Consider the following 124,882-nt stretch of genomic DNA (forward strand, 5'->3'; position numbering starts at 1 on the left):
CTCGGACTTAAACAACTGGTCACTTCCCCCACCCACATCGCAGGTCACACACTCGACCCCATCTTCACCTCCAGCAATCATGTCTCCTTCAGCCACACTACGGATCTCCTCTGGACTGACCACAGCTGCGTTCACTTCACCTACAACAAGCCAAAACCCATCAACCACCTCCAACCAACTCTGCAAAGAAACTGGAAGAAAATCACCATCGACCAGATCTCCTCATCGCTCCTTCTAAACACCCCAGCCCACTCTTCTAACCCAAACCAAGCCGCCGCCAACTTCACCCTATGGTTATCCAACACCGCCGACACCTTAGCACCACTGAAAAAACATCAAAGCAAACCTGGCAGCAAGAAGACCTCATGGTTCAACGATGATCTTAAGAAGTCCAAGAAACTCTGCCGCTCCCTTGAAAAGGCCTGGAAAAAAGACCCAACCACTAGCACCAAGGACGCCTTCAAAAACGCCACCCGCACACACCACCAACTAATCCGAAAGGCCAAGAAAACAGCATTCAAGGATCGACTTGACAACAACGCCCACAACAGCAAGGAACTTTTCAACATCGTCAAGGAATTTACCAATCCCTCGGCCAACTCCAACGACATCACCCCCTCTCAAGCCCTCTGCGACTCCCTAGCCTCATTCTTCCACAACAAAATTGCAGACATCCACAACAGCTTCGACAACCAACCCGGAGACCAACCCACCCAACCATATGCTGAACATTCTCCCCCCCTGAACACCCTCAACGACTGGAACCCAATCTCCACTGAGGACACCATCCGCCTGATGAACTCCATCCACTCAGGATCCCCCACAGACCCATGTCCTCACCACATCTTCAACAAAGCAGACTCCGTCATAGCACCGCACCTCCGAGATGTCATCAACTGCTCCTTCAACTCCGCCACCTTCCCGGAAAGCTGGAAACACGCCGAACTCACCGCCCTTCTGAACCAACCCACAGCGGACCCCACCGAACTCAAAAATTACCGCCCCATCTCGCTCCTTCCATTCCCGGCCAAAGTAATCGAGAAAGCTGTCAACAACCAGCTCGCCGCTTTCCTCGAAGCCAACAAATCCCTCGACTCCTCACAATCTGGCTTCTGAGCAAAACACAGCACTGAGACCGCCCTCATCGCAGCAACAGACGACATTCGAACTCTACTGGACAATGGAGACACAGTCGCCCTCATCCTCCTCGACCTCTCTGCAGCCTTCGACACAGTCTGCCACAGCACCCTTTTACAACGCCTCAGAAACATCGGAATACAAGGAAAAGCACTTGAATGGATCACCTCGTTCCTCACCGGAAGAACCCAGAGAGTCCGCCTTCCACCATTCAAGTCCGAGGCCACTGAAGTCATCTGTGGCGTACCACAAGGATCCTCACTCAGTCCCACCCTCTTCAACGTATACATGAGCCCCCTCGCGGCCATCGCCCGCCAACACAACCTCAACATCATCTCCTACGCGGATGACACTCAACTGATCCTTTCTCTCACCAATGACCCCAGCACCGCCAAAACTAACCTACATGAAGGAATGAAAGAAGTTGCCGAATGGATGAAACACAGCCGCCTGAAACTGAACTCAGATAAAACAGAAGTCCTCATCTTAGGTACATCCCCCTCTGCATGGGACGACTCTTGGTGGCCGGAAGCCCTTGGAAAAGCACCCATCCTGACAGACCACGCACGGAACCTAGGCGTTATCCTGGATTCTTCACTCTCAATGAACAGACAAGTCAACGCCGTATCCTCATCCTGCTTCAACATTCTCCGCATGCTCAAAAAAACATTTCGCTGGATCCCCACCGAAACCAGAAAAACAGTCACCCACGCTCTTGTCACGAGCCGACTGGACTACAGAAACACCCTCTACGCAGGTACTACCGCTAAACTCCAGAAGAAACTCCAACGAATCCAAAACGCCTCAGCCAGGATCATATTAGACATCCCGCGCAACGAACACATCTCTGGCCACCTGAAAGACCTCCACTGGCTACCCGTCAATAAGAGGATCACTTTCCGACTGCTAACCCACGCACACAAATCACTCTACGACATCGGACCAGAATGCCTCAACTCACGACTGTCCTTCTACACCCCCTCCCGCCAACTACGTTCTTCCAGCCAAGCCTTCGCCACTGTACCTCGCATCAACAAGACCACCATGGGAGGCAGATCCTTCTCATACCTGGCTGCTAAAACATGGAACTCACTCCCCACTCACCTTCGCCTTACCCAGAACCACCTAGCATTCAGAAAGCAACTTAAAACGTGGATATTTGACAAGTAATCCTCCTCCCCTCCCTAAGCGCCTTGAAACCCTCTGGGTATGTAGTGCGCTATATAAATTCTTTGACTTGACTTGACTACCACATTCTTTGTATACCTGAATTAAATAGGCACACAAAATAGTACCGTATTTAAAGGTCCAGTTCAGAATTACATGGAAGGTGCACTGTCCCAGACTACACAACGGTGCAGTTTTCAGTGGGTGCTATCATCCCACACAGGGGGGAGCACACCAGATTATGCTGGAAAAACATGTGGTGCCCCAACGTAGGCGCAGTTGTAAACCACCAGTCTGCTTACATAATAAAGCGTCTGGCAGCTATTAAATGAGGTGGCACGTTTCCCCTGCAGGTGGTTGGGGTCTGTCACCATCCTGTCAGGTGGGGGGTATACAATCAATGCGCCTCCTGACTGCTTGTTTGCCTTTTCACCCGTGCCAATAATACAGTGCAGTCCTTGGAGGAGGAGTCAATTTGTATTCATGAAAGACACTTGTGTTTCTCGTTTGTGTAATCCCCAGATGACGCCTGAACTGTTCCCCAATGGGCTATTTGTATATCGTATTGAATTGTATGGTCTTATGAGCACTGTTAATAATAAAAAAAGATTTAGTGGAGTGTTTATCGCCCTCTATGTCACTCTACATCTAAGCTTCTAATACAGCTTGTACAGTGGTTACTGTCATCTGCTCACCTACATTATGCTTAATATAAATAGTGCACAATTTAGGCGTTTGTGTCTGCCAACAATGTGGACCTGATACGAATAGCAGTACCTGCAAGGTGGATGGTACAATTCAACAAGAGTCTAAGATACTCCAGCACAGATGACTTTGCATCAATATTACGGGGCATCAGTCTTGATGGCAAGCCAACTTAAAATGTATCAGTATTGTATAAATGATTATCAGAGACTATACTTGCCTCTTGGATACAACTTTACAACGGAATTGTATTAATTTTTGTATAGTTGTGTGTATACAATAAAACAACCTACCCACCATAATTGATCTGTCTATTCATCTTGTTGGGATCTGGAGTAGCATGCTACTCGCCGAAAAGCGCTTCAACACTTCATCAGGGGTAGCAAGTGCTATATAAATGCAAAACCTTCCCTCTTCTATCCCCCCACTATCTTTTTTAACCCAACTAACAGACCAACATGTCCAGCTCTCAAATACATTTTATATTTCCCTATACTAATTCACCACTAATCATTTTTGGATCCTGGAGTAGCGTGCTACTCGCCGAAAATGCGCTTCAAAGTTCATATGGGGTAGTAAGTGTTATGTAAATCTAAATACATTACAATTACTGTTTACATCGGGCTGCACTAACACGAGGTTAGAAGTAGTGTGGGGATTAGAGTTTATCTGCCCAGAATGAAGCATACTACAGAAAGTGTGTGAACAGTCTATATGTTATGCGCCTGGCAGAGAAAAACACAGCAGAGGTGGGAAGAAGGTAGGTAATGTGATGGTCAGACCTATGTGGAAAGAGGCAATCACTTTGGGCACAACAGAGGGCTTATACGGAGGACTACTTTGTCCGGCTGGACAGCAAGAAAGGGAGGTCTGGAAGATAAGCCTGAAGCTCACTCATCCTGCAAGCAGAGGTGATGGCAAGCAAAAAAGCAGTCTTCTAAGGAGGCGAAGAGGACAATTGTGTAGGCGCTCAAAAGGAGCACACATAAGGTAAGTGAGGACAAGATTCAACTCCCACTAGGGCATTATGAAAGGAGAAGGAGGAAAGAGATGAGTAATGCACTTCAAAAATCTGTTAACAATAGGATCGATGGCCATGCTCAAGAGCTCGGGGTACCAGACTTGGGACTGATCGCGTTTGATCTTCTTCAGCAATCTTGGCAGAAGTGGTACAGGAGGCCGCAACTCCACTCGCAACGAAAAGGGTCGCCGAGCGAGAGCCATCTTGGAAACTCTAACACGCATAACTGTTGACATTGAGCAGTCTCTTTGGTGGCGAATAGATCTAACCAAGGTTCTCCCCACTACTGAAAGAGACCTAGCACCACCTTCGAGTGAAGATGCCATTTGTGATCCATCATTGACCCCACCCTGCCCTGTTTGTTGCAGTGTCACATGGCGGTGGTGTTGTCCGTGAACACCTGAACCACTCTTCCTTTGACAGAAAGAAGGAATGCCTTCAGTGCAAGACAAATCGCCCGGAGCTCCAGAGGGTTGATGTGGTGCCTGGACTCCGCCAGAGACCAGAGGTCTTTGATCTCCGTCATTCCCATGTGGCTGCCCCAACCCAGGAGTGACGCATCCGTCACTACTGTGAACTCAGGTTGGGGAAGGGAGAGGGATCTGCTGTTGACCCAATCCTGGTTCGTGAACCACCATTGCAAATGACTTGCAGTCCCCTCCGAAATCTGAATGTCATCGGAAAGATTCCCCTGGTGCTGCGCCCACTGGAAGTTCAGGTCCCACTGCAGAGCACGTATATGCCATCTGCCATGATGCACCAGCAGGATGCAGGAGGCCATGAGGCCCAGCAGCCTCAGGGTCATTCTCACCGAACACTGGGATGGATGCTGAAACATCGGTATCATAGCCCGAATATCCTGGACTTGCTGCTAGGGAGGATAGACCCAAAACTGTGCTGTGTCCAGAACCGCTCCGATGAAAAGGAGCTTATAGGAGGGAATCAGGTGCGACTTCAGCATGTTAACTGTGAACCCCAGCAAATGCAGGAAGTCCGTCGTAGTCTGGAGGTGGGAGACGACAGCCTTGGCAAGCTCGCCTTCAACAGCCAGTCGTTAAGATAGGGGAAGACTGGAACCCCTGATCTGCGCAGATGAGCTGCGACCACCGCCATCACTTTCGTGAACACCCGGGGGGGCTGGTAAGGCCAAAGGGTAGCGTGGTAAACTGTAAATGCGTGTGGCCTACCGTAAACCGCAGGTAATGCCGGTGGGCAGGCAAGACGGGGATGTGAAAGCAAGTGGCCTGCAAGTCCAAAGCTACCATCAAATCTCCAGGGTCGAAGGCAGACAAGACCTGAGCCAAGGTTAACATCTTGAACTTCTCCTTTCGGAGGAAGCGGTTGATGTCCCTGAGGAATAAGATAGGATGCAGGCCTTTGTCCTTCTTGGGTACCAACAAGTAGTGGGAGTAGCAACGCCGACCTATTTCTGGCACAGGGATGCGTTTGATAGCTCCCTTGGCAAAGAGATCCATAACTTCCTGGAAGAGAAGGGCCAAATGATCCTCCGACATGGGATGAAATCACCACAAACTGCATGACCCTTACGCACTCCGCTGCTTGCGGAACTCCGCGTAGACCGCCAGAGTTTTTTTGTCACTTTGCGGAGTTTCTCACTGAAGAACTCCACATAGGCTTAATCTTATCATGAAAAAATAGATATCAGTCATATGTTAAGAAACAAGGGTGAGTAGAAACCTTTTGGATGGAGTAAAATTTAAGACATTATTATTGTGATTTTTTGTGCAATTAGTTGATTTTTGCAAGCACTAACACTTCTCTGTGTAAAGTAAAGACATTGAGAGTTTTGTAACTTTCAGATACTCAAACTGTGGATTCTGTTGCAATTAAAAATATTTCCAGGCCTGAAATTTCTTTGGAGGTTGCAAGCGGGCAGCCTAAGTTATCATGCAGAGTTTCTTGATGAATTCTATTGCAACTACAATAGGTGCTCTCTCATGTAAAGTCAGGTTGTTAGAAGCTTTTCTGCAACTCAAGATACGCCTTACTTTTCACCTCATGTTGATGCATTTCTCATGTTTAGTGAGATCTCCTTTCTGCGTAAAACGTTTCTGGCTTTCCCCTTGTAGGAAATGGGACCCCCGGCCGGCCAGGGCTTGCGCCACAGCCAGTCAGAGACCGCCACCCCTATATAAAGTCGACCCCTGCTCAACCTCTAGGTAACGCGGCGTGGGCAGTCAGGCCTATCTCGGAGGACATGTGTGAAGCATTTGCGCACGCACCCACCAACAGCAACATCCCAGGCCTCCCACAAAAGGAACTCCACACAAAGTATATATGAAAATAGTCTTTGTATTAAGAAGGACACATAGGAACACACATTGTACAAGGTGCCAGGGGCACGGGCAGGGTTTACAGGGAAGAAGGTACAGGGCAGGGCCAAGGGGCCCCTGCCAGGGGTATGCACATGATGGATCTAGCATTAGAACACATATCCACTGGGAGCTTCCTCAGACTAGGACTAGAACACATAATCACCAGGAGCTTAGCATTAGAATACGTCACGCCCCGGGGTCTCATAGAACTAGCAATAGAACTCACTCTAACCAGTATAGACATACATGAGGCAAGGTTATACAGGAGGGAAGGAATGGCAAGGTACATAACACAACAGAGGCCCCCATCAGCAGGGCAACACATAAGAATTCTCAGCATTACTTTGATAATAGTCAGCAGCGCCCCCTAGGCCAGATGGCCTTCCTGGGGCAAGGGCGCTCTAGAGTCTCGATGTCCAGAGTGGGCTGCAAGGGGCCCGGGGCAAACCTAACCGTGGCAGCGGCCCACGAAGTGCTGGGCCGCTGGGGGACTTGGACGTAGCCTTGCAGGCTCAGGGGGGTAGGGGGGCAATGGTGGAGCCTCTCGCAGGCTCGGCAGGGTCAGGGACACGTGGTGGAGCCTCTCGGGGCTCGGGGATTATAGCTGGAGCCACTCGGGCTCAGGAACACTGGGCGGAGCCTCGTGGGCTCGGAGGGCCAGAGACACATGGTGGAGCCTCCTCGGGGCTCAGGGGCAAATGGGCCCGGGGTGGAGCCTCCTCGGGGCCCAGGGAATTTAGATGGAGCCTCTCGGGGCTCAGGGGGCCAGGACACGTTGGAGCCTCCTCGGGGCTCGGGGGAGAGTGTGCAGATGGAGCCTCTCGGGGCTCAGGGGACAAGGGATGGCCAGGCGGGATCCCCCTCGGGGGACCCGGCATCAATGGGGGCCCCAGGGGCCGTGACAGAGCCTCGCGGGGCTCAGGGAGGAAGTTGCGGACAGGTGGGGTCCCCCTCGGGGGACCCGGCATCCCTGGGGGCCCCGCGGGCCTCTATGCACATGTGTGCCCACGCGGGAAGGGAGGGGCGAGCACCGGCAATGTGCTCCGACGCCCCGCCTCCCCTCCTGCAGCACTCACCGCTCCGGTCGCGCCGGTTTCTCCTCGTTCTCCGGGGCTCCCGTTCACTCCTGGGGGGCCCCGGGGGGAAGCGGCACTTCTGTTGGGGGACGCAGGGGTGCGGAGTCGGCTCCCGCTGCCCCCTGCACTGCTCGGCTCTCTCTCCCCGCCTCCACAGCTCCCCGGGCCGCCGGCCAATCAGAGCGCGGCCCGGGGGAGCGTCATCAGCCAATCAGAGCGCAGCCCGGGGGCGGGCCTCACAAGGGTTCCCGGGCTGCGGCGGTGAACACCGGGGGGATTAACGAGGAGTGGGCTCCCTCGATAATTACAGCAAGGGCGGGGGCAAGCGAGGTAGGCACTCGCTGGGGGCTCGGGCCCCTCACACGATCGGGCAATTGCCGGGTGGCACCGGCTGGTGAAAGATAGCGCTCCCAGCGCTAGAAACATAAATGAAGCGCCCCAAGGCGCTAGGCCGGCAGGAGAGCGCTCCCGAGTGCTAGAAGCATTGATGAAGCGCCCAAGGCGCTAGGACAGCAGGAAAGCGCTCCCCAGGGCTAGTGGCATGGAAAGCAGAGTCCATAGGAAGTCCGTAGTTCAGGAGCAGAACAGGGCCCAGGGAGGCACGCCCTTCCCTGAGCCCAAGCAGCAGCACGACCCTGGCAGGGTCCCAAGCAGGAAGAAGAAGAGAGAGAGAAGAGGGCCCACCCTCCTTTTATACAGGAGCTCCCTTTGTCTCCAAAAGGGGCAGGCAGGGAGAGAACCAGCTAGAACTGGTTATAAGGAATTTCTTGGTACTGGCCAGGCTAGGGACACTGGACGCACCCCAGGGGGGTGGAGCCAGCCTGGTGGGGGGAGGCCCAGCCGGCTTCAGCCAATCATACGCCAGCACACCTACTGCACACACGCACCAAGGTCTAGAAGTGGCACTTCCCTTCTAGTCACCCACATGCCGCATACATCATCTTGTAGCATTCAACCTCACGAGCGCACACATACCAAACTCGACCCGGCACGCCCCAAGCATCAGGGACTACCAGAGCCACATACATTCCCCATGCATTCCTATGGGAGGCAGGTCTCTCTCACCACACACACACTCAGAAGGGGGATCACCAGTCCCAGGTCACATATAACAAGCACAAAACTTCAGGGGGGGACCTGCCAGAAGGGCCACGTCCAACACATGCCCCTCCCAGCCCAAACGCAGGGTAGACCAATCACTACCGTGATGGACTTCCCTGCTGCAGGGCGATAGAACATGGACGTGGCCCGCGCTGCCGAGCCACCCTCCAGTTCGACGCCACATGGACCGATAGACACACACAGACTAAAAATTAAAAAAAATAAAAAATAACAAAGACATAGGCCCAACCAGGCTACCCCACTGGCACGCCTTAGTTGTCCGTGACTAGGACCAGGCCCTAGGCCACCCAGATACCACTGGTCCCTGCTAATCCGAAGTGGGGGGTGGTAACCCCTGGCCCACAATAGCCCTTCTCCACTCCCTTTCTCAGGGTAGCCACGACTACCACTGTTCCTTCCACCTAGGGTCCGCACCCTCAGGCTTGCCAGAGGTCACGGGCAAGAATGCCCCACCCTACCTCTATTTCTGAGGTTCCGCGCTCTCCCAGGAGAACACCCTCAGAACACACTCGCTTACCAGTCTTGGAACTTCCTCCCTCCACTGGTCTTCCACCTGGGAACTAAGTGTTCAGCTCTCCCCTAAAGCAAGCCGCGGCCGAGCCAGCAGGTATTCCTTGACCGGGATACCACTTAACATAAATTCAGCCAGGGCAACACATGACGCCTAAAACACAACAAGATGAGCCGCGGCAGCGCCAGCAGGTCTCAGTGTTCAGCTCTCCCCAAGGCAAGCCGCGGCAGCGCCAGCAGGTCTTCCTTGTCCGGGATACAACTCAACATAAATTCAGCCAGGGCGACACCTGACACCGAAAACACAACAAGATGAGCCGCGGCAGCGCCAGCAGGTCTCAGTGTTCAGCTCTCCCCAAGGCAAGCCGCGGCAGCGCCAGCAGGTCTTCGTTGTCCGGGATACAACTCAACATAAATTCAGCCAGGGCGACACCTGACGCCTAAAACACATTCAGCGGGGTAAGGAAGACATGATGCGTCAAACACATTTAGCTGGGAAAAGGGGGGACACCTGACGCATCAACCACATTCAGCGGTGTACGGAACACATGATGCATCCAACACATTCAGCGGGGTAAGGAAGGACACTATTATCGTTGATTCAGCAAGCTCCCCATCCCAGAGAACTTACACTCCATTACTCCGCACACCTCAACATTCATCCACACACCGTCCCCTAGACTGGTAAGACAGTTTTCCACCGCCCCTGATTCCTCAACCTGACCCTTGTGGCACAGGTACCATCACTCTAGGGAAGGGACAAGGACCACACACTTGAACACAATTACGCAACTACTACTGGATCCCACCCTTCTGGTGAATTCAGAAAACCATATTGTACTAGGGAGATTATTTACCCTCCCAAGCTAGGGACACCTAACTCACAGTGTATACGCACACATTTTTCCACAGAACGGACATTTAAGTAACCTTAAAAACTTTCCACAGAATGGGTATTTCTATTAATCATTAAACATTTCCATAGAACAGACATTTTTAGCAACCTGACCTGACCCATGTGGCGCAGGTATCATTACTCCAGGGAAGGGACAGGGACCATACACATTGAACACAATTACGCTGCCACCACTGGATCCCACCCTTCTGGTGAATCCAGAAAACACATTGCACTAGGGAGTTGATCTACCCTCCCGAGCTAGGGCCACCTAACTCATAGCGTACCAGAATACATTTTTCACAGAACGGACATTTAAGTAACCTCTTAAAAACAATAATCTCCTTTCTTTGCGACCCTTTACAATGCAGAGTTTTGTAGGGAGGCCAGTTATCGTTGTGGTACAGCGCAAACACAAGTCCGGATCCCACCGCTAGCCACCAGTGTAGGAAATGGGACCCCCGGCCGGCCAGGGCTTGCGCCACAGCCAGTCAGAGACCGCCACCCCTATATAAAGTCGACCCCTGCTCACCCTCTAGGTAACGCGGCGTGGGCAGTCAGGCCTATCTCGGAGGACATGTGTGAAGCATTTGCGCACGCACCCACCAACAGCAACATCCCAGGCCTCCCACAAAAGGAACTCCACACAAAGTATATATGAAAATAGTCTTTGTATTAAGAAGGACACATAGGAACACACATTGTACAAGGTGCCAGGGGCACGGGCAGGGTTTACAGGGAAGAAGGTACAGGGCAGGGCCAAGGGGCCCCTGCCAGGGGTATGCACATGATGGATCTAGCATTAGAACACATATCCACTGGGAGCTTCCTCGGACTAGGACTAGAACACATAATCACCAGGAGCTTAGCATTAGAATACGTCACGCCCCGGGGTCTCATAGAACTAGCAATAGAACTCACTCTAACCAGTATAGACATACATGAGGCAAGGTTATACAGGAGGGAAGGAATGGCAAGGTACATAACACAACAGAGGCCCCCATCAGCAGGGCAACACATAAGAATTCTCAGCATTACTTTGATAATAGTCAGCAGCGCCCTCTAGGCCAGATGGCCTTCCTGGGGCAAGGGCGCTCTAGAGTCTCGATGTCCAGAGTGGGCTGCAAGGGGCCCGGGGCAAACCTAAACGTGGCAGCGGCCCACGAAGTGCTGGGCCGCTGGGGGACTTGGACGTAGCCTTGCAGGCTCAGGGGAACAGGGGGGCAATGGTGGAGCCTCTCCCAGGCTCGGCAGGGTCAGGGACACGTGGTGGAGCCTCTCGGGGCTCAGGGATTATAGCTGGAGCCACTCGGGCTCAGGAACACTGGGCGGAGCCTCGCGGGCTCGGAGGGCCAGAGACACATGGTGGAGCCTCCTTGGGGCTCAGGGGCAAATGGGCCCGGGGTGGAGCCTCCTCGGGGCCCAGGGAATTTAGATGGAGCCTCTCGGGGCTCAGGGGGCCAGGACACGTTGGAGCCTCCTCGGGGCTCGGGGGAGAGTGTGCAGATGGAGCCTCTCGGGGCTCAGGGGACAAGGGATGGCCAGGCGGGATCCCCCTCGGGGGACCCGGCATCAATGGGGGCCCCAGGGGCCGTGACGGAGCCTCGCGGGGCTCAGGGAGGAAGTTGCGGACAGGTGGGGTCCCCCTCGGGGGACCCGGCATCCCTGGGGGCCCCGCGGGCCTCTATGCACATGTGTGCCCACGCGGGAAGGGAGGGGCGAGCACCGGCAATGTGCTCCGACGCCCCGCCTCCCCTCCTGCAGCACTCACCGCTCCGGTCGCGCCGGTTCCTCCTCGTTCTCCGGGGCTCCCGTTCACTCCTGGGGGGCCCCGGGGGGAAGCGGCACTTCTGTTGGGGGACGCAGGGGCGCGGAGTCGGCTCCCGCTGCCCCCTGCACTGCTCGGCTCTCTCTCCCCGCCTCCACAGCTCCCCGGGCCGCCGTCCAATCAGAGCACGGCCCGGGGGAGCGTCATCAGCCAATCATAGCGCGGCCCGGGGGCGGGCCTCACAAGGGTTCCCGGGCTGCGGCGGTGAACACCGGGGGGATTAACGAGGAGTGGGCTCCCTCGATAATTACAGCAAGGGCGGGGGCAAGCGAGGTAGGCACTCGCTGGGGGCTCGGGCCCCTCACACGATCGGGCAATTGCCGGGTGGCACCGGCTGGTGAAAGATAGCGCTCCCAGCGCTAGAAACATAAATGAAGCGTCCCAAGGCGCTAGGCCGGCAGGAGAGCGCTCCCGAGCGCTAGAAGCATTGATGAAGCGCCCAAGGCGCTAGGACAGCAGGAAAACGCTCCCCAGGGCTAGTGGCATGGAAAGCAGAGTCCATAGGAAGTCCGTAGTTCAGGAGCAGAGCAGGGCCCAGGGAGGCACGCCCTTCCCTGAGCCCAAGCAGCAGCACGACCCTGGCAGGGTCCCAAGCAGGAAGAAGAAGAGAGAGAGAGCAGAGGGCCCACCCTCCTTTTATACAGGACCTCCCTTTGTCTCCAAAAGGGGCAGGCAGGGAGAGAACCAGCTAGAACTGGTTATAAGGAATTTCTTGGTACTGGCCAGGCTAGGGACACTGGACGCACCCCAGGGGGGTGGAGCCAGCCTGGTGGGGGGAGGCCCAGCCGGCTTCAGCCAATCATACGCCAGCACACCTACTGCACACACGCACCAGGGTCTAGAAGTGGCACTTCCCTTCTAGTCACCCACATGCCGCATACATCATCTTGTAGCATTCAACCTCACGAGGGCACACATACCAAACTCGACCCGGCACGCCCCAATCATCAGGGACTACCAGAGCCACATACATTCCCCATGCATTCCTATGGGAGGCAGGTCTCTCTCACCACACACACACTCAGAAGGGGGATCACCAGTCCCAGGTCACATATAACAAGCACAAAACTTCAGGGGGGGACCTGCCAGAAGGGCCACGTCCAACACCCCTCCTGTATAATGCTTTAGTCCAGTGTGAATTCTCATGTGAAATGACATTGTATTCAAGACTAAACCTTATCTGACATTCAGAACACACATAAATGATGTTCACTCTTCTAGTGAGCACCTTGCACAAGTCCAAACAACCCTTATGGTGATGGTTGTAAACTCAACCTTTGTAGCAGGGATTCTGTACCTATACAGAACTGTGCATAGAGACCCAGAACATCAGTGAATGAGGGTGTGCCAAAAACTCACCTCAGTATCCAAAATCCCCTACCAGACTAGCAACCAGTGTCTCATTGGTTCTTTCTCATCCCCAATGATTAGACAACCCAGAACATGAACTCAGAACACCTCAGGTAAAGTGGAATACATGAACACTCTTTCGTCATACCAACATATCAGTCGAGAACGAGGAGTAAATGAAGACACGTGCAATTTTGAAATGTTTATTTCTAATGCCGTGTTCTCAAGCGCAGTGTCTTAGATAATACAAGGAAACATTATCAAGAACAAGGTTATCAGCATTGTTACTATTCCATAAAATACAAAAGGAGAAAGCATGTCGAAATGCTAATAGTAAAAGGTTACATTAAACGTAAGTTTACCCTCCCTAGTCAGTATATTATATTATATCTAAAGAAGGTCTCTTTTGGGTTTAGAAGGGCAGACCCATACCTCTTGTGCTTAGCAGAAACGGATCACATCATCTCCTGCACCAACACTCAGCATACGAATCTCCATCAAGTGTGTTTTACTTCTCTGTGCAGTGCATTATTAAACCCGCTCAAACCCAAAGTTGGCCACAGCTGCATATGTGTTATGTCTAGACCGTGCGCTGATCAACTCGAACAACAAGCACTGTGTTGAAAAACCTTGACGGCCTCGGCACTCACTGTACAGACATAGATTATCAAGCAAACCTTGTTATTCTCGCGTCAAACAAAATATGCAACTAGGCGAAAAGCTGTAATAACATAATGTGCCGTGTGCAGAGGCAGAAGAAAAGGAAAATGGCTTTTAAACTTGTAAAACGCTCATGCTAACTTAACACAGTGTGAAGGTATAATTACAAACACGTGACACCTTATAGACCAGCTATCCTAGGGGTAGCATGGACAGAGCAGTCTTAGGCTATAACTCTAGAGGGCATGTAAAGCCAGCTGTTTTACCATACGTAACCCCTTGAATACCAAATGAAAGGACACCACACAGGATATATATAAAATATATATGTATTTATTCACTAACATACTCCTCTGAACTCTTTATGAGGACAGAGGCAAAAGCCTTACACTTAGAAATACTTTAAATAGCACAATTTACAGTTAGGCCCTAGGGGCGTGTAAAACCATATACTAATTTAAGTGGTATAAGAACCACGACTTGTGAAAGGAGAAGGCCTAGGGCATCGCTGGGGCTACACTATCTGACCCTTAGGTTAGGAGTAGGAGGCCCACAGGCGGCGCGTGCAGAGTCGGAACACTCACGCGGCAGTCAATACAAAGTCTATGGGAACTTAAAAGGTAAGTAATTATAGTTTTAGGACACTTCCGGTTTAGATAGGAGGAAACTACAAGCACATCTGGACACTAGGATAGTCAATCCCTACAGGAGCACCGAAGTACTCGCTTTACCTCACCCACGGGCTGCGGGTGCATAGGTGTCAAAGTGTGTCGGGTTTCGCCGTTGATTCCAATGGAGCCGTGACGAAAGATGCTGCAGGCGACCAGGAGGAAGATGTCCGGGTGGATCCAAGGGTGGATCGAAGTTGAAAAAGGACCTAAAAGCAGAGGGGACAGAGTCTAGGTCACTAGCCAGAGACCGGGTGGAACCAGGAAGAAACCAGACGTCGTCGAGGAGCAATCAGGTGCTGTCGTGAAGCTGGACGACAAGGCGCTAGCGAGGAGCTGTCCCACGAAGGTTCTCGCAGAAGGAGGGGTCGACTTCAAGATCGGAGCCAACAAGCCTAAGCAAAGGTAACCCACCCAGGATACACAAAAGGCTTCTGGTGCAGACCAGGAGGGTCTGAGGTACTTCACCTTTTCAGGGAAGCAAGTGGCAGTCTGGAGCAACCAGACCAGCGATGGATTTCTTAAAGGATAGTCGTCACAGGGCTACTAGCCAACTGGCCAGCAACCGGGACAACGCGTTGAGTAGAACACAAACAGAAGGGCCCCACGCAGAACACGTGGAATGTGGAGGGCTGATCTTCGGTGCAGGTGGTGCTCAGTCTCTGGGTGTCTCAGTCCCCAGTGCACAGCTTCGAGGATGCCTCAAGAGCTGCGCTGGTAGCAATCAGAAGGACTTTTCAAGATGTCCGGTCCAGCTTGTGTCTGTGGCGTCCATTTTGTAACGCTGGGGATCTGGTTAACTTTAACCGTGATCGTCAGAACTAACATGTCTTCTCCGTCTAGAAGAGTGGAATGCTACCCCCGTCGACAACATTGGCGAGGGGGTAGTATTCCAAAGTGTATGACACCTTACACGACATGTTTCGATAAAGCCAAACCAAAGTTAGCATTAACCGCGAGGATTATAATGCACTTAAGAGTATATAGTATGGCAATATCATAGAACAGCTATAAGGAAGTAGTTCCGAACGCTGCAGACAGGCTCAGCTCATGCTAGAGCACCATCTCACATATAACCAAGCACTCTGCCTTCAGGATTGTTAAGGCCTGCCATAGGAGTGACTTATAAGTTACTATGTATCTATATGTATGTAGGTATGGGAATACTACACCTAAGCAAGGGGTAATTACACGACCTTGCCCCAGCTGAGTGATCAACCAGTTGTGTCTATTTGGGTGGCCAGCCAGGGGTGGCATAAAACATGCTGCAGCCCCTGGTAGGCCTTGGTTGCACCTATGCCCTGAGTACCTAGGGTACACTATACAGGGACTCATAAGGAGAACCAATATCCAATTGTGTATGTACCTAAGGTACATGGTGTCCATTTTAAGGAGAGAGCCGATAGCCTGGGGCCCTGAATAGCAGGATCCCAGGCCAACTAAGTCGAAAACCAGCTAAACACTAGGCAAAAAGTTGGGGGTAACCATAGTCAGATATCCACCTTCCTACAGTGTGTTTTCTTATGGCGCTTGTAACCATCTCTACCTCTGAATCTTTTCTGACATTTAGAGCACTGATAATTGTATTCACCAGTGTGGATTCTCACATGTTCAGTGAGATGAGATTTTTGGCTGAAACATTTTTGGCATTCGGAGCACTGATAAGGTTTTTCCCCAGTGTGGGTTCTTATATGCTGAGTGAGACTTCTTTTTATACTGAAACATTTCTGGCATTCAGAGCACTGATAAGGTTTTTCCCCGGTGTGGGTTCTTATGTGCCGTGTGAGACTACTTTTTATACTGAAACATTTCTGGCATTCAGAGCACTGATAAGGTTTTTCCCCAGTGTGGGTTTTTATATGCAACGTGAGATGTCTTTTTTCATTGAAACATTTCTGGCATTCAGAGCACTGATAAGGTTTTTCCCCAGTGTGGGTTTTTATATGCAGCGTGAGAGGTCTTTTTTCACTGAAACATTTCTGGCATTCAGAGCACTGATAAGGTTTTTCCCCAGTGTGGGTTCTTATGTGCCGAGTGAGATGGCTTTTTTCACTGAAACATTTGTCGCATTCAGTGCACCGATAACGTTTTACCCATGTGTGGGTCCTTGTATGTATAGTGAGTCTCATTTTGTCACTGAAACATCTCTGGCATTCAGAGCACTGATAAGGTTTTTCACCAGTGTGGAATCTCAAATGTACAGTTAGAAGTGATTTACGGTTGAAATGTTTTGGGCATTCAGAGCACTGATAAGGTTTTTCCCCAGTGTGGGTGCTTATGTGCTTTGTGAGACTACTTTTTAAACTGAAACATTTTTGGCATTCAGAGCACTGATAAGGTTTTTCCCCAGTGTGGGTTCTTATATGCACCGTGAGATCGCATTTTTGATTGAAACATTTCTGGCATTCAGAGCACTGATAAGGTTGCTCCACAGAATGGGTCATTGCATGATGAGAAAGACTTTGTTTGTTCCAAAACCTTTTCTGGCATTCAGAGCACTGATAAGGTTTTTCCCCAGTGTGGGATCTTATATGCTTAGTGAGATTGCTTTTTTGACTGAAACATTTCTGGCATTCTGTGCACTGATATGGTTTCTCTCCAGTGTGGGTTATTGTATGCCGAGTGAGACTGTTTTTGTCAATGAAACATTTCTGGCATTCTGTGCACTGATGAGGTTTTTCCCCAGTGTGGGTTCTTGTATGCTGAGTCAGAGTGCTTTGATTACCGAAACATTTCTGGCATTCAGAGCACTGATAAAGTTTTTCCTTAGTCTTAGAGTGGTATCTTGTATGCTGAGTGAGACTGCTTTTGTCTTTGAAACATTTCTGACAATCCGGGCACTGATAAGGTTTGTCCACAGAGTGGGTTATTGCATGTCGAGATAGACCACGTTTGTTACAAAAACTTTTCTGGCATTCAGAGCACTGATAAGGGTTTTCCCCAGAGTGGATTTTCATATGTTCAGTGAGATGAGATTTTTGGCTGAAACATTTTTGGCATTCGGAGCACTGATAAGGTTTTTCCCCAGTGTGGATTCTTATATGCTCAGTGAGATTGCATTTTTGGCTGAAACATTTCTGGCATTCAGAGCACTGATAAGGTTTTTCCCCAGTGTGGGTTTTCATATGCTGTGTGAGATATCTTTTTTCATGGAAACATTTCTGGCATTCAGAGCACTGATAAGGTTTTTCCCCAGTGTGGATCCTCATATGCTCAGTGAGACGAGATTCACGGCTGAAACTTTTTAGGCATTCAGAGCACTGAGAGAGGTTTTTCCCAGTGTGCATTCTCTCAAATTCAGTGAGATGAGATTGATGGCTGAATCTTTTTTGGCACGGGTAACTTTTTTCTGCAATTTGGGTTATTTTGCTTTGATTGGGGCGGGTTTGAACACTGAATTTGTTCTCACAGACCGTCTTTTTATAAAGTGTATTCCTAGAGTTAATATCTCTACGTTTAGTTTTCTCTTGCTTATATGCCACAGTAAGAGTGAACCCGATTTTAGAGTCGGGCTTGTTTAGATAATGTTCAGCACTTATCTCTAAAAGAAATTGTGTGTAATCTTCTTAACACTTGAATTGAGCAAAATATGTCTGGATGCAGCCCTGTAACACCTGTCGAAATGTTTGTAGCAGATAATAGTCTTTTGGTTATAGCATCTCCGGCAGCAACTTATTTTGTGACTGAAGTTTTTCTCAAATCTATTAGTATAGGTTCTTAGCAATGCAGTGATAAGGTGTTAGTCTGATATTTAATGATTAAACTGAGAAGTCCCTTTTGCACGTAATGGCAGTAACTGAGGACATTAAAACATGCACAGCACTATTATGGATCATTAGTCGCAGAACATCAGCTCCTTTTACCCTTTCTTTGTTTGGTGTAAGGTTACGGTTTGTAGTTCTGAAGACGAGAATTTATTTACATTAGCTATGGCGCAACAGTGCTAATTTAATCAGTTTTACATATCACTCCTGCACAACAGATAAGGTTGAGGCGATTTACATAGAATTACAGAACAGTACACAACAAAAGGGAACAATCTGACATGGTCATGAACACAATAAAGTGGTGAATTTTTAAGGTTTTCGCCAGAGTGAGCAGAGTAGGTCGAGGTGTTCTATCCCGAGGCAGACAGTCTCAAACTTGTGTAACTGGTTAAAAACGGTTGTTGAACAAAGGTGATTTTCCAATCTTCTGGTTGTTAATGTGTCAGCTTCGGAGTCTTCTTTCAGCGTCTTTTCTTTGATAGTCTGCAGAAGAAACCTTTTGTTATAACTTTCTTTTATGCAGTGTGTGCGTCCTCTCTGCAATTACATGATGCTTTAGATGAACGTTATTCAGTCATGCTGAGGCAATTTGTCTTTCTGATCATATTTCAGATGAGGATGCTGTGATTGGTCTTTCTGGCATTATTTCCGAAGCTGTGTGCACAGATATGACTTTGCTCTGGGTTAACGAAATGCAAAATTAGAGACTTCACTTACAGGTATAGTACTTTCCTCAGCTCCCACTTCCTCGACACACCTAGATTTTGGAAATTGTTTAAACTTAGAATGCTGGATGTCCTTCGGTTTTTCAAAATAATCCTTCTTATGGCACTAACATTCAGTTGGCTGGTGCTAAATCTTGCTTTCTTCGTCCGTAATTTCAATCACCTATAGTATTAAAATTAAATAGTTAATACATTTAAATATACCCCAAAATTTTTTACAAGCCATATCAATGCAGAATTGAAGAATTTTGAAAGTGTTGAGCTGTTCTTCAGACAGAGCAGAGTGAAGAATGGTAGCCTGAGAGTACTTGGATCTAGGAGTGAGGATTTGTAGAATTTCCAACATTTTATTAAGCTCAGAAAGGATACATGCACCCTATGGACTTATAACATAGAATCCCAGAAGCAGAAATTAAAGTCATATGGACTGGCACCAAAAAGATATTTAAAATAGAATACTATTAATTAATTTTAATGTATATTTCTAGGATGGGAAGGACTCCTCCACGGACAACAGGCGTTTTCCTCTGCCCTGAGTTACCACCTACTTGTATCTGGTATCCTGACTTTGAGTTTGGCCTCTGCTGCACGCAAATCTATTGTGTGTTGCGAGGACTATGCCTAGACCTATCCCTCAACTATGGTCCAGAGTATGAATCAAGGGCAATGAAATTAAGGAGTACTTTCATGTGTTCATTTTATTCCACCTGATTATCAGTCGTTAGGCTTTTGTGCAGAAAAACAGGTCACTATTTTTTTCCAGACAGAAAAATCAGACTGAAAAGACCCACAAGACTCTGGGTGCAGCAGAAGCAGCCAAGACTTATGCTATTTTTTTTACTAACTGGGGGAAACACACAATTCTTCCCTCTGTTAGAAATATCTTTCCCCTTCCCTCCCCTGCTTCACCCATCTCCCCCCAACCAACCTCATGCATATATCTACCATCTGCTTAAAACAAGGGGTAAATAAAAGCAGAAAAACACTATGAAATAGTGAATGGCATGTGGTTTGACAGGCAGAAAAATCTGTTCCTCGTGGCAACTCCCCAGTACATGGCGTCAAACTTGTAACTGCACGTTACTGGAGTAAATCTACCACAAAACAATTACATAAGATTTTTCTGCCACCCCTGTTCTGTGCAACTTCTAACAAGGGAGTATAAGAGATCTTGGACCGGGGTCCTGTGACCTGGAGGGTCACACCAAGTGTGCCCTCATTTAAGGCAGAGGACTGTCATGGGTTTAACAGCTAGAGCGGTGCTGGCAATGCACCCTGTTGTAAGGATCAATAGCCTGATTAGATCTTTGCATCATGGTCAGTGGAGTGGCTTTCTACTGACATACCCATGTAATGCTCCATTTCTAAACCTGTGTCCAGACTTTGCGATAACATCAAGTGCATGTTTAGGGTGTTGGTGTGCGTAGCATAAATGCAATGTGAGAGTGCGACAGAGTAAACACCATATCCTGTCTGCCAGTTGTGTATACAAGTGGGACCATCTATCCCTCATTTATAACATAGTTCAAAGTCCTCTGTTACCCAGGAATAATGTGCTCTACAAAGTACTCAGGTGCCTGCTGTGCTACCAGGGATGGTGTCAGCCTGACAGTCTATCTAAGTTGAATGGACATCACCTGTATGCTGAATTACTTAATGGAGAAGCTGTGTACCTGTCCTGAAGAGCCTAGAAGTCTGCCTAGAAGCCTGCCTGTCTGGTATGCAAGGGAAGGGAGTTTCACTATCCAGCAGGAGGACAAGGCTGTCCTGGAAAAAGCAAGGTCCGACACATCCTCGTTATCTGTAGGGCGAACCGGAAAGCCATCCAGCAGGACCAGCTAGTCTGAGGGATGCCAAGACTCTCCCAACAGTTCAAGGCAGAAAATAAAACTCTACGTCAACATGATTGTTGAGGCCCAGTAGGACGATTGTGTGCTGCCAACAGGTCCATTCAAGGTTGCATTTGCCAAATTCCTAACTTAACAGAGTCTGAATCTACTGGCTTCCTGGAGAGCCTGTGTTGGGTTTTTAGCTGCTGAATTTCTGACTACTCTGTGTCAGAGGTCCATGAGGGACTACAACTACTCCAGTGTTGAACACCCTGTCTGAGCTCACGCCTGTGGTCCAGCCGGCCACAATGTGGGCTCAATTGCTGATGGTCAGGCATCCAGAGGGGGCTGCACTTACAGACAGGCCAGGTGTGACTGCTACCTTGGGACTGCTGATCTTCAGGCAACTGCAAAGAAAAGAGAGTGGGTGCCCTGCTGAATGCAGCACTATATCCAGGACAAAAGCGCTCCACAAAACCTGCTGGTGGGTCACTGCTCTCGCGAGTCTTCGGAGGTGCCATTCACATATCGGGAAACAGGAAAGAGACCCAGACAAGACTGACTCATCCTGTGAAAGGGTAAGACACTTACGACAGAGCATACACGCATTGGGGGTGACTGGAGAGACAGAACTGACCCTATACTATATTCATGATACTCCTAAATGCCCCTAGAGCGCAAGAGGGTATCAGAACTGGATGCACCTGTCTGCAGCACATGGTAGCCTGGCATGCCTGCACTATCTTTTCACCCGGACTGTCCATAAAGATGACTTTAGGGCCGCTACGCAGATAGCAGGGGGAATCTCAGACCATTCGCTGGTGGAGGTGCAACTCGATGGTCCGGTTGGTATGAATTAGGCGACTAAAAACGGTTCTGACATTTGCAGGTGGGTCACGCTCTGCAAGGTAACATCTGGGAAGGGGGGGAAGTTGCCTGATGCATCCCCACTGGAGGACCAGCTGCTAACTAATCCCCTGACCGAAAAAGCAATGTCAACCATCTATAGGAAGTTGATCTACAATTCTCTGGATCCCTTGGGCCTATGCTGTTACCACCTTGCATACAATTGTAGAAACAGCACGCATTAGGAAGAATTCAGCCCAAGCAGCTGAATTGATAGCTCTGACTAGAGCTTGTATATTGGCTAAAGGAAAAAGAGTGAATGTGTTCACCGATAGCCAATACGCATTTGGGGTGGCCCATAGTTTTGGCCGCCTCTGGAAGGAAAAAGGATTCTTTACCTCACACGGTACTAAAATACAGCATGGCCAGCTAGTAAATAACCTCTTAGAATCACTTGCCTTGCCCACTCAGATAGCGATTGTGAAGTGTAGTGCACATAAGAGGATCACTGATGACGTAGGTGAAGGAAATGCTTTCGCGGATCAGATAGCAAAAGAGACAGCTAGAGATGTGACAAGTCGTATGTATGTTGCTGGACCTGCCAGATGGGTCAGTCAAGGAGGAATGTGTGAGGACACAATAGAAAGTGTGAAAATGATTCAGGAAGAGGCTACAGAGAAAGAATCAAGTAAGTGGAAAGATGGTACGGGAATGTTAGATGTGACGGGGTGTTGGATAGAATTGTCGGAACATCAGCGTTGGCTGCTACCAGACGGCTATGTACTTCCAGTAGTGACTATGGCACATGGTCCAGCCCACATCAGTGCAAAAGGAATATGCAAGCTTTTGGCTCCGGTATGGCAGAATGCGGGAATCCCTAAATGTGCAGACAATCTAGTTAAGCATTGCATTGTTTGTTTAATGCATAACCCAGGAAGAGGGACACCAACTCCAGCAGGCCATTTTGCTTCCCCAACATATCCTTTTGAGGTGTTGCCGATAGACTACATTCATATGGAGAGATGCAATAACCTAAAGTATGTCCGTGTGGTGGTGTGTGCCTTTTCTAGATGGATAGAGGCCTACCCCCTAAAGGATAATACTGCTTGGTCTACAGCAAAGGTCCTTCTGAAGGAATACTTCCCGAGGTTTGGTTTACCTCGAATTGTCTGGAGTGACAAAGGAAGTGAATTCGTGGGCCAAATCATGCAGAAAGTATGTACAGGTCTTGGTATTAAGCAGAAATTCCATGCGGCAAATCACCCTCAGTCAGCGGGCTTGGTAGAGTGCTATAACGGCACTCTCAAGCTTAAACTTGCAAAGATACAGGCCAGCAGGGGTCTTGCCTGGGTCGATGCTTTACCTTTGGCTCTCTTGTCCACTCGAACAGCTGTTCATTCTCGTGTGGGACTTAGCCAATATGAAATTGTGTTCGGCTAATGTCTGGGGTGTCCCTAGGCCCAAAAAGTACTCGGATATAGAGTATCCAATGTTGGTTGATTATTTGCATGACATCACCACTAAATTGCGTGTTCTCCCTCAGTAGGTACAAGACGCTTTTGCCTCAGGCCTCTTCCGATCCCGGGCCCACCATCCAACCTGGGGACTGGGTGTGTCTGAAGAATTTCCAAAGAAAAAAGAATCTGGAGCCCCGCTGGGGACTGACAAGAAAGGTCCTGCTGACGACACATACAGCCGTGAAGGTTGTTGGGAAAAAGAACTGAACTGGATTCATGGTGTGCACTGCAAAAAGGTACCCTTGCCTTTGCCTTTTGACCAGTGGGTCCGCGAAGGTATAGGTGATTTTGAAGGAGAAAGGTCCCCTGGTTTGTACCTTTTGGCGATGCACACCTAGAATGAACTCGGACTGAGAAGGAAGACGATGATGTTTTGCAAGAAGCTGTACCATCGCATCTCAGAATAGATACAACTGATCCAGAGACACTTTTTCAGGACCAGACTGTGCCGAACAAAAACAAATACAATCTAAGGCCTAGAAAGACTAGAGACATTTGAAAACTTTTCCTTTTTCTGAACTTACATTTCAAATTTTGAATTGCATATATATTTTTTTCTCTCCTTTCCTGTGTGATACTGGAATCATCCAATTTAAGTTGCAGGGTCGTGGTAGGAGACTTGGTTTGTGACCTGAGTAGTGGCAATAGGCCTGCAGGATCTGCAGTGTCATAGAACGGCTAATAACCACAACTAAGTGAGATAGGAAGATTGCCACAAGCAACACTTTAGAGGATGGATTCTGGTGAATCAGAAAATGATAAAAGAGCAGAAATGAAAAAGAAATATTATAAATTATTGTTTAGTAGATGTGGCGTAGTATTATGTGTTTTGACTATTGTATGTGTTTTATTAGCTTGTGTGGGTTGGGTTACTCACACTTTGCAGCCAATACCTGTACCTACACCCACCTCTCACCCTATATCTTTTCACACTACTGTCTCCCCGCACCAGCTACATACCCTCTCTGAACATGAACAGACCAGGAGAACGGAATACTTTAACAATTCATTCATACATTTGTTGCATCAGCATCAACTGGTCACTAACACCACCGATTGTTGGGTCTGTGGGCTCATGCCTCACAGCACGGATAAGGGGATGCCATATTTAGTCTTGCCGTTTTCTTATGATGGATCCTCCTGGGCGTTTCTGGCCATGTTTTCCAACGCACATGAGCACCAACCTCGATACCCTGTTAATACTGATGTTGGTCACGATCCCTTGATGAAGGGAATAGTAGCCATGACAAGGAATACTGGTGAAGGTGGGAAGATCCCACCTGACGAGAAGCAAGCATATGATGGTTGGAACTTGACCCGATACAAAAACAGCCTTACAGATAGGGCTGGATGAAAAAGATCTCCGCCCGTTTGGACTCTACCCCGTCGAGACCATTACTGTTTGCAAGGGAATGGTCAGAATGCCAAAGCCCAATTAGGAAAGAGCACTTGTACCCATACTTATACTTTTTCATCTCAGACGTCTCCTCTGTTAATACCAGCTCAAGGTACATATTTTGTCTGTCATGATAGAGCCTACACATGGTTGCCGACCAATTTTTCGGGATCGTGTTATGTGGCTTTCCTCCTTCCTCCAACATATACAGCCCCTTCGGGACATCATAAGACTAGGTACGGGAGAGGGGTTATCGCTTCAGGAGACACGGCAGGACAAGTTAAGGTCAGTACAGGGCAAGGTTCAGTTCAGCACCAACAGTGCACCACAAGCGACAAAGGGGTGGGCGGGTACATGGTGAAAGTTGAAGGTCAGTCACTGAATACAAATTAAAGGTGACTGGGGCAATTGGACAGAGGCTGCTTACAGCTAAGAAGCAGTAGCTTGGAGGAACAGTCTCCATGGCTGAGGCTAACACTGAGCAGGGGCCAAGGCAGCACCAATACTACAACACTAGTGTAGAAGCCATCTTTTTCTTGATACCAAATGTATTAGCTTCAGGCCCTGTTAGCTTAGCCCATATCTAATATTCTCTATCTTAGGTAGCTCTGCCCTTTCACAGATCATCAGAGAAATGCTGCTCTTGCATTTCTCTAGGCCCAGACGAGATACGTGACACACCGCTTGCACAATAGTCTTTTAGCAATAACAGATTTCGCAATACTATTCGTCACCTTGCTTAAATTGCATTTTAGGATGGAGATTTACCAAGCCATGGCAGCCTACATTTGATTGACTGACCCCAATACTGCCCATTTAGATCACATGGTTAGCAACAGTATGTATGTATCAGACCTTACAAGGAGATTTCTTGTTAGAGATCTTTGTCCATTGGCCATAAGAATCATGGTGGACTGTGCTACGTGTAATACTTCTTGCTACGGGTCATATGGGTGGTTTTGTTTTTTATGTCTATATAGGATGCCAAACACATCAACTTTTTGGACATTCAGGCTTCTATGCTGATTGTCTCCGTGTCACACGTATTTTGGTGTTTTATTTTTGTAATAAATCTACCATCTTCTGAGCTGACAAAGAGCTGTGGTCGTGTTATCTTTCTATCATTTATTGTTCCTTATATTACAGATTTCACTTCTACATTTTGGTGGAGAATGCAGCCCCGGACTTCGTGGTGACATCGCTAGCTTCGGCTGCTGGCGCCGAGTTTCCTTTGGAGTGCGGATCCGAGGTTTGTTCTGTCCTTGTCTCTGCTTCGCTCCATTGGATGCCGGTGGTCTGCTTGGCCGTGAGCTGCCTTGTCTCCATATTTCTGGTTCCTGCTCTGTTTGTCTGATCTCTTTCTCAGCTCAGTTCTGTGGTTATTGCGTCCTTGATTGTTTTTGTCCTCCTCTGCTTGGACTTTCTCTTCTTCTGCCTTTCTGACTACCTGGCTGGAATGTCTTGGTTGACGGTGTTCTATATTAATTTTCTCCTTTTTCACCATTCAGTTGAGGATTGTACCTCTGTTACTTCTGTTTAGTCTTGGCTCTTTCCGTTTTCCCTCCTCCCCGGTTCTTGGCCTCTGCCGTTGTTTTCATGCCTCTGTGCTCCTTTCTGATATGCTGTTTTTGCGTTACCTCCTAGTGTTGGCTCTCCACCCCCACCAGTGACGGCATACTTCACGCACGTCCCATACACGCAGTGACTCCGTGATGCCCATGCGAGTTGGCTGGTTGCGGTCCGAGGGAAGGAAAACTACTGCAGTCCCCTGTCTTGCCGGTGAGGGTCCAGGTTGGGGGTGGACAGCCTCCACTACTGCCGCAGATTGTCTGGAGCAGAGGTCAGTGGGTTTGGCGGACTTCGTGTGCAGGAGGTGAGTGTTTGTTTGAGGATTTTTGTCCTCTGATCTTGGTTGAGCAGGGGGGGCCCTTCTTCTTTGGTGGGCTTTCCTGTAATTGCTCCCATAGTGGGTTGTAGCCGATTGCTCCCCGGATTATGGTGGCGCCTGGCATTGCTGCACGGGTGCGTTGATATAGTTCTGTTGTTTTGATCATATTTCCTTCCCTTCTTTTCCGGTGCTCTAGTTGTGATCTGGGTCTCTTTTCCCTCAGCCGCAGCTGTTCAGTGTCTGTGCCTTGGGGTGGCCCTCGGCACATACTGGGGGGTATCCTTGATTGTCTGTGCCTTTTGAGTTCATTACATTTCTGTGTATGAATTGATATGTGCCTTACTTAGGATTCTGGTGCAATACGCTTAGTGATTGACTTAACTGCGGCTGTTCCTGGCACTCCTACTTAACCACATGTGCTGGCTGGCTGCCTTAGTACAAATAGCATGACAATGTATTAACTGCTTGCCTGCTCTGTTATCGTCAGGTGGCGGAGAGATTACTTACCCGGTACACGTATTTGGTGCCGTCCCTACCCCACTTTTAGGGCCCTACAGGTGCTACACACACTCACCACACATGCACATTTTGCGGCGCTGCTGTGGAGGACCCTAAATTGTTATCTGTTTATCTGTTCTTTGTGAATATCTGGACGGTGAAAGAGAGTTCACCATCTCTATCTTCTTTGTATGATTGACATGTGCATGAAAATTCGCATATGTTCTGAGTGTTTTCAAAATCTCTCTGTTCAGCCGCCCTCTTCTCCCAGTTTTTGGGGTCAAGGAGAAACGCAAGGGAACGGAGAGTAACTGTTCTTCCTTCACCACCCTTTTCTGTCTCCTTCTTTTCAGTCAATGGGACGCCAGATATCATAGCACCCAAGACTTAAAATACTCTTTCAGAACTCAGTGATGGTTGTGGTGGACTCGGCTGATTTGTCTGTGTGCATGGCGAACGGCTTCCTTTGGCTTCCTCTGTGAATTAGTATAGCTGACAGGCTGGCTGAATAAGCATGTGCAATTGTCTGTGACCATCTTGTGTGTGTCCACTGTGTAACGCGCACCCTACCCCTTCCTTTGTCTGGTACGAATGCATTGTTTACTTTTGTGGTAATAAATTGTTCACGGGCCAGGAATTGCGCTGCGTCCACGGTACATATCACACACACATTGCCGAGTGGGCAAAAGGAGGGTGTGTGAAAACAGAGGAGGGATTATGGACTGGGCCCAATGGGAAAATCTGCCTGCCTTCATCAATGCTTCCTTCAATGGCACGTCTCTTCCATGGCCCCTCACATGTGGGGAGAGACGGCATGATTCGTTTATTTTCACAGTGCTGGTACCATGGCAAGTTTCGTCAAACAGCTGAGAGACTTTGCAGGCAGTGCACTATCTGTGCACAATATAACACTGGAAAGGGTACCCACACTGCACCCGGTCACTTCCCTCCACCCCATGGACCGTTTGAAAGCCTACAAATGGATTTCATTGACATGCCCCCCACCCACAAGTTCAGGCATGTCTTGGTGCTAGTGTGTATGTTCAGTAAATGGACAGAGGCATACCCCACAAAGAACTGTGATGCATCAACAGTTGCTAAGTGTCTCCTGCAAGAACTGATACCAAGATTTGGGATCCCAACCCTTCTGGCCTCAGACAATGGGCCTGCGTTCATTTCCCAGGTAATAAGGGGCCTATGCAAAGGTCTGGGGGTCACACAGAAACTACATTGTGCTTACCACCCACCAGCAGCAGGTGCAGTCGAGAGGAAAATGGGGTCTTGAAGAATAAGATAGGGAAAATCTGCGCTTCTACAGAACTGTCATGGGTGGATGCACTGCCAATAGCCCTGCTGGCAATGAGAAGTACGACTGACAGGGTAACAAAATTGAGTGCGCATGAAATTTTGTTTGGGCGACCCTTGAACATTGCGTGTCACATGTCCACTGCGCCTCTGCCAATAGTAGATGATCTGCTTTTGTGTTACTGTAAAAAACTTACAGAGACATTAGGTTATCTTCACCGCCCGGTCCTGCAGGCTCTTCCAGAAGCAGCAACTCCGCCACCACATGACCTGCAGCTTGGGGACCGGATCTGGATTAAGGCCCACACCCGGCGGCACTGCCTCCAGCCTAGGTGGAAGGGGCCTTACACTGTCCTCCTGACGACAGCGACCGCCTTGAAGTGCGAGGGATTGACATCGTGGATCCACAGTTCCCACACCAAGCGGATCGTGGACCAGGACGACAGGCTCCAGCAGCATCACCAGCAACACCTGAGGCGGACCATAGGTACAACCTCCGATCCACCAAGAAGGACCAGCCCGACCAGCACGACAGGGGATAAGGAAGAAGAGATCTCCTGCTGGCTGCAGACCATCCCTCCAATAGACAGATCGACGCCCTACAGGCAACCCTCTGCTGGGCCCAGCAGACACGGCCTCCGGATGTCATCATAGAGACATCTGTCTCCTTTAAGTGCTTGAACGTCTGTCATGTGCTAGTAACCTCTGACAGCATCCAGCAAAGGCGCCAACGTGTTTTTATTGCAAATGGTGCTGGTGTCTGTATCAAATATAGAGATACAAGACCCTGCTAGTTAGACATCTAAAGCTGAAAGCATAACACGGAATAGTGAAGCACCAAAAGTATATTGAACTGTGAAAATAGACTCTTCAGCTACATGACTGCCACCGCATCTGGACCGCTTTTGATCACACCGAGGAGTGGAAGACTGAGGCGAATGACAATAGAAGTGCAAGAGTCAGAATTGGTGATAATTATAAAATTATTGTGGCCAGGAGTGGAGAGGAAGGGAAATGTACAACTGATTGTACCAAAACCACCACTGCTGAGCAAGGTAGCGGGTGCCGCTCGCCGCTGGTTCGTAGAAGTGCCTGGTGAAGTGGGCACGGGACCGGGAGAAGGCGCCCAGGACTAGGAGGCTTGCGGGACTGCGAGGACCAGCCAGCAGCGCGGCGGGTCATTAGCCGCAGCTGGTCCTCTTCCCGCCCCCGACCTCCGCTCACTTAAGTCCCTCCATATCCGCGGACGCGCGCGGGTCGGAGCACGGGGCGAAGCCCGGGCCAAGGTTTGCCACTTAGAGGCCGTGTAAGGCCGGGCCGGGCCGGGCCACGCCTTCAACGGCTCTTTTTTCGGACTTGATGTAAATCTGTATGTATTTTATTATTATTATTTGCTAACTCAGTCTAAATTAGGGATTTGTGCCAAATTGTTAAAACCCACACCATGTCAACACGGGGTAGCCGAAGTAAGATAGCTGCAGGAGAGACCCAGCTGATAGGCCCCTTGGATAGTTTCATCATTAGGGCAAATAGTTTTATAGATCAAGGTATCTCTATTATGGAGCGAAGAGTGTCACAGGACTTAACCCTGGCCAATGCTAAAAAATCTTCCCTGGGACTTCTGGCAACCGCTAAAACACCTGAGCGTGTAAGGGACCATGGTCTGATGGAAGTCCGTGCTGACATCCATACTCTCCCTAATACAGTCAATTAATCGGCCTCACACATATTATCCGACTACCAGTTAAGTACGGATTTGGAAAAAAAAAAACGATTTAGCTACCCAAATTACACCAGAGGAAGCAAGACAGCTGAGGGGTAGGAGGGAGGGTGCAGTGCAGAAAAAAAAGGGAAAAACAAATAAACCTAAAGTCCAACAAATTAGAGAGATACCACAAACGATATCAGAGAAGCAAGATCATACTGAACGGAGAGGGGAGGGATATAGGTGCACAATGCCCCAAAATCTAGTCTCAGAAGAGACCCCCGGCCCTACTCTGCTGGATATTTCGGTTAACTCCCTAGAGGGTAAAGTGGTAAATTAGGTAGATGGTCAACTATTAAAAATTATGCGGGACCTCTTTGAATCGTGTTTTATCCCAGTAAAAGCGAGATTATTATTAATTGAAAAACAGTTAACAGAACTGACAGCTTTCATAAAAAAACCCTAATCATGGGCCGCAAAAGCAGAACAAACAGACTTGTATTACACCAGCTGTACAATCAGTTAAAAAATTAGTACCCCCAGGGCCTGCCGTTAAATCGACATCTTTGCTAGCAAAAGATAGGCATACTGAGGAAAAGCTTACTAATACAACCCCACAAACTATCCAGGTACAAAATAACAAGACTGCAGAAAGTTCCCCCAGCCCTACTCTACAGATAAATCAGGCACAAAGTAATAAGACTCCTAAGCTTTCTGACTTAAACGCCAACAGGAACTGGGGTAGGGGATTATCTAATAATAGATATCCCGTTAATTTGCCCCCGAGGCTAGCCCTTATGTGGTTGTGATGACCGGAGTACCGGAACTGGCCGACCCAGCCACAGAATCTAGTTGGTCTTTAAATAATAAAGTCCAACACTGGTTAAACTCGAATCGACCACTACCTCCTATCTGGTCGAGTAAGATTCTCATGGTCCGTAGGGCTACTTGGGTGGGGCACGGAAGAAAATCAATACAAGGAGACTGTGTCATAGTCAATTTTGAAGATGCCCGAACAGTTGATTACATTTGCTCATGGGGCCAATCCGATATAAACAATGGCATAGGTACGCAACATCTTTCCTTTTTCTATCCCCCTAGCAACTGCAATAGACCGCCCTGTGAGGGAATTTGGCATACAATGGGCCCCCGCTCTCGGGGTCCAGCTTGGGAGGAGCGGGGAGGTAATTTCCCTAGGAATAGGCCCAGAGAAATTCCTCCCTGGGATGGATGGAGCAACATCCCATTGATGAATAGATACAGCTGTTTAGAGATGGTAGATTGACCATCATGGAGGGAGAAACGAGATGAGAAATCTGGAGAGAAACCCGGGGAGAATTTAGATCATACCCTCCAAGCTCTAAATGCTACCCCTCAGAACCCCCTCGAACAGGGAGATAGAAATCTCAAAGTAATAGAGGGAGTAGAAGAAAGATACTGGGATATCCCAAAACTGCCAGATTATATAGTACCAAACATGAGTGAGGACCATGAATGTAATGGCGGGGAAGATCTAGCACTGTGCGAGTATGTAGAACAGGGCAATATATTCAACACAGCTCCAGCCCACCAACAAGGATGTAGTTATCCATCCTCCAATCGGATAAATTTGGAGGCAGTAGATGCTCCATCCTTGGATGGGGATATCTTACCTATGGTAGGGTCACACAATAACAGACGAGGGTATAAGCTAGCAAGTTGGAATATTGCCGGCTGGAACAACAAATCATGTATCCTGGGCTGGAAAGAAACTTTGGAATCCCACAACATCCTATGCTTGCAGGAAACTTGGAGTGTAGACGATATTACCTATGATGGTTATGCCGCTTATAATCTCCCAGCACAAGGCTCGAATATGGGCAGAGCCAAAGGGGGTCTACTTATTTTGCTTTCTGTCAACCTCCCTGTGCAAGTTATAAGATACGTTATGATTGGATGTTATGCCCAATTGTTGTGGTTGAGACATAAGAATGATAATAATGTCTTATTGATCAATTTTTATAACAATTTGCCTGACTCTATGCGAACGTCCACGGTGTGTGAGGTCGTTAAGACCTTGGAGGAGATTGTTCGGGCTAGTCATGTTAATTTTGTATTTCTGTGGGGTGGGGATTTCAATATCCCTTTATGTCCTTTATCATTGACCAAGGTGTGCGGGGTTTCTGATGATAGAGGAGAGGAATACTTTCATTTTAAGCATAGCTCCTATGGAGAGTCTTTGAATATCGCTCTTGCCAAATTTGACCTCGTCGTGTTGCAACCTCTAGGTGATGGTGACGGTAACCCCGTCCCCACCTTCACTGGGAGGAATGCGGCCACAGTCATTGACCATCTTCTGGTATCAGACGACACTCGCATGATTTGTGATGCACCGGTCGTATTGGACCTAGCGATCAGCGACCATAACTGTGTCACTGTAACATTGCATGTATGGGGTAATAGAACACTAGCAGCTCAACATGTCGTCGCTAACATTGCCCCCTGTAGACCAAATGGTCATAGGATAAAATGGAAGGGTGACAATTCGGAAAAACTGTTGACTAAAATTGTTGCAGCGTGCCTACCCGACCTGCAAATTTGTTTGGGTGATGATATAGACTCTTGTGGTATTTTAACTAGTTTTAATAAGATCAATAAGATAGTTGTAAATGCCCTGACGATTACTAAACATACTAATTATAAACCAATGATGGGTTGGTTCGATTCACAGTGTACCAAGTCACTACAGATGCTTAAGAAGGCCCTATCTTGTAGACCCAGAGACAGGTTGAGTATTATAGCCCTTAGGGCTACTTATAAGGGGCACTTAAAACGTCGAAAACTGGAATTGCAGGAAGAGGCACGGGGCAACCTGACTAAGGCTGTGGAATTATCGGACAGTAAACTTTTCTGGGAAACGGTTAACTGTGCTTTCCTTAAAGGTGATGAAACCCCGGTCCTCACTGCTCATGTTAGTGAGGACTGTTGGGTTACTAACTTTTCTAGTATTTTTGATCCACAGAGAGGGGGGGTTTCCCACATGGCGGAGGCGGACCCATGGCCAATAGTCCCTCTATGTATTACATTATCGGAGGTAGACCTTGCTATTAGATCTAGCAAAAGAGCTAAGGCCCCTGGCCCCGATGGGGTCTCCATCGACCTTTTTAAGGCAGATACATCATTATGGGGCCCCGTCTTGACCAGGGTCTTTAATGCGTCTGTTATGGAAAGCACTCCTTCTAGTTGGGGTGAATCAGTAATTATCCCAATTTATAAACAGGGGGATAGGTCGGATGCCAAAAACTACCGCCCTATCTCCCTTTTAGATTCTTTGCTCAAAATTATGAGCCGGGTGCTGCTGGCCAGGTTAGAGAGTGGGCCGAGAGTTGTGGTATTCTTGTGCGGTCCCAATTTGGATTCCGAAAGGGCCTTGGAACCGTAGAACAATGTATAAATCTAGATCTCTTAATAGGGAAGTACACCCGTGCCAAGCAGGGCTCACTTTTCCTCTGTTTTGTTGACTTGAGCAGCACGTTCGACCTTGTCGATCACGCGCTGCTATGGGCAACCCTATTAGAACAAGGGGCCCCAACAGAGATAGTCTATTTCCTGGCCAGACTTTATTCCAAACTTTCAGCCCGCATCAGATATGGCCAAGGAGGGGAATGTACTGATTGTATCAGTGTGAGGCTAGGTATTAGGCAAGGCTGTGTCCTTGCGCCCCTTCTTTTTTCTCTTTTTATTAATGCCATAGACTCCGAGCTCAAGCAGGTTAACTCTGATGCACCGTTGGTAGACGGGCAGGCTGTTCCCATCCTGCTCTACGCCGACGATTCAGTGCTCCTATCGAGAACCCCCTGTGGTCTACAGAAACTGATGGACAAGTTTGCAGTTTTTATCAAGGATAAAAAACTGAAAATTTATAATACCAAAACGTTCATCATGCCTTGTGGAAAGAAAATTAGGAATCTGAAATCATTTTATATAGAGGGGCAAAAAATAGAAACTGTAAATAAATTTTGTTACTTGGGCATTACTTTTAGTAGCAATGGTATGTGGTCGCAGGAAATATCTAATGTACAGGCTAAGATGTCCAAGAGTGCCCATGGAGTTTTTAAATTTGCTAATAAACTTGGTGACCGTCGTATATATGACATGTTACATATATACCGTTGTAGATGCGTTGCAATTGCGATCTACGGATCTGGTGTCTGGGGGCACTGTTGCCATGGGGACCTGCAAATTGAAGAAAACTGCTTCTTAAAAAGATTGCTTTGTCTGCCTACATCTGCTTCTAATCTGATAGTACACCAGGAACTGGGCCTGGAGTTCCTTTCAGATTTAATATGTTTAAGACCATTGCTGGTGTGGAGAGCAATCTGGCATAAAAAAGAAACTGGTTTTACCAGGAGTATTATTACTGATTGTCTCCGCCTAGACAAAAGCTCACTGATCCCCTGGATTAACTAGGTGGTGAGAACAGCCAGGGATTCTTTTAATCTCAATCTTTTAGAAGATCAGGAGAGCCTGTCTAATTTTTCCAAGAAAGAGCTTAAGCAATCTTATTTACATAAGAAAGCACAAGTGCGTAGAGACTCTAGAATGCAGTTATCCATCCCTCAGTATTACTTCTCCAATAGGGACTCATTTGGTTTTTCTGATTATTTAAAGGCTGTTACTAGACCATCCCATCGTTTTGTCCTTATTAGATTGAGACTCGGAATTGTCCACCATTTGGTTGCGTTCCCAGTCATGAAAAATTACCCCTCTATTCCATGACCATGTGATGGGGCCACTAAACAGAGTATTGTACATTTTTTATTCTTGTGTGACCTCTATAAACACCTACGCGTTGCCTATTTAAAGCCATTATTTACCAAACGGGCAATTACAACAGTAAATACGGCAATGAAGATGTTGTTTTCTCTAGATGATTACGATACCCGCTTTCATACAGCTACGTTTATATTGAAATCTGTGGCCGCAAGGAAAAGTATGATCTTTAATTATTTTATCCTTTCTACTGAGTTGCACCAAATCTTTTTTTTTTTTTTATACAACTATATCAGATTATATATTATGTAGCATATGTATTGTTCGCTTTTATGATTGATTCTTTTTAATCGAATAAAGTTTTTGAAATGAAAAAAAATTATATTGCAACAGCTCTCCTTCCCCACATTTGGAAGCCTAGCACCGGCCCATGAACTGGCAAACACACGTCTTGCCATCTTGGACAGCGTGATATCTGGTCTACAACATATTGGCTGGGGGGCAATGATGGATATTGTAGGGACACTTTATTAATTGTTAATAAAGATAAGAAATGCAGGTTGCACCACATGCAGTACACAGGTGAATAACAATACGGGTGGTGGGTGAAAGGGTGTTGTACATAACGATAAGGTCAACAGTGGCAACATTATCACCAAGAGTAGAGGTAACAACTGTCCAGAGAGTAGCAGTGCCATATCCCCCAATATTGAGCGTGCTGCAGACACTTATACTGAATGACCTTTCATTCCCAGTAGTTGGCTTCCTGCCATCAGCCCAGGAGAAAACAGCAGCACGTACTGAGGTTTTACAGAGTATTATAGCTGCCATAGAAAACAGTGGGTTGCATATTGTCACAGATGTCAATTGGGGCGAGAACAACGGCTTACTACTAGTCCTATAAACACATACTAATGCCTAGGCCAAGGACAAGTGAGCGAAGATGCCATATGTACTGGCGGCCGCACTATCACCAGTATCTGGGATAATTGTGACCATTATATTTTTAGTGTTTTCAGACCATTTTGACATCCCATTTCTTCATGGTAGAATGGGGTACGAGAATAGTACAGATATACAACATGAGGAGACCAACATAGTTGTGCCAGACCAAATTCTGTTGGAGAAGAAGGAGGTTACAGAAGGAGGAGAAAGAGAATTGTGGGAAGAATATAACGATACATATGTTGAAATGCTGAAATTATATGTACAGATCATGAACATTTCAGGATGCTACGTTTGCACACACCTACCAACAGATACACAGTACAGCATGAGCTACATTATACTACCAGTTTCTAAATACATGGGTTGTATTCTGATGCACGAGTTACTCTCCACTGAACACAATAAGTCAGTATTAGTGGCACCACCAAGCACTGGCATCACAGCAGCACCAACACTGCATGTTTTCAATATAGCAGGTATCAGACAGGGTGCCAGGGAGCCTAAGAAGAAATGGGCACCATGCAGGAATATGCACCCTACTGGGTCACACACTGAGATGCTTAGCACATTTGACAGGAGATCCATAAACAGAGCTGAGGAGGATGACGATAAGCAGAGCAGAAACGAGGAAGGTGATATACGAAGGTTTAGAGTGGAATAGCTGTCCTTAGCTCCATCCTGTATCCTATATGATGAGAGGATACAGCGGGACAGAGTACCTGATTTACCTTCATACATAGCTACAGTACAAAACTGCTCCACACAGCAGTCATGCATACCGCACACTTGTGTGTTACAGGAATTACTACAGGGAAAACAAGGACTGTTGGCATGTGAGGACAGGATAAACAAAATAAGGAGAATAATGGGACCAAGGAAAGTGAACCAAATATTTGTGGGCAAAAGTAACTGCACACACGTCACGAGGATGTCACGTATCACGGACAGCAATACTGGGTCCTCACCTGGACTGGTGGGTTACAAAGGACTATTCTTTGTCTGCGGAAAATGGGCATACTTTTACCTACCTCCAGGTTGGTACTGCCGTTGTTACCTTGCATCAATAATACCACGAATGGTCCACTTCTCAGACATTGCACAGGTTAGGAGACCAGGTGTGAGACCTACCAGGATGAGGAGGTCAGCTGGATGGGTTGATCATTTTATGACAGCTGTTGGAGTAATGGTCCCAGGTGCCGGAGTAGAATACACCTCCCAGAGGATACATGAGTTAGCTAGAATGATTGAGGATCTGGCTGACTCTACTGCTGCAGGGCTGGGAAACATAACAGCAGAGCTGTCCGCCATGCGGGCGGTAGTGATCCAGAATAGGGTTGCTTTGGACATTATCCTAGCCAAGGAAGGTGGGCTCTGTCGCGTCATCCATCAAAAGTGCTGTTCATATATTCCTGACAACAGCCGGAACATAGATAGGGCAATCCATAACATAAAGGATATTAGGGATGAGGCAGATGGCATACACACTGGCGAGTTTTGGGACAAACTAATGCTATGGCGGTCAGGTTGGGGCTCATGGGTCATAAAGGCTGTCATTATAATAGCAGGTGCATTATTGACACTCTGCATTATGGTACATGTCTGCCCAGTCTGCTGTGCATCCCTTGTCTCCTACTGCTCACGCTCTATGCACCGTGGCCATAAGCACAGCCATGAGCCGGAGCAACAGGCAGTGGCTGAAGTGACTAGCATGGGTATGAGTATGCTGGCGCGTAGGGTATATTGATTCGGTATCAGATTTGGGAATGTAGAAGCCATCTTTTTCTTGATACCAAATGTATTAGCTTCAGGCCCTGTTAGCTTAGCGTATATCTAATATTCTCTATCTTAGGTAGCTCTGCCCTTTCACAGATCATCAGAGAAATGCTGCTCTTGCATTTCTCTAGGCCCAGACGAGATACGTGACACACCGCTTGCACAATAGTCTTTTAGCAATAACAGATTTCGCAATACTATTTGTCACCTTGCTTAAATTGCATTTTAGGATGGAGATTTACCAAGCCATGGCAGCCTACATTTGATTGACTGACCCCAATACTGCCCATTTAGATCACATGGTTAGCAACAGTATGTATGTATCAGACCTTACAAGGAGATTTCTTGTTAGAGATCTTTGTCCATTGGCCATAAGAATCATGGTGGACTGTGCTACGTGTAATACTTCTTGCTACGTGTCATATGGGTGGTTTTGTGGTTTATGTCTATAAAGGATGCCAAACACATCAACTCTTTGGACATTCAGGCTTCTATGCTGATTGTCTCCGTGTCACACGTGTTTTGGTGTTTTGATTGTTGTAATAAATCTACCATCTTCTGAGCTGACAAAGAGCTGTGGTCGTGTTATCTTTCTATCATTTATTTTTCCTTATATTACAGATTTCACTTCTACGCCAGCGGCACAGGGGCGGCTGGATGCAGGGTGCCAACGCAGCATCGGGTGCCCAATGAAAAGCAATGGAGACAGGCCAAATCTGAAAAGGGCTGCAGGCTCCAGCCAGGAGGCCGATCGAACGAAACCAACAGCCATTGAGGTAAGTTATGATGCTCAGGGACGTAGGAACACCTTTTGTCCTCTTCACCAAGGCCCAGGATGGACGGGTGAAGGGGTGCCTTTTGGTGTCACAAATGGCTAACCAGTGCACGTCGCGGTTGAGGGGTCTTCTTGCAGAAGCTGTAGGCAACTTCTAGGAGTCCAGGAGAGGTCAGCTCATGGTGGAAGTGGGCTCTTGAGAGCAGGGAAACCTTGCTGAACCGGTGGGCCACTTGGACTCGGGCTGGTGACATCGGGTGCAGAGGTAAAACCGGGGGGCAGGCTGCGCAGTTCTTCAGGTCACAGAGTCTTTACTTTGAAGAGGGTTGCTTTGTGAATAGGTCTGCTTTTCTCTGGAGACCTTGGTCTTGATCGAAGGCAGGCAGTCCTCCCAAGGTTTTGGAGGTCGCTGGGCTTCAAGACGAGTTGACTTTTGGTTCAGGATCATCCAGGGATGCATACAGGCCAGTAGGGCTGGGACCGTGTCCGGCTTTCGAACTGGGTACTCGACAGAATCCGCGCAGCTTCTTGCCACTGAACCCATCAGGCAATTTGTGGATGCAGGTCAAACGGCAGCCTTGATCCTGTTCCTGTTGGATCTAAGTGCCGCCTTTGACACTGTAGCCCATCACACGTTGGTAGTGTCTGAGGAAGGGTGGGGTGTCTGGCAATGCCCTGAATTGGCTAAAATCTTTCCTGTCGGGTCGCTGCTTCCAGGTGAGACAGGGCAAACACTACTCCAGGGTCATCATGCTGAACCAGGAAGTGCTGCAGGGCTCGACCCTGAGCCCGACCCGTTTAATCTCTATGTAGCTCCCGTAGCGGAGACTGCTGAGGGGTTCGGGATGAGGGTCGTATCCTATGCCGATTAAATGCACCTGGTGGTCTCCCTGACCCAGGCACCAGAGTCGGCTGCCTTCAACTTCATGGCATGCATGCAAGAATTGGCTGAAGGATGGCTAAGAACTGCCTGAAGTTGAATGGCAACAAGACAGAGGTGCTTGTGGTGGGTAAGGCCCGACTGTGTTGTCATCGGCATGGTGGCCCCAGGACTTGGGGGGGGTTACCTACGCCCTGTGTGCAGGCAAAGAACTTGGGAGTTTGGTTAGACCCCAGTCTTTCCTTCGACTATCAAATCAGACGGGTGGCAGGCGCCTGTTTCGGGGTTCCTGAAGGTCCTGTGTAAAACCTTGGACCTACTCCCTGTGGCGACTAGGAAGACTCTGGTTCATGCCCTGGTGACGTCGCGCCTGGACTATGGTAACATCTTTTATCTAGGCGCAACAACCAAGTGTATGCTCCGTCTGCAGGGAGTGTAGAATGCGGCAGCCCACCATATTTTGAGGCGTCCGAGAAGGGCATTGGCTAGGGCAGCCCTGGCCGGGTTACACTGGCTCCTGATTAAAGAAAGAGTCACTTTCAAGGCACTTTGTGTCTGTCATCGGATCCTGCAGGGAAGGGCCCCTCCGTATCTGTCGGATCTCCTGACCCCCCTATGTCCCCACACGTTAGCTGAGGTCAGGTGGGGTAGGATTGGTGTGCGTACCCGCCATTAAGAAAGCCAGGATGGGAGGTCGGTCCTTCCGCCTTATTGGCGGCCAAGCAATGGAATGCTCTCCCAATGGACCTCCGGATGGAGGCCCAGGAGAGATGCTTCAGGAAAAAACTAAAAACGTTTCTCTTTCCCCAAGTTTAGTAGGGTGAGCGTAGTGGGCATCTGGGGTCGCATTACAAAAGCGGCAGGTCCTTTGAAAATCCCTGCCACAGATAGCTCTTCCTGACCAGGGGAGGAGTGAACACCTCCACCCAGGAAAGGCATTGTTCTCGACCTCAGAGTGCACAGGCACTCTACCCATGTGGTCAGAACACTGTCTGGTGGTAGCAGGCTTGCTTAGGACAGTCGATGATCACACTAAGGATTGGTAGATCTTAGGGGACCCCTCTAAGGGGCACTCTGTGTGCAATTTTTAATAAATCAGACACTGCAATCGGCACAGGTTTATTATGCTGAGATCTTTGGTAGCAAATATCCCATATTTCAGTGAAACCTTCATGGAGCTGTGGAACTCGTAACGAAAAGTGTGCAGCCAATGTACGTACTATAGAGCTTCCCTGGTCACTTGCAATATCCCGGGATAGACAAGGATATTGCTGGGGCATATCTGCTCGAGCAGATATGCCCTCACAGGAGATATCCCTAAAGCAGCGTGGACTATAAGGCCTGCTAGAGGCGTGTCTTACCTATATCTCAGACAGTCCCTATGGGCATCGCATACAGGGATGTGTGCCATGTCGACTCTTCATTTTTGTCTGCACCAAGACACACAGCTGCAGTGGCAGTATGTATGTATGTGCTTGGTGAGGGGTCCCTTAGGGAGGCATAATTTGTGCTGCAGCCTTTAGAGACCCTCTTAAACAACAAGGCCCTTGGTACCAGAGGTATCTTTTACCAGAGACTTATAAGCAAGCTAATGGGGTGACAATCGTGGAAACGACAGGTACACTTTAGGGAAGGAGATCGGGCTCAGGGGACCTGGTTGGCAGGGACCCTGTGCACTTCCAGTAAAAACTATATCATTTTCCGGGTAAAAAGTGAAGGCTAAACAAGTCCAAAACAGGCCTTTTCCTACATTGAGACATTTTTCCTAGGACAACGAAAACTCTACAGCAGGTCTTGCTCACAGTCCTTATTCTGTGACTGCCACTACTGAACATTAATCTTGAATTGTTAAAGCAGGGCCAGGATCTGGACAGGAGCCAATGAACAGGAGGGCAACTCACCCGATAATAGAAGTCTTCTGTCTTCACACTCACTTAGAGAGAACAATGCCATCCCATGTATTGCATGACAAAGAGGCCACAACCCTCAGTGAGACACTCACCTCTCAGGTGTGATTCGTTAATAAGAATAAAATGAACATAACAGGTCCCTGGGGACCCCACAGATACACCGTTCCTACCAGTTCTATAAATGCTTGGGGTCCCGCAGGTAAACCTAACAGTGCTACAAAGGCTTAGGGGCCCTACAGGTAAACCTTTCCTAACCCATTGCTACAAATGCTATGTGCTCACAGCAGCAGGACTGGGCGCTCTAGGGCAGCAATTAAGTTGCTTGGCATTTATCTACCCTTAGCAAAGCCACGTGATAAAGGCAGTAGATCAGGATGATTCTCCTCGATCAGAAGTAGCTCTCACTATCGAAAAGATGAAGACCCTGGTATAACACAAACGCAGACTTGCGGTTAGGCTCTACCAGGACATGTAGTAAACTATTAATTTATGTATCTGTAGGATTAGATTGCATTGCAAGTTAATTCTATGCCAGGACCGGAGGCTCTGATTAAGCTTTTCTTTCTCCGCTTTAATCCAACATCATAAACACAGCAGCCAGAAAAGCAATAAAATGATTTTTTCTTGTAACATACAGAGAAAAAACGTCATTTGCTCTTATAAGAAAAAGTAAAACTCAGTCCATGAACATCAAATCCCATAAATCCAAGAGATAGCCTGCCACGTAGTCCTTCCTCACGGTCTCCAACTCCTAGAAAGCTCCACCATCTTACGCAGACCTCCTCTTTCTTTGCTGCTGCGCAGCAAGTTAAGTACCCTTTTTTGCTCGCTGTGCATTTGTGTGTTAACTGTGTTCTTTTTTTATTGCGGGGAGGGAACGTCGATGAAGGGATTCCGGAATACATTATATGTTTGGGGATGACCTTCCCTTCACAGGTTCCCTCGATGTATGGCCGCAGGAGTGTTTCCTACTCTTACGCGGCAGTCCACTTGCAGTGCTCTGCGGGGACACCATGGGTCACTCGCACGTCTCGTTGCTCCCACAGCGCGGCGTCTTCATAGAGGAGCCCCGCTGAGGGAGTAACGAGTCTGCCGGAGCCTGTCCCCAAGCCGCCAAACCGTTACGCCCTGCGGGGTCTGTATTTGTCACCCTTTCTGCAGCATTGACGTCCATTGGGGGTCCGTATTCTGGCATTGATTTGAACTCGCTGGCGGCGGAATGTGCAAGATTGGCCCAGGTCTACGGGGGCACCCCGGCTCCTACACCCCTACCCACCCCGGGGGAGGATCCCCACCACCCAAGAAGGTTTGTGGAGAAGGCTCCGTTGGGGAGGCGCAGGGGGTGAACAAGGATGCCTTTGAACGCCTGAAAACAGCGTTTCTGGCCAAGTCCGTGCCACCGTCCTCGGCGCCTCCCCCGTTGCCAGAACCCACAGTGTCCACGGCACCCCCTTCCCCATCCCAGGATGGGGACTCCTTCTCGGTCTCGGGCAATGAGGGGTCTTCGCGGTCCTGGCGCCCGGCTGGTTCTTCGGGTGCCTTGCCCCAGGATGCCTCTGGCATGCTGGACCCGGATGAAATCATACATCCACGGTCGGCGGCCTGGGCTCCTGGGGACAAGGTGGCCAAGTTTGTGGCGGGGGGCCTCCGCAAGCCTCTGGAAAAGGAAGCTCGGGTGTCTTAGGGCGGAGTGTCCAGGCCCCACGTTGGAGGGGAAGGTGGCACTGACTCCAGAGTTGGACTCTAAAATGGAGACTTTCCTTGCAAAATACATGAAGGATCCGCGTAAGGAGATAGACCGTGCCTGGCGTTCGTGCCAGGATAAGCTCCTGGACGCCATTGGGCCAATGACATTTTTTTTAGACACGGCGAAGGAGGCGAAGGCAACAGGATCAGTCATCTCACCTGACGTTTTGTCTAACTGGGCGCAGAGGGCGATAGCCTTTTTGGGTAATGCCAAACTGCGCCCTGTCGACGGAGCGTCTGCGCTCACTGCTTATCAAGTTGGATCCAAAGCTGGGTGACTTGGCGTCCACGGAAGCAGGTGCCGTGGCGCAGGGGGCCTGAATGGGGACCCTTTTGTAAAAGAATTGGGAACATTCGTGGCCACGTTCACCTCGCTGGACAAGGCCCAGCCAAACATAAAGAGAGTCTTTCAGACCCATTTTTCCCAAGGGGCCGGTCGCGGGAGGGGCCGCGCGATCGGCCGCTGCGCTCAGCAGACCAGTAATAGGGGACAAGGCTCCAGCACAGGACAATACCAGACCTCAGCAAATTTCAACAACTTTTACCCCACCAAGGGGCAACGTTTCAGAGGCCGAGGCCGTTTCAAGAATAACTCCGGCAGTGGTCAGTCAAGAGGGGAGTGTCATCTCAGCGGAGCAGGTGCGCATTGGGGGACGCTTAGCGGAGTTTCAGCATGCTTGGTCGGAACTCACGACAGATGCTTGGGTCTTACAGACAGTAAGGGGGTTCCATATAGATTTCTACGATCAACCGCGGCAGTTCGCAAGACCGCATCCTATTTCCTTCTCCGTCCCCGATGCACAGCTGATCGACGAGGAGGTGTCCGCCTTGCTCAGGAAAGGAGCTATCCATCGATCAACTCTGCACCCCAACGGTTTCCTCAGCAACGTCTTTCTGGTGGAAAAGACGGACGGGGACAACGGACGGTGATCAACCTCAAGGAGTTCAATGGATGGCTGGTCTACCGGCACTTCAAGATGGAGGGGATCCATCTTCTGCGGGACGTCCTCCTGCCTCAGGATTGGATGGTCAGGTTGGACCTAAAGTATGCATATCTGGTGGTCCCGATCCATCCTCCTCATCGCAGTTTCCTCCAGTTCTCGTGGAGAGGTCAGGTGTACAAATTCACCACCATTCCATTCGGACTTTCCTCAGTACATTGGTGTTTTACAAAGGTGTTAAATCCGGTGGTAGAAGACCTGAGAGGGCGCGGAGGGAGACTGATCGTGTATTTAGACGACATTCTCCTCATGGCGCAATGTCCGAGGACTTTGGTCTCCCAGTTGAGGCAGGCGACCTCCCTTCTGTAAGGTTTGGGGTTAGTCATCATCAGGGACAAGTCCGTCCTCTCTCCGGCCCAGAGTTTGGTTTTCCTGGGATTCGTCGTGGATTCCGTGAACGCTTCCATGAGTCTGCCGGCCCGCAAGATGGCCAAAATACGTCACTTGTTGCGGCAAACTATCGCCAGGCCGACGACTTCGCTCCGCCAGCTGGCGCGAGTGGTGGGTATTCTTTGCTAGTCGATCCAGGCGATCTTCCCGGGCCCGCTTCACTACCCGGCCATTTCAGCGCCTGAAGGCGCATCACCTCAGGAAGGGAGGGTCGTACGAACAGTCAGTTCCCTTGTCGGAGGACCCCAGGGACGAGATGGCATGGTGGTTGCAGCATATGGAGGCCTCAAACGGCCGGGCAATATTTGGGTCTATCCCCGATTTGGTGATAGAGTTGGACGCCAAATCGGTCCGGTTGGGGTGCCCGTTGCGGAGAGTTCTCTACCGGCGGCGTATGGTCTGTAGAGGAACAGCAGTTGCACAGCAATTGTTTGGAGCTCCTCGCGGGCTCTTTCGCCGTCCGCTGTTGAACCAGGCATCAGGCGACCTCGTGTGTATTACTAAAGATGGACAATGTGTTGGCGGTGCAGTATGTCAACCGCTTGGGAGGTCCTCGTTCACGTGCCGTGGCAGATCTGGCAAAGAAGTTCTGGGAGTAGTGCCTAGCGCACCAGATCTCGGTGACAGCGGAGTACCTACCGGGTCAGGCCAATCAAGTAGCGGATTGGCACTCCAGGCATTTGAGAGATTCCAGTCTGTGGAAGTTGGATCTCTGGGTCTTTAAAATGGTTGAACGGTCTTTGGGAACCGCTTTCGGTGGACCTCTTTGCATCCTGCCTAGATTATCAGCTCCCACGCTTCTTCAGCTGGAGGCCGGATCCTCTGGCGGAGGCCACGGACGCTTTTCTCCAGGACTGGAGTCTGGAGAGGGGTTACGCTTTCCCCCCGTTTGCGATGGTGGCTCGCACGGCGGCCCGGATCCGCCTGTTGAGGGTGGAGACAGTGGTGGTGACGCCTTTTTGGAGGTCTCAAGTCTGGTTTCCAGTTCTTCTGGAACTTTCTTGGGATTTTTCAATCCTACTCCCGCGCCCTCATCTTCTGAACCCGGACGGGGAGCGTCAACACCTCATACTCCAGGTATCGCTCCGCCTCATGGCATGGAGGCTTTCAGGAGACGCTGGTCGCTCCCAGGCCTTTCGGGACAAGCTCAGGGCCTCTTGGCAAATGCATGGGCGGATAGCATGTCTAAGCGATACAGGTCGGCATGGACCAAGTGGTTGCGTTGGTGTGTTCAACGGGATTTCGATCCCATGGTCGCAGGCGTCGTTCCCTTACTGAATTTCCTGGCTGAATTGGATACGGAAGGGCTGGCCTACAGATCTATCAACGGGATAAGATCAGCAATTTCGGCGGCTCACTGCCCGGTGGACACGGCCTCAATCGGAGAGCACCCGTTTGTTTGTAGGCTCCTGAGGGGTATTAGCTTGTCATTACCGCCCGAACCGCGTTACTCAGTTTTTTGGGACGTTAACTTGGTCCTCAATCTTTTTTTGTCCTGGCAGCCTAACAAATATCTCTCTGTGAAAGAGCTTTCGGCAAAGTTGGCTATGCTTTGGTGTTTGGCGTCCTGCTGTAGAGTCTCTGATGTTCGAGCTCTGGATATTACAGCGAGGGTTTTTTACCCCAAGAAGGGGTCTCATTCACACTTGGTCGCCGCACCAAGTCAGATTCCAGGACTATTTCATACCCGGCTTTCGCGGATGTGCCCAAACTCTGTGGCAAACTGTCTGAAATCCTATGAGGAAATGACAATTGAGTTTCGTCCTCCGGGCGAAGGGCAACTCCTTATCACTTTGAGAAAACCACACCATGATGTCTCTTCCCCCACGATTGCTAGGTGGGTGGGATGGGTCATGCAGGAGGCGGGAATTGATACGAGACAGTTTGGTGCACATTCTGCAAGAGGTGCGATGGCCTCGAAGGAGTAGTTTCTGTCCTGTAACTCCAGTTCTGTAGTAGGGGTATCTCTGTTATAGTCATAATCTAGTGAATAGTCCCGCCCATGTGCGTGGACCCCGGAGTAATCAAAAATAATCTCTTAAGGTGTTGAAATAATGCAGAACTGCACAGACACTTAAGAGAGAATTTAAAGACAGATAATGCAGCCTATATAACAGGCTACACTCTCCAGTACTTCAACTAGAAATTCCACCAAAAATCCACAAACAGCAAAGCCTGTGCAGATTTCCCTTGCTTCAGCAGCAAAAACCGTCTGGAATGATAGAGAGGAAGACATGGACAGACAAGCCCCATAGGCTGCCATTATGTGGCTCAAAACAGGATACTGTGCCTTTAAGAGAACTTTCCAGAACTTCACAGTATCCAGGAATGCACTGCAGGTCCCTTGTACTTTCAGTTCTTTTTGAAGGCGTAACACACCAGACCTGTAGCATTCCTTACATGAATATCTCTCACTCTCCACCGGGGAGGCGGGCGGGCGCTTATGACTATAACAGAGATACCCCTACTACAGAACTGGAGTTACAGGACAGAAATTACTCCTTCTGTAGTAGGGGATCTCTGTGTATAGTCATAATCTAGTGAATAGAATGGCAAGCCCATCCCCACACCAAAGCGGAGGTGGAGAAACGAGAAATAACACCACTATTGTGCGAACAGATTTCGCTGCGAAGCCTGCCCTACCTGAGCGTCTGCCCTGGCATCAGTGTCCAGGCAGTAATGCTTAGCGAAGGTATGGACCGACTTCCAAGTGGCCGCCTTGCAGATTTCTGCAATAGGAACATTACGGAGCAAAGCCGTCGTGGCAGCTTTGCTCCTGGTGGAATGAGCCTTAGGTTTACCCCCTAAGGTCTTATTAGCCTTCTGGTAACACAGTTGTATGCAGGACACAATCCACCTCGAGATGGACTGTTTAGAGGTAGCAAGACCCGTCCTGACTGATCCATAATTGATAAACAATTGGTCTGACCTACGAATATCTTTGGTCTTATCCAGATAAAATTTCAACACCCTCCTAACATCCAGGGAATGTAGAGACCTTTCCGCTGGAGATGAAGGGTTCTGAAAAAACGTAGGCAAAGTTTTAGTCTGGTTGACATGAAAATCAGAAATAACCTTGGGAAGAAATTTAGGGTGAGTACGCATAACAACCTTAGCAGCATGAAATACAGTATAAGGTTCCTGGCAACACAACGCCTGAATTTCACTGTAATCGCCACGAGGAACGCCGCCTTCCAGGACAGGTGCTGCAACGAAGCCTTATAAATAGGTTCAAAAGGCTCCTTCATCAATCGGGACAGCACCACATTCAATTCCCATGAAGGCGAAGGAAGCCTGACAGGAGGGAATACTTTCTTCAAGCCTTCCAAAAAATCTTTGATCACAGGAATCTGGAAGAAGGAAGTCTGTGAAGGGCATTTCCTGTAGGCAGTCAATGCAGCGAGATGAACCTTAATGGAATAAACATTAAGGCCAGACCGCGCCAAATGTAGAAGGTAAGGAAGGATGACGTCTTCCTTGCACGTCATAGGGTCATAGTTCTTGGACTTGCACCAGACACAAAACCTCTTCCACTTGTAAGCATAGGAAGTCCAAGTGGAAGGTCGCTTAGCCTCCTTCAGTATGTCCATGCAATCTCCGGGAAGATTCAAATGGCCATATTGCACTATCTCAGGAGCCATGCCGCCAAACTCAAAGACGAGAGGTTGGGGTGCAACATCTGCCCCTCGAACTTCGTGAGAAGATCCGGCCGGCACGGCAGCCGTATGTGAGGAAGGAGAGACCGGTGAAGCAGGCCCGTGAACCACCACTGTCTGGGCCATTCCGGGGCGATCAGTATCATCCGCGCCCTGGACCGGGACAGCTTGATGAGCACCGCTGGAATCAGGGGAATGGGTGGAAAAGCGTACAGAAAGCTGTTCGACCAGTTGATCCATAGCACATTCCCCAGCGTCCCTTGTTGGTAGTACCTGGAGGCGAAGTCTCGGCATTTGCTGTTTTCGGCGGTGGCGAACAGATCTATGTCTGGGGTCCCCCACCTTGCGAAGACTTCTCCTAGTACTTCGTCGTTTATGACCCATTCGTGGTTTTCCTGAATCAGTCTGCTCAGTGCGTCCGCCTGAACATTCTGCACACCTGGCAGATGGGTAGCCGTTATCGTCAGTCCTCTGGCCAGAAGCCAGTGCCAGATCGCCTGCGCCTCCTGCGACAGAGTGAATTATCTCGAGCCCCCCTGCTTGTTGAGGTAATACATCGTGGTCGTATTGTCCGTCTGTACAAGCAGAGAGTTGGTCTGAAAGGACGGATGAAAAACCTTCAGTGCCAAGTGAACAGCTCTGAGTTCCAGGAAATTGATGTGATACGTGGTCTCTATCGGGGACCACGTTCCTTGAATTTGTAAGTCTCCGGAGTACGCCCCCCAACTGTGGAGAGAAGCATCCGTCACGATAGTCTGAGTGGGAATGTCCTTGTGGAAGGGGACCCCTCTGAGGAGATTCCGCGCTGAACACCACCACTTCAGAGACTGAAGAGCATGCAGAGACAGTCGTATCTTTTCGTCCCAAGACCCTCTCTTCTGATCCCACTGATCCTCCAAGCACTCCTGCAACTGTCTCATGTGCAGCCGTGCGTGTGGCGTTAGGAAGATACAAGAGGCCATCGATCCCAGTAGAGAAGACACCGTCCTCACTGTTGTAGATGGAGTGGTCATAAGAGCCTGAGCCTTCCGAAGGAGGGATAACCGTCGCTCCTCCGAAGGAGACACGCTTGCTGAGAGCGTATTGATGGTGGCTCCCAAGTACTGAATGCACTGGACCGGAGTCGGGACAGACTTGGACATGTTGATGTGCAACCCCAGCTTGTTCAAGAGAACGCACATCTTCTGGAAGTGTGCCTGAGCTTCCGAGAAGGAGGAGGCCTTGATCAACCAATCGTCCAGGTACGGGTAGACAAACACCTTGTTCTTCCTTAGGTGTGCTGCTACCACTGCCATGCACTTCGAGAATGTTCTGGGTGCAGACTTCAGCCCGAATGGCAGTACTGTGTATTCGCAGGAACTTCCTGTGCTTGTGTGCAATGGGCACATGGAAGTACGCATCCTGTAGGTCTATTGCACATAGCCAGTCTCCCTGTTGCAACTGAGGATAAATCTGATGCAACAACAGCATGCAAAACTTTTCTCGGCGAATCCACTTGTTTGCCTGTCGCAAGTCCAGAATGGGCCTGAACTCGTTCTTGTCTTTTTGCGAACCAGGAGGAACCGGGAGTACAGACCTCTTCCTCTTTGAGACAGAGGTACGTCTTCTATCGCCCTTTTCCTTAACAGGATATCGGCCTCTGCCTGGAGCTCGAGCAGTTGAAACCACGAGCTGACCGGAGGAATTGATGGGGGCAGGCTGGTGAACCGAAGACTGTATCCGTTGCAAACAATATTCAGCACTCACTTGTCCTGAGTAATTTTTTTCTCCACTCTGCCAGAAAAAATTGAACGCTTCCCCCCACCGGAGCAGGTAACGGATGTAGGGGAAGTAACCGCTCAGGGTCGAGACCCGGCCGGGCCCTTGTTCGCTGTAGAGGACTGCTGTCCCCCTCTACCCTTCTGGCGCTTCTGGAAGGGTCTCTGGAACTGCTGCTGTTGTTGCTGCTGCTGTCCCAAAGACTGACCTCGCCCTCTTCCCTGTGCACCGAACCGTCCCTGGAACGGGCGGTAGGCCTTCTTTTCTTTGGGCTTCTCCAAGCCCACAGCTGTCAGGGTCTCTGCCTCCCCCTTCATGCGGGACATCTCATCATTGGCATGCTTTCCGAACAGGGTTTCCCCGGAAAAGGGCAGATTAGTCACCAGCTGCTGGGCCTCCGGCTTGAGTGATGTGAGCCTGAGCCAAGTATGGCGCCGCTGGTTAATCCCATGACAGTACCCATGGGCAGCCAATACAGAGACATCCGCAGCCGCGCTGATGACCTGGTTTGACACCAGCATCCCCTCTGTGAGGATCTCTTAAGTCCTCCCTCTTGTCTGGTGGCAGAAGTTCCGTGAACTGTTGTAGGGAGTCCCACAGGGCACGGTCATACCGCCCTAGCAACGCCGCATCGCTGGACGCCTTCATGGCTGTGGATGTAGTCCCACAAGCCTTCCTGCCAGCCGAGTCGATCCATCGGCTTTCCTTATCGGGCGGCACTGTTGAGGACGGGGAGGTAGAATGTAACTTCCTGGCCGCCGTCACTATGACAGAGTCAGGCACCGGATCTATCCACAGAAAAGCCGGGTCCGAATCCGGGGCCCTGTACTTCTTCAGAAGTCGGGAGGGAGCGGCCTTCACCACCGCTGGCGTGAGGAACAGCTCCTCCGCAGGCTCTACCAAACCAGGCACCAGTGGCAGTAGAGGGCGAGACAAATGCTCCTTGTGAAGCGTTTCAAATATCACGGACGTTGTGGGTGTTGGAGCCGTCACCGTGATTCCCAATTTTGCAGCCCCCCTCAGGAGAACATCCTGGAACGTGCTGATGTCGTCCACCGGAGACACCCTTGTCCCTGGGGATTCCGACAAGGTCGGTGAATAGGTCCTGGTCCTGGACCTTTAGGAGTCCGTGCGGGACCTAGATCTCCGCCTCCTATGGCGACGTCTTGACCTGGTGGAGGATCTACGTCGACTCCTCGATCTCCCTCTCCGTTCGGAGCGTGATCGCGACTTACTTGGCTTCGGTCGATCCGCCGGTTCCACCGGAGCGGGCGCCTTTGGTTTGACCGGGGCCTTCGGCTTAGGAGTCCTCTTGGGAGGAGTCGGAAGTCTGGGCAGCGAGACCGACCTCGGAGGGACCGGAGGTGAATTTTCTGGCAACTGAGGTCGAGGTACAGGTTGCGGAAGTGGTGGTAAAGGAGGAGGAGTAGGGGCCCTCGGAGGGAGACCCCTCAGCAATGGAGGCGGGGGTGTAACCGGTCTCTGTGACAAGGTATACACCTCGGAGTACACCGAGCCCGGTGATCCACTTTCTTTTCCAGCCTGGGACGTTGGCGAACCTCCCATGGCGTCAGACCTCCTTCCACGTCTCTTCGGCGTCGAAGAACGGCGACCGGACGGCGAGCGTCGGTCCCTCTACGATGAGCGTCTTTTCCTCGGCGTCGACCGTCTCTCCCTCGACGGCAAGTGCCTTCGCCTCGACGACGACCTCTTGCGCCTCAACGGCGACCTTCTGCGCCTCGACAGTGACCGTCGGCACCTCGACGGCGACCGTCTGCGCCTCAACGGCGACCGTCTGTGCCTCGATGGCGACCTTCTGCGCCTCTACGGCGATCTGCGCCTCGACGGCGAGGATCTCCTAGACGACGATCTTTTCCTTTTCACCGACGGCGAACGGCGGTGTCGCCTCGACGGCGAGCGCCGACGCCGGGCCTTTCGACGTCGATCACTCGACGATGACTTCGACGAGGACGACGAGGAAATCTTCACAGGAGTCTTTGACGGCAGTCTGTTCAGGTCCTTCGACGCCGAGCGTCGACGTCGCTTCGCCCCAGACGACGGGGAACAGACTGTAGTCATCCCTCTCGACGCCGTAGTCGGTGCAATAGACCCAGACGGAGAATCAGAACGCTTGCTGGTCTTCCTGCCCCTGGGGAGCCCCCCAGAGGCCTCAGCACGGGCAGAGGAAGCCCTTCCAGACCCACCTTGTGCCTTCAGCCTTCTTTCCTCAAGGCCCTGAAGCCTGATCTTCTTTCTGTCCTTCAAGGTCCTGCCAGAGAAGCCCTGACAAATCACACACTCCTCTGGGACATGGGAAGAGGGAAGGCAGAGGATACACACCTCATGGGGATCTGATTTGGCCTTCTTCCTGGAGCACTCCGGACATTTGTCAAATAATGCAGGCATATTTGACATCAAAAGGGTGCAAAAACCAAGAAGAAAAGCACAAAAGTACTTTAGAAAGCACTCACTTGAAACAAAAGTGAAAAATCACCAATAAACCCTTGAAAAGGGAGAGCTCAATGCTCCAGGGTCCTGCTTGCAGGAGCCGGAAAGCAGAACTGAAAGTAAAAGTGACCTGCAGTGCATTCTGGGATACTGTGAAGTTCTGGAAAGTTCTCTTAAAGGCACAGTATCCTGTTTCGAGCCACATAATCGCAGCCTATGGGGCTTGTCTGTCCATGTCTTCCTCTCTATCATTCCAGAGGGTTTTTGCTGCTGAAGCAAGGGAGATCTGGACAGACTTTGCTGTTTGTGGATTTTTGGTGGAATTTCTAGTTGAAGTACTGGACAGTGTAGCCTGTTATATAGGCTGCATTATCTGTCTTTAAATTCTCTCTTAAGTGTCTCTGCAGTTCTGCATTTTTTCGACACCTTGAGAGATTATTTTTGATTGCTCCGGGGTCCACGCACATGGGCGGGACTATTCACTAGATTATGACTATACACAGAGATCCCCTACTACAGAAGGCTTTTTCCTTAGGAGCTCGGTTAGAAGACCTTATGCGGGCGGCAGATTGGTCTTCTGACTCTACCTTTAAGAGGTTTAAGCCAGTGGTGGAGGTTGTTCAGTTAGTGGTAAATTAGCTTTGAACTAGCATAATCAGAGCCTCCGGTCCTGACCTAGAATCCAAATTTGCTTAGCATTGTGACGGTAATGTTAAATTCTATTAAGGACATGGAGGCGAGGACTATCCCCCCCGTTGCACACTAGGTGCGAACCCTCCCGTACTTATGTAAGTAAACTATTTTTATCTTTGCGAGGAAACGCTTGTTGCCTGCATTTTGATGTTCTTCACAGTTGTGGTGTTGACTCTGTGAGGATGGTTTCAAGTACGCGCACGGGCTGTCCTTATGTTTCATGACATGATGGAGCCAAGCAAGATCAATGCAAGCGTGACTCGCGCGAAGAAAGAGGAGGTCTGCGTAAGATGGTGGAGCTTTCTAGGAGTTGGAGGCAGTGAGGAAGGACTATGTGGCAGGCTATCTCTTGGACTTATGGGATTTGATGTTCATGGACTGAGTTTTACTTTTTCTTATAAGAGCAAATGACGTTTTTTCTCTGTATGTTACAAGAAAAAATCATTTTATTGCTTTTCTGGCTGCTGTGTTTATGATGTTGGATTAAAGCGGAGAAAGAAAAGCATAATCCTCGCCTCCGTGTCCTTAATAGAATTGAAACTTACCGTCACAATGCTAGGCAAATTTTGATTCTTATGTCACTATTTTCCGCACACAACATACAACAAAGATTCCTCACATGCATCCCCTGATGAAGGTGAACCCCCAAAATGAATTGGGCAGACTGAATTTGAATTTACTTGAGGAACAGTGGATTTTGAAAGTGATTCTATGAGAATAAATATGCTTAAACTGGAATACAAGTGGATTTACTTCCAAGGGAAGGAGACATTGATGCACTTTTACGGGTACAAGCTGTGGAGCAGGAGACACAGACCAGATCTAATCTGGCGCTATATAAACAAATGTAGCCAAATACTTCTACTTTCTGGCACGCGATGAGTGGATTTCATAAATACGACAATAATGAATGAAAAATACACGGCATGCATAGACAAGGTCTGCTATGTAACATCTGGACTCCTGTAAACCTAAACAAACACCAATAATCAGACACTAGGGACATCACCTGAAGCTCCTAAGATTTTCCTTTTGTTTGGTATCTTGTTTTTGGGTGGTGGGTTTTTAGGATAAGCTTTTTTTGCGTGTGTCTGGGGGTGGGGTGTGTAAGGTAGCCCCTGTGGTAGACGATGGGATAGAGGATAAGGAGTGCTTTGCCATCCCTTCATATATTTCTCCCCTCCTATACTCACAGTCCCCTATTACCAGTTGTCCACTTTGCTGTTATCAAGAAGTGGAGAGAGGGGAATCGGCAGGCGGCCCCTTTAAGCCGGAGCTGAGGACGGACATCAGAGGATACACATGTGAAGAAGGCGGGGACGGAGAGCGCGTCAGGTTGGTCAGTATTTGGTCCAGCTACACGCGGCATGGGAACGTGAGGCGGAGAAACCAGCGGGGGAAGACCGGAAAGACAGAGAAGGACTAACAGCTTTACGAGAGAGAGAACTGGAGCCCAGGGGAGCTCACAGCTTGTTGCCGAGCAGAACACCCTAACCTGGCGGAGGAGGGAAAGCCGAAGCAGAAGACCAGTCCTCACTGAAGGACACGGAGTCACCACGCCACGGCCCCGGAGTGATGTGGCTCTTGTAGGTGCGTGGGCGTCTACGGGACTTTTGGAAAGGGGATGAGTCAGAGAGGGACAGGAGGGGAGGCTGAGGGGTGAAAGGGACCCAGGGAAAAGGAAATAAGTGAGACGGAAACAAAGACAAGAGCAGAAATCATCGGCTACTCTTTCTTTAGGTTGCTCCCGAATGGCAGTACTGTGTATTCGCAGGAACTTCCTGTGTTTGTGTGCAATGGGCACATGGAAGTACGCATCCTGTAGGTCTATTACACATAGCCAGTCTCCCTGTTGCAACTGAGGATAAATCTGATGCAACAACAGCATGCAAAACTTTTCTCGGCGAATCCACTTGTTTGCCTGTCGCAAGTCCAGAATGGGCCTGAACTCGTTCTTGTCTTTTTGCGAACCAGGAAGAACCGGGAGTACAGACCTCTTCCTCTTTGAGACAGAGGTACGTCTTCTATCGCCCTTTTCCTTAACAGGATATCGGCCCCCGCCTGGAGCTCGAGCAGTTGAAACCGCGAGCTGACTGGAGGAATTTATGGGGGCGGGCTGGTGAACCGAAGACTGTATCCATTGCAAGTAAAATGTTAGTACCGATGTGTGATGCACGTGTGATCAATGCTCACACACGTGCATACACACAACGGGACAGTCTCAGTCTCCCTATATGAGCCCAGTGGGTTATCCTCAGTGGAAGAGAACCAGAGAGCTATGTTGGTCACCCGATGTTAGGAGGGGGGAAAAAGAACCTTTCTTGTTTGAAGGACCCTCACTCACCACTAGTTGGTGACATGCTTCATCATTGGGTCCCTGCTGGGGTGACCGAATGTCTCCCCAGCGTGCTACAACGCCTGGTTACAGCGGAGCAGGATGTGGTGAGTGCAAACAGTGTCCAAATTAGGAGGTGACTAAACGTGGATGTGCAAATGTGTTTAATTAAAAAATGCGAAGGTTGTGCCTTTACAAAAATCTTTAATAATGGCCAGCCTGCATTGATTAAAAACAAAGTGAGCGGACTCCTCAGGTTCTTAGTTAAGGAACCGGAATCCTAATCAAAGACAAGAGTTGGTCAACATGTTTCTGCTGTTAGGATGCGTTTAGCTCAGCATTCTTCAGGACCTACAAAAAAGTCCTCCGGTGGTGTACGCGCCTAAGGCGTACCCTCCCGAGAGGCTCTAAATGTGAAAAATATATACAGTGAAATTTATCCGGATATTCTCCGTGATTTACACCGTTTGGTAGGGATATGTAAAAAACCTGTATGGGAGAAGAGACAGACAAGACAACAGACACATAAACATGAAGAAGAAGGGTTACTTTCTTCAATGAGATGTGATTATCAGCATTTGTCTCATCAATAGGCAGGTATAGGTATCATGCAATATTTGTATTCCACTAGCTGTGAGGTGCTATGCATGCTTTGTATATCACCAACTGGAAGGTTCTACCTCAGATTTCGTGGTTAGGTGCACCTAAATTGGCTACAAACACCGTCCCTATAGTGAGGTCGGCATCAAGTGATTGCTCAGCTCCCAACTCCAAGTGAGCAATGTGTTACTCGCCTTTTAGTCAAAGAGCGGTAGAAATTTTGAAAACACGCAGTGTTAAAAGATGTTACAAGTGTCTATCCCAAAAATGTGTGTGGAAACAAGTACACACACATAGGGGAAAGTTCCCTCTCAAGGTGGGAGAAGTTAAGAGCAATGATAGGTATCGTGGAAGTTTTAGAAAGACTCACTGCCTAGGGGACATGGTGACGCCCCTTCGTGGCAGAAGTTCCGTGAACTGTTGCAGGGAGTCCCACAGGGCACGGTCATACCGCCCTAGCAACGCCGCATCGCTGGACGCCTTCATGGCCGTGGATGCAGTCCCACAAGCCTTCCTTCCAGCCGAGTCGATCCATCGGCTCTCCTTATCGGGCGGCACTGTTGAGGACGGGGAGGTAGAATGTAACTTCCTGGCCGCCATCACTATAACAGAGTCAGGCACCGGATCTATCCGCAGAAAAGCCGGGTCCGAATCCGGGGCCCTGTACTTCTTCAGAAGTCGGGAGGGAGCGGCCTCACCACCGCTGGCATGAGGAACAGCTCCTCCGCAGGCTCTACCAAACCAGGCACCAGTGGCAGTAGAGGGTGAGACAAATGCTCATTGTGAAGCGTTTCAAATATCACGGACGTCGTGGGTGTTGGAGCCGTCACCGTGATTCCCAATTTTGCAGCCCCCCTCAGGAGAACATCCTGGAAAGTGCTGATGTCGTCCACCGGAGACACCCTTGTCCCTGGGGATTCCGACAAGGTCGGTGAATAGGTCCTGGTCCTGGACCTTTAGGAGTCCGTGCGGGACCTAGATCTCCGCCTCCTATGGCGACGTCTTGACCTGGTGGAGGATCTACGTCGACTCCTCGATCTCCCTCTCCGTTCGGAGCGTGATCGCGACTTACTTGGCTTCGGTCGATCCGCCGGTTCCACCGGAGCGGGCGCCTTTGGTTTGACCGGGGCCTTCGGCTTAGGAGTCCTCTTGGGAGGGGTCGGAAGTCTGGGCAGCGAGACCGACCTCGGAGGGACCGGAGGTGGATTTTCTGGCAACTGAGGTCGAGGTACAGGTTGCGGAAGTGGTGGTAAAGGAGGAGGAGTAGGGGCCCTCGGATAGAGACCCCTCTGCAATGGAGGCGGGGGTGTAACCGGTCTCTGTGACAAGGTATACACCTCGGAGTACACCGAGCCCGGTGATCCACCTTCTTTTCCAGCCTGGGACGTTGGCGAACCTCCCATGGCGTCAGACCTCCTTCCACGTCTCTTCGGCGTCGAAGAACGGCGACCGGACGGCGAGCGTCGGTCCCTCGACGTCGAGCGTCTTTTCCTCGGCGTCGACCGTCTCTCCCTCGACGGCAAGTGCCTTCGCCTCGACGCAACCTCTTGCGCCTCGACGGCGACCTTCTGCGCCTCGACAGTGACCGTCTGCGCCTCGACGGCGACCGTCTGCGCCTCGACGGCGACCGTCTGCGCCTCGATGGTGACCTTCTGCGCCTCTACGGCGACCGTCTGCGCCTCGACGGTGACCTTCTGCGCCTCTACGGCAACCTTCTGCGTCTCTACGGCGATCTGCGCCTCGACGGCGAGGATCTCCTAGACGACGATCTTCTCCTTTTCACCGACGGCGAACGGCGGTGTCGCCTCGACGGCGAGCGCCGACGCCGGGCCTTTCGACTTCGATCACTCGACGATGACTTCGACGAGGACGACGACGAAATCTTCACATGAGACTTTGACGGCAGTCTGTCCAGTTCCTTCGACGTCGACGTCGCTTCGCCCCAGACGACGGGGAACAGACTGTAGTCATCCCTCTCGACGCCGTAGTCGGTGCAATAGACCCAGACGGAGAATCGGAACGCTTGCTGGTCTTCCTGCCCCTGGGGAGCCCCCCAGAGGCCTCAGCACGGGCAGAGGAAGCCCCTCCAGACCCACCTTGCGCCTTCAGCCTTCTTTCCCCAAGGCCCTGAAGCCTGATCTTCTTTCTGTCCTTCAGGGTCCTGCCAGAGAAGCCCTGACAAATCACACACTCCTCTCGGACATGGGAAGAGGGAAGGCAGAGGATACACACCTCATGGGGATCTGATTTGGCCTTCTTCCTGGAGCACTCCGGACATTTGTCAAATAATGCAGGCATATTTGACATCAAAAGGGTGCAAAAACCAAGAAGAAAAGCACAAAAGTACTTTAGAAAGCACTCACTTGAAACAAAAGTGAAAAATCACCAATAAACCCTTGAAAAGGGAGAGCTCAATGCTCCAGGGTCCTGCTTGCAGGAGCCGGAAAAAAGAACTGAAAGTAGAAGTGACCTGCAGTGCATTCTGGGATACTGTGAAGTTCTGGAAAGTTCTCTTAAAGGCACAGTATCCTGTTTTGAGCCACATAATCGCAGCCTATGGGGCTTGTCTGTCCATGTCTTCCTCTCTATCATTCCAGAGGGTTTTTGCTGCTGAAGCAAGGGAGATCTGGACAGACTTGGCTGTTTGTGGATTTTTGGTGGAATTTCTAGTTGAAGTACTGGACAGTGTAGCCTGTTATATAGGCTGCATTATCTGTCTTTAAATTCTCTCTTAAGTGTCTGTGCAGTTCTGCATTTTTTCGACACCTTGAGAGATTATTTTTGATTGCTCCGGGGTTAGAAGACCTTATGCGGGCGGCAGATTGGTCTTCTGACTCTACCTTTAAGAGGTTTAAGCCAGTGGTGGAGGTTGCTCAGTTAGTGGTAAATTAGCTTTGAACTAGCATAATCAGAGCCTCCGGTCCTGACCTAGAATCCAAATGTGCCTAGCATTGTGACGGTAATGTTAAATTCTATTAAGGACATGGAGGTGAGGACTATCCCCCCCGTTGCACACTAGGTGCGAACCCTCCCGTACTTATGTAAGTAAACTATTTTTATCTTTGCGAGGAAAGGCTTGTTGCCTGCATTTTGATGTTCTTCACAGTTGTGGTGTTGACTCTGTGAGGATGGTTTCAAGTACGCGCACGGGCTGTCCTTATGTTTCATGACATGATGGAGCCAAGCAAGATCAATGCAGGCGTGACTCGCGCGAAGAAAGAGGAGGTCTGCATAAGATGGTGGAGCTTTCTAGGAGTTGGAGGCAGTGAGGAAGGACTATGTGGCAGGCTATCTCTTGGACTTATGGGATTTGATGTTCATGGACTGAGTTTTACTTTTTCTTATAAGAGCAAATGACGTTTTTTCTCTGTATGTTACAAGAAAAAATCATTTTATTGCTTTTCTGGCTGCTGTGTTTATGATGTTGGATTAAAGCGGAGAAAGAAAAGCATAATCCTTGCCTCTGTGTCCTTAATAGAATTGAAACTTACCGTCACAATGCTAGGCAAATTTCGATTCTTATGTCACTATTTTCCGCACACAACATACAGCAAAGATTCCTCACATGCATCCCCTGATGAAGGTGAACCCCCAAAATGAATTAGGCAGACTGAATTTGAATTTACTTGAGGAACAGTGGATTTTGAAAGTGATTCTATGAGAATAAATATGCTTAAACTGGAATACAAGTGGATTTGCTTCCAAGGGAAGGAGACATTGATGCACTTTTACGGGTACAAGCTGTGGAGCAGGAGACACAGACCAGATCTAATCTGGCGCTATATAAACTCTAGCCACACACATCTACCTTCTGGCACGCGATGAGTGGATTACATAAATACTACAATAATGAATGAAAAATACACGGCATGCATAGACAAGGTCTGCTATGTAACCTCTGGACTCCTGTAAACCTAAACAAACACCAGTAATCAGACACTAGGGACATCACCTGAAGCTCCTAAGATTTTCCTTTTGTTTGGTATCTTGTTTTTGGGTGGTGGGTTTTTAGGATAAGCTATTTTTGGGTGCGTCTGGGGGTGGGGTGTGTCAGGTAGCCCCTGTGGTAGACGATGGGATAGAGGATAAGGAGTGCCATGCCATCCCTTCATATATTTCTCCCCTCCTATATTCACAGTACCCTTTTACCAGTTGTCCACTTTGCTGTTATCAAGTAGTGGAGAGAGGGGAATCGGCAGGTGGCCCCTTTAAGCCGGAGCTGAGGACGGACATCAGAGGATACACAAGTGAAGAAGGCGGGGACGGAGAGCGCGTCAGGTTGGTCAGTATTTGGTCCAGCTACACGCGGCATGGGAACGCGAGGCGGAGAAACCAGCGGGGGAAGACCGGAAAGACAGAGAAGGACTAACAGCTTTACGAGAGAGAGAACTGGAGCCCAGGGGAGCTCACAGCTTGTTGCCGAGCAGAACACCCTAACCTGGCGGAGGAGGGAAAGTCTACGGGACTTTTGGAAAGGGGATGAGTCAGAGAGGGACGGGAGGGGAGGCTGAGGGGTGAAAGGGACCCAGAGAAAAGGAAATAAGTGAGACGGAAACAAAGACAAGAGCAGAAATCATCGGCTACTCTTTCTTTAGGTTGCTCCAACCTCTACACCCTCCCTCCACATCTATGCATAGCTATTATTTATCCCTCACATCCTCCCTTGACTAAACCATAAAGCAAAAACACTTACTTGAGTCTTTTCCTTCTGTCTGAAGGACGACGGCGGCCGAGGCACACCAAAGGGACTGAAGAGAAAGACCCTGTGGGAAAGAAGAATATAACAGAGACAATCAATCATTGTGATTTCCTGTAATACTAATAAAAAGTGCATACCAAGAAATCATTCAATGCAGTGTGCTCCTTCTTGACCGACTCTTCTACACGAGGAGCTACATACTTTCCCTACAGGGAATGGGAGACAGAAACACAGAGATCAACATACACACAAAGACACACACACACGGGAAAGCATAGTAGGAAACCGCTATATACAGTTTTTATATGCTTGCATATGTACATTGTTTTAGAAAGATGGTGGAACTATTTATTCTGTTCAATGTGCTTATTTTGCTAATTACTTTTATCTGCTTCTATTACCATTGCAGTTCTGAAGAGACAAAATCCGAATTATATGATATTGGCGTAATATATCCAATATACGCAATATTACTTTGCAACGAAACCCCTTGTAAATGCGCTCGTACTAGAGACATGGGAAAATCGGGCCTTGGCCGAATAGGCGCCATCTTTGTTTCGTTTCCCCGTCCTCACTTAGTTTATTTCCGAAAGCACGTGACACCCTTTAGGATAGAAACTGAGCAGTCAGCCTAGGCTAAGAATGAACCATTACTTCTGGTCCTGGGAACTCAAGGTCGCATCTGCCTTTTAAGTCCGATAGGCACATTCCTGTAGGCGCCGTGCCTGTACTCCCATGCACCAGAATGAAAGGGAGTCATCTTCTCTGATCTGCCCCCATAATAGCTTAGCTGAGTTTTGAACTAATCAACTGTGCCTTATATGGGCTTTTCTTTTTGGCTTCACGAGAAGTGGTACTTTTCCATGTAAGGGGTTTCATGTGTTATGCTGAAAGTATATATGCACTGTTTTGAATGTGATCCAGCAGTCTCCTCTACAGCACCTTTGAGCGGGATGTTGTAATTTGGCAGCGGCTAGATTAAGCATTAGCAGAAGATATGCTGTATTCAGCAACTATTGTAACATCGTGCGGACTCTATTTTGTATTTGTGGCAGCCATTTTGTCTGCCACATGTTGCCATGTGCTCACCATGTGCTTTGTCCTACCTTCTTGTTAACTGCGCCTGAAATCTGCCCAGCAACAGGCTATATTTAGCATCCCCCACTTTCACGCATGCCCAGGCATGTCCAGTAGGGTCTGCAGCTGTTAGTAATTAGTTCCAGATAGGAATTTGTTTACTAGTTTCTGAAAACGTAACTCCGCCCACTCACCGATTGTGCCTTCCAATATGCCCTTATATGTACATAAAACTTGCTCTTGTGTTTTGTACCGCCTCCTTTTGAGCCCCTGCGTGGGTATAAAAGGACCATGCTTTCTTTGTTCGGGGTGCTACTTCATACAATACAGGAGGGTGTTGTTTGGACCGTAGTACCATCTCATGAGGTGTAATAAATATTGTTTTTCTATTTTCAGTTTCGGTGCCAACTTCTTTTTATGGTCTGAGGACTTTGTGCAGAGAAGGGCGAACCCCTTGCACTGGTAGGCCTTGCTGAGGCTCATCACTACAGTGAGGACGAGAGAGAGGCACCTCTATATAGAGTACTTTGCATAATAAACGATTGAACCTTCTCCATTGCCGACTGACTGATTATTGGTAATTGGTATATGGGCTATTGGTAAGTATAGTCCTATGGTATATAATTTTTGGGTACTTCAGTTGGCGACTCCGCCGGGACTCCGTGATAGGGCCATCCCCTCCTGTAAGCAGGAGTGAATAAACAGGGAGGGGTTCTGGTCGAGTGGGTAGACTGAAAAAGGATCCTAATTGAGAAACCAGTTTTTGGTCGGAAAATTTCCTCTCTCGCGCCGAGTGACCTTCCCAGCTGCTAAATAACCCTTCGCCGGAGTCCTTCGGGCTTAACCCGGAACAGCTGACCGTGTTGGTCTACAGGAGTCGGCAGTGGAAAACACGCAATCAGACCTGAGTACACCAGGTGAGTAACTCATTTTGGCGTCTTTTGGAATAGCACTGTTGAGCGGTGCCTTTGGAAACAGTTATCTGTATTTTGGAATTTGGTGGTTGGTGAACCACAGGGAATCTGGGGGTCCGACGTGGCAGCGGAGTGGCTGCACGGGTGGATGCCCCACAGACTTGTTTGGTGATTAATTGAGACAACGTCAGATGCCCTGGTGTTGCACAAGGGGTGCTCGATCGGCCGGATCTTCTTCGGAAAAGCGCGTAACAGCAACTGGGTAAGCTTGGGTCCTGGAGCTACGCGCCTAGTCATCCTAGCCCAACCAGCACAGGACTATGGGATCGTCCGTAAGAAGGTCCGTGGATCGCCTGTCTGATGATCTCTGGGCAGTCTCTGGACTGTCTCTTTTGTAAATCTGTGTGGTCTGGAATCAGGTTTGATCGATTCCCCGAACAGGAGTCGACGGGCTCTGATCGATTTGGAAGACATGAATTTGGAATTGACGCCTATTTGTACTGTATTAAGAACACCGGCTGTACTTTGGTTATCGATCGAAATTTATGAAGCCCATGTGTGAGTGGTGAATGCGATTGTATGATTTGCGAACGAATGAGTATATAGAAGATGGACATGTCCTGGTGAATGGTGTGTTTGGAAAGTACGAGTTGTTGAATGAATAAATATGTTGTGTTTTAATAAATTGTGTTTTGGATGTTGCTGTCGTCGGAAGAGTGGGCGTTTGGATGAAAGGCAGCCTGCTCCTCCGGAGGGCAGCCCGAGTTTTGATATGTATGTTAAACATGGTATCTCTTCCATTTTGTTTAATACGATCTGGAAGAAGTGTTAAAAATGGCAATGTATATGCACATAAGCGGCGTTCATTTGTGTTCACTGTACCCCTTGTTGTAAGCAGAATGGATATCGCGAAACACTGACTGTGTTATCCCGCCAGCATAGACCCATGCACACACGTACACGACAGCCATTTTAGGTACCATGGTCTCCCTGTTCACGATCGATCGTCAGCGCACTTCCCTGACCCTGCAAGCATCCCCCATGCACCCTGGCTGCCCCCGCTCTCACATGCACAAGTCATGAACCCTCCCCTTCCGCATGACTCTGTCTCTGGGAATCACACCCCGCGCCTGACCAACACCTCCTTTCCTTCCATGAATACCCCTCTTTTGATAAACTCTTCCTCTACGCTCGATTGTCCACACCGATCCTTCCTTTCATGAATATCTCTCCTTTGATGACCCCTTCCTCTGAGCCCGATTGTCTGCACGGACCGCTGGTCATCCCTTAGCCTGAGGATACAGTTTATTGCCCACTACTGTATGCACTCGCCCCTCTTCAAAGGAGCTACTATTGATCATGACCTCCCCACCCCCTGAGATTCGATCAGGCGCACACATTCCAAAGGAATCGGCGGAACACTCAGCTGCGTGATAGCCCCCTCCTATTGTATGGGGGGTGAGGACCTCTACTATAGCCACGTGTTGGAATGAGCTGGAACTGGGGGGTACCGGGGATGTCTTTTTCGTTACTTCACAATGTCTTTATTGTAATAAAGAGCGGTCACATGTCATAAACCAGTGTATAAAAGGCCAGGCCTCAGAGAGGCTGTTAGAGAGCACCTCGAGACGATACCTTGTTGTCCGATCTGATGTGTTCTGCTCCGTCGGAATAAAACTTGTTTCCTGTCTTCCTGTCTCCAGCGCCTGCCTCTTTATTTGATAAACTTCGTATGGTATTAGAGGCGTTTAACGCCGGGCAAAATTACTTAAGAAACATCGACTAAATCGCCTGACCATTTTTCTGATCTTCATCAATTGGCGCCCAACTCGGGGCCCATCAGCGACATAAGGTCCGGTAAGAGAGGTCCAGACGATGGGGTGAACATCTAAACGATTGGAGTATACCTGCCTTGAGAGGGCCCTCGTCCGGCTGCCGATTGAATGAACTTCATCGATTTCGAACGGACCTCTCTCAAGTGACCTACTGTCCTGACTGGAATCCCACAGGAATGCTGCGGTAAAAACATGGAGAAAGAGAACGATCGGGCGCTGGAAAAGGGAAGGCGAAGAATTGCCCACACGGTCCGGTCCGGGTAAGGTTAAGTAGGACGTCTTTACGTCCGATTGGTAGGATGGCTTTATCCATCTGATTGATTGATTGATTGTACTTGAAGTATTGGTTCTCTTTGAGACATTTTCTATTTGCAAACAGCGATGAATAGGAACGTTCCTCTCTCTTTGCAGATAGTAGAGGATAGGTAATGTAGACTTTTGTCCCCGTTGTAATCCGTCATGCCTGTTTTTCTCCCCACTGATTGATTGATTGTCTGGATATTTATTGTTCAAGGAATAGTTCTTTTGAGGTATTCTCTGTTTGCAAATAACGTGGAATAGAAATATTCTGTCTAGTCTTTGCAAGTAATGAAGGGTAGGTAATGCGGACCTTTGTCCCCCGTTGTAATCTGTCATGCCTATCTACTCCCCACTGATTGGTAAACTAGTTCCACCCGGACCATTTATTAGAGGTAGGTCATCTGGCTTGGCCGGAGGGCACCCCTAATAAAAAGGACAAATATAAAGAAAAATGCGGATTAGCCGCTGTATCGTGCTAGCAAATAAAAGAATATAAAAATCGTTAGGGAAAACAAAATGAATCGAGTAAAATCAGTAGGCCACTGATGAGATCTCTTTTCAACCTCGCTGAAATGGAAACATTAGGAACAACCCCTCAGGAAATATGAAACTAGTGAGGAAAGCCGAACTCAACGCTATGACTTCAAGACAGCTTGGCTCCACCGCCCACCCCGCCCAATTAACGACAAACCCTAGGCGAATATTAGAAATATACAACACTATAGCAAAGTAACAGGTGAACACGTTTTATTTTTTTTAACAAAAAAAAAAAAACATTAAACAACTATTTACATGGCAAACGGCTGCAACAACAACGAAACCCACAATGCATTTCGCCGTCTGCCCGACGCCGTTCCAGTCCCTCCTTCCCCAAAGTAGCAATGTTGGGCTACTTTGGGCTACTTTCTAGTAGGTTTTTGGGCGTCGTAAAGTCTACAAAAGCCGTCAGGTGGAAGGACCACTACGCGAATAGCCCGGAGGCGGCACCACGCGCCAAGGCCTGTCCCCAGGATGAACCAAGGGACCCGTTCCTGGGGCCGTGGCGAAGAGCGTCCGGCCGCCATCAACCGGAGGCCCGGCCCGAAACGTACCGGGCGCCCCCACCTCTTCTTTCTACAATAATGGCTGCGACAACACGGGGGGGGATGTCTTGCACATGCCTCCGACCCCCCCCTCTTCTTCATCGCCTGGTCCGGCCATAGCAAATGTCAAGCGAGACGCCGTGGGGTGCACTGGGAGGGAGAGGCGGCGCGGACGAGCCTCTCCCGCCTCCCCAGGTGGAGGCGCCTCAGCTGCACCCCCAACGCTCCACGCACCAGGCAAAGGGTTCGTCCACTCTTGTGATGCAGTGACTGCTGGAACTCGTAAAATGGCGGTCGACCCTGCAGGAGCGGACCCTGCAGGAGCGGGCCCGGCGCGAAGGGATGGCCCGGTTGCTTGTTAATTAAGAAGTGAGTCCCACAATCAGAAGTGTTCTCCTCGACTTTGAAGATTCTATAAGAGCCACGGGGGCCCCCGACCCCCGCAGACACCCCCGATGGGGAATGACTGCCATGATTGCCCGCGGAACGATGAAAATGTAGCCGCGAGACGTCGGCGCTCCCATGCTGGCGCCAGCCTCAGTTTGAATGACTAAAATCCTGCAGACTACAGTTCGGATCAGTTCCGGTGAAAACCCAGTATGACCCGGTAGAAAAAATTGTTGCCTCCCTCCCCCTTTGACTGATGGTTCATACCGCCGATCCTTTCTGTTGCCCTTTAACGGAACTTTTTGGACTGCCGAAAGAGGCTCTGGGCCAACCACGAGTTGGTGGAGATTTTGACTATGCCTGGATCTGCCTGGCTGCACCCAAAATGGCGCCGGTACAAATGAAACTTTCAACTCCTTGTTGTACCCCGATTGCTCAGCCTTGGTGTCATGAGATATGTATGCAGTTTTTTTAAACACATGGATTGATATAGGATGTGTACTGATTATATGTTCGAACAATGAATTGATATGGGATGTGTACTGTCAGTTCGGACAATGAATTGATATGGGATGGGTACTGATTATGTGTTCGGACAATGAATTGATATGGGATGGGTACTGATTATGTGTTCGGACAATGAATTGACATGAGATGGGTACTGATTGAACATTCAGACAATGAATTGTTGTTAAGTTTTGGCGCATCATGATTATTGAAAGTTCGAATTTCAACACTTATGATACTCGCTCACACTGAAGTTTCGATATGATTTTATTGCACTTGTCGCACTTTTTATTATGAAATCAACGACCACCGACTCCATTAGGTTCTCCACTAATAAGTATCCCCACATGTACAGTTCCAGCCTGCTCCGTGGCCGGCCCACGGGGTTGTAGGCCCGTATTTGTGCACCGACATTCTTATTAAAGATTTTTGGAAAAAGCAAACGTAGTTGTCACACGTAGATTGATAAGTTTCGAATAAATGACCACTATTTCCGATATAACTAAAATACAGGTGAAATGGCTCAGCTCGATTAGTTAAGGGTTAAAAAAGTATAGTACGCAGAAATATTGCAAATATGAACGGTCCAGGTTTTTTGTTGTATGTGTTTTTCATTTTTGTACAGCCTAAAGCAACCGCTAAAGATCCTGGTATTTAGCCTATACTTTATATGCTACCGGTATCAGGAAAGTTGTTTTAAAATGCCCCTAAGTCGCCCTGAAGGAGTGCCACCTGACCCCCCTAGTACGAACGACAACGACCCCGTACCACTGTAGGTTATCCCTCTTCCTCAAAGGAGAGCACGAGCTTGCCCCCCCACTTTACACCGACTGCCCTTTGTTCTGACCCCTCCCCCCTGCACACGATCCGTAATACCACACTTGGGCGACCTATGCTATCCACAGGCTTCCGATAATCATCTCTCCCACACTAAACGGCCCACCTGGGCTTATACGCCAAGTTGGCAGGGACTGCATCCCGTGGAGATAGGCCGAGTATGTAGTAAGTAAAAGCCTTTTCGGGTTTATGCGCGCTAATGTGTTTTTAAATGCTGCCCCCGCCCCCCCCTTCTTTTTCCCTCTTTCTGCAGGTCACATCGGAACGCCGATTAAAGTACGAAACAAAATGGTGATCTAGCGGACGAAGAGATGGGAAAAAGGGGTTTGATTATGGTGCCTACACACGACGAGCAAACAATGACTATTTCTCTCCCTGAACTTAGCGCTTGGGAGGACAGCCTGAAGTGGAAACTACAAAATATGACTTCGCTTGGCACCCCGAATAATACAACCAAGAATTTATTTTATTTATTTATTTATTTTATTGAATTTATATTGCGCACAGCTACCCGCAATGGGTTTCCCGGCGCCAGGGACAGACTGGAGAGAGAAATCAGGTAACACTAAAAGGAATCACAAAGGATGAAAAAAGTTAAAACAAAAAAGTCTTCAACTTTTTTCGGAAGGCCAGAAGATTAGTTTCTGTTTTTAATGCCAATGGGAGGGCATTCCACATCTTTGGTCCAAGATATGCAAAAGAACGGCCTCCCATTTTTGCCAGTCGAATTCTGGGGATCAGGAAATCGCCATTATTTGAAGACCTTAAGGAACGGCCAGGTAAATAAGGCTGAGCGAGATTATGCAGATATGTAGGAGCAGAACCCTGACGGATCTTAAACAGAAGACACAGTGTTTTGAAGGTCACACGTTCAGAGATTCTCAGCCAGTGTAGATCACGTAAGGCTTGCGTTGCGGACGTTCTCCGTGGAACATTACGCAAGAGGCGAGCAGCTGAATTCTGTACCACTTGTAGTTTGTGGATTGTTGCTTTATCCGCTCCAAGATAAAGCACATTGCCATAGTCGATCCGTGACATCACAAGAGCCTGTACGACTGTTCTTCGGGTGGATTCGGCCAGCATCCATAAGATCTTCTGCAGCCAACGTAAGGTGTTAAAACAGACTGCAGCGACCTTAGTCACCTGCTGCCTCATCGAGAGTTTGTCGTCAAATAAGATTCCGAGGTTACGAGCGACAGGCACGGGGGTAGGCAGAGGACCCATATCACATGGCCAATGGCTAGAGCCCCATAGATCTTTGTGCTTGCCTAATATAATAACCTCCGTTTTCTCGCCGTTTAGCTTTAGCAGATGGTCTTGCATCCAAGCTGCGACGCGAGATAGGCCAACTTTAAGGGCGGAAGCTTCCTGAACCCTGCTGCCAGAAAGAGAAAACACAATCTGCGTGTCATCAGCATATGAGTATATGGACAGACCGGCATCCTCTACGATGGAAGCAAGAGGTCGGATGTAAATATTAAACAACAATGGGCTTAATATAGACCCTGGAGGGACGCCGTAGGTTGAAGAATAAATCGCAGATTCAGCCTTGTTTGAGAAAACCTGAAAGGTGCGCTCATTCAAAAATGAGGCCACCCAGGCAAGTGCAGATCCAGTAACACCAAGGGAGCGGAGGGACTCCAAAAGGATGGAATGAGACACGGTATTGAACGCCGCGCTTAAGTCAAGAAGAATAAGCGCGAAGGTCTCACCGCGATCGATACCGTGTCGGAGTCGCTCGGTCAACCCGAGGAGTGCGGATTCAGTTGAGTAATTAGCGCGAAAGCCTGATTGGGATGGATGGAGATATCCCACGTTTTCAACAAACTCGTTGAGCTGAGTGTTAACATGACGTTCCAATATTTTGGAGCACGCTGGCAGCAGGGATATAGGCCTAAAGTTGGCAAGGTTTGTGATGTCGGCACCAGATTTTTTAAGCAGAGGAACCACCATGGCGTGTTTCCAGTCCTGTGCCACTTGAGATTCAATAAGAGAGATGTTTAATAGCCTCATTAGGAATCTCCGTGGTTCAAGGTCTAGTTGTTTTAGTATCTTCATAGGAACTGGGTCCCGAGGGGAGCCAGACCTGATACTATGTAAACAGGACAGGAAGGAGGCATCATCAAATGGTAACCAGTTGTCAATAAATACAGTGGGAGAGAAAAAGACACTGCGGGAAGAATCAGGTTGAGGTGACTCAGTTGGCCGTAAAGAGGAGGCCAGGGATTGATGGATTCCCTCAACCTTAGATACGAAAAAATCCGCAATGGCATTGCACTGTGTACCATTCAGAGCCGGCAAGGAAGGAATAGTATCTGCTCCAGTAAGTTTCTTTACCGTGGCAAAGAGGGTCCGAGGACAGTTTTGCGTTTGCGTAATAGTAGTGGCGATATAGGTGGCCTTAGCACGTTTGCAGTTTGCATGATAGATTTTTAACTCATCTTTATAGGTGACTTTGCAAACGGCAGAATATGAATGCCTCCACTTCCTCTCCAAGGCTTTGCATTTAGCACGTTGGATTTTCAACTCGTCGGAAAACCAAGGTGCAGGAGGACGTAGAGATCTATGCTTGCTACTCGCACGGGGAGCAAGATCAGTCACAGCGTCCGTCAGCCAACGGGAAATGGGAATGTTTAGATCCTGATCTGTACTGAAAGAAGCCGGAATCGACTCCGTCAGACGCAGGTTGAAAGCAACCATGTCAAGCCTATCCCAGCGGTAGGACGATTAGATTTCCTCCGCATGAGCATGGACCGAGAAAGAACCGGGAGGTAACATAAAATGTACCGCATAGTGATCAGACCAATGTAGTGGACGCGCCAATGAAGTGCAATCAAACGAAAGGGTCGAAATAATGGGGTCCAATAAATGGCCTGCGATGTGGGTAGCCCCTGAGTTACAAAGATTGAGATTAAACACCTCAAGGTCTGATAAAAAAGTTTTGTTCTGGGGGTTATTTGCCTCTTCTAAATGGATGTTTAGGTCACCGAGGATAGTGAAGTTATTTGATTTCAATACTGTTGCTGATAGGCAATCAACAAGTGATGGAATCCATGAAGCTGCGTTCCCGGGCGGCCGATAAATTAGCAGACCGGAAAGTGTCAGTCGGGGGTTAACCCTTAGTTTAAATAATGCTGCCTCACTACCTGGAAGATGTACTTGTTCCAGTTTGCATTGATAGATGGACTTAAAAATGATTGCGATTCCGCCGCCTGCTTTGCCGGAAGGTCTGTCCTGATGCAGTACAACGTAATTGGGAGGAATAGCTGTAGCAATATCCGGACCCGAGCTGGCATGTAGCCATGTCTCGGTCAGGAACAATGCATCAGGAGGTTCATCACAAATGAAATCATGGATGTTGAATTTATTCTTAGGAAGCGATCTACAATTGAGGCTCCAAAAATGGACAGGAGCTAAGGCTGATGATGAAATACAACCCTTAGAAGGCTTCCTCTTTCCCCGGTGATGTTTTATATTTAATTGCGTCTTGGAAAGCTGCATTTTGCCAGTAGAAAAACCACACCCAGTACATGTAAAATAGTGAGTGGGCAAAATACATAAAGTGCAGTTAGTAGAAATGGAAGGACGCAGAGCGTGTAGTGCTAAGGAGGTGTAATGTAAACGGTCGTCCTGTTTAAACATACCTGGAGGCATGCTGACAGAGGCCGGCCCGTCCTGCCACCCGTACTCAGCGCGGACGAGCGCAGACGGGCAGGACTCTGGCACGACTCCGGCACAGCGCAGGCGTCACCACTGCGCGTCCCGCTGCGCGGGGGGGACGACTTTAAATAGGCACTCCCCGGAATAATACAACCAAGAATGACGTGCACTAATGAATAAATTCCTACGTTTAACTAAATAGGGAAAGTTTAAGGAATATTCCGAGGTGAGGTTTACCCAAGTACCCTCCGCCTGGAGGACTAGGAATGTTGCCAATGTTTAAAATCTACTACCTCCTTTTCGCACCCTCATAGACATGAAACTCAAAGCTGCCCCATTGTTCTCCCAACTGACACCCACTGTTGCCTCAGCCTGGAAACACATTTGCTAAAAAAAAAAAATGATTCGAAAATCCCACCGTGAGCATTAGCCCGACCAGGTTAGTTCTTGACCAATTGGCAAAGGTGTAAGTGTGTGCAACCAAAGCCACCAGTGAAGGCAGCCGATGATAAAAGAGAAGAAGAAGGTAAAAGGAGCTTAGGATGCTAAGGATGCAGAGCATACAGGAAGAGATCATTTTGGCCAATAACTGTTTTATGTTTTGTCTTGGATTTCTGTATATAATACCAATAACTGTTCTATGTTTTGTCTTGGATTTTTGTATATAATACATGTACTGTCTCCCCCGCCTGAGTTTGTGTGTACGTAATGTATGGATCTACGTCGTCCCTCTGCCTGTGTTTCCGTATTACTTGACCCCTGCTGTTCTGTGTTGTGTGCGCACTAAATGGCCTATTATTGTACACGTTTCTCTCTCTCTCTCTCTCTCTCTCTCTCTCCATGTCATACGTGTACCGAATGGTTCGTTTAGAGTGCGGACGACTCTCTCTCTCTCTGAGGGTCCCCCTGTTCCCTCCTCCCTTGTGTAGGTAACGTTGTGCCCCACCGGCACAAACCTAATTGGGTCTCTTCGAACACAGACGTGTTCGGCAAAATTGACAGGAACTAAAACGATTGTAACTTGCCATATTACTACCTCTCCTTTCTGCAAAACGATAGAACCCGAGTTGGTAATGAAAGAAAGGACAGGTAAGACGACTGATGTCCCCTAATCTGGCCTTTTTATAGGGGGACTATAACGTCAATGGTCTTCTGTTTTTTAGTTCGTTAGAAATGCAATCCCAATGCCCAGATTGCCCCACCCCTCTGCACTTAAGTGCAGATGTCCAAAGCGTCCTCGCTTCTCCCGATTGACCCCAGCTCCCTGTCCAACACGTCCTCGCTTCTCCCGATTGACCCCAGCTCCATATCAGCTATCCCCGAAGCGTAATTGATGACCTTGATTAACCGTCGCTCCCCAAGAAAAGCATGTTTAGCCTCTGCCCCCCTCTCATGATGATAACCCCCCCTGCTTGCAAGAGTTAGCCGACCCCGAAGGGAAATGTAAGATTGTCAGTACTCGATTTCGAGTTTGATAGAATACACTGTCGATGGGAGTCCGATTTCTCTCCACGTACGTCACGAATGAACGCCAAATAGGCTTACGAATTCAGTGGAAATGCCCTCCTACATACTCCATAAGTGATGACTTCTGACTGTGACCGATGAACCTATCCCCCACCTACTTAGGAGTGGGGATGGAATTGAGATGTATAAATGTCTTCTCCTGCCAGTTTTTCTAAAACTTGTTTTGTACCCATTCAAAGATACAATCACCGGAGGAGAGGAGCTGGACGTGACGCACAGCCTGGCCACAGATCATGACGCACGTGTGACCTCAACCAAAGGTGGAGTCGCAGAGCAACGAGACGCGAGACGAGGCACCACTCTCAAACTCGGCAGATGAAGGAATGAAGGGCTGCCTTGAAGCCCTCGATTTGCTGACCCGCTCGAGCCTGAAGTCCCCGTCCCTTTTGAGCCCGACTGATGGGCCTGCCTGCTCGTCGTCTTTTGCTCCCTTGGTCCCTTGGTGTGTTCAAAGATCTGATCCCACTCCGCCCTCTCTTCCCTCGATTATTCAACAACATCACCCTTTTCGCATAACTTTTGACTCAGAAAAGAAGAGCAGCATTTAGATAGAATAAGGTTTTGCCACGGAAGAAGAAAGACACGCAGGTGCCCAGCATGAGGCACCCCTAAGAAGATCGGTTAGGAAACAGGACTGTGATCTAACAGCAGAGGACTGTTCGCACCCTGCAACGCGTAAGGATGGATCCGAGCTGGACCTATAGCTCCACCGCCGGTGCTCAACAGCGCCAACGAAAGAAGACGGACTACCAGAGCCTACCAGTGATGGCTCGCTGTTAAAAAGACATTGTGACGAAGACCCCCCTTCCTGAACTTTCTACCCACCCCTTGACTAATTGCTTGTATCGAACTGAATTCCTCCCTCAACCATTTTTGTATTGCTTTCAAAAATGTTTCATCGGTCACTCATGTATTTAGTTTTCCAAAAGTCTCATATAGCACTGATAAGACCCGAAGGTATCAGAGCACTTTTTACTGTATGTTGATGTCACCGGAGAGAAAGTCAGAACCTGATTCTATAATGTGTCGGAACCTTTTTCTTGATTGACCCCGACTAAGTATTATGCCGATCTCTAGACTTGTATGAATAACCCAACAAATGTAAATTCATATGTACCGCATTCCGCTAATCGTATCGACTGCATATGGTTACACGCAATCTGCTAGTATTGACAAACGCTATTTCATTGGCCACACATGGCTATGTGTACACTCCGTCAGTTGGGGTAAACACCGAAATGAACTAGCTTATGTTAAAAAGCGGCAACTGTTAAAAATGGCAATGTATATGCACATAAGCGGCGTTCATTTGTGTTCACTGTACCCCTTGTTGTAAGCAGAATGGATATCGCGAAACACTGACTGTGTTATCCCGCCAGCATAGACCCATGCACGCACGTACACGACAGCCATTTTAGGTACCATGGTCTCCCTGTTCACGATCGATCGTCAGCACACTTCCCTGACCCTGCAAGCATCCCCCATGCACCCTGGATGCCCCCGCTCTCACATGCACAAGTCATGAACCCTCCCCTTCCGCATGACTCTGTCTCTGGGAATCACACCCCGCGCCTGACCAACACCTCCTTTCCTTCCATGAATACCCCTCTTTTGATAAACCCTTACTCTACGCTCGATTGTCCACACCGATCCTTCCTTTCATGAATATCTCTCCTTTGATGACCCCTTCCTCTGAGCCCGATTGTCTGCACGGACCGCTGGTCATCCCTTAGCCTGAGGATACAGTTTATTGCCCACTACTGTATGCACTCGCCCCTCTTCAAAGGAGCTACTATTGATCATGACCTCCCCACCCCCTGAGATTCGATCAGGCGCACACATTCCAAAGGAATCGGCGGAACACTCAGCTGCGTGATAGCCCCCTCCTATTGTATGGGGGGTGAGGACCTCTACTGTAGCCACGTGTTGGAATGAGCCGGAACTGGGGGGTACCAGGGATGTCTTTTTCGTTACTTCACAATGTCTTTATTGTAATAAAGAGCGGTCACATGTCATAAACCAGTGTATAAAAGGCCAGGCCTCAGAGAGGCTGTTAGAGAGCACCTCGAGACGATACCTTGTTGTCCGATCTGATGTGTTCTGCTCCGTCGGAATAAAACTTGTTTCCTGTCTTCCTGTCTCCAGCGCCTGCCTCTTTATTTGATAAACTTCGTATGGTATTAGAGGCGTTTAACGCCGGGCAAAATTACTTAAGAAACATCGACTAAATCGCCTGACCATTTTTCTGATCTTCATCAGAAGTACACCAAAGATAATCAGGAATTGCAATGGCCCTTAACGGGGTCTTTTGATGAAAGAAAAATTAATTATTTGCAAAATAAATTGTTCGCCAAAAGGAGCCGTCAGGCAATGTTCGACTCTTTGACCCTATGGTTAAAGGAAGCAAAACGACGGCGAATGCGAGAGGAGAAATTAGGAAAAAATCAAATCCCGTCAGACAATTACGCAAAAGGCTGTGGCATATGAGAAAGCAAAAGTAGAGAAGAATATTGAACAAACTGATAGACAATTTCAATTACAGGCGGATAAGAGTTATGTGACACGACACGTTTTCAAGAACAGTGGGTTTATACCCCTTGGAAGAGAAGCAAGGTTAAAAGCCTAGCTTCCTGACCCCCGTAAGAATCCTACGGATTATTACAAAGAACTTACTGAGGCAGCTAATTCGGCTGTTATGACCCTTGCTGACATTGAGTTATTTTTCGGCCTATTGATCCCGGTAGATATATGGAGACAAGTGCATGAGCAAGACCATGTTGCTGATTTTGGTGGAACATGGGACCAAATTAAAGATTGGGACAGAGACCGGAAACCGGGTGATAAGCCTCAAGCAGAGATCTTAGCTATACCTGCTCGTATTATAACATATATGCAAACCCTTATTCCTCCACGTAAGGTGGATTGGGATAAGCTGACGGCTTGTAAACAGAAAAAGGACGAAAATGTGTCTGATTTCTTTACTCGGTTTGAGAAAGTATTCATTAATTTCAGTGGTCAGGATCTGTCGACGGAGGGTGGTATACGGCTATTCGTAAACAGATTTGTCACTAATTTGCTGCCTGAGATAATGGCACGATTGCAGGCTGCCGAAAGTACGCGGACCACCTCCACCCCTTCCGTTATACTCAGAATGGGTCAATATTATGAACATCGGAAAAATGAGAGCAAGGACAAGTCTGATAAAAAAGTTAAGGATTTGAAGACCAGAGTGTTGTGAGGAACGGGTCCAGTTGCTGAAATAGGGATAAATCAGTGTTCTTATTGTAGGCAGGAAGGACACTGGCGAGCTCAGTGTCCAGTGTTATACACTAGAGGCGGTCTGTCAAGAGGAAGAGGAAGGGGACGAGGTGGTACCGATCGAAATAGCATGAGATGCGGGGACACGTCCGGTGGTGAGTCAGGAAGGAATTACTTTGATGATCCCCAAGGGAGGCAGTATTACAATGCAAACTATCAGGAAGGAGGATTTGAGGAGGATGGTTACGCATGAGACAGCCATGGCCAGAGCAGGGGCCAGATACAGTCGACCAACTGGGGCCTTATGTGAGCGGGCAATTGATGGGGACGTCTGAGAAGTTTCTAGTGGATACTAGAGCAATGAATAGTTCCGTTGCTCATTCACTGGCCCCAGGGGCTGCTCTGTCTGGGCAAAACAATGTGTCAGTGGGTTTCTCAGGAATCCCCGTAGTGAGCCCAGTTTCTAAACCTCTTCCATTTACCATTGGTCCAATTACTGTAGATTCTCCCTTTTTGCTCACTTCTAATTGTGGTGAGAATTTGTTAGGATTAGATATATTGAACAGGGGTGTGGAATTTATTAAAATATCTACTTGTCCATGGGGCAAGTTGCTTCATAAATCTACTTGTCCTGTAACAAAAACCACTTGTCCCTTTGGTGCCATGTGGTTTGGCGACAAATTATGGCAGCAATCTCATTATATAAGAGCTGTTATGTAAATGTATGTAGAGGTACTTGCATAGCGCACGACTACCCGGAGGCATCTCGGCGCTTGTACGAATACCGCTGAGCCTCTCTGATTATGCCAGGGCTCATACCATAGCAGTTTTTGAATACTAGCAATCCCTTTATGTTGCCACGTTTCTGCAGATCTACATACTGGGACTGAAGGTATTGGTAAGCAATAGTTCCAGGGTTGAAATGCCCTGTAAGTCTGTGCAAATCTACTAACTTGCATTTTTTAAGGGTTTTCAACAACTCTTCTCTAATCTTTTCCCATACTGAGAAATGTTGGCAATTTACTCCTGACAATGGCAGACGTAAACCTTTTTCCAGAGTTAGGAAAAAGTGGTTGATGGAAAAATTACCTTCCAAACACTCGGGTTTTCGCATGAGCAAATCTACACATGCAAATTTGCTCATGATAAACTGCAGTTCACAAATATTTTCCAGGAGTACATTTCTTGCCCTACTTCTATAAATTCTTGTGAATTCACGAAAGCCATACAGCTGCACTTAATGCAAGGACATATACCTAGGGTGCACTTTTGAGACTTTCTTTAATAATACGGCCCCTAATTTGGTCTGGGGTTAACCACAACCTTTTGTGTTTGTTAAAATTCTCTCTCCCTCTCTCTGTATCGGCTGGCTTCAATGTGAGTGACGGCATTAAGCTCTTTCGCAAGGAGTATATTGGCACGCAAAGTAGTTTTGTTCAGTGGCAGTAACTAATGTGGCAGTGTGTGCTTTTTTTAGACCCATTTTTTTGTTGCTTTTGCCAATGTTTGTTATAATGGTGAGGGCCTGGCAGCTCTCACATGAAGAAGGCTTTACAAAAACCATGGCAAAACAAGTCACGTATTGGCAAAACTAAAAAGCTGATCACTAATTTCAGACCTACTGGCTTTGCCAATGCTTGTTTATTCTTATGTTTCTCATAATCTTATTGAAACTGGTTACACTGATTTTCCAATATGAATATTTTTGCGAAATACTAGCATGCATCAACACATTTTACTAAATGATGCTGCAAAAAAACGGTACCTGAAATTTCACAGTAGTTTAGCAAAATGTGTTTTTTTTGCCTACTTTCATTTATTTAGGAACCCTTTATATTGAAAGCAAAGAGTCATTAATCTTGCTCTCAAGCTTCTGCAAATATTTGCATCTAATCAGAGAGCATTCTGGGAGCATTATGCATAGCCTCATATTGCTAAACTTTGAAACTGTGAGTACACATTTTTATACTGTAACCACTGTCAGTAGTGCGATCAGAACTTACCTTTACTTAGAGCACTCACCCTAATAATAAAGGCTTTCAATTATTGAACCATAAATACAAGTTTGAACAGCATTAACATAGGCACACAAATAATAACTTAACTTCAGGCAGTGCCCTTCCCTGGCCCTTAATGTGCTACTGCAAACTGGCAGCCAAAGGGTTTGTGCTGCAGGGGGTTGGGCCTACTTGTCCCACGGACAAAATACACATTCAAACTTGTTGCCCTTGACCCCAAACAATATGTCCTGGGCGTCGGGCTATAGGAATTCCACATCCCTGTTGAAGAAATGTCATGCTCGTATTTACTGTTCTCCTGATGGTGTTTATTTGACTATGCAACCCCCTGTTAAATGTACGTCTCAATGCTTTGACAGAAATGAACGTCTCCCTCCTGAATTCTCTCAAATTCCTCAGACTCTCTGGGCATCGGCGGACAAAGATGTGGGATTGTTGAAAGTACCCCCTGTTTCGATTACTTTGAAACCTAATGCACATTTGCCACGTATCCCTCAGTATCGAATTTCACCGGAAGGTGAGCAAGCCCTATTAGCAATTATTCATGATCTGATTAAGAAAGGAGTGGTGGAGGAGACGGCTGCTAATGTCTGTAATAGTCTCATTTTACCGATCCTGAAGAAGGCACCTTTAGATGGTGACCCTGATTATAAAGATACTTATCGATTTGTGATTGTTTTAAGAGAGGTTAATAAAATAGTGGTGCCCCAATATCCTGTAGTCCCAGACATTACCGCAATCCTCACCATGATTCCTCCTACTGCCCAATATTTCTCTGCGACAGATTTGAAAAATGCTTTCTTTAGCATTCCAATACACCCTGACAGCCGTCATATTTTCGGCTTCTCATTATCTGGTGGCAGCTTTAGATTTTGCCGCGCTCCTCAGGGGTATACAGAAAGTCCCAGTATCTATAGCCAAGCGCTGAAAGCTGTGTTAGATGAATTAGTTCTACCCCCTGGTAATGTACTTATCCAATATGTGGATGACATATTAGTGGCCTCAGATACGGAGGAAGGTTGTAAAGAGGCCACCGTTAAACTATTGACTCATTTAGCTGCGAATGGTAATAAAGTGTCTTTGTCTAAATTTCAGTATTGTCAACACGAGGGGACCTATCTCGGTCATCTACTGTCAAAAGCATGGAGAAGACTAACCCCCGAACGAATTGCTGTTATTTCTAACATGTCTGTGCCTTGTACTCAACGTGATGTTTGTGCTTTTTTTGGCATAACTTCTTACTGTCGCCAGTGGATACTTAATTTTTCCCTTCTTGCTAAACCTCTGTTGCATTTGACTACCAAAGATGTGCATGACGGATGAATGTTAGAACGCTTTGACTCTCTGAAATCTGCACTTTGTTCTGCACCCGTCTTGGGTACTACTGACTACCGAAAGCCTTTTGTGCTCTATGTGCATGAGGTGGACGGTTGTTCGCTTACAGTGTTGACACAAGGTTTCGGGTGAAAACAACGATCGTGTACGTATTTCTCTGCAGTATTGGATAATGTCGCCAGAGCCCTTCCTAGCTGTCTAAGGGCTTCTGCTGCTGTGGCGGTGGCCATTCGACAGTCGGAGGGAATTGTTTTAAATACTGACCTCACAGTAATGGTACTGCATGCTGTGGATATATTGTTGAATGGAACAAAAACCCAGCACCTTACGAATGCACGATTGACCAGCTATGAATTAACTTTATTTGCACCTCACATTACTATCAAGCGATGTGCCACTCTTAACCCGGCCACATTACTACCCCTCCCTTCGAATGATCAAAAGGACGCTGTCCATGATTGTATATTTCGGACTGAAGAGGAAACGAAGGGACGAGTAGACCTCACAGACACTCCTTTATCTGACCCCCAAGGAGAGTTGTATGTGGATGGCTCATGTTTTAAATTACCAGATGGCACGACAACAGCTGCATACGTCATCACGACCCTCAGAACCATAGTGGAGGCATCTCGGGTTTCCTATCATTCAGCGCAAGCAGCTGAACTAATAGCCCTGTTAAGAGCATGCAAATTGAGTGAAGGCTTAAGAGTAAATATTTTCACAGACAGCTCATAGTTTTGGGTGTCTGTGGAAAGAGCGAGGGTTTCTCACTTCCCATGGTCAGAGAATACAACATGGCCCCCTGATTGAACGGCTGTTGAACGCATTAACATTACCAGAGAAGGTGGCCATTATCAAGTGTAGTGCGCATAAAAAAATCATTGATACCACAGGGGAGGGAAATGCCTTTGCTGACCAGGTAGCAAAAGAAACAGCACAAACAAAATTGTCCACTATGTTTCCCAGTGCTTCTGCAAGGTGGGTGTCAGAGACAACAGTGTTTGAGAATTACAGAAAGAGGCTACCCCTGATGAAATGATGCAATGGGAACAAGAAATAGGGAGATTAAATAAAAATAACTGCTGGATTGATTTAACAGAAAAACAGCGATGGCTGCTGCCAAATGCACTAGTGTATGCAGTAGTCACTATGGCTCACGGTCCCGCTCATATTGGTGCGAAAGGTATCTGTGCACTTTTAGACCCCGTATGGAACAATTCGAATATTCCCAAAATTGCTGCACATGTGGTGAAGTACTGCATGGTTTGCTTGCAGCATAATCCGGGGGGGGAGGGAGTCAGTTCTCAATGGGAATTTTGCACCCCTTCCCTACCGTTTGAGGTGATACAAATGGATTATATCCGGCTGGAGAGAGTGAACAACCTTAAATATGTGCTTGTGGTGGTGTGTGCTTTTAGAAAATGGGTCGAAGCATATCCAACCAAAGATAATACCGCCCCGGCCACTGCAAAAGCCCTAATCAAAGAATTTTTGCTCCGATTTGGTTTGCCCCGGGTGATCTGGACAGACAACGGGGTACATTTTAATGCAGAACTTGTACAACATGTATGTAATGGTTTGCGAATAAAACAGACATTTCATGCAGCCCGGCATCCACAGTCCGCAGGACTGGTTGAAAAATATAATGGTATCCTGAAGTTAAAATTGGCAAAGATCCAAGAAAGCACGGGCCTGAGTTGGCCTGATGCGTTGCCCCTAGCTTTAATGTCACTGAGAGTAACCCCCCATTCTCGAGCTGGGTTGTCACCTTACGAGGTCGTTTTTGGTCGACCTGCTAATGTTTGGGGTGTCCCGAGACCCAGGTCCTTCCGTGATATTGACTATCCTATGATGACAGATTACCTGTACGCTTTAACTAAAGATTTGCGTTCCATTCATCAACAGGTGTCAGCAGTATTGCAGCCACTGCCTGAGGGTCCCGGACACCTCCTGGAGCCAGGACAGTGGGTCCTGGTCCGAAATTACCAGCGGAAATCGAGTTTGGAACCGAGGTGGAGTCGTCCCTACCAAATCCTCCTGGCCACCCGGATAGCAGTGAAGGTGGACGGGAAGAAACATTGGATTCACGTCTCCCATTTGAAGAAATGACCTTTTCTGCTTCCCTTTGATCAGCAGAACCGAGAAGGAGTTCTAACACAGGAGGGAGAGCGGAGTTCAAGTTTTGTGCCTTTCTCCGACGCCCTTGAGTGCGGGCAAGGGGAAGGATCATCTGTGCCCCAGGCAGCTGAATCAGCCTCTACCCCAGAATCCGTTAAAGAGGCTGATCCTTCAGAGGCCCATGAGAATTGTTGCACCGAATGTTTCTGCTGCCGTGTTGTTTCATGATCAGGAACAACCTGGCCACCTCAGATACAACTTACGGCCCCGAAGACGACGCAGTACCCCAGGTCCGGATGCAGGGAGATAGGTAAAGACTTGAGCTGCAGGCCCGAATTAGCTCTTTACTGCGGTACTGAGCGAGACACTGGACTGAACCCGTTGAGAGCTTGGAACTGTTGTGTTGCTCTGTTCAGAAAGAAAGACTGTGTTGCATTGTGGGCCTGAGTTGTGACAACGGAATCCACTTTGGGAGTTTTTTTTTTTTATGAACGATAGGAGCCTGCCTGTGAGGCTCTAGAGGGACGCAGGAAAAATGAAACCCTCTGGTAGTTGGCTTATACTTCATCCCGAGTTTGGTGTTTGGACTTTTAGTTAGGATGTATCCCTTTGCTCGTGTTGCCTTTGAAGATGAACGGCCCCTTGCACCCCGGCCTTTTCTCGACAATGTCCCTATGTTCTCTGGTTGGGCTATCAAAATAAAGATAGCCTTTGTGGTAACCATTACTGTGATAATCGTAATATTAATGAGTGTGTTCGTGTATTTAGAATTTCAGTATCCTATGCATAAGGTGTTAGGTACCACTACAGTTCCCCCAGAGCACTTCTTTTATACTTTGCTTCCCCATAAGGAAAGACACCGAGAAACGTATAAATTAAATGTATTTATTGAAATGTTGCATCAGGCCCATAGTGCCACTAACACCACAAATGGTTGGGTGTGCGGCCTCTTGCCGTCTGTAATGCATCGTCATGACTTATTCATTTCCTTACCATTATCACATCTAGCAAGCTGTGAAGCCTGGTTCCAATTGTTGTCTTTGATGTATTTGCATTATGTGGCTGAACCTAAAAGATATACTGACTAGGACTATGAAGCCATTTTGAGATATATAGAACAGCATCAGGGATTTGACCCATTAGGGAATGAGGGAGAAGGGTCCTTAGACCCGGCTGCATGCATGAATATATATACCACCCATGAAAATGCTACCTGGCTGAAGGAAGAAATGTTCGATTTTGAATGCTTCAACTCCACACAATATTTTCAGCACTTCCAGGATCATAATGTTACAGATGATATTTATTTATTTATTTATTTAGTGTATTTTGGTATCGCGCACAGCTACCCCAACGGGGTGTCCCAGCGCTTCTGTGTAACTTCATACTGCATAGAAGGATGTTAAAGATAACAATCAACAGAACAGGTGGGTTTTTATGGCTCTCCGGAAGGGTTGTTCCTCCTCGATCAACCGAATGGCATTGGGTAATTTATTCCAGAGAGCTGCCGTCAGTACGGGGAAAGATTTTCCACCGGAACGAGATTTCCTAAATCTAGGAACAGTGAGAAAGTTTTTTGAAGAGGAGCGTATAGTCCTGGAGTTGTTATAAGGAATCAGGCACATGGCAAGATAGGCGGAGCCCTTGCCTCACAAGGCACGATGAGCTAGGATCAGAGCTTTGAATTCTGCCCTTTTTTGGACCGGTAGCCAATGTAGTTCACGACGGTGAGGCGCTATATGCTCACGTAAGGGGATACCGCTGACCAGTCGCACCGCAGCATTCTGAACTGTCTGGAGGCGATGACAGAGCCCTACAGACAAGCTGGTGTACAGGCCATTGGCATAGTCAAGGTGAGAGGTGACTAGTGCCTGTACCACGATCTTCCTGGTGTTACTGGGCAGAAAGTGAATAAACTTTTTTATCATTCGGATCTTAGCTTGGCATGCAGCTGAGACTGTGTGAACTTGATGGGAGACTGAAAGGTTAGAGTCCCATCTAACTCCTAGATTTTTCACAGAGTCATTGGGAAGAGGAGGAGCGCTTAAATCCAGAGGCCACCAGATATTAGGATCGAGAGGTGTAGGTTGGTGGAAAAAGAGGACCTACGTTTTACCTGCATTTAGCCTTAGGAAATTACTATCCATCCACTGGGCAATAGTTCGTAGGCAGTTTTTTAAGGGATCAAAAGTAGTGGGAGTAATGCTGTTATATGAAAACAAAAGCTGGATATCATCAGCATAGGAGGTGACTATTATACCTGTTTGGGCAATGATATCAAAAAGAGGGGAAAAATATACATTAAATAAAAGCGGACTCAGCGAGGAGCCTTGTGGGACTCCCCACCGAAGCGGGCGGCTTTCTGAGGTGAAAGGGGGGGTAAACACCGCCTGGGTACGGTTGGACAGAAAAGATGATATCCATCCTAAGGCTGTGCCCTGGATACCCTTTGAACGCAACCGTTCTAGGAGGAGGGGGTGGGAGACGGTGTCGAACGCTGCTGAAAGATCCAACAGCACCAACACCGCTCTTGATCCCTCGTCCAATCTCCATCTAACAGCATCAGACATCTCAATGAGTGCCGACTCAGTGCTATATCCTGGCCTAAAGCCGTGCTGAGAGTCATGAAACGCACCGGATGTTTCGAGAAAGCTCGCTAGTTGTTGTTGAGCGAGTCTTTCAAGGACTTTAGCAGGAGCCGGTAGCAGCGAGATAGGTCTGTAATTAGTGGGCTCACTAGGATCAGCGTTAGACTTCTTAATTATAGGAACTAGTCGTGCCTGTTTCCAGGTGTCAGGGAAAAGTCCCAATTTAAGTGAATCATTCCAGATCTTGTTCAGGAAAGGGTTGAGAACAGGTGCTAAGGATTTGTACTGCTTAGCGGGCCAGGGGTCAAGCGGGGAACCGGATTTGATTTTAGAAAGTTCCGCCAGTGATTGTTCCAAAGTGATCTCTGCAAAGTCAGAGAACAGGGACTCTGGTCCCGTGGAAGGAAGTGGAGAGAAACTTTTTGTAACCTGAGTATTGCTGGGAAAGGAGTCATAAATGGTGGCTATTTTATTTTCAAAAAAAATAGAGAGGTTGTCACAGAGAATCTGTGATACCAAGGGGGGACGTTTTAGGGCTAAAGGATCCGTAAAAGATCGCACTGTTTCAAATATTTCCCTAGATGACCCTTGCGAACGGTTGATTTTTTCTTCTAAAAATGTTCTTTTGTGTTCTATGATCTTCTTCCTATATTTTTTCTGAGCATTTTTATAAATGCTTTTACGGTCAGGAGAGAAGGTAATTCTCCAACGTCTCTCAAGACGTTTACATTCCGATTTAAGCTCTCTGAGATCGTTCGAGTACCATGGGGCCGTAGGAGCTGAGCGATACGTTTTTATAGGCCTGACTGGGGCGATTTGGTTGATTACCAAGGTAATCCGATCATTAATGTTGATCAGCCGTGTGTCAAGATCTAGACTTGTGTCTGAAAAATCAAGCGATAAAAGACGAGGCGCAAGACTCTCAGAGGAAATCTTGCTCCAGTTTCTGCCTAGTTGTTTGGACGAATGTGTCTATTTATAGGATGACAAGGGAATGTAAAAGGGACAAGCAAGTGATCTGACCATACTATTGGAACTGGTTCAGAGACCTCTACTCCTTTCAAGTTGGTACAAATAAGGTCAAGGGTGTGACCCGCTTTGTGAGTGGGGCCGCTAATATGTTGAATCAGTCCGCCATCTGCCAAAGTAGATAAAAAGTTGATAGCGGTAGTATCCTCAGGATTATCAACATGGAGATTAAAATCCCAGAGAAGAGAGAAATTGGCGTATCGCAATGAGGCTTGTAGACTAAGATCTAAAAAAGCAGGAAGGTGAACTGGTTTAGAGTTCGGTGGTCGATAGGCCAAGAGACCCGAAAAAGTAAAATTGGGAGAAATTTAAATTCAAAAAGGGAGTGCTTCGATACGTTCTGACTGGATAAAGGGGAACGAAGAGATGGTCCACTGGGATCTGTATATAATGGCCACTCCACCCCCAGGGTGTGAGCTTTGTCTGTTGGCACATAGTATACTGTAGCCAGATGGAATAGCTAAATGTATCGCGGGGTTAGTGTCGTCTCTAAGCCATGTCTCGGTAAGAAACAACAGGTCCCATTTATCCTCTTCCAGGGTGTGAAATACATCCAGAGAATGTTTGACTAGAGACCGACAGTTTAACAGGCCGGCCTTTAAATGTGCCAGTGGCAGAGTTTTCTGCTGGAGGAGGCAATCATGCTTTCCATTGTCGGGTTGTTCTAAGAGACATTTTATAAATGGAAAGAACAGCCTGTCGGTGGTGTTATGAGTAGATGGCAGAATGCAGTGTATGGGCCGTAGAGATTTAAGCCTAGCGCTGTCATAGGTCACAAAAGGAGGGGTGCCAAGTACAGCAGTACCTGCGTCTGCGATCGCGTCCTGGTCGCGGACGGGCGCAGACGGGCAGGACTCTGGCACGACTCCGGCGCAGGTCCGGCGCGTCCGCTGATCGCCTCCGCTGCGCGGAGACATGGTCTTCCGTTTATATAGTGGCCAATCGGTGCCTTTGAAGGCTACCCCACTCTAAGATGGCCGCCAAAGTCGATCCTATCACCCTGAACAGCGTTCCAATCAGCTGCGGGGAATGAGGGTCTTGGTGACGGGGAGGCAGCTATCTTATTTGCGAGCAGGAAGGGAACGGGCAGAAAATACCCCCACCGCTTCTTATTCGGGCGGAGGAGATAACCTGTGCGTGCTACACAGCTTCGTTTTCAAGCTGAGTGCCCCTGAGCTAGTATTCAGCCATGTAAGATTCAGCAAAAAAAGTGCCTTAAAAAGCTGCAAGAACATCTACTAAAAACGTGCAAATGAAGATTTTAACAAACAAAACAGCAACCTCCCGGCTCACGCCTCAGGAGGGAATGGTAGTTACAACAGAATTAGAGAACCAATGCCACGCTATCCCTTATATAGTGGCCAATCGGTGCCTTTGAAGGCTACCCCACTCTAAGATGGCCGCCAAAGTCGATTCTATCACCCTGAACAGCGTTCCAATCAGCTGCGGGGAATGAGGGTCTTGGTGACGGGGAGGCAGCTATCTAACTTGCGAGCAGGAAGGAAACGGGCAGAAAATACCCCCACCGCTTCTTATTCGGGCGGAGGAGATAACCTGTGCGTGCTACACAGCTTCGTTTTCAAGCTGAGTGCCCCTGAGCTAGTATTCAGCCATGTAAGATTCAGCAAAAAAAGTGCGTTAAAAAGCTGCAAGAACAGCTACTAAAAACGTGCAAATGAAGATTTTAACAAACAAAACAGCAACCTCCCGGCTCACGCCTCAGGAGGGAATGGTAGTTACAACAGAATAAGGCCATGCCGGTTCCCATTTTGAATAGTTCTGCTTCATTTTGTATTGAGGGTAAAGGACATGTTAAGGTAGGAAATAGTAGGTGTAACTGATTACTCCCCCTAATGTATACTTTGTGTGTGGTGAAAATGCTTACACTTGGCTTCCTCGAGGATGGGCGGGGCATTGCTATCTATCTTTCCTTTACCCCCAAGTATACACAGCCCCTTCAAATTATCATAAAGATCATCAGTTAATAAAAAGGAATTCAGCCCTATACGAGTTAGTAGGAGTTTGGATACTGATAGCACAGATCAGACCGACACTGCCCTGGAACAATTCGTAGATCTAGCAAAAGGCCTCTTCCCTATATGGGGTCCTATTTTTACCAGCAGGGAAGTTAGACGCCTGTCTAGAGTAGTGGAAAATGTAGTTCAAATCTCTGCTGGTATTTTAACTAATCTGACTGGAGAGCTTCAGGCTACGAGGCTCGTTTCGCTTCAAAATCGAATGGTGCTTGACGTCATCCTGGCTGACCGAGGAGGAGGATGCCGCGTGATTGGCAGCTCCTGCTGCGTGTATATACCCGATTCTGCTCCAACTATACACTTGGCTATTCAAAAATTGCACCGTTTGGCAGCAGAGGTCCATGCTGAAAATGGTACTTGGTCCTTAACATGGTGGTTCTGGAACCTTTTGTCCACCTGGGGTTGGAAGATCTTCAATCAATCAATCATTGCATTTATATAGCGCGCTACTCACCCGGAGGGTCTCAAGGCGCATCTAGAGGGGGGGTCCGCTACTGCTCGAACAGCCAGGTCTTGAGCTGCTTCCTGAAGGCGAGGTGGTCTTGGGTCAGGCGGAGGTGGGTCGGGAGGGAGTTCCAAGTCTTGGCGGCCAGGTGGGAGAAGGCTCTTCATATGCGGGGGACGGCGGCGAGGGCTTGGCTGGTCGAACGGAGGTGGCGTGTGGGGGTGTAGAAGTTGAGGCGGCTGTTGAGGTAACTTGGGCCTTGGTCGTGTAGGGCTTTGTGTGCGTGGGTGAGGAGGCGGAAGGTGATTCTCTTGTTGACGGGGAGCCAGTGCAGGTCTCTCAGATGTCCGGAGATGTGGCTGCGTCGGGGGATGTCGAGGATGAGTCTGGCTGAGGCGTTCTGGATTCGCTGGAGTCTCTTCTGGAGCTTGGCGGTGGTTCCGGCGTAGAGGGCGTTGCCGTAGTCCAGGCGGCTGGTGACGAGGGCCTGGGTGACCGTCTTCCTGGTGTCGGTGGGGATCCACCGGAAGATCTTGCGTAGCATGCGCAGGATATTGAAGCAAGACGAGGAGACTGCGTTGACTTGTCTGGTCATGGAGAGGGAGGAGTCCAGGATGAAGCCCAGGTTGCGTGCGTGGTCTGTCGGTTTGGGTGCGGTGCCCAGGGCCACCAGGAGTCGTCCCAAGCGGAGGGTGAGGGGCCCAGGATGAGGACTTCCGTCTTGTCTGCGTTCAGTTTCAGGCGGCTGGTCGTCATCCACTCGGCTACTTCTTTCATCCCTTCGTGCAGGTTGGTTCTGGCGGAGGCGGGGTCGTTGGTCAGGGAGAGGATCAGCTGTGTGTCGTCGGCGTAGGAGATGATGTTGAGGTTGTGTTGGCGTGCGATGGCCGCGAGGGGGCTCATGTAGACATTGAAGAGGGTTGGGCTGAGCGACGAGCCCTGAGGGACGCCGCAGATGACTTCGGAGGCTTCTGATCTGAACGGTGGTAGGCGGACTCTCTGGGTTCTTCCGGCGAGGAAGGAGACGATCCACTCCAGTGCCTTCTCCTGGATTCCGACGTTGCTGAGTCGCTGCACTAGGGTGCGGTGGCAGACGGTGTCGAATGCCGCGGAGAGGTCCAGGAGGATGAGGGCCGCTGTTTCTATGTTGTCGAGCAGGGCCCGGATGTCATCGGTGGCAGCGATGAGGGCGGTCTCGGTGCTGTGGTTGGCCCTGAAGCCCGACTGTGACGGGTCGAGGGATCCGTTCGTCTCGAGGAAGGCGGCCAGCTGCTTGTTGACTGTCTTCTCGATGACTTTGGCAGGAAACGGGAGCAGCGAGATGGGGCGGTAGTTCTTGAGTTCGGTGGGGTCCGCTGTTGGTTTCTTTAGTAGGGCACTGAGTTCGGTGTGCTTCCAGCTCTCGGGGAAGGTGGCGGTGTCGAAGGAGATGTTGATGATGTCTTTCAGGTGTGGTGCGATGACAGCGTCGGCCTTGTTGAAGACGTGGTGAGGGCAGGGGTCGGTGGGAGAACCGGAGTGGATGGAGTTCATTGTCCGGATGGTGTCGTCGGTGCTGATCGGGGTCCAGGCGCGGAGGGTGGTGGTGGGGGGCGGTGGTTCTGTTGTGGCGTGCGTTGGTTGAGCGCTGAAGCTGTTGTGTATGTCCGCGATCTTGTTGTGGAAGTAGGAGGCGAGGGAGTTGCAGAGGTCTCAAAAGTATGACCATTAAAACAGATTATAAGCGTAAAATAGACAGAAAACATGTCCTGGCATTTACCTACTCGAAAATAACAGCACGCCGCTGGGCAGTCCCTGGGACCACTGCCGGCCCTCAAAAAATATTTTTAGACACAGTCACAAAGTGGAAGGGGTAGCCTGGGGACCCCTTCGAAATCGCGACTGCATTACCACCCTCTTGAAGAGGGTGGCCATTTGCAAGTGTTTTGAGACTGCAATTGTGGTCACAAAACATTCACACATAGCATTGCGGATGCAATTAGGAAGGGAATGCCCCTTCCTAATTGCGACTCGCAATTCCTGTGAGGGAGACCCCGGGCATACCTCCAACAATATGTGTAGCGACCATCAAAAGCCGGCCTGGAATCCTTCTTGGTACGAAGAAGCATCCGCTCCACTCCTGTTAACTGCTGATTTTTCCCTTCCGCAGAACCCAGGAAGTTATCCGGAAGCGGGAGCACTCACTCACGTAGGAGGCGGGAACGAAACCTCAGACAGCCAATCCGAGAGAAGAAAGAGGTCACGACTGGCTGGAAAATGGGGAAGACGCTTCAGAAGGTGCGCCGTTGGACAGCCTAGGAGCAGACGTAGGAAGCCGGGCCGAAGACTAGCCCAGCAACCAAGCCGACACCCAAGCAGCGGACCGGGAAGACTTCGCAGCCCACGACGCCGTAGCCTGGGGTCCCGGAGACAACAACGCGGAAACGTGGACCGAAGAGTGGTGGATTCTGAAAGTCGCGCCCGCCGCCACAACTCAGGAGAGTTGTGGCTCGTAGCGGTACGTGTTGGGGAAAAGGGCTTAGGGAGGGGTAAGGGAGTGTGTTAAGGGCGGCAGGTGGCATTGGATAGACGCAGTGGTGTATGTGTGCAACCAAGGGTCAATGGGTGATCTTAATGCCTGAATCACGCTCTGTCCGACTCTTCCCGTGCACTATACTGCCTGCTCTACCTAGAAGCCTTACCTCGAGTACCCACACACCCGCCCCTATTCCCTCAGTCACAGCTCTTTCCCACTCATGTGGTTCATTTTGGTGACGGTATCCTGAAAAGAATAAAACAGGGGAATCTTAACCGAATTCTCTCTTGTTTTTGTTTTGAGACACTCCCGGAGATACAACTGTAGAAGCCCGTAATAGGCTTCTGGGCCACATAGAAGACCAACCTACCAGGGAGCCCTCCGGACCTTGAAGAAGCTACCTCAACTCCTCTTTGTTTGCTACATTTTGGGACTGCCAAGACGGTTACTTTTATCCACTTTTGTTACAATCCCAAATAAAACCCTTCCAATATTGACCCCATACGGCCTCCTTGCTTCTGCTTCCGACCGTCCCTCCGTCATTTCCTAAACAGCGAGTCGCAAATAAACTGCGACTCGCTATTTTGGAATTGTACATGGCCAACAGTGATTTTGCATGTGCAAGCGGGTTTGCAAACCCATTTGCGTATGCTAAATCACGTTGTACATCTGGCCCCCTGTGATTGATTCCACTGACTCGCTAGACATTGTTGCAGAGGACACATGTGAAGCCTTGCATGAGGTACGATTGAAATGCGGGATGCCATCATTCCCAGCAGATGCATGAAGACTTTGGGAGACGGTGTTGAATGCCGCAGAGAGATCGAGTAGTATCAGAGCTGCAGTGTGCCCTTGGTCGAGCAGGGTGTGGATGTTGTCTATGGCAGCGAGGAGAGTGATCTCGGTGATGTGGTTGCTTCGGAATCTGGATTGGGAGAGGTCGAGATGGAGTTTTCTTCGATGAATTTTGTTAGCTAGGCATGGACGATCTTCTCTGTGACTTTGGTCATGAAGGGGAGGAGGGAGATGGGTCGGTAGTTTTTGAGGTCGGTGGGGGCGCTGAGTGCTTCTTGAGCAGGGGTCTGCCTTTGGAATTGTTTCCTCTATATCCTCCTCTGTAGAAACCTCTAGAGGAAAAGGATTGGATGTTACCTTTGTAAGAGGAAGCATTTGAGTCTGAGGATGTTGTTTTGGACCCTGCTATGTAAAACGAGCGGTGAAAGGAGCCTCTATTGGATGGGGACTGGAGTGCTACAATGGATTTTGCTACTTCAGTGTCCTTTTTTTTTCTTCTTCTTTTCTAAGGATTGGTCAACTACAGGACCAACCAGCTGTTCTTTGTCAAAGGGAGTGTTCAAAACGGGCTGTTGAACCTCAGGAAACCCTGAGATCCTAAGCCATGCACGCCTTCTAAGGAGAATGCTGGTATTGATCTCCCGAGGTGAGATCCTAAGCCATGCACGCCTTCTATGGAGAATGCTGGTATTGATCTCCCGAGCTGAGATCCTAAGTCATGCACGCCTTCTGAGGAGAATGCTGGTATTGATCCACCGAGCTGAGATCCTAAGCCATGCATGCCTTCTATGGAGAATGCTGGTATTGATCTCCCTAGCTGAGATCCTAAGCCATGCACGCCTTCTATGGAGAATGCTGGTATTGATCTCCCGAGCTGAGCTCCTAAGCCATGCACGCCTTCTGAGGAGAATGATGGTATTGATCTCCTGAGCTGAGATCCTAAGCCATGCACGCCTTCTATGGAGAATGCTGGTATTGATCTCCTGAGCTGACATCCTAAGCCATGCACGCCGTCTAAGGTGCGGTGTCCGCTGTGTCTAAAGCACATCTCATTGAGGAGTTAGAAATGAGTTTCCCCTCTTCAACTAACTGCTGTGCCTTAGTTTTGTGTTCGTCTGGGAGATATTGGGGCAGTTACTCCATCTCTTCCCAGTGTGCCCTGTCGTACCTAGCTAGTAGAAGAACACCAGGGGTCTTGACTCAAAACTCAGCAAGGCTGAGCCAAACTAAAGTATTTAAACAAAACAAATGCCAGTGCTGAGAATTACCGTCAGTAGCTGAACGATTGTAAAGAAAATGCTGTTATGAATGTAGCATCAACAACTCGCTCCAAGATTTGCGAAAAAACACATTTTTAATTACTTTTTAAAGTTTCTTCATTTTTTAAATGCAAATTTTTGTGCATGGAAATACAAACATCATATAAATACAATATATACAAACACAAATAGTACTGTGATAACACTTGCACACTTCATACATTCGTTGGCCAAACATTCACGCACATACACTCACTCAACAGAAAAAATGCTAGGTCTCGGTGTCAAATATTAAATGTAATAGGTTGAGCACTCTAAGAAATATTTTGAATGACACGAGACCACTGTGGTCTACGCGTTTCAAACCCCGGTACTTGGAGGGGTTCTCCTCAGGACCAAAAGTGGCACTGAATTCCTTTGCTTGAGGTTTCGACTTGTCGTCAAAGCGGAATGTACTTCCAATCGAAATGCGCGCGAGGGCTACTTGGGAGGTATTTCTGGCTGTGATGTGCTTCTTCTTTAACTGGGAGGGCGCGGGTCCCCTGATGGATTCTTACCGCATTTGGTTTCTGTGTCAATATCCAAAAGCGGGAGGGCTGAGTGCTTCGCCTTGGCTGGTCAGTGGTCTCGTGTCATTCAAAATATTTTCACTTCAAATAACAAATAGTCAACAACAAGAGGACTTTGAAACCCTTTCTGATTTATAAATGTTACAATTTTGATGAACAAAGAAAAATATTTCTTAGAGTGCTCAACCTATTACATTTAATCTTTGACACCGAGACCTAGCATTTTTTCTGTTGAGTGAGTGTATGTGCGTGAATGTTTGGCCAACGAATGTATGAAGTGTGCAAGTGTTAAAATCACAGTACTATTTGTGTTTGTATATATTGTATTTATATGATGTTTGTATTTCCATGCACAAAAATTAGCATTTAAAAAATGAAGAAACTTTAAAAAGTAATTAAAAATTTGTTTTTTCGCAAATCTTGGAGCGAGTTGTTGATGCTACATTCAAGTACCTAGCTAGTAGGCCCTGTGTGTTTGTGATGCGTCAATGGTTAGCGGCTTGAACAGCTACTCATTTCCCAGAGGCATCTGTAAGTTTGGATTCTTTATCTGGGGGAGGTGCATCCCCAGAGGTTTGCGAGTTAGCTCTTTTGCGAGCGTTGTAGAGAGTCAAGAGGTAATTGTCCCTTAATAAACACAGGATCTGATGGTGAGGGTTGATATTTTTTATCTAACCTTGGAGTTATAATACATGCTCTGACAGGGTCTTTAAAGATATCATCTGCATGCCTCATCATGCCTTCAAGCATAGGGAGTGTTTGACTTCACCTGTGCGTAGACTCAAGAGTTTCAAATATAAAGTCCTCCTCTAATGTCTCTTTATGTGATGGTACCCCCATGATACTCTGCTGCTCTGGCAATGAGCTGTTCATAAGCCATATTATCACCTGGTGGTGATGGCTTTGCTGGGTAAAAGTCAGGCTCATTGTCTACTGGAAGTCAATGGTGTAATCATTCCATGGGTCTGCAGGCGAATGTTTGGGATCCAATTTGGCCTTAAGAACGTCTAAAATTGGTTATGGAGGCTCGAGAACATTGTCCTCGGATTTCGGCTAGTCTTTAGAATGTTTCTCCTCAGAAGCGAGGTGGTGTTTCGAAGCGGAGGGTTTCGGCTCCAAACCAGATTTGTCCTGGAGCCTGATGATTTCGGATCCGAAGGTAATTTCTTCTGACTCGATCCGGAGCTGGAAGGCTTGACGGTTTGTTTTGGTGCCGAGCCGAGGGACGCGGCGTTGGAAACATTGTCTCGGTGCCGACTTTGGCCAGAAGGCAGAGGTGGTGCTGTAGCCTTATGAGTTTTAGAAGAGGATTTAGGGGGCAAGGGGTCTTCGGTACTCATGGCACCATGTCCCGAAGGCACATCTTGGGACTCCAGATAGATTTCGAGCTCGGAATCGGACTCTGGAATCGCCTCTTCTTCAACGGAGGACGCTTCTATCTCTTCTAGGTCAGATTCTTCTGCAAAGATATCCAGAGTGTTTTGAATGCTTTGGTTCTGCCTCTCTCGTCATCGAGCCGGATGATCGGGTAGAGTCCTATTGGACCGAAACAACTTACAAGCGTCGCAGTCTTCCTCCTTGTGCTCCGGAGAGAGACATAAGTTACAAACTTGATGTAGGTCAGTGCGAGGGTACTTGGCGTGGTACCAAGGAAAGAAATGGAATGGAGTCCGTTCCATTTGTAGAAGGCTGGCCCTACATAGCCCAACGGTTGCCCACAAGGTTTTCTATCAAAAATGGAGAGTTTGTCGATCAAACTGAAATGCGGAGAACAAAGAAATGTATACTGAAACAATACTGTTGAGGGTAGAGTGTATTGCTGCGCACCAAGGGGAACCCGAGGAACGGTTTCGGAGCGCAGCAATACACATCCGAACCCGTTGGGGGTAAAAAACAATCTAACAATGGAGTCAATGCCCATGACAACTATCACCGAAAGGAGGAGTCACCTTAACTCGTGACTGGAAAGACTTCTTCAAAGAAAAACAACTTGCAAACATTCAGACCCAACACAAGATGGCAGGAGTATGCAAAGCATGTGCATCTACAGCACACATGCCTCGATCAGAGGATTAATGGCCCCAAATCCCTGCCGTGGTATCTGGTCATGTTGTTGCTGAGTGTGCCATGTGATGTGACAGGCTATAGTGCTTGGTGTGATTTAGTCATTTTTGACAAAGTGGCGTGCTGAATGGTTAGGCAATTTTTGATTTTCTTTGATTTTGGGATCGTGTGATATAGTGCGATACCTACCGTATGATGTAAGTAAATAAATTACATTGCTAATATACCATAAGGATGTGGGGTGAGTGTTATTAGGGGCGAAGACTTGCTGATTATATGCAGAATAACAGGTCTGGGAGGTCACTGCTGACTAGGGCAGGTTAGCAGCTGCAGAGGCCTTGGGCATTGATCCTATTGAGGATAATATGTGATGGGCACTGGTGACTGGAGCTGGCTAGCAACAACGCTAGTCTCGTATTCATTACAAGCAGGAATTGAGAAAGCATAACTGGATATATTGGTTTCTTTAATACCGATAATTGGTTACACACGAATGCCTAAATGTGCATTGATATATTACAGAACCAAAATACAATATTCTTATATTAATTTGATGTGTCTGTTCACCTTAATATGCCTGCAAAGTTATATGATTCTATTAGGGCCCAGAACCATTTCATTTAGTGATGTCCATCTGCACACTTTCCTGCATCTTGTAGTAAATTGAATATTGACAAACAGAAGTGTTATTTCCAGAAACAGTGAATTCTGCAGCTTGTCTGTGTATCTTTGATCTGCACCTCACAGACTCCTCACATTCCTCTCGAGAGAAGATCCTGCCTCCTACTCATTAGTGTTGTTTCAGTAACTGGTTCTATCACGTGTTCATGTTTCATTGACTTGTATTAGGAGAAAAGTGTATAAAAATACATTGTGTAGCATCAGCATTATATTCTCCAAATTGCTTTAGGGTGGATGCTCTCGTCCATTGCAAAGACAATTGTCACTTGTTACTTTGCTTGGCCTTTTGCTATTTTTGCATTAAATGTATGATAGATGTGTTGGCCTCCCGGTGTGTAGTGTTTTATTTTACATAGCACAAAAGATGCTGAGGAAAATGGCAGTCCAGTATACACAATCTTCATATAAATTAACTCACAGTATACTGTTCTGGAGGTTCAGTCCCACAGACATTATCTCTAACTGAACGCAGACACCCTAGGAAGCATGTGCTTTTCAAACCAGTTGCCCTCTGATGCGGCGTCCTCGCTGTGGAGAAAATTAGGTCTCATTTACCCTTTTTCCCATATTTGGTCCTGATGAAATGCCAACAGATTGCTCCATGACTACACAGGGCATGAAAAAAGTATAGACCCCAGCTTACGAGCTGGTCCATAGATGATAGACACTTTCACACAGTGATAGGGGCCATTAGTTCCTCAATTTCTCTGCCACCGTTTTTAATCTCAACATGGACGAGGAAGATCACATTAACTATATTGCGGGAACTGGTCGATAGTTGATCTTATATTCAGACTTTCACCAATCTCACATCTTATGACACAAACATTCTCTGTCCTACTATGCTCATCCGGCGTACTTAATAAAATATATCCGACAAAGTGCCCTCTTGTGGTGCCTGCCAGGCATTGTAGCGCCGGCCTGGTGAGGAGTATAGTCCAATGATGAAGCATGTCACCTTCAGGTGAGTGAACGCAACTTGTCTTAAAAGCACATGCTTCTTAGGGTGTCTGCATTCAGTTATAGATAATGACTCTGGGACTGAACCTCCAGAACAGTATACAGTGATTTGACTGTTTTATTTAACACATGTACATAGCAGATATTGGCGCTTGCTTGTTTCACAAAGATGATCCGATAGCTGCCTCGGAGCGCACTTCTTACAGACGAGTATGGGGTTATCATGTTGCTGCTACAAGGTCCTTACCTGTGCGAGTTATCGGGATAGATGCAGGGGGCAGACCCAAACCAGCCACACGTGGAGATCAATGACAAATACTGAAGAATTAACAGAGCTTCCAAGCTGGTGACCATTACTTAATTGACCTTGAAAATAAAAGACATGTTTTTAGTATTCTGGTGACTCATGACCATAAAAAACAAAGGTTATAAATTCAATATTGTGTCAAATACTTAAAAAATGGAACTGGATGCGCTGAATCGGATGTTGTCTCAGGACATGTGTGACACCTTCCACCACTATTGCTTATGGGACTTGTAGTTTTGTTTTTCTCATTAAAAGGATGGTCTCTAAGGTCCTAGTGTTCTAATCGATGTTGGTCAAAATCAGAGGCCTGACGGAGGATGAAGCATGACACTGCTCTGCTTAGCAGTGAGATGACTGAAAGTTCCCCAGCCCTTCCATTCTTTGACCTACAGAAACTTGTCGGCCATGCATATTTTTTTGCAACGACAAAAACTTTTATTGCAGCTTGTGTCACTGATGAGATAAAACCCCTGGGAGAAAACGGAGGTGTCGATTTTTGGGGGTAATCAGGATATCTGGTCAAATGACTGGTGACCACCCTCACTTGGGGATTGCCCGCCCCCCCGCCCCTCCCAGTTCGCTAGGTACCTAGAGGTGCTTATAGACACCACGCTTTCTTTTGAACGTCAGGTCAGCAGGACTGTTTCCACCTGCTGCGGCATCATCAGGGTTCGTAGAAAGATTGCCCCCTATCTTTCCCCCGATGCTCGGAAACAAGCCACTGTGGCATTAGTTTCCTCAAGACTGGACTATTGCAACGCCCTCTATGTGGGTATAAATAAGAGCTTTATTCATCGTTTGTAAATGATCCAGAATGCGGCGGCAAAGATGGTCCTTAATCTCCCCAGGCTTGCCTCGACCTCGCTAGCCAGAAGAAACTTACACTGGCTTCCCATTCAGTCCAGGATCTCTTTTAAGATTATTTGTCTCGCCCATGGGGCTTTTCAGCATATGTCCCTTGTTTCCCAATGCATTTTGGTATGTCTACCTTCTTCAGGGGGATACTGGAATAAACCAACAAAAAACTACATGTATCTTTTGCTATATATTCAATGGGAATTCAGTAAACCACAACCGCGATTGCTTGTAGTTAATTGCCATGCACATTAAAAATTGAATCAAATGGTAGAAAAAGGTGCTTAATGACATGCTTCCACAACCAATGGTTCAAACGCTACGTGAATACCCGCGTGCTACCTTAACCCTCTGTGTGTATATATGAGCTGTCACCACGTTCCTAACTGACCTGTATCTTCCGTGCTGAGACCTGCCTGAAATGAAAATAACAAAATGATGCCTCAACAAACTTCATAAGCCATATACTGAGGAAATGTGCCGTAAGCCTCCATCCTAACAAACCTCTACGTCATACCTGCGTAATTGTTTGTGTACCAAAATCAATGTTGAGTTGTTTCCACTTCCTTAATAATAAAGTTCATTGACGCTGAAAAAAAGGAGAACACAGCCTCTAAAAAACCGTTTCAAAAGCGTTACGCCCGTGATCATTATATGTGCCACCGTAGTCCTCATACCTATATAAGATATGCGTCCCCTTGCCACCAGTCTCACTACAATGATCTGCTGTTCTGCTCCCGAGGCGCCGACATATACAAAAATGCCGAGTGCAAGCCGGTAAATGCAACTAGGCGTCTGACGTCACTGCTGCAAACAGTAATGACGGACTGCCATCCTCATTATGGGAAAGTACTCCGTCATCTTGGCTTAGTCTATTGTACTATGTGTAAATGTGAAGAGCATCAAATAAACCTAAAGTAAAGTAACACCCACTGTCGTTGCTTGACGAACCCGTATTAAAACAGAACCTGTATATGATTCCAAAAAGTGAATGAAAATGAAACAAGTGAATTATCCCTTGTTATTTGTGGCTGTAACCCATGTCGGTGTGACTATACACTCCCCCCTGCTGTACCCTTACTCCGTCTCTTGTTGTATCAGCTGCGCACCAACCTGATAGTTACCATATCCAATTTGATTCATGTTTTAACGGCATGACGGACAACGAAAAAAATACTAATTACATGATATGCAGTATATTTAGTATATACAATATGAAAAGTACAATCATAAAAAACATAACATTTCCAATTTATCGTTCAGCCCAGAAGGCTCTAATGTATTCAAGTGACGTATCCAATATGTTTCTCTCTTAGACAATTGTCGGTTGACATCAGCATGATCCTTTTCATCAAGTTTCTCTAAAACAGTAAACCGTAATTGGGGAATGGAATGTTGCCTGGCTTTCCAATGTGCTGCTAGATTTGATTTGGGGTTATTGTTTCTAATCAAACTCTTATGTTCCGTGATGCGGACTTTAACCTTTCTTGAGGTCTTCCCTACGTAAACTAATCCGCAGGGACATTTGATTGCATACACCACCATGTGAGAGTTACAATCTGATGTGTGCCTGAGCTTGATATGTTTGCCTGTCTGAGGGTGTGTGAACACATCCCCTACAATGACGTTGCCACAGTGGCTGCAGTTGTGGCACTTAATCATTTCCTTATGTTGTGATTGATCTCGACTGCCACTACCCCGCTTAAAGATCTCTTTAAGGCAGAGGTCTTCAAACTTTTGGATGCCGAGACCCCCCTGTCAACATTTACAGGCGTAAGGACCCCCTCCTGACAAAAATTTCTAAACCTCTAGGCAGGGCTACTGGAATTATGAGGCAGGTGAGGACCAAATTATGCGACAGGCTTGACTAAATTGTGCGAGTAGAAAATTTAAATAATGTTCTGTGATGCTGCGTATTTTGGGATAGCATTGCTTTATTATTTTGAAGTTTTTTAAACACAGTAACACTGAGGACAGATTTCACCCCATCAGTACCACTTTATAACCAAAATACAGCAATTAACATCAGAAAGGTGTCTAGTCAACCTTTGTGAAGGGCCTCCCACTACGCAGGAATACACGCTGCCACATTAGAAGCTAACCTGCCCATGGCCGGGAGCAGCAAGGGTCCCTTCAAACCCTGGCGGTCTTGTGCAGAGTTAAGCAGTTTACCCATGCCCCTTTCCTCTCACCCCTTCCTTCCATCCCTCTCTACTCTCCTCTCCCAACCCCGGATCCCTCTCTCACATTGCAGGCAGATGGTTATTAGCCCCAGGACACCGTTTGGTAACAGTAGCGCACTACAAATGTAAATAATAATAGGCAGAAGCAGGGGATGCACTATACCCGAACTTCGGGGGGGTTTAACACTCCCAGCCAGGGCTGGCCCTAGCACTGGTCGCACATGGTGCAACAGTCTTTCCATCTTCTCCATGAATTCCCTCACTACCACTCACCAATAATTCACCTCATCTCTCTATAGCACCTGTCTGACAACATACTCATAGTTTACTCACACTCAGTTCTGTGATGTGAATGGTAAATCTGCTTTGTACCAGGTACTCTAACCTTCTGCCCTGTGTGGGTGACAAGAGTGCCCATGGGACTGCATGGTGAGCAATGCAACAGTGTGAGAGTAGGGTAAAAAGAGTGACTACAGGTTGAGTGAGGTGACCATATGAATTTGGGTTTGGCTGTAGGTGCAGAGTGGGACGAATTAGTGCATGGTTAGTGACGGCCCTAGCACTGGTCGCACATGGTGCAACAGTCTTTCCACCTTCTCCATGAATTCCCTCACTATCACTCACCAACAATAACCTCATCTCTCTGTAGCACCTGTCTGACAAAATACTCATAGTTTACTCACACTCAGTTCTGTGATGTGAATGATACATCTTCTGTGTACCAGGTACTCTAACCTTCTGCACTGTGTGGGTGACAAGAGTGCCCATGTGACTGCACGGAGAGCAATGCAACAGTGTGAGAGTAGGGTAAAAGGAGTGACTACAGGTTGAGTGAGTTGACCATATGGATTTGGGTTTGGCTGTAAGTGCAGAGTGGGACGAATTAGTGCATGGTTAGTGACGGCCCTAGCACTGGTCGCACATGGTGCAACAGTCTTTCCACCTTCTCCATGAATTCCCTCACTATCACTCACCAACAATACACCTCATCTCTCTATAGCACCTGTTTGACAAAATACTCATAGTTTACTCACACTCAGTTCTGTGATGTGAATGATACATCTTCTGTGTACCAGGTACTCTAACCTTCTGCACTGTGTGGGTGACAAGAGTGCCCATGTGACTGCACGGAGAGCAATGCAACAGTGTGAGAGTAGGGTAAAAGGAGTGACTACAGGTTGAGTGAGGTGACCATATGAATTTGGGTTCGGCTGTAAGTGCAGAGTGGGACAAATTAGTGCATGGTTAGTGATGGCCTTGTTTGAGTGAGCTACAGATTGAGCAGTGAGGGAGGACAGGTGAGTAAAGTGTCACATGAGTGCAGCATGAGAAGTGAGCTTGTGTGACTGTAGGGTGAGGTACAGAGTGAACAATGCCAGCACATTTTTAGTGCAGAGTGATCTCTGTGAGAGCAGGGTGAGCGGGTGAATGTTGTGAGTGCATAGTGATCAGTGTGAGTGCATTGTGATCACTGTGAGTGCATTATGATCACTGTGAGTGCAGGGTGACAGGTGAATATTGTGAGTGCATGGTGATCAGTGTGAGTGCATTGTGATCAGTGTGAGTGCAGGGTAAACGGGTGAATGTTGTGAGTGCATGGTGATCAGTGTGAGTGCATGGTGATCAGTGTGAGTGCATTGTGATCACTGTGAGTGGCGGGTGAATGGTGTGAGTGCTTTGTGATCAGTGTGAGTGCATTGTGATCGCTGTGAGTGCAAGGTGAGCGGGGGAATGTTGTAAGTGCATTGTGATCAGTGTGAGTGCATTGTGATCACTGTGAATGCAGGATGAGCGGGTGAATGGTGTGAGTGAATGGTGATTGGTGTGAGTGCATGGTGATCAGTGTGAGTGCACGGTGATCAGTGTGAGTGCAGGGTGAGCGGGTGAATAGTGTGAGTGCATGGTGATCAGTGTGAGTGCATTGTGATCGCGGTGAGTGCATGGCGATCGCTGTGAGTGCATGGCGATCAGTGTGAGTGCATTGTGATCGCTATGAGTGCATGTGATCAGTGTGAGTGCATTGTGATCGCTATGAGTGCATGGTGATCAGTGTGAGTGCATTGTGATCGCTGCAAGCGCAGGGTGAGCGTGAAAGTGAAGGCGAGAATGAGAAGTGAGTTGTCTGAAAGCACGGTGCATTCCAAGAAACTTGAAGTGTAGGGTTTCAGATATACGTTAAACTATTGCTATAATGGCATTAATCAGGGATTTAGGGTGGAGGAAATAAATGATGTGCTCATCGTGCAACAAACTTCCAGTCTTATCATTAGGGTTACCAGCTCATTATTTTGATGGCCCAGAAATAAGCAGTCACCTACAGCTGTATTTTTAGCACTTATCTGTGAATACTTAGAACAGCAAATATAAATAGAAAGCACTTTTAATTGTGTCACTTTTAATTGTGTTCTAGGGCTGCCTCAATAATCAATGACTGAAAATTAAAGAGAACAAAGACAGAAAAGTCACATAACTAATTATTACATACAATTTTATTTATAACTCTCTTTAGTGTCAAGAGCAGGCATTTTTTCTTTTGGCAACCTAACTTTATATTCCTTTTCATTAAATGCATTCTCACACTACAGCAGTAAGTGTAAAAATACAAATGTAAGGAATAGGCAGAGTGGGGGCCAAGGGGGTACTGGAACCATAAAAAACATTAAGCCTCTGTAACCAGTTTACAAAGGCATGTAAATACGCTAATGGTCTTTAAAGACCTGTGAAAAACTCGGGCGTGCTGGAGATACGACTCCAGACACTGCCCAGCCAAGCCCCCAGCAGCTCGAGTTTCACTGCAGCAGCCCGGGCTGAGACACAGGACGGGCGAAGAGGGGGGCTGAAGCCCTGGAGGCGAGGGCAGGAGTTTGACTGTGAATGCGCGACCCCCTTTGCACCACTCCAGGGCCCCCCTGGGGGTCACGCCCCACAGTTTGAAGAACCCTGCTTTAAGGTTTTTTGACCTGGTGTGAGTAAACATGGGTTTGCCTGTGAAAACCTGTTGAAAATCGGTTGCTTGCTCAATGACCTACCATCTATTTAAAATACTCTTCTAGATGGCTCTGGCTACTGTGGAGTGCTTGATAGCGAACACCTCCCTCTTAAGGGGTAACTTGATGGTTTTCTTCAATAAATCCTCTCTTTGCACTAGACTTGCTTTCTGTTTTGCCCCTTCTAAAATCTCTGTGGGGTACCCCCTGTCCTTATAAGCCTGTGAAAGAGTCTCCATTTCTCCCTGGGCCTCATCTGAACAAATTCTCCGCACCCTCAGAAACTGAGAGAACGGTAAGTGGTTCTTCAATGAAAAAGTATGGAAACTATGATAGTGCAATGCACTGTTTCTGTCTGTGGGCTTCTTGTATACCCTGGTGCTCAACCCCTGTGCTTGCTTTTCAATCAGAATATCTAGGTAGATAATTTTGGTTGAATCAATGGAGTATGTGATCTTGATGTTATTAATTATTAAAGGCAATTTCTATGGCGCAACTAAGCCCAATGGGCGTCAATGATCATGACATGTGTTCAATATATTCAATTCCATTATCAGCTGATAGTATGAACCGTTCCATACAATAAGAATATCGTCTATATATCTGACATACAGTTTCAAATGTTCAGACTATGGTACTTTCTGCAATATGTTCGCTTCCTCGAATCGAGCCATAAAGATATTGGCAAATGTCGGTGCCCCAGTGAAACCCATGGAGGTACCTGTTCTTTGTAAATAAAATGACTCTGCCAGCAAAAATATCCATGGTATAAACAGAAATGTAACAATTCTAACAAAAAGACATTGATACCCTCATCATAATCATGCTTTAACAACATCCATTCTACTGCCTCTATTCCCTCCTCATGTGGGATGGATGTGTACAGTGCTGATATGTCTATAGTGCACAACCTAATTTGTTCGTCCGGTGAAATGATGACTCTGTTTACATGTTTCAAACAATCAGTAGTGTCTTGTATATAAGTGGTCCATTGTTGGACCAATGGCTGCAAAAAATGATCCAGAAACTTTCCTAGTGGCTCGTGCAACGACCCGCATCCGGCCACAATAGGCCTGAACGGTGGATCTATAGGATTTTTGTGCATCTTCTGAACCATATAAATATATGGTCTCCTAGGGTGCTGTGTTGTCAAGAACTTCTGTGTCTGCTCATTTATCCAGCCCATACTTTTGGCTTTCTCTAAAATCTGTGTCAGAACCGTCTGAAATCGGAACATGGGGTCCGCGTCCAATTTGATGTAAGTGTTTTCGTCCGATACATGCTGGTCAACCTTGGTCTTGTAATATTGATTATTGAGGACCACTAGGGCCCCCCCACCCTTGTCTGCAGGCACTATTTTAATAGTGTCGTCATTAGCCAACTGATTCAAAGTGATTCTTTCAATCCTGGTTAAGTTGCTCCTGCCCATTGTTGTCTTCGAAATATTAGCTAAATCTTTTTTCACCAGAGTTTCGAATAAGTCCAATGACTTATGGGAAAATGGCGCTACAAATGTGCTCTTCTCACATTTAACATAATGGGATTGCAAGCATTCAAACACTACTATGGTATGAGCACAAGCATAATCAGGGAGGCTATATCAGATCTCTTCTATAATGAGATTGCTGCCATAATTTGTGGCGGCACTACATGGCCACAAAGGGACAAGTGGATTTTGTAACATAACAAGTAGATTTATGACAAAACCTGCCCCATGAACAAGTAGATATTTTATTAAATTCCACACCCCTGTAACAGACACTGTTAGAATTGCAGTTAGTATGACTCTTCTGAATCTAAGGAGTTCTTAGATAAGATAATTTGCTGTGGACTTCCTGGTAAAAGTGCAGAAGCGTACTGGCCACAAGGGTAGTGACCCATAATCCTGGGAAGATTCTACAAAGCATTTGGGAGGTGGTGACAGTTCTTAGTGATCTAGTGGGTACCATTAAGTTTCTTAATCTGGTGTTTTGCTTAAATACAGAGGTTTGTCAAAACTAAGTTTGTTGCTTGTAAGGATACACCAGTGTCATCATACTATGCTTGGTTACACAAATACGTTATTTTCGGTCTTTTCTGTTTTGATGCATTAGGAATGATTCTTTGTGATTATTAGGAGCCCTTTTATTTGCTCCCTGAGTCAAATGTTCCAGAGGCGTGCCCATCTAAAAGTTTATTGGTAAGTATGACAGCTTCTTGTTTGTAATCGTCAATCTTGGAGCATTTTCTTCTTATACGGAGAAACTGTCCAACTGGTAAATTTTCCAAAGTGCGTGTGGGTGTGTACTTTGAAAGTGGAGGAGGCTATTCTTATCTGTACGTTTTGTATAAAGTTTGATGACCAATCTGCTTTGCTCATATTTGATAGCGATATCAAGAAATGGTAATTCATCATTGCTTGTAGTCATGGCGAATCTGAATTTGTTTCGGCTGTTAAGCTAATCTAAGAAGCGGGTTGCATTCCCCAAGGTGCCATGTCAGATGATGAAGACATCATCTATGTGTCTGCACCAAAGACATAGCTCCTGTTTAAAGGAGGTTATTATTCAATGTGTTCTGTTGTTCAAATCGGTGTACATTGAGACAGGCTATGCTATGCGTGGAAGTGCTTCCCATTGAAGTTCCAGGTAATTGAGTAGATGGTATCTTCAAACTGAAAGAAGTTCCTTGTTAGGGTGAAGAACGCTAGTTGTATAGTCAAGTCAAGTCAAGTCATAAAATTTATATAGCGCACTACATACCCGGAGGGTTTCAAGGCGCTTGGGGAGGGGAGGGGGGCTAGATATCCTTAGGGAGGGGGATTATTTGTCAAATACCCACGTTTTAAGTTGTTTTCTGAACGCTAGGTGATTCTGGGTGAGGCGAAGGTAAGCGGGGAGTGAGTTCCATGTTTTGGCAGCCAGGTATGAGAAGGATCTGCCTCCCATGGTGGTTTTGTTGATGCGAGGGACAGTGGCGAGTGCTTGGCTGGAAGAGCGGAGTTGGCGGGAGGGGGTGTAGAAGGACAGTCGAGAGTTGAGGCAATCTGGTCCGATGTCGTAGAGTGATTTGTGTGCGTGGGTAAGCAGTCGGAAAGTAATCCTCTTATTGACGGGTAGCCAGTGGAGGTCTTTAAGGTGGCCAGAGATGTGTTCATTGCGTGGGATGTCTAGTATGAGCCTGGCTGAGGCGTTTTGGATTCGTTGTAGTTTCTTCTGGAGTTTGGCGGTGGTACCTGCGTAGAGGGTGTTTCCGTAGTCCAGTCGGCTCGTGACCAGGGCATGGGTGACTGTTTTCCTGGTTTCGGTGGGGATCCAGCGAAATGTTTTTCTGAGCATGCGAAGGATGTTGAAGCAGGATGAGGATACGGCGCTGACTTGTTTGTTCATTGAAAGTGAAGAGTCCAGGATGACGCCAAGGTTCCGTGCGTGGTCTGTCGGGATGGGTGCTTTTCCGAGGGCTTCCGGCCACCAGGAGTCGTCCCATGCAGAGGGGGATTTACCTAAGATGAGGACTTCTGTTTTGTCTGAGTTCAGTTTCAGACGGCTTTGTTTCATCCATTCGGCGACTTCTTTCATTCCTTCGTGTAGGTTAGTTTTGGCGGTGCTGGGGTCCTTGGTGAGAGAAAGGATCAGTTGAGTGTCATCCGCGTAAGAGATGATGTTGAGGTTGTGTTGGCGGGCGATGGTCGCGAGGGGGCTCATGTATACGTTGAAAAGGGTGGGGCTAAGTGAGGATCCTTGTGGTACGCCGCAGATGATTTCAGAGGCCTCGGACTTGAATGGTGGGAGGCGGACTCTCTGGGTTCTTCCGGAGAGGAACGAGGTGATCCATTCCAGTGCCTTTCCTTGGATTCCGATGTTTCTGAGGCGCTGTAAAAGGGTGCTGTGGCAGACTGTGTCGAAGGCTGCAGAGAGGTCGAGGAGGATGAGGGCGACTGTGTCTCCATTGTCCAGTAGAGTTCGAATGTCGTCTGTTGCTGCGATGAGGGCGGTCTCAGTGCTGTGTTTTGCTCGGAAGCCAGATTGTGAAGAGTCGAGGGATTTGTTGGCTTCGAGGAAGGCGGCGAGCTGGTTGTTGACAGCTTTCTCGATGACTTTGGCCGGGAATGGAAGAAGTGAGATGGGGCGGTAGTTTTTGAGTTCGGTGGGGTCTGCTGTTGGTTTTTTCAGAAGGGCGGTGAGTTCAGCGTGTTTCCAGTCTTCTGGGAAGGTAGCGGAGTTGAAGGAGCAGTTGATGACGTCTCGGAGGTGCGGAGCTATGACGGAGTCTACTTTGTTGAAGATGTGGTGAGGGCATGGGTCTGTGGGGGATCCAGAGTGGATGGAATTCATCAGGCGGATGGTGTCCTCAGTGGTGATTGGGTTCCAGGCGTTAAGGGTGTTAACGGGGGGAAGAGAGTCAGCTGATGGTGGGGTGGGTTGGCTTCCGGGTTGGTTGTCAAAGCTGTTGTGGATGTCAGCAATCTTGTTGTGGAAAAAAGAGGCTAGGGAGTCGCAGAGGGTTTGAGAGGGGGTGATGTCGTTGGAGTTGGCCGAGGGGTTGGAGAATTCCTTGACGATGTTGAAAAGTTCCTTGCTGTTGTGGGCGTTGTTGTCGAGTCGATCCTTGAATGCTGTTTTTTTGGCTTTTCGGATCAGTTGGTGGTGAGTACGGATGGCGTTTTTGAAGGTGACTTTGTTGCTGGTGGATGAGTCTTTTTTCCAGGCCTTTTCAAGGGAGCGGCATAGTTTCTTGGATTTCTTGAGGTCCTCGTTGAACCATGAGGCCTTCTTGCTTTTGTGTTGGCGTTTTTTCAGTGGTGCTAAGGTGTTTGCGGTGTTGGATAACCAAAGGGTGAGGTTGGAGGCGGCCTCGTTGGCGTTAGAAGAGAGGGCTGGGGAGGTTTGAAGGAGCGATGAGGAGATCTGTTCCGTGGTGATTTTGTTCCAGTTTCTTTGTAGAGTTGGTTGGAGGTGGATGATGGGTTTCGGCTTGTTGTAGGTGAAGTGGACGCAGCTGTGGTCAGTCCAGAGGAGCTCCGTAGTGTGGTTGAAAGAGACATGGTTGCTAGAGGTGAAGATGGGGTCGAGTGTGTGACCTGCGATGTGGGTGGGGGAGGTGACCAGTTGTTTAAGTCCGAGGTTGGCGAGGTTGTCTAAGAGGGTGGCGGTGTTGTGGTCGTTGATCTTCTCAAGGTGGAAGTTCAGATCTCCCAGGAGGATGTATTCTTTGGAGGGGAGCGCGTGTGGAGTGATGAAGTCCGTGATGTCTTCACTGAATTTTGCGCGTGGTCCTGGTGGTCTGTAGAGGAGGGTGCCTCTGAGTGTGGTCTTGGGGTCGATGTGGATCTGGAAGTGGAGGTGTTCGGAGTTGGCGAGGTTGGCGTCAGAGCTGGTTGAGATGCGGATTGATTTCTTGTGGACGATAGCGATTCCTCCTCCTGTTTGGTCGGTGCGGTCTTTGCGTGTAATCTTATAGTCGTCAGGGATAGCGATGGCGATGTCGGGTGCGGAGGAGGCGTTCATCCATGTTTCCGTTAGGAAGGCGACGTCTGGAGAGATGGTGTCTAGTAGGTTCCAAAGGTCAATGGCGTGTCTGTGGACCGAGCGGGTGTTGAGAAGGATGCATTCTAGGTGGTTGGGGTCGGGAATCTGTGGTGTGGTCGGAGCGGGGACGTTGACGGTGCCGCTGAATTTGCAGGAGAGGCAGGAGAACGATCCATGGGTGCGTCCTGGAGCGGCTTGGATGCAGTTGGGGGCGCGACCGGGGTTAAGGGCTAGGAGGGCGGCGGCATCGTAGGTAATGCGGGGGGGCTGGGGAGCGCGAGGGGCAGGGGGTCTGGCGCTGGGCGCGGTCCAGGCGCGGACGGGCGTAGACGGGCTTACCTTTGGCGCACCTTCGGCGTGTCCGAAGCGCGTGGACGCTGCGCGTGGGGGCATTGGCCATAAATGGAAGGTGGGGGGGAGGGGCGAGGGCGCTTCAGCTGGGAGGCGGGGCGGGCAAAGGACGACGACAACAACAACAAAATGGAGGTGGGGGGGTCAGGGGGGCAGGAGCGCTAGGGCAAACGAATGCTGAAGAGAAAAAGCGGCGAGGTGAACACACAATGAGTCACGCTAGCACAAATGCACAATGAGTCACGCTAGCACAAATGCACTTACAATCGGCAAATCAGTAAATACAATGATTAAAATGCCAAAGCGGCAGTTCCAGCAAGCAGCGTAATGGGGGCACACAGCAGGCAGTAATTGTGAATGCAGACCAGGTCAGGGCTTAAGCGCTGCAGAAACGATACCTGAGCAGCATCAGCAGGGGAGCGACCACTCAGCTTGGAAGCAGAGAGTGAGTCACGGCGCTTCCTGGTGTGGGCGCGCTGTTTGTTGTCTGTGGGAGGGCGCTTCAGCTGGGAGGCGGGGCGGGCAAAGGACGACGACAACAACAACAAAATGGAGGTGGGGGGGTCAGGGGGGCAGGAGCGCTAGGGCAAACGAATGCTGAAGAGAAAAAGCGGCGAGGTGAACACACAATGAGTCACGCTAGCACAAATGCACAATGAGTCACGCTAGCACAAATGCACTTACAATCGGCAAATCAGTAAATACAATGATTAAAATGCCAAAGCGGCAGTTCCAGCAAGCAGCGTAATGGGGGCACACAGCAGGCAGTAATTGTGAATGCAGACCAGGTCAGGGCTTAAGCGCTGCAGAAACGATACCTGAGCAGCATCAGCAGGGGAGCGACCACTCAGCTTGGAAGCAGAGAGTGAGTCACGGCGCTTCCTGGTGTGGGCGCGCTGTTTGTTGTCTGTGGGAGGGCGCTTCAGCTGGGAGGCGGGGCGGGCAAAGGACGACGACAACAACAACAAAATGGAGGTGGGGGGGTCAGGGGGGCAGGAGCGCTAGGGCAAACGAATGCTGAAGAGAAAAAGCGGCGAGGTGAACACACAATGAGTCACGCTAGCACAAATGCACAATGAGTCACGCTAGCACAAATGCACTTACAATCGGCAAATCAGTAAATACAATGATTAAAATGCCAAAGCGGCAGTTCCAGCAAGCAGCGTAATGGGGGCACACAGCAGGCAGTAATTGTGAATGCAGACCAGGTCAGGGCTTAAGCGCTGCAGAAACGATACCTGAGCAGCATCAGCAGGGGAGCGACCACTCAGCTTGGAAGCAGAGAGTGAGTCACGGCGCTTCCTGGTGTGGGCGCGCTGTTTGTTGTCTGTGGGAGGGCGCTTCAGCTGGGAGGCGGGGCGGGCAAAGGACGACGACAACAACAACAAAATGGAGGTGGGGGGGTCAGGGGGGCAGGAGCGCTAGGGCAAACGAATGCTGAAGAGAAAAAGCGGCGAGGTGAACACACAATGAGTCACGCTAGCACAAATGCACAATGAGTCACGCTAGCACAAATGCACTTACAATCGGCAAATCAGTAAATACAATGATTAAAATGCCAAAGCGGCAGTTCCAGCAAGCAGCGTAATGGGGGCACACAGCAGGCAGTAATTGTGAATGCAGACCAGGTCAGGGCTTAAGCGCTGCAGAAACGATACCTGAGCAGCATCAGCAGGGGAGCGACCACTCAGCTTGGAAGCAGAGAGTGAGTCACGGCGCTTCCTGGTGTGGGCGCGCTGTTTGTTGTCTGTGGGAGGGCGCTTCAGCTGGGAGGCGGGGCGGGCAAAGGACGACGACAACAACAACAAAATGGAGGTGGGGGGGTCAGGGGGGCAGGAGCGCTAGGGCAAACGAATGCTGAAGAGAAAAAGCGGCGAGGTGAACACACAATGAGTCACGCTAGCACAAATGCACAATGAGTCACGCTAGCACAAATGCACTTACAATCGGCAAATCAGTAAATACAATGATTAAAATGCCAAAGCGGCAGTTCCAGCAAGCAGCGTAATGGGGGCACACAGCAGGCAGTAATTGTGAATGCAGACCAGGTCAGGGCTTAAGCGCTGCAGAAACGATACCTGAGCAGCATCAGCAGGGGAGCGACCACTCAGCTTGGAAGCAGAGAGTGAGTCACGGCGCTTCCTGGTGTGGGCGCGCTGTTTGTTGTCTGTGGGAGGGCGCTTCAGCTGGGAGGCGGGGCGGGCAAAGGACGACGACAACAACAACAAAATGGAGGTGGGGGGGTCAGGGGGGCAGGAGCGCTAGGGCAAACGAATGCTGAAGAGAAAAAGCGGCGAGGTGAACACACAATGAGTCACGCTAGCACAAATGCACAATGAGTCACGCTAGCACAAATGCACTTACAATCGGCAAATCAGTAAATACAATGATTAAAATGCCAAAGCGGCAGTTCCAGCAAGCAGCGTAATGGGGGCACACAGCAGGCAGTAATTGTGAATGCAGACCAGGTCAGGGCTTAAGCGCTGCAGAAACGATACCTGAGCAGCATCAGCAGGGGAGCGACCACTCAGCTTGGAAGCAGAGAGTGAGTCACTCCCTTTCATTTAGGATGTCTTCAATGACTCGAAGGCTTTCTTCTCAGTGAATGCTTGCGTATAAGGCTTCCACATCAAGGCACATCATAGGATTTTTCGAGGCCTGTTTGGGACCCGATTGTACCAAACAGAATTTGAGAGTCCCCAAAGCGGATAATCTCAGCTGCCTGCTAATAAATTATTATAACTACTTAAAGAAACTACAGTCAGCTCACTTGGAGAGCTGCCCAGCCCGCCGCAGCACTGGGCAAATCTCAGGAGAGTGAGAAGCTGAGGCAGACAGGATGTAATTTTTTCAAAAGGCTTCAGCTTAGCTGCTGGCTCCCTAAAATAATTTAAATCAATTTTACTGTAGGCAATATGCCTAATCTGTTTAATAATAAAAGCTATGCAAAAACATACGGTTGGATGTATTTATTGTGAAAAGCATATGTTAAAAGTGCCTAGGGATGTAATATAGGAGAATTGCTATTACACTGCATTAAATCCAGCAGAGAGTTATTTGTTATCACAATCTCACATATTACCACAGAAGACTCGTATTTGCTCAGCTTTTGTAATAACAATGGTCTCAATGAAATAGGCTGTAATTGCTGTGACTTTACTCAAGCCAGTTTTAACTACAGCTTTTATAATACAAGTGACTTACGATTAAAAGTTATATATTTGTCAAAACAAAAACATGTCACTTAAAATGCTTTACATAGATTGTGTATGATGAAAATCAAATTTTGATCTTATATTTTTAGCATTGTATGAATTCAGAAGCACCAAGTAGAGAAGGACAGAATTGTTCCTTTTAAAACAAGAGTTAGCAAAAGAGACGGTAAACATGTCTGTCTTTTGGTGCTTGAGAAGAAATGATTGTAAAGGGCTGCAGGGTGTGCAAGTAGAACCGTGTGTGTGGAATGAAACTGTGAAGGCAGCTACATCGGGCCTGTGCACTGAAGCACGATAAGAGAGTAGGCGTGATCTGTATCCACAAATGGGCACTTCCACAAACCGAATGGGAGGACAGGAACAGCACCAGCCCTCACTGCACCAGCTTCTGTTCATTTTAAATACAAGAGCATGGCTTTAATAAAAATATTTGCTGCAAGTCCCAGATCAGCCAAATTAAAAGATGCTCATGTGGACACTCTTGTGTCAAAAACATCATTTATAGATGCGGGCAGCAATGGGTAAAGTCTGTGGTTGCGGTGGCCCAGGAGAAAGGTAAGAATGTGCAACTTGAGATACGCCAACCACGGCGGCATTCAGAATCATGCCTGAATACAGCAAACACAAATTTTACGCGAGTCTCCCGTTTTTTCCTTCCTTGTAATGCATTTTACATACCAGTATATCTGACTCCCCTAGTGTTACATTTTGAGTTATTGTTGTCTTGTATCGTATGAAGCCTCCAAAAGCAGCCTGCCGGAGCCTGAGGAATTGAACAGTTCTGAGTTCCTGGCTGCTAAAATTAAATTATTAACAGTCTTTAGTCTACAGACCCAGTGACTCCAGGCCCGCGGCAACGAGGAGTCTCCAACAGCCTGGTTGCAGGGCATTGCATTTATTTAGATTTTTTTTTATTGCGCATACTTTACCCAGAGGTGTCAGAGCGCTTTACAATAGAGTGTAGTATATAGGTTTAGATATTATGGTAACATATTTACAGAGTATAAATTCGCTAAAAATTACACAATGCAAACTAAAGTTGGAGCGATTAGGGTTCCAAAAGTACATATTCCACAGTTGAAGAGTAAGGACAAACTAGTTCTCCAATGTGGAGCATGAAACAGAGTTATTGGAAGCCGTGTCTTTGAAAGAGAAGAGTTTTAACCCCTTCACTGTGGGGCTGTTTCGCCTGTGCGACCTGAATTTGGAACTCGCTTCCTCCATACCTCAGCACTGCCACCTCTTTCCGCATCTTCCAAAAGGACCTTAACCCCTCCTGTGCTCATGACGAGCTCAGCTCGGCATGAGCTACAGCGCTCCGGTCGCACCCGTTTAATGGAACGCTCAGCACAGCAGGGGAATCAGCCCAGCGTGCGAGCGTTCCAACGGGCATAACGAGCTCAGCTCGCCATGAGCAACGGAGGGGTTAAGGTCCTTTTGGAAGATGCGGAAAGAGGTGGCAGTGTGGAGGTACGGAGGAAGCGAGTTCCAAATTCTGGTCGCACAGGCGTCGGTGCACGCAGGAAATCAAACTCAGAAACATACAGACGCCGCTCCCTATATAATGCAACGCCCCCAGTCTGGGCATGTTTGCTGTTTTGACCCCGCCCTCACATTCACTGACTCCGCCCTCACCCCCACATCCACCCCCACTTTCTCAGACCCCGCCCACCCAACATCCACAGACTCCGCCCACCCCACATCCACAGACTCCGCCCCCACAGACTCCACAACCACAGGCCCCACTCTAGACCCCGCCCCCACACTGACAGGCCCCGCCCCATACCCCAGCCTCCGCCCCCGTGCAGTTCACAACCTAACCTGTGGCGGGACCTGGTAGAGGAGGAGCATTCCCACCACAGGCCCCGCTCCCACCCGTTTGGGATTAACAACTGCGCATGCGCTCAAGGACGGGGATTAATGCAGCCAGGCTTGGAATAGTCAGTCTCACGCGCTGTGTAACTGCGCATGCGTGGAAAACAGACATGTCAACCTGTAGCGAAGCACGGGTTAAAGAGTTTAGTATTAACAACTGCGCATGCGCGAAGGGTATAGTACCAATGGAACTTGTAAACTGGGATTAGAGTGCCTCACCTGTCCTTGTACACCGCTCAGTGGAGGCTGCAGTGCCGCGGAAGAGGTGGGGCACGCCGGGGGCCCAGCTGCCTGTGAGGAGTGTGTCCCGGTGTGTTATTGCCCCCGGAGTGACGCGCGCGCTCACACGACGCAGCACGAGCCACCATCGCGCAAGAAAAAAACATTACGTCTCACGGCTGCGCACGCGCAATGCTGCACGTCACATCTGCGCATGTGCGAAGCGAGCACACTACTTCCTATCGCCGAGTTAGGACCTTGCTCGGAGTGCAACCTGTGAACTACCCCGACAGAAGTCGCACAGCCTCACTGCGCATGCGCAGAGGATAGACACACCTCCCATAGAGGAGCCGAACATACATCTCATTCATTGTGTCCCCGCGTGGACCCCGTCCCACCTGTGCTGGCACTGAGCTGTAGCCCTTTCCTGCGCTCCGTGCTGTCGGAGCCTGGGCTGTGAATCTTTATTGCAACTACTTCCGGAGTTCGATTGCCCTAACAGGGAATCTTTCTTCTGCGCATGCGCAGTTGTTCAATCATCAGACAGTCTATAACCCGCGCAGTTAATGCAGGGCCTATTTAGTCCGCGCTGTTGGAAGCAGTGTCTATCCCCGACGCATGCGCAGTTCATCTAAGGCTCCTTTAAACCGCGCTGTTGAAAGCAGTGTCTATTCCCGGCGCATGCGCAGTTGTTCATCCAAGGCCCTCTTTTTAACCCGAACCCAGCAGGGACCACAGGCCCCACATGAAACCCCAGGTGAGGTCCAGAGATACATAGATTGTCTGGTGATGGAGGGTCTCCAGCCTGCTGCACGGGATTCATCTGTTGTTGTTGTTGTCTGCATCGACCCTTAGACATGATTATTTTGTATCAACAATGCTCATTGCCCCTCAGTGCTGGAGTTGGGTTTCTTTTCAAGGCCTCAGCAAACGGGGACATTTGTTTCGCCTGAAAAGTCTGTGATGAGAAGATCGACTTGAATCCCGTTTGTGGCTTTCACCAGAGTGAAGGGGGCAGCCCCGTCAATCGAAAGTGAAAGAACGCACTCCCAGGCAGCACCGACTGCGCCTCATTGCACCTGGGCTGGGCCTGCACAGCATCATCTGATGAGGCTAAAACTCCCCAAATATGACTCAACCTCACTAGGGCCTCAGTGACCAGGCAGCGGTCAGCCAATGCCCATCAGGTAAACAAGCATTGGCATCGCCAGTAGGTCTCGCCTCTGGAACCTTATAATGTTTGGTTATCCAGCACAATATCCTTGGTGCAACAACATCAACTGTTGAATGGCTAAACACTTATAAGGTCCCAAACGCAAGGCCTATTGGCTATGCCAATGCTTGTTTTCATTGGTTCCTTTTTGTGCCTTTTAGAGATGCATACTTCTGTTTCGTCCTCTTGTCTAACTACTCCCGCCTTTTGTTGACCTAGATCACGGGTACTCACATTTTCCCGGGGGCCGCAAAGTTGGGTTTATGGTGTGACCGAGGGCCGCACTGATGCCAGCGGGGGTGTTAAGTCTGGGTAGGGGTAACCCGAGTAGGACCCTAAGGTCATCAGAGGATCTTCTTATGCAACAGGGCAGAATAAAAAGAGCAAGAGGGGGAAGAAGGTCCTTCAAGCACTTGTTGCTAGGATATTATGGCATTCAAACCCCTCAATATGCAATTCTTGTGTGGCCCATGTTTCCTGAAATAAAAGGATATCTTGGTCTTTAATAAGTTGTACCCAATCTGGCTGGTGAAGTTTAGAGTACAACCTTGCAACATTCCAGCTTAAGATACGGAGGTCTGAACTTGCTGAGGCCTTCGTTAGCATAGGGGGGATAAGTGGGTTGTGGAAATAGTACACTCAGTTACTGGCAGGGCATGAGGTAACCTAATAGCAGGATCAGTATTTTCCCCAAAAGTTGATAGTCAGTCTTGGGTCTCTAATCCAGACAAGGCCTCAAACTTATTAGGGGTAGTAATTCAAGAGGGATTGTTGGTGAAAGAAGCATGACTTGGTTTGTAGAAATAACCAAGTGGTACTGCGCATATGTTAGTGCTATTATGTGTTATGAATTTGCAACCCCTTAGTAGGTGTCTCACCAAAGAAGGTCTGCGAAAGTTAATTAGAATACTGTCCCCTTCGATATTTGTTGTAGATGCACTGACTCACCCAACCCTGCGTGCCATAATAATATCCTTTATTTTGGATACATGGACTGACTGACTGACAGGGGCCCCGGATAGAAGAGCCCAGCTCAGCCCCAGGTGCCCCCAGATAAAAGAGCCCAGCTCAGCCCCAGGACCCCCGGATAGAAGAGCCGAGCTCAGCCCCAGGGCCCCGGATAGAAGAGCCCAGCTCAACCACAGGGGCACCCCGGATAGAAAAGCCCAGCTCAGCGCTAGGGGCCCCCGGATAGAAGAGCCCAGCTCAGACGCAGGGCCCCCATATAGAAGAGTCAAGCTTAGCCCCAGATGCCTCTGGATAGAAGGGCCCAGATCAGCCCCAGGGGCCCCCTGATAGAAGAGCCCAGCTCATCCCCAGAGGCCTCGGATAGAAGAGCCCAGCTCAGCCCCAGGGGCACCGGATAGAAGAGCCCAGCTCAGCCCCAAGGCCTCCAAGTAGAAGAGCCCAGCTCAGCCCCAGGGGCCCCCAGATAGCAGAGCCCATCTCAGCCCCAGGGGCCCCGGGATAGAAGAGCCCAGCTCATCCCCAGGGGCCACTGGATAGAAGAGCCCAGCTCACCCCCAGGGGCCCTTGATAGAAGAGTCCAGCTCAATCCCAGGGGCCCTGGATAGAAGAGCCTAGCTCAGCCCCAGGGGCTCCGGATAGAAGAGCCCAGCTCAGCCCCAGGGGCCCCAGATAGAAGGGCCCAGCTCAGCCCGGCTCCTGCAGAGATTCCCTCCAGGTTTATTCAGTCTATTTCTACAAACACAGCAGAAGGTGCTGACAATCTCCTACCTGAGCCGAGACCTGTGCAGACGTGTCCAGGCTCTCTCCTCCTCCTGGGGGCCGGGGGGGGGGGGGCAGATCTGGGGTCTGAGGGGGGAAGATCTGGGGTCTGAGGGGGGAAGATCTGGGGTCTGAGGGGGGCGGCAGGGGCTGATCTGGGGTCTGAGAGGGGTCTGTAGATGAAGGTCGCTGCACAGACAGACAGGGCTCCTTCCTCCTCTGCAGCAGGCTGCACACACAAGCTAAGACAGGAAGTGATGTCAACGCTGCTGGTGCTGTCTCTGCCGCCGCTGACCCGGAAGAGGAAACCCTTCTCCCTTTCATCCAGTTTGCAGCTCAGTGGATTCATCAGCAGGCGAGGATCGCCCTCTGGTGGCCGCTGACGGAACCGCCGCCTCCAGCAGGGAAACAAGAATTGGCGCCTGTAAACACACAGACGTTGGTGTTATGGGAAACAAGCATTGGCACCTGTAAACACACAGACATGGGTGTTTTGGGAAACAATCATTGGCTCCTGTAAAGACACAGACATGGGTGTTATGGGAAACAAGCATTGGCTCCTGTAAACACACAGACATGTGTGTTATGGAAACAAGCATTGGCTCCTGTAAACACACAGACATGTGTGTTATGGAAACAAGCATTGGCTCCTGTAAACACACAGACATGGATGTTATGGGAAACAAGCACTGCCGCCTGTAAACACCCAGACATGGGTGTTATGGGAAACAAGCATTGGCCCCTGTAAAGACACAGACATGGGTGTTATTGGAAACAAGCATTGGCGCCTGTAAACACACAGACGTGGGTATTAGGAAAAACAAGCATTGGCGCCTGTATAAACACAGACGTGGGTGTTATGGGAAACAAGCATTGGCGCCTGCAAAGACACAGACATGGGTGTTTGAGTCCATGACAGGGTCTCGTATGAGAAACAAGCATTGGCGCTGGCAAAGACACAGACATGGGTGTTAAGACACTCACAGTCGGAACACTTCTACTTCCTGGTTTCTTAAGCAAACACCAAACAGGGTCCATCTTCGACTACTTTTGAGAAATGTCACTACTCGAGGGAATTTAATTCAATGTAATCTCACGCATCCTTAGCTCTTTCAAATTTTTGTTTTTGTTTCTGTTTTGTTTCTTGTGCATCGAGGTCTGTGCATGAGAAAGCAGGGACCAGAGCTGCACACCTGTGTGTGTGTGTGTCTGTGTGCGTGTGTGTCTTTGTGTGTGTCTGTCTGTGTATGTGTGTGTCTGTCTGTCTGTGTGCGTGTGTGTGTGTGTCTGTCTGTGTCTGTGTGTCTGTCTGTCTGTGTGTGTGTGTCTGTCTGTGTGTGCGTGTCTGTGTGTGTTTGTCTCTTTGTGCGTGTGTGTGTGCGTGTCTGTGTGTCTGTGTCTGTGCGTCTGTGTGTCTGTCTGTGTGTGCGCGGCTGTGTGTGTGTGTCTGTGTGTCCGTTTGTGTGTGTCTGTGTGCGTGTGTGTGTCTGTGTGTATGTGCGTGTGTGTGTCTGTGTGTGTGCGTGTCTGCGTGTGTGTGTCTGTGTGTGCGTGTGTGTGTGTCTGTCTGTGTGCGTGTGTCTGTGTGTGTGTGTGTGTCTGCGTGTGTGTTCGTCTGTGAGATGTGTGTGGTGCTCTTCTAAGTGTGACCGCCCAGCTCTATGAGTCATAATTTGAAGGGGCTGAGAAAAGATTTGTTTTTACCAACTATGTTTGTGTATGTGTCCCAACTGTCAGGGCCTCTTGTCCCGGAACAGCTATCCCCGATAGAAGATTAATTCACACATATAAAAATGTATACAATACACAATTATTTTAAAGATGTAAAGCCAGGTTTTGTGAGCTGTAAAAGTGACGTTTATGCTGGTAAAGAAATACTATTGGTGCTTTTATGTTGAAAGAACATAGAAATCGCTTTGTAACTTGGCAAGTTTTCCAGTTGGATCAAAAGAGGGAAACTCAAGCTATGTAAATGCAGACTCGCACTATGTTGGAGAGAGAATCTGGGTCCTGGAGCAGAAATAGGGTTGCTACCTTTCCCAGAGAAAAATACCGGCCTCATGTTTTACATTCCATTATAACATAACGGGGTAACCCAATAAATATCCGTGGACCTGGGTATCAAGTGGCACAAAAACAGTTGGTCCTGGACTTATTTGTCGAGCAATAAAGTCTAAAAATATTCACGTTTTTTTTAATTTTATGCATACATCTAATCTGCAAGAATTATCAATACAAACAAATTCCTCATAAGTGCACCAGATATAAAAGACATAGGCACCTGTTGACTTTGTAAAGGTAAATTGGATTTATTATTCATAGATATACTTCTAGAACTGGTAGAAGGCACTACCTTATTTAATGATAGTCGGGAGGTTGATCCAAGATAAGGGCGTGTATGCTAGTGGTAGGGATCCTGGCCGAGTTTTCGAGAACATCACAACGTTAATTGTGTATAGGGGCAGGTTGCATGAGAAGAGTCCTACCTTGGTATCTCAGTTTCCGATGCGAGAGGTTCATCTAATATATCACCCTGAAATACCAGAGTTAACGGACCAGCCCAGTACTTTTACTAGAGCGGGTGTAGCGGCCCATTTCCAAGAGCAGTGGGCCCGATTCACAGAACTTACTTAAGACAAAATCCTAAACTTACGACCATTTTGGTATTCACAGTAGGCACTTACTCATTTCGTATACACAGAAGTCCTTTAGGAGTCCTAAAGTTAGGAGTCCTAACTTCAGGACTCCTAAACTGAGAAAAATCCTAACTTTAAGACTTTCAGTATTCACAGAAGGCATTTAGTAGTCCTAAAGTTAGGACTCCTAACTCTAGGACTCCAAAATGCCACCATTGGTCCCATAGTGTCATTGTACGATCCAGATCAGGCGAGAAATGGAAATTCATCACAGTCAGTAATAGGAGAGAGAACTAGCTCTGAAGGGAATGGCACAGTGAGCATGATAGCTCAATTGCCGAGACCCAGGGAATTGAGTACACCATTGCCAATCACTGAAGACTCATCAAGGGGACAGATGGAGATAAGGATGGCGAGGCTGAGATCCCTTGCCGATTCGAGATCAGACCTAAGAATGTGGGAGCCACCCATGAGGAATCGGAATGACAGGATGACAGTAAGTTTGGATCATGGAAGCAAAGGGAACAAACCAGTCCTTATGGATACAGCCGAAGGGAATAGGTGTAGAGAACAGAGCAGTTCAAGCGAAAAATTGAAGGGTGCATCTAGTCGAGGGACTCCGAAAGCGGACATAAGGGCAAAGATGCTGGATGTAGTGAGACCGAAAGCAGAGGTAGATGAGATAATCGAAGGAAACTTACCTCTGGAGAGAGTGGAGCATTATGAACCAGATGAACCGGCTCACTGGGTATCTTTAGCCCCAGGTTCGATTTTCAGGAATTCACATCTCCCTTACCAGCTGCCCTGTCCCCTCCTGCCCCGTTTTGGCCCTCGTGATTCTCTACCACCCAGCCAAAAAAGTAACCAGCTCTATCTTGACAGTCAGCTATTTAAACACCCGCTCGCTGGTTAAACACCAGTTAGAGATCTTCCAACTATTGGATTCAGAGAAACCTGACATACTCCTAGTGACGGAAACCTGGCTCAATGAGGAGTCAACCCCTGACATTCTGGCGGCGGTGCCCCCGGGCTACTATATCCTCCAGACTAATAGATCTTCTGGTAAGCCTGGTGGTGGGTCGCAGCCATTGTTAGACACTCACTCAGGTTCTCATCCCTAGAGGTTGCTAGCATACCATCAGTCGACTGCCTCATCCTAAGACTTGAATGTTCCCTGTCCCCTTTTATCTGTGTTCTTGTTTATCGTCCCCCCCAACACATGCCTGGCTTCCCATCGCTGTTTGGCGATATGCTCTCCCAACTGGTAATCAATAACTCAAAAGTACTGATCATCGGTGATTTTAATTACTGGCCCTCAGATGCTAGGGAGAGCACCTGCTCCTCTGCCTTTACGGATCTCCTAGTGGGCATGAATTGTATTCAACATATCCAGTCGGCAACGCATATTAAAGGCCACGTCCTAGACCAGGTCTGGACGTCCAATCTGGATATTTCCCAAACCCTTATTTCTCCTTGTCCATGGTCTGACCACTTTATCATTACGTTTTCCCTAGCCTCTATCCCCCACACTAGCCAAACACTTACAGGGAACCTCCTGGCCAGGAATTGGAACAGGGCTGATCTCAATGAATTTTGTTCCTTACTCAGCGCCTCCTCCCCTGCCGAACATGACTCCCTAAACACTCAGGCTACTAGCATGACGCACTGGCTTGAATCAGCCAGCAACATTGTGGCGCCATTTAGACGTCTCAAATTAAAGCGCCCCCACGATGCCCAGAGATGGTTTTCGGATGAGTTAAAAATTAAAAAACTTACCCTCAGGCAGGCCGAACGTAGCTGGAGGTGCAATTATGCCCCAGAGAAAAAATTGTTGTTTATGGCCCAGCTTAAAGATGATAAGCAATCCATTCTCCAGGCAAAAACCTTGTACTTCTCTAAGAGGATTACTGACTCTGCCACTAAGGCAAAAGATATTTTTTCTATAGTGAAATAATATTCCTCTTCGTACACCATTCTCCACACTCACATCTGCCACTACATCTGCCACCAGAAACCCTCACACAGTGGACCAGATACCCCCGATATCCGAGGAGGAATTCTCTGCCCTGTTGAAAAAGGTGGGTTCTGGCTCTCCCACAGACTGCTGCCCCCCATATTTTACAGGAGGCTTTTACTGGCTGTCCCAACCCCCCCGGCACTCCTTAATAATTCCCTCCGGCTTGGCCTGGTCCCTGACTCCTTCAAGACAGCCGAAGTGATACCCATCTTGAAAAAACCTAATGCGGACCCCTCCTTAATGAGCAACTTTCGCCCTATTTCCCTCCTCCCCTACCTTAGTAAAGTGCTGAAGGCCCATGTCACTAACTTTTTGAGCTCGTTTATCGAACGCACCCAGTTCTTCGACCCGCAACAGGCTGGCTTTAGGCCGGCCCATTCGACCGAGTCAGTCATCCTTTCAGTAATGGAGGAGCTGAGGAGAGGAGCGGACCTTGGGATCAGCCAGGCCTTGGTGCTCCTGGATTTGTCGGCTGCCTTCGACAAGGTCGACCATGATATTTTGGTCAGCCGTGTCGGAGACGCCGGCATCCGGGGGCCGGCCCTTGGGTGGATCCGCTCCTTCCTGAGCAACCGTCATTAGGCTGTTCGCCTTTCCAACTTCTCGGCGGATAAAGTTAAGTTGACATGTGGTGTCCCCCAGGGTTCCTCCCTCTCTCCCCTTCTTTTTAACCTATATATGACTCCCCTCATCCGCTCTTTACAGAGTAGCAATGTCATTGCATTTAACTACGCTGATGACATCCAGCTAGACTTTGACATTGACTCCTCCGATCAATCAATTTATAATTTTCAGTCTACCCTGTGTCTCATTAGTAACTGGATAGAAGACAACCACTTAAAGCTTAACCCCGACAAGACCGAGCTGGTCTTGGTCGGAGGTGCCTCCAACCCTTCGAATTCTAATTTCTGGCCTTCCGGCTTTGGCTCTCCACCCGCCCTGTCAACTCAACAAAAAGCTTAGGAGTCATTATTAGCAGGGACCTTTCCATGAAGCCCCAGATTAGTGCCGTGGTATCCTCTAGCTTTTTCCATCTTTGGAAAATCCGTAAGATCTCCCGATTTCTAACCACAGAGGCCCTGACCCTGGCTCTGTTGGCCCTTGTAATCTCTAGGATTGATTATGCCAACTCATTTTATGTTGGCATCCCTGCGTACCAGCTAAATCTCCTACAGCTGGTACAGAATCAGGCCGCGAGACTAATCTTCCATCAGCCCAGACACCTTCATGCTCGCCCCTTGGTTAAAGCCCTTCATTGGCTTCCAGTGGCTAAACGCAGCAAATTTAAACTTGGCTGCGTCATCTTTAAAGCCCTGCCTGGCCTTGGCCCTGTTTTCATTTCCTCTCTTCTTCAGCGCTCTTCTTACTTGGCCCTACTTACAATTCCTACTTTCAACCGCAAAAGACATGGTGGTCTTTTCTTTTCTTTTCTTGCCCCTTCCCGTTAGAATGCACTACCCTTGGAGCTGAGACTTACTCCTTCTTACCCTTGCTTTAGATCCCTCCTGAAAATGTTATTGTTCCGCCAAGCCCATGGATAATCACTTTCTTTCTTAATTACCTACACTGCTGAATGTTTGTTTACACTGTGCTCACAGCGCCATGAAACTGTTGGGTGTAAGTGCGCTATAAAAATATTTTTAACATAACATAACAGAACACAACATAACATGAGTTATTGTTTGTAGCAAAGGATGAGACTCGAAAGGCAAGGTGGGTACATGAGAAAATGTCTGCCTTAGCGAAGAGGTACAAGGTGGATTTGTCCAAATCAAAGATGTTACAAGGGGGTAACATGTTGCAATACAGTGAGCAGAAAATGGAAAAGAAGAGGGTCATTGACATTGAAGTTCCGAGCGATTTGTGGGCAGCTTGTAAAGTTGCTATTGATTGGCCTACGTTACGTATAAACCAGTTAGGGATTCAGTTACAAATGGTCCTTCGCCTATTGTATTTGTATTTGTATTTGTATGTGGATTTGTAGAGCGCGATTGCTGCCCGGGGGCGTCCAAGCGCTAAGAACCAACTGAGAGGGGGGTGGTGCCGGGGGCCTTACTGAGGGGAGTTGAAAAGGAATGTTTTGAAGAAGTTTGAACAGATGATCACATGGCTGAAGTCCAAGGTAGCGCCACAGGAAATTGATTGGGTCAAGATAGATCGAACGGTTCAGGAACCGAAGGAGACGGTACATGAGTATTATGGAAGACTTTTGCAAGTCTTCAAACAGTACAGTGGGATAGATACATTACACCCTAAAGACATGGGACAGTTCATTTCAAAGTTTGGTTTGGGTCTGAGACAAGAGATTAGACTTGTGATTCAGCAGCATTTGATCTGTTGGCAGAACAAGCCAGTGGATGAGATACTGCGATATGCCAGGTATTGCGGTGATGAGGTGGACTCGAAACATAGGAAGCTTAAAGATAAGCTGATGTTAGTCCAGATGAAAGCTGCTGATAAGGGACTCCAGATGCAGCCAAGTAGAGTGACATTAGGGAGAAAACAGGGAAGTAATCAGGGAGGACCACAGAATGATCAGGATCAGGGAAAGGGAAAACAAGTAGACCCCAAAATGGGAATGGATGTGGCGACACTGAAGAAGACCACTGCATGTCATCTTTGTCACCAAATCGGGCATTGGAAATGCGAGTGTCCATTGAACCCAGCAAATCAGTTGCAGCAGGAGGGAGAGACAGTGCAGGTGCCTGAAATGATTAATACTGTGACTAATCCAAGATCGATGAAAGGGGGGACATTGGTTCCACAAGTGCAGGTTCCCCAGCCACCGAGAATCCCGCAAGGGACTCGGACATACCAGCAGATGTCTCTCTTTGATGGGCTTGATGAGTACAGTCCTGACTCGTTGGTATGACGGTGCCTGAGGGGGAGGAAGACTGCACTCTTGGGGAGGTCTTGGAGGTAGACCAGAGGTGACCGTTTGTAGAAGCTGACATTGACCGGCATCCTACCACCTTTTTGGTTGACACTGGTGCTACCCGTTCTACTGTTAGATCTGCAGTAGTTCCCAACCTACCCCTCCCGGAACAATCAATCCAAGTTGTAGGAGTAGCAATCAAGAAAATGACAAACCCTTTGACTGAGCCCATCCCTGTGAGAATAGGGACTTTCCGAGATAGACATCAGTTTGTGGTATGCAACTCAAGCCCAATCTGCCTGTTAGGAAGGGATCTTTTGTGTAAGCTTAACTGCACTATTTACTGCATAACAGATAGACAATTTGATATATCTGTACTAGTCTAGTACTCATCATCATGCATGCATTTCCTTTTCCTCCCATTACAGATTCATGATGCTCGGCTGGCAAGATGAATGAGTTGTCCATGTGTGATGTTTGTCTTTGTCAAACCTTTCCCTCAAATCTCACTTTCCATCCATTCATTGAACCCCTAACCCTCTTCCTCCCGGCTGTGTGATTTATTGAGGTATGACTAAATCAAATTTACATCATTAATTAATCACACACTTGCTGGGGCGGATGTGGTGAAAGCAACACCAACTCGAGGCGGGGTGAGGACCTTCTTCTGCTATAAGTATATAGCCCACACTGGCATTATTATATATATATTAGATTGCCCACCCACCAGTATTCCATATTCAAGATTTTCCAGAGGAACCTAATCCATAATAATTGAAAGCATCCTCCTCCTTCCAGCACTA

At 48.3% G+C, this 124,882-nt stretch overlaps 1 protein-coding gene and 1 long non-coding RNA gene across 2 annotated transcripts; one reads left to right on the top strand and one right to left on the bottom strand.

Annotated features, from left to right (window-relative positions):
* The first annotated feature begins 6,141 nt into the window (after positions 1-6,141).
* LOC144806253 (uncharacterized) lies at positions 6,142-81,075 on the top strand. The gene is made up of 3 exons (XR_013605742.1): positions 6,142-6,210; positions 38,046-38,200; positions 80,958-81,075. It is a non-coding gene; the product is annotated as an uncharacterized LOC144806253 (long non-coding RNA).
* On the bottom strand, positions 13,058-113,751 carry LOC144806251 (uncharacterized). The gene is made up of 4 exons (XM_078672651.1): positions 113,611-113,751; positions 96,359-96,477; positions 60,310-60,379; positions 13,058-19,130 (listed from the first exon to the last, which is right to left on the bottom strand). The coding sequence occupies exon 4, from the start codon at positions 17,760-17,762 to the stop codon at positions 15,966-15,968; it is 1,797 nt and encodes a 598-aa protein (XP_078528777.1). The 5' UTR covers positions 17,763-19,130; positions 60,310-60,379; positions 96,359-96,477; positions 113,611-113,751; the 3' UTR covers positions 13,058-15,965.
* Between the last annotated feature and the right edge of the window lie 11,131 nt (positions 113,752-124,882).

Source organism: Lissotriton helveticus, assembly GCF_964261635.1.
Source record: "Lissotriton helveticus chromosome 1_1 unlocalized genomic scaffold, aLisHel1.1 SUPER_1_unloc_57, whole genome shotgun sequence".
Taxonomy (NCBI): Eukaryota; Metazoa; Chordata; class Amphibia; order Caudata; family Salamandridae; genus Lissotriton; species Lissotriton helveticus.

Bases quoted from the DNA above. Each gene is read 5' to 3' on its own strand.
- LOC144806251 (XM_078672651.1), bottom strand. From the start codon at position 17,762: ATGCACACTGGGAAAAACCTCTCTCAGTGCTCTGAATGCCTAAAAAGT.